The sequence below is a fragment of the Giraffa tippelskirchi genome, chromosome Y (assembly GCF_054371585.1).
Source record: "Giraffa tippelskirchi isolate mGirTip1 chromosome Y, T2T-mGirTip1v1.2.pri, whole genome shotgun sequence".
NCBI classification, from domain to species: Eukaryota; Metazoa; Chordata; class Mammalia; order Artiodactyla; family Giraffidae; genus Giraffa; species Giraffa tippelskirchi.
In genome coordinates, this window is record NC_137290.1 from 1594959 (window position 1) to 1731146 (window position 136188).

Genomic DNA, 136188 nt, shown 5'->3' on the forward strand with positions numbered 1-136188 from the left:
GCATGGTGAAAACTCACCTTCTTCCCAAATAGTTATCTTGAGTTGCTTTTTACCCGCTCCTCAGGGCAGAAAGCTAAAACATGCATGGGACATGCACCCAAGATGTCTCTTTCCTAAATAAAATCAGCGGAAGGATTGCTGTGACACCATTTTTTCAGCCTCAAATTATCTTGGTTCAGATTGGGACTGTTTCCACACCGCCTTCCTGTCAAAGGGGTTGCCAGAGCCACCCTCTTGGACTCAGTTCCTTTGTAATAAAAAGAGTTGCAGAGAATGGAGTGATTCCAGTGTGGTGGATAAAAGCAATTTTTAACCAATCTAATTTATTAAGTTTTTTTTTGACGTGGACCACCATTTTTAAAGTCTTTATTGAATTTCTTACAATTCTACTTCCATTTTAGGTTTGGGTTTTTTGGCTCCGAGGCATGTGGGATCGTCAAAGTCTTAACCACTGGATCACCAGGGAAGTTCCTCAACCAATCTGATTTAAAAATCAAATGCAAGTCATGTGCTTCTGCCCTTGAAAAATATCACTGTCATGACTGCTTGGCTCTTTGGAAAATATTATTTTATTATCCAATGTACACTATATGGACCTTAAAAATACAGTAAAGCAGTCATGGAAATAACAGATCAACTTTCAGTGGACACAGACAGGAGGAAAGTGATTTCCGGGCTTGTCCAGAAGGCAAAGGGGGTTTATTCTCTGGGGTCACAACTTTGCTTTCTGCTCCGTCTCATCTCATCTCCCTACAACTCTCATGGGATAAACTCTGTTATAAACAAGGAAATTCAGTATGTCACTCCCCACCACCACCACCCCCACACACACCACACGATCCCTGGGAACAGTAATATCTTCGTGGTTCATGAATTTGAAGGAAGTTGAGGAGGAACTTGATTCAATTGCATTTCCATGCCTACTCTAATGTATCCAAGTCTTGTAAAGACCAATAATTTACTATTTTTAATGAGACAGAAAGTACGTCTTTTGCTTTCTACTCTCATCGTCTGATTAGAAAGAAAATATATATATATAAAACACTATATAAAAAGTGAGTTCCAGGGAGAAAGCATTCTTATAAAATGAGAGATGTATTGTATGACACTTGTACGTGGGGAAAAAATAAAATTCAATCATTGTAGTTCTCAGCCCTTGTTGGGCAAAGCGGAATTCTGAAATAACAGAAAGATGGATACTCATTCTAGAAGGTTCTATGGTGCTGAAACTGCAGCAGGTTAACTAGGGAACTCATTTTGCAGGCGGGTAGCGAGGCACAGTGAATCTCTATGATTTATTTGCAGTGAGAGCTCCTTAGGGATCCTACAGACGCTCGTTCAAGCGGCAGGGTGGTGCCCGTGACTCACAAATTGAGATCGGCACCCAAGTCCCGTGAAAAGCAAGACCAGAGCACTTGGCATCCTGTAAACATGTCACAAAGTCCCCCCACAGCGGCAGACACCTCCTTACAGACTCTACGGTTGCTACCTCTCGTCATCAAGCGCGGGTCAAGGTCAACGTGAGCCTGAAACCCACCAATCCAGAGAGGGGCTGCCACTGTTGACGATGTCCAGTCGCTCAGTCGTGTCCGACTCTTTGCGACCCCATGGACTGCAGCACGCCAAGCTCCCCTGTCCTTCACCATCTCCCCGGAGTTTGCTCAAACTCATGTCCATTGAGTCTGTGATGCCATCCAACCATCTCATACTCCGTCACCCTATCTCCTTTTGCCTTCAGTCTTTCCTGTCATGCCACCATGACCCAAGACAAGCCCTTTTCGATCTCTGACCTTCTGGCCCCAGCTGTGACCCCCAAAGCAGGCTTCGTGCTAACTTCCCAAGCAATGGCAACCCACTCCAGTATTCTCGCCTGGAGAATTCCATAGACAGAGGAGACAGGTGGGCTACCGTCCAGGGAGGGGAGGGGGGTGTCACAGAGAATCCCACACGACTGAGCGACAAACGCTTTCAGTTTCAGGTGACAGGCCTGGAGTCCCCGCCGTCTGGTTTGGCATTTCAGTAGATGTGGACGTAGGTGGTCTTAGAGTCGCTGCCCAGGAGGTTTTTTGCAGTGCATTTGTAGAAGCCGGCGTCTCTCTGGGTGGCCTGCTGGATGGTTAGGGATCCCTGCGGGTGCAGGAATCTGTTGCCATAGAGACGGGGCTGAGTCCCCACGGTGAGCTGCGACTTGTCGGGCAGCTCCCAGCTTATCTCGGCTTTGGGGATGCCCATGGCCATGCAGCTGATCTTCACGGTGCTGCCAGGGCGGGCGTAGATGACCGGCGTGGGCTCGCTGGTGATCCGCGGGGGATAGGCGATGACTATCACCGGGACGCTCACGACAGAAGCTCCGTGTTCGCCGTCCGCGTTGCACACGTAGGTGCCGCGGTCGAAGACTGAGGCATCCCGCACGGTAAGGGTGCCGTTCTCCCAGAGGGCGAAGCGTCCCCGGACCTGGGGGCCGTCCAGCACCACGCCGCTGGGCAGCGTCCAGGAGGGGCGCGTCCCCCGGGTGCCCGGGGGTACGCAGGGCAGCCGCAAGGTCTCGCCGTTGACGATGCTGACCAGGTTGTGGTAGCGCTTGCTTGTCTCGGGCTTCAGCCCCACCTTCAGGGACACCAGCCTCTCCGTGTGGCCCGCCGAGTTGCTGGCCACGCAGCGGTAGGCGCCGGCGTCCTCGGAAGAGAGGCCGCTGACGTGAAGCATGCCGTCCCCCTTGTGGAAGAACCTGTGGAGCCGCTGGCCACTCCGCAGCTCCGTCCCGTTGGGCAGGACCCACAGCAGCGCGGGCGTCGGGGTGCCCGCGGCCGAGCAGTTGAGACTGATGGTGTGGCCGGCCATGGCCGTGATCTTCTCGCTGACCGGGTCGTGGAAGATGGGCTTCTCCAGGGGCTCCAGGACGGTGAGCTGGACCACCAGGCGGGCCTCCCCGCCTTCGTTGCGCCCGATGCACGCCAGCTGCACCGAGTCGCTCGTCCGCAGGCTCTTGATGTCCAGGGTTCCGTTGCGATGGATGGTGATGCGGTTTCCGTAGTAGGGGGCAGGCAGGACCACGCCCTCGGGGAAGGCCCAGAGCACCCTGGGCGTGGGCACCCCTTCTGCCCGGCAGTCGATGAGCTTGCGGCTCCCGCCGGGGGCCACCTCCCGTACGGTGGTGATGGCTTCGGGGTAGCCGTTGATGATGGGCGGCTGCACGTGGACATGGATCCAGACAGTCTTCCGGTCCTCCCCGGCGCTGTTCCTGACCACGCACGTGTAGTTGCCGCTGTCGGAGCGCTGGGCCTTCTGGATGAGCAGCGTGCCATCCTGGTAGACCTGGTACTTGTCGGACAAGGCAGGGATGAGCCGGTGGGTGGGAGACAGCCAAGTGATCTTGGGCGTGGGCTCCCCTTGGGCCTCGCAGGCCACGGTGACCACGTCCCCGTAGGGCACCTGAATCACCGAGTACGTCTTGTTGCGGATGGCGGCCGGCTCGCTCACCACCTTGACACGCACGCGCATCTCGTCCTTGCCGACCCGGTTTTCGGCGAAGCACGTGTAGTCCCCTTCCTCCCGCGGGCCCACCTCGTTGAAGTAGAGGGTCCCGTTGTGGAACACCACGTAGCGCTTGGCCCGTCCGCCGCTGTCGTCCGCCTGCATGAAGGAGTTGACCAGGCTGCCGTCCGGGAGGCTCCAGGAGATCTCGGGGTTGGGGAGCCCCGTGGCCAGGCAGTCCACCTTGAGGTCGCCCCCGTAGAGGACCCGGTGGTCGTTGGCTTCCTTGTGCTGGATCTTGGCGGCCTTCATCACCACGTTCACCTTGAGAGCCACGAAGTCGTCGCCCACCTTGTTCCGGGCGACGCACAGGTAATCCCCCGCGTCTTTGTCGGTGACCGACTTGACCACCAGCGTCCCGTTGGCGAACGCCTTGATCCTGGTGTCGAAGCTGATGGGGAAGAAGGAAAGGAGGAAGAATGTCAGTCTCCCAAACGCTCTCTCGCCTGGCTTGAGATCACCAAAGCCAGACAGAAACTTGAGGTCCTGACAACTACCGGCGCTCAGGCTGTTGCTTATAGTCACTAAGTCGTGTTCAACTCTTTGTGACCCCGCGGACTGGAGCCCGCCAGGCTCCTCTGTCCATGGGATTCTCCAGGCAAGAACACTGAAGGGGGTTCCATGCCCCTTCTCCAGGGGATCTTCCCCACCCAGGAATCGTACCCTCATCTCCTGCACCGCAGGCAGATTCTTTTATCACTGAGTCACCTACTCCATGGGATTCACCAGGCAAGAATACTGGAGTGGGTTGCCATGCCCCTTCTCCAGGGCATCTTCCCCACCCAGGGATCGAACTTGTGTCTCCTGCACTGGAAGGCACATTCTCTACTGCTGAGTCACCAGGGAAGCTCCACCAATACACAAGGCTGCCGCTCATAACGTCAGGCGGTTTTTGCAGCCAAGAGGGGACACTATCCAAACACAGAAGCAATTTATTTACCATGAATAAGAACCTCCCTGTGGAGCCTGCCCTCTGGCTGGGCTGGCCCCGGATTATAAGATTCGAAATGCAGCCTACGACATCAACCCTGTTAGCGTGGGTGTGTCTGTGTGTGTGTGTGTGTATTAAATATTTGCATGCGGTGCGGTGCTTAGGGTAATGATAAAATCAGATCAAATGCTACAGTCACAGACAGAATGAATATGCATTAACCTTAGGAAGAGGTGAAATTTTTCCTAAAGAAAGCGCTTTACAGACGATTTCTACTCTTGACAGTTCTTATGCTGCTGGACTGAACTGTGAGACAAACAGGAAGCAAAGTGGCAAAAACGTGGATCACGGAGGTGCGGTGACCTGAAGAGTTTCCATGCTAAGGTAGGATGCTTCAGAACTTGATGCTGTTGGTCTACGAGTTTCTTCTCTAAAATATGTCAATGTCAATGTGTCAGTGGTTCAGTCGTGTCTGACTATTTGCAACCCCCATAGACTGTAGTCCACCAGGCTCCTCTGTCCATGGGATTCTCCAGGCAAGAATATGGAAGTGGGTTGCCATTTCCTTTTCCACTAAAGCCTTAAGATCCTCACCAGCTTGCACTCCCCTATGCTGACATGCCATTTCTCCACTCAGTAGACCTACATTCACACGCTGCTGAGTTAATATGTAAGAAGAAAATTTTTTCAGCATAAAGGGGCAACATGGAAAGTAAGACACAAATAGCTACCCTAGCTACGGGACATTTTTATAAATATGTATTGGCATCTCCTCCAGCAGTGCAGAGCTAATGCTTTGAATAACGGGTTAAGACATTTGGGAAGCTGCTGCTGTAAAAGTGTCCAACATCTCAGTTACTTATAAATTATCATTCTGGCTTCTGTAGGGGGAACTTGAACATTCATCCCTAAATATTTCCTACATACTGCATCATTCTCATAGCATGTATGGAATGGCTAATTAAAAAAAAAAAATGCCTATGACGAAATTCAACCTGTTAACCTGATTGCTGTTGTTGTTAAGTCATGGCTGACTCCTTAGAGACACCATGGACTGTAGCCCGCCAGGCTCCTCTGTCCATGGGATTCTCCAGGCAAGAATACTGGAGTCGGTTGCCATTTCCTTCTCCAGGGGATCTTCCCGACCCAGGAATCAAACCCAGGTCTCCTGCACTGTGGAGAGATTCTTTACCAACTGAGCTATAAGCACCTATTGGAGAGGACCAAAAAAACTGTTTCGTTGGCCATGGGAAAGAGAGTCAAGTCTGTGTGAATTAGTTGGTCACTGGATAGCGGTGGAGAAGACAAAGATATCTTAATGTGTCTTGGAGTCAGACTCCAGAAATGTATACAGTAGCACATGTCTGCAAACATTTAGAAACGCCTATGGCAGCAAACCATAGTCTTGGTCACAATCAGAATCAACAGAGCAAGTCTGAAAAAGAGGCCTGGCTCCACCGCACAGGAGACTTGGCTGCAAGACGCGAAAGTCCAATATCTCTGTTTTTTAAACAATCTGAGCGTGTAGGCGGGGCAGAGAGCCCACTCCTTTATAAAACTCCCATGGGCTGTTTAATGACACTTTTTCTGAGAATGTAATTAGCCAGAAGCTAGGAATAATGAAGCTACAGAGACCGCCGTTTATGATTTACAGCGAGAAGCCGGTAGGAGGGCCCCTGTTGACGCTGGAATGACCATCCTTCATCTCAGCGTCCGTTCAACACTTGCCTCAGCCTTGCCAATGTCAATGGAAAATAGGCCTCCACGTGGCAGGACACCGGCCCAGCTGGAAGATATTCTGGGGAAAACTGGGTACGTGGTATTTCGGGTTGACTGTGCTAAAGTTCACGAGGTACCACCCAGCCGCCTGAAGTTAAAATATACAGGCTGCGAGAACACTACAGCCTCCTTTTCCTGCACTGGAAGGAGGCTGGGCGGCCGCACAGAACCTTGGACGCTGCTTTTTTGGTCCTGTCCCCGGGGAGGAGCCCACACCTAGCTCCCCGGCTCTGGAGGCTGAAGTGGGGGCGGGGGAGGGGGTCAACACGGCGTCATGGGTGTGGCTTTGCCTCCCAGCTGCCAACCACTGTCTCTTTCCTCTGCAGCTTAAAACACTGAATAAAGAGACAGTGGCCTTGGGGGGAACTAGCCCAGGATTTTGCAGCTTCGGCACTACTAATATCAGGGGCTGGATGAGTGTCCACGGTGGGGTGTCCTGTGCATGGTGGGGTTTTGGGCAGCACTCCTGGTCTATACTGATTAAACAGTAGCATGTAGGTAGGTATGTATGTATGTATGTGTGTATGGATGGATGTATGGATGGATGGATGTATGCATGGATGGATGGATGGATGGATAGATGGATGCATGTATGGACTGATGTATAGATAGATGTATGCATGGATGGATAGATAGATGGATGGATGGATAAATAATTAGACAGTCACTTAAGCTAGGTCAGCGTTTCTCAGCCTCCCCACTCTCTTTATGTGGGGCATCCTCTGCACTGTGGGGTGTGGAGGAGCATCCCTGGTCTCCACTCACCATGCCCAGGAGCACTCCCAGCCAAGCTGTGACAACCAGAAATGTCTCTGGATATTGTCAGATATCCCCTCAGGGCCAAGTCATCCCCGGTTGAGAACCACAGCTAGAGATGGATAGATGGATACATGGATAGATGGATGGATGGATGGGTAGATGGGTAGATAGACATATGGATGGATAGATGTATGTATGTTTGTATGTATGGATGGATAGATGGATGGATGGACATATGTATATACGTATGGATGGATAGATGTATGTATGTATGGATGGATAGATGGATAGATGGATAGATGTATATACGTATGGATGGATAGATGGATGGATGGATAGATGTATGTATGTATGTATGTATGGAGAGGTAGATGTATGTATGTATGTATGTATGGATGGGTAGATGGGTAGATGGATGGATGGACAGATGTATGTATGTATGTATGGATAGATGGATAGATGGATAGATGTATGTATGTATGTATGGATAGATGTATGTATGATTGTATGTATGGATGGATGGATAGATGGATGGATGGACAGATGTATGTATGTATGGATGGATAGATGGATGGATGGATAGATGTATGTATGGATGTATGGATAGATGGATAGATGTATGTATGTTTGTATGTATGGATGGATAGATGGATGGATGGACAGATGCATATATGTATGCATGTATGGATGGATAGAGAGATGGATGGATGGATGGATAGATGTATGTATGTTTGTATGTATGTATGGACAGATGGATGGATGGATGGACAGATGTATATATGGATGCATGTATGGATGGATAGAGGGATGGATGGATGGATGGAAGGACAGATGTATATATGGTTGCATGTATGGATGGATAGAGGGATGGATGGATGGATGGATAATTAGTCTCTCACGCTAGTTGAGGGTTTCTCAGCCTCAGCCCTGCTGACACCTGGACTGGACGACTCTCTCATATGGGGCATCCTGGGCACTGTGGGGTGGGGGGCAGCGTCCCTGGTCTCCACCCACCGCATGCCGGGAGCCCCACTCCCCCACTCCTGAAGTCACATCAACCAAAAATGGCTCCCAAAATTGCCCAAAGTCCCCTGGGGACAAAATCCCCCTTGGTTGAGACCCATTGCTGTAGATTCATGCATCTGGCCCTCAAAGACAGGGCAACAAGGCAAGGTGCTTTTTCTTGTAGCCAAAATGAAGTTTAAGAATTCCAAATGTGTGACCTTTGTGCTGTCATCGTGCCTTCCAATGTTTTGTTTTCCCCTCCTTTCCTTCTGTTGCTGCTACATTTTAACATAACACGTGGAGCTTCTATGTGTTTTGTTGAGATTCGATTATAGAAAGAGAAGGCAAATTGTTTTTATCTATCCTTTTGGTGTTGCTGTTTAGTCATTAAGCCGTGTCCGCCTCCTTGCAACCTAATGGACTGAAACCCGCCAGGCCCCTCTGTCTGTGGGATTTCCCAGACAAGAATACTGGAGTGGATTGCCATTTCCTTCTCCAATCTATTTAAAATGGTGTTAAAATATGATCACGAAAACAAAAGCTATCAGTTAATCTTTCTGTGTGCGTGTTGGGGGGACAGTTGAGGAGGAGGTAAGGGCCAGGTGTTTGTCTACATCTCTTGGGACTTCCCTGGCAGTCCAGTGGTTAGAACTCTGGCCTTCCACTAGCAGGGGGCAAGGGTTTGATCCCTGGTAAAGCAACTAAGATCCCACATGCCCCACGGTGCAGAGAAAAGAAAGATTGCATCACGTGAGAAAGAAATGCCCCTGCAGCCAGAAGACACAGGAAGCAGTGTCTGTGCCGATTGATTCCAGCGCCTGCTTAGTCGCTCAGCCGTGTCTGACTCTTTGCAACCCCACGGACCGTAGCCCGCCAGGCTCCTCTGTCCATGGGGATTCTCCAGGCAAGAATACTGAGTGGGTAGCCTTTCCTTTCTCCAGGGGATCCTCCCGACCCAGGGATCGAACCCAGGCCTTCTGCACTGCAGACGTACTCTTTACTTCTGAGCCACCAGGGAAGCCCAAGAATACCAGAGTGCGTAGCCTATCCCTTCTCCAGCGGATCTTCCCCACCCAGGAATCGAATCTCGGGGTCTCTCCGGCATTGCAGGAGGATTTTTTTTTCACCAACTGAGCTACCAGGGAAGCCCATTCATTCCAGACAAGGAGTCGTCCCCTTTTCTATCCAACCCCAAGAAAAGGTGTCCCTCCAAATCCCAATCGTTGGAAAAGACCCTGATGCTGGAAAAGACTGAAGGCGGGAGGAGAAGGGGACGACAGAGGATGAGATGGATGGCATCACCATCTCAACAGACATGAGTTTGAGCAAACTCTGGGAAACGGTGAAGGACCAGAGAAACACGGCATGCTGCAGTCCATGGGGTCACAAAGAGTCGGAGACGATCGAGCAACAAAGAAATTCCAAGGCGAGATGGAGGGAGGTGCCCTAACAAAAAAATTCCAAGGGGAGGCACGCGGAGGTGCCCGAGGATTGATGGTTAGGGCGGAGCGCCCCATACGTACGTACGTACCTGAAAAGCGCGTCGATCATCCGCTTGGACGGCAGCCTCCAGACGATGCGCGGCCAGGGGTCCCCGGAGGCGCTGCAGTCCAGCCGGAGGGTCCCCCCGTAGCGGACGTCGGTCCTCTGCGGGGAGGTGCCGGTGATGCGCGCGTTGGCGGCCGCGCGCTGGACCGTGAGCTGCACCGTCCGGCGCGCAGAGCCCACCAGGTTGGCGGCCACGCACTCGTAGCGCCCGCTGTCCTGGGGCGCCAGGTTGCGGATGTAGAGGGTCCCGTTGGGGAAGACGAAGAGGTTGCCGTGGACGAACTGCGAGGGGCGGATCTGGGTGCCGTCGCGGAGCACCCAACGTACGCTGGGCAGGGGCGCGGCGCGGGCCGTGCAGTGGATGTGGATGCTGAGGCCGGGCGGCAGCGAGATGTTCTCCGCCTTCTCCTGGTGGATGACCGGGGGCAGCGCCGCCACGTGCAGGCGGATGGCCAGGCTGTCGGCCCCCGCCGCGTTGCTGGCCACGCACTTGTAGACGCCCCTGTCTTGGAACGACGCCTCCTTGATGCTCAGCGTCCGGTTCTCGTGCAGCGTGACCCTGCCCTCCACGGGGGACACGGTCTGCCACACGCGCCCGTCGGGGAAGACCCAGGAGATCTGGGGCGCGGGGGTCCCCTTGGCCAGACACTCCATGGCGATGGTGTCGCCCAGGTAGACGGTGACATCCTTGTAGTGGGAGGCCAGGATCTGGGGCTGCTGCACGGTGACCGACAGGAGGACCACCATGCGGTCGGCCCCGTGCAGGTTTTTGGCCGTGCAGATGTACTGCCCGCGGTCCTGCACCTGGACGCTCCGAATGACGAAGGTGCCGTTCTTCAGGACCTCGAACCGCTGCAGTCTGGTGTTGGGGGTCATCAGAGCGCCTGGAAGTCAAAGAACAGCTGCCATCAGGTGCGATGCACACCGCGCCCCTTTCCACAAGGATGGAATAAAGGTGATTAGTTAACGGATCTGCGCGTTCAGCTGCCCAGTCGCTAAAGTCGTGTCTGACCCTTTGCGACCCCACTGGACCGTAGCCCACCAGGTTCCTCGGTCCATGGGATTCTCCCAGGCAGGAACACTGGAGTGGGTTGCCATTTCCTCCTCCAGGGCATTTTCCCGACGTAGGGATTGAACCTGAGTCTCCTGCGTTTGCAGGTGTTTTCTTTACCACTGAGCCATCAGGGAAACTCTTAAATCTAATTCTCCTCTTTATGTCCAACAGCAAAAAATCAAAAGGCCCAACCCTTAGGACTTCCATTAATCTTCTCCTGTGTGTGTGTGTGCTAAGTCGCTTCAGTTGTGGTTCAACCCTCTGTGACCCCGTGGACTGTAGCCCGCCAGGCTCCTCTGTCCGTGGGAATTCTCCAGGCAAGAATTCTGGAGTCGGCTTTAAATATACATATATCCCCTCCCTCTTGAACCTCCCTCCCACCCCCACCCCAGCCCTCTAGGTCATCACAGAGCCCCGAGCTGGGCTCCCTGGGCTATATACCAGCTTCCCACTAGGGATCTATTCTACACTTTGCAGTGGATGTACAGGGTGTCATGGATATACAGTCAGGCCCTGGAGAGTTATACGAGGGAAAAAGATCCTGTTTCCTCAACAAACACATTTTAAGTGGGAAAGAAATAGATGGCGTAGTGCTGTGTGCCAAGCCGTGTCCGACTCTCTGCGACACCAAACAGCAAAGGCAAAAGACCCACCCCCAGTACCTCCACGATCGGGTGCGCGCCTGCTAAGTCGCTTCCGTCGTGTCTAACTCTTTGCGACCCCATGGACTGCAGCCCACCAGGCTCCTCTGTCCGTGGGATTCTCCGGGCAAGAATACTGGAGTTGGGTTGCCAGGCCCTTCACTAGGGGATCTTCCTGACCCAGGGATCGAACTGGAGTCTTCTACACTGGCAGGTGGGTTCTTTACCACTGAGCCACCTGCGAAGCCCTTTAATTGATCGACTTCTCCTCTTTACGTCCACACAGCAGAGAGCAAAAGACCCACCCGGCCAGTACCTCCTATATTCCTCTTGACTCTTTCACGAAATCCCCGAATCAGGGTAAATGCCACCTTCACGCCGAGGCAGTGGGTATGGTTTTCAGAGAGGGTTCTGGAAGGCACCACGAAACCCAGGGTCTCCCAAGGCAGCCTCTCTGTTCCCTTTAGCTATTGGAGGGGCAGCTCCGGTTTGCTCAGCCCCAGCCTCCTTGAGTGGATGCTCAGGTCCTCCTCAAGTCCCCAGGTTGGCAGCAGGGATGCTCCAGGTTTGCGGTCACCGTTTCCCTTGGCCCGGCCAGGCTCCCGAGAGCAAGGTTGGGCGGGTCATCGTCTGTCCTGTGTGGCTGAGCTGAGCTCTAACGCATGCTTCCTGACACCCTCACCTCTACAGCTGGGGAGCATGTGTTCCTTTTTCTCCTCACCATCTATACAACCCCAAGAGGCACACGAAAAGATGCTCAGCATCACTAATTATCAGAGAAAGGCAAATCAAAACTACAATGAGGTATCAGCTCACACCGGTTAGAATGGTCATCAATGAAAAAAAAATCTACAAACGATATTAAAAAGCAGAGACATTACTTTGCCAACAAAGGTCCGTCTAGTCAAGGCTATGGTTTTTCCAGTATCATGTATGGATGTGAGAGTTGGACTATAAAGAAAGCTGAACGCCACAGAATTGATGCTTTTGAACTCTGGTGTTGGAGAAGACTCTTGAGAGTCCCTTAGACTGCAAGGAGATCCAACTAGTCCATCCTAAAGGAGATCAGTCCTGAATATTCATTGGAAGGACGGATGCTGAAGCTGAAACTCCCATACTTTGGCCACCTGATGTGAAGAGCTGACTCATTGGAAAAGACCCTGATGCTGGGAAGGATTGGGGGCAGGAGGAGAAGGGGATGACAGAGGATGAGATGGCTGGATGGCATCACTGACTCAATGGACATGAGTTTGAGTAAGCCCTGGGAGTTGGTGATGGGCAGGGAGGCCTGGCGGGCTGCAGTCCCTGGGGTCGCAAAGAGTCAGACACGACTGAGCAAGTGAACTGAACTGAACTGACAAATGATAAGTGCTGGAGAGGGTGTGGAGAGAAGGGAACCTCCTTGCACTAGAACTAACGTATGATACAGCAATCTCACTCCTGGGCATATACCCTGAGAAAACCATAACTCCAAAAAAAAAAAAAAAAAAACCACATGCAGCGCAGTGTTCACTGCAGCCCTGTTTACAGTAGCCTTGACATGGAAACAACCTAAGTGTCCATCGACAGATGAATGGATAAAGAAGATGAGGTACACACACACACACACACACATACACACAATGGGATATTATTCAGCCATGAAAAGGAACGAAATTGAGTCCATTGTAGAGATGTGGATGGACCCAGAGTTTGTCATACAGAGTGAAGTAAGTCAGAAAGTGAAAGTCGCTCAGTGGTGTCGGACTCTTTGCAACCCCACGGACTACACAGTCCATGGGATTCTCCAGGCCAGAACACTGGAGTAGGTAGCCTTTCCCTTCTCCAGGGGATCTCCCCGACCCAGGGATCGAACCTAGGTCTCCCACACTGCAGGCATATTCTTCACCAGCTGAGCCACCAGGGAAGCCAAAGAATACTGGAGTGGGTAGTCTAGCCCTTCTCCAGGGGATCTTCTTGACCCAGGAATCGAACTGGGGCCTCCTGCATTGCAGGCAGAGTCTTTACCAACCAAGCTACCAGGGAAGCCCTTACACAAGCACCCCAGTGTTCACTGCAGCACTGTTGACAGTAGCCATGACACAGAAGCAACCTAAGTGTTCATCAACAGATGGATGAATAAAGAAGATGTGGTACATATACACAACGGAATATTACTCAGCCATGAAAAGGAACGAAACAGTCTGTTCGCAGTGATGCGGATGAACCTAGAGTCTGTCACACAGAGTGAAGGAGGTCAGAAAGAGAAAATCAGATATTGCATATTAACGCCTACATATGGAATCTGGAAAGATGGTCCTGATGAACCTATTTGCAGGGCAGGAATAGAGATGCAGACATAGAGAAGGGACAGGTGGACACAGTGGGTGAAGGAGAAGGTGAGGTGAATCGGAAGAGTAACACTGACATATATACACGACCGTGTGGGAAATAGATAGATAGAGGGCAGCTGTGGTATAGCCCAGGGAGCTCAGCTCGGTCCTCTGTGATGACCTAGAGGGGTGGGATGGGGGCTGGGAGGTAGGCTTAAGAGGGAGGAGATATGTGGACACTTATGGCTGATTCACGTGGTTGCATAGCAGAAACCAACACAGCATTATGTAAAGAAATTATATTCCAATTAAAAAAAAACAACTGGAGGAAAAGGGTTAGTCGCTCACTCTTGTCTAACTCTTTGCGACCCCCGTGGACTGTAGCCCGCCAGGCTCCTCTGTCCATGGGGATTCTCCAGGCAAGAATACTGGAGTGGGTTGCCGTTTCCTTCTCCAAACAAAGGAAAAGCTGGTGCTAGAAGCAGAATCCTGGTCAGGCAGAGGAAGATGCAGGATGCTCTAAGGAGGGGGCATGGCCCAGGGACACTCTACGATGGAACAAGGTACAGAGGACGCTAGGTATCCGTGCAAAAGGGATCTCCTCAGTGGAGGGACATGCCTTCCATCCAAGGCACAGTCCTTTCCGAACCAAAACCCCTTGGTGTTCCCCGCTTGCTTCCTTCAGCAAATTCCTCATTAAATCATTAGGGAAGCGTTTGGCGTCCGACGTGGAGCCTATCCAAGCTGTCAGTAATCTGCCTGCGTCCAGCGTCTTTTCTCACAGTTGGAGAACGTCCAGCGTGTGTGAGATCAGCAGAGAATGTACAGCTGTCTCCAATGTAACGGCATCGGTCACTTCCTGGGTTATCTACAAGGCAGATGGAGGGGAAAAAAAAAAGAACCCAACTCTCTGAACAGAAGCCAAGCCTGAAGGACACAGCTGTGCTTGAGAGAGATGGAAAGACAAAGGGGAAAAGGGAGGTACAGTCCCGGAGACTGCAGGGCCGAAACAGAGACGCAGATTTGTGGACACAGCTGGGAGAGGAGAGGGCACGACGAACTGAGAGAGGAACACGGACATATATACCCCACACGTGTAAAATATAGAGCGCGTCTGGGAAGCTTCTGAGTAACACAAGGAGCTCAGCTCGCTGCTCTGTGATGACCTGGAGAGGCGGTCATCGCTTTTAGTTCCGTGCATCACCTAGAGTCTGTTTGGACACCGAAGCAGATGGGTCATTTTGGATGAAGCAAAGCGGTCTTTGCAGCACCCCGGTCTGCCAAGTAGAGACCGTCGTATAGTCCCTTGTCATACGGGCTGACTTTTCTCCTTCCACCATCAATTCCTATGTTGGAGTTGGGAACCGCCCCCAGAAGCTCAGAATGCGGCTGTACTTGGAGATGGTCTTTAAAGAGGGGATGAAGGTAAAAAAATGAGGTCTACGAGGGTGTGTCCTGATCTCATAGGGCCGGGGTTCTGATAAGAGGAGGAGATGGGGACACTAGACACACACAGACGAATGACCGCGTGAGGACACGGCCGTTGACACGCCGAAGAGGGTTCAGGAGGAACCAGGGCTGTGGTCACCTGGATCTTGGACTTCCAACCTCCCAAACGGTCCGAAAAGAAGTTGGCTGCCCCAGCCGCCACCTGGGAAGCCCTAAGCCTCAGTTAATAATGCTGCGTGTTTCCACAGCTGCTTTGAAAAATAAACCTCACACCCTTGTTCATTTCTTACTCCCCCGTCCCTGTAAAGAGATACACCCCTTGACAGATTCTCTAGAGTCCTTTCCCATCCCACCTACCTGTGGTCCTCTTCTGAGAGTCTCTGCTTCTATGCAGACTTCTTACGCTCAAGGAACTCTCCCCTCTCCACCTACCAACCCCGGTTAGAACGCCCGACGTGTAAACGCCCTACCTGTGGACACCTTGGTCCAAGTCACAAAGGGCTTGGGTTTCCCCGTGGCCTCACAGGGGAACATGACGTCCGTCTCTGCGGTGACGGTCACGGTCTGCGGGGATTTGGTGATGATCTGCGGCTTTTCCCCGAGCGTCCAGAATTTGGACGCAGGCAGCCCTCCGGCGGAGAAGAGCTTTGCGCTGCTGTGATGGAAGCTTCTGGAGGGCAGGGCGGAAGACATCGCGAAGGGGACGGAGCTCCGGGTGGAGGAGACTGGGGGCATGTTCCGTACGTTCGTGGGGGGTGGCGCTGTGGTCCTGGGGACGTGCAAGACGGGAGGCGCTGGGGGCCCCAGGTCCATGTGGAAGATGCTCTGAGAGTGGATCCGAGTGTAGGGACCTGGGTGGACCTTTCTGTCTCTCAACACCGGGGCTGCAGAGGTGGGTCGCTGAGGTTTCGGAGTACCTCCCAACTGGGGGAAAGAGAGGGTCCTGTTGATAAAGAAAGGGAATCTTCCGCTGGGAAAAGGAGGTGCTCTCGAATCCGGAGGCTTGCCCACGGGCTCTCTTAGATCAGGCAGGTGGTTATTTGCAAACGATCTGGAGTTGCCCGGGAATCGGTCAGTTCCTTGGCTGGTCGTCATACCCGGAACGCTAGGTTTGGACCCAGGCCACGAAACCACCATGGGAGTTGTCGGATAACTCGGTGATCTCGGAGTCGTCACGTGCCCGGCCTCCGGCCAAACCCTCGACGGGTACGCAGTGATTCCCGGTTTGCGGGTCAGGTGACGAGGGGGCTGGAAGGTGACCGAGTATCTGAAGGGACTTTGTGTGACCGCTTGCGGGGGTCTCACGGTTCCTCTTGGTGGGATCGGTGTGGCGGGAACTCTGGCTGGTTGGTGGAAAACCGGGACCCTCCAAGCCTCGTCTGGACCATCTGGAGCACGGGGAAGGATGTTTTTCATTGTGCCATCAAACGCTTCCTTTCTTAACTCCTCCTTTGGAGTCAAGGTAAACTTGTCCTGGTTGGAAGAGGGCGTAGATAGCTGGTCTGGCTTCGAGAGATGCCGAGTTACGTCGTTCTTCACTGAAGGCGCTTTGGTTTCTGGGATCCCCACGTAATGGAAGGAGACGTGGGGTTTGGAAGTTTTCCAGGCTGCTGACGTCCCTGAAGGAAGAGGTGGTGTGGGCTTTGTGGTGGTCTCTGCGGAGGACATGAGAGTCGTGGGTGGGAATGGCGATTCCGGCTCCTCCACCGGGGCAGGAGTGGACACGCGACTCTGGGGTCTGATTTCAGGACGGACGGTAGCGTGAGCGGTTTCACGGCCTCTCTGATCACGGACGGTGGTTTCTGCCGGACTCGAAGATGCCTCTACTTTTAGGACGGGGAGAGTCGTCGCAGGAGCCACCTGTTGGGGTTGAAACAGCACAGAGACCGCCGCTGAAGGTGAAAACTCGGTAGGCAAACCTCGATCCGCCGACTCTCTCACAGAGGGTGATTCTGTAAGCGCTTCCGAAGGGCTGGTCACAGGTGGGTCTGTCTGTCCCATCGCAGGCTGGGTTGCCCCTGGGGGATCCCAGCTTGTTGTTTCTGGAAAGCGAGACGTCAGAGGCGCCTCCTTAAATCCTCCCGCAGGGGAGACCTCGGCCACAGAAGGTGATGCCGCGTGAGTGACTGAGTCTCCAGGCACCAGACCATTGGTTTGATAGTCCCTGAGGTCTGTGACACCGTGGTTGTTCATTTTCTTTCCGTCTGACGCAGGCTGGCGTGTGACTGGAACGGTCTCTCGGAATCTGTCAGGAGACAGATGTGTTTTGCTGGTGGCGGCTGGGCTATAGGCTTCCCTGCTGGTTATCTCCCGTGGGTGTCCAGTGGTGAAAGAGATGGTCGTAGGGGAAAGTGCAGCTTGGGAACTGGAGGGAAAAGAGGTTTTATACTTATCTTCTGGAGAAAGGCTGGGCTTGGACACAGAAGCCGCAGAGCTCAGGGTAGAAGCGATGTATCGGTGTCTGTTGGGTCTCTTGACCTGTTTCCTGCGTGGGCTGCCCCCGGATACGGGTTCGGCCTGCTCCTCCGTGTCCAAGCGTCCTGGGGTACCTACGGCATTGTTAACCCAGGTTGTAGGACCCAGAGAACTCGCCAGTTGGCTTGGAGTCTTCACTTCGGGGACTTGGGTCAGTGGAGTCGAGACAGTGTCTGTCGGGGCAAACGTCGTATGCGGGGCCTGCTTATGGCGCTGTCGGAATTTGTGGGGTCGGAATCGCCTCCTCCCGTGGGGCCTCTTTCGAGAGGGATGAGTGGTCAGCACCGACGGTGAAGTGTCCTTTTGGGCTGGCGTGGTCACTGCTGCCGTGGTCGTGTCCTTACCGAGCACGACGCCAAGCGTGGATTCCCCGGGATGCTGCAAGTCAGTGACGCTGTTCACCACTTCCAGAGTCGAGTCAAGCGGAGTGGTCGGGTCTACGGCTTGCCCGTTTCCCTGGATGCGTCTGGAGTCCGTGGGGTGTGTCTCTAGCGTACCCCCTCCCTGCAGTGTCTGAGAAGTCTCCTCCGTGCCCTTGGGAATCAGTGGGGGGCCTGGAGTGCTTAACCCAGTTTTCACAAGCTGCGGGCTGTCTGTCTGTTCCTGTAGGCGCGTTTCAGCTGGGACGTCGGGGTCTCCTAAGGTGGGGTCTTCAAGTGGCTCAGATGTCCTGGCCTCGGCAACCCACAAGATGGGGGTTGGCGTGAAGTGTGTGGAGGCCTGTTCTTTCACGGTATTCTCGGCTGGTTGTGAATCTGTCCCCAGCTCGGGGTAAAAGTAGGTCACAGTCTCAGACTCAGCCAAGGGTATGGCGTCCATCGGGGATTCATCCTCAGGGGATGTGGACTCCGGTACGGATCCAACACCGAGGGTAGACCAGCCGTCTGTGGCTACGTGTTCATTGGTGGGTTCTTTGTGCTCCATTTCCAGGATCTGCAAAGTAGAAGATTCATAAAGTATAGATGACGGCGTCGTGGCTGGGGCCGGGTTGGAGTCAACTCCAGTGGGAGTCGCACCCACAGTCTTCTCAGAAGAGCCCTCGGCAATAAATTCTTCCACGCGTGTGGCTATCACTCTGGGTTCACTACCAATGACTCCGTCGTGGCCAGGTTGGAGCGGAACGGTCCTAGTGGAAGAGACAGCGCTGGAAATCTGCTCTTCCTCGCCAAATACGGACACATCTCCCGAGGATTCTTCTGCACTGCTTGTGGTCTGCACAGGCGATACCGAGTAGGGAGCAACAGCAGGCAGAGGTGATAACACTTCCTGCCTCATCAGTGAAGGTGAGCTGACTGTGACGACCTGGGGTCCTTCCGTTCCCTTAGGGACACTTCTCCCACGTACTCTGGCTAAGATATCTGCCCAGCGTTCTGGATTAATCTGCTTGCTGGCCACGTTTATCCTCCGCCTGGACTCGAAGACTCTGCGGCCTTCAGCGACGTGGGTCTCCGGCTCCTTTGAGGGGTGCTTCCAGGGTTTCAGCTTTCTGCGCCCTTTCCTGGTCTTCTTACCCCCGCCGACGGCGTCGTCCTTTTCTCTGATTAACAGCTCTTGGTCCTGCGGGTGGAGGGCCGTCGTGGATGCGCTCTCTTCCTCTCCCGTGCCGGAGCCGCCTTCATCCTCCACGATCCCTCCACGCCCTCCGGAAAGAGTCCTGCCTCCTGGGCGCCCGCCTCTTTTCGGAGACCTGCCGGACCCCCTCTTGCTCACCTGGACCCCCACCGTAAAATGGTCCGCCCCTCTCTGGTTGACTGCCACGCATCTGTAGTAACCGCTGTCGCTGCCTTGAACCTTAGGGATGGAGAGAGTGCCGTCGGCCAGCATGTAGGCGTGCGAGGCGTTGGCCATCACGTTCAGCAGCCTTTTGTTGGGAAGGATCCAGCTGATCTGGGCCTCCGGTACAGCCAGCGCCTGGCAAGGCAGCATCACGGGCTCCCCTGGGTTCTTCTGAACGGTCACAGTGTACGCGTCGAGAGGCTGAATGACCGGCGGCTGCACCAGGACCCTGTACAGCATCCGGTCCACCTCATCCCTCACCCGAGCGACACACTGGTACAAACCAGCGTCCGACGGCTGCGTCGACCTGATCTTCAGCCAGCCGCTGGTGAGGACCGAGAACCTGCCGTCGCGGTCTTCCATCGGTGCTTTCACGACAGACCCGTCTGGGAGCACCCAGAAGATGGAAGGGCTCTCGGAAGCCCTCACGTTGCAGCTCAGCTGGCAGGGGCTCCCCTCCAGGACGGTCTGGGCTCTCTGCACGGCTCTGCCGGGCTCGATCATCACCCAGCTTCTGCTCCGAGATGGCCTCGCGTCTTTGGCGGACATGGTCAGGGCATGCCGAGACGCGTAGGACAGCACCACCACTTTCGCTGAGCTCAGACGCCGGTTGAGCTGCAGCTCGATGGACGGCTGCGTGACCCACTCCGGCTCGGCGAGGACGTGGGCCCTGACGCCCGTGTAGTAGAGCGTCGTGTCGTCGTCAGGATCTTGCCTGTACTGGTAGCCGACCCCGGGGTCTTTGCCGAGCGCGGGTTCCCGGTGGAGCTTCACGGGGACCTCGCTGTAGTAGGCCATCAGCTTCCAGAGCTTCTCGTAGTTCTGTCGAGTCATGGGGCACTCAAAGTCCAAGGCGACCGTGGCGTTGATCTCTATCTCCTGGGGGTCCGTCTGGTTCAGGTACAGTCTATACACGTCCGTGGGCTTCTTGATGTCACAGACCAAGTGGACCGTGTTTCCGTGCTCGTTGCTCATGTTGACGGACACGTTCCACGTGGGGAACTGGAATCCGTCCGGGGAGAAGGGGTGGTCGGCGTCCTCCTCTTCGTCCCGATCTTCCTCGCTACTCCGGCTCCGGTTCTGTCTCAGCGGGGACTCGATCGAAGGCTTCTGGCAGGGGACATCCTGCAACTTCTGCAGCTCCCGTTGCTGCCACTTCTTGGGACTGAAGCACGTGGAACAGAGCTGACCCCCTTCGTAGGCTTTGTCCTTCTTACACTTCAGGACTCCTGAAACACAGCATCAGACAGACATGCTCTAACTCAATGACCCGAAGAAAGGACAGGGGATGAAGCCTCTGTCTGCATCTTTATCACCTGGGTGCGTCTCAACGAAGATTCAAGACCTTACCTACCTTGTGCCCGTGATGTCACCTAGGAGCTTAAATCCATTTAACCCCGTGTGTGGTAACTAACCAGGGTCTGGGAAGTTCTTGACAGGGAGCAATGAGGACTTTTGAAAAAGGTACTTTTAGGGACTTCCCTGGTGGTCCACTGGCTAAGACTCCACGCTCCCAACGCAGGGGGTCTGGGTTCCATTCCTGGTCAGGAACTAGATCCCATGTGCAGCGTGAAAAGGTATTTTTAAGTTGACAAAGAATCTCTCTTCATACATATGATGCAGTTTTCCTTTTATGAAGGTCCAGGGGACCTTGTAAGTCTCTGTAAGTCTCTGCAACCCATGAACACATTTCCAGGTCCTAGAACCAACTATGGGCCTTCCCGGTGGCTCAGATGCTAAAGGGTCTGCCTGCAATGCAGGAGACTGGGGTTCTATGCCTGAGTCAGGAAGATCCCCTGGAGGAGGAAATGGCAACCCACTCCAGTACTCTTGCCTGGAGAATCCCACGGACAGAGGAGCCTGGTGGGCTACAGTTCATGGGGTTGCCAAGAGTCAGACACAACTGAGTGACTAATGCTTCAGGACCAACTGTTGGCATGACTAGTATCATGACGACCTTTCATAACTACATTTTTTTGCAACCATTTTTCATTTCAGGCAGTACTTTCTTTTTTGGATTCACATTCTTATTCTTGGCTTCCTGGACACTCAATCCTCCAGGATTTCATCCTTTTCTGGCCAACACTGACTCTTTCAGCGTTTCTCTGCCCAACTCATTATGCTATGGGGGTGTCTTGACATTTCCGTTATAACATTTCCTGCCACACTGATTTGAGGATGCGCTTTCACCCAACCCAAGAGGAAGCAAGAGCTGGAGTGGAGTAATTTGTCCAGAATGCTAAGGGTCGGCAGCTAAGAATCACACTGCCTCTCCGCTGTCCTTGAAAGTTAAAGTGTTAATCACTCAGTCGTGTCCAACTCTTTGCAATCCCGCGGACTGAAGCCCGCCAGGCTCCTCTGTCCAGGGGATTCTCCAGGCAAGAATACTGGAGTGGGTGGCCATTTCCTTCTCCAGGGGATCTTCCCAACCCAGCGATCGAACACAGGTCTCCCACACTGCAGGTGGGTTCTCGACCGTCTTAGCTGCCTCCGCGGTTCCTACCTTTGGATTTCGCGTCCCACTGCAGAAACCAGGTCATGTCGCAGTCACAGGACCACGGATTGCCGTGCAGGTAGAGGTTCTCTAGAAGCGGCATGTTCTGCAGCATGCCAGCAGGAAGAGTGCTGATGGCGTTCTCGGCCAGGTAGAGGTGTCTCACGGTGGAGAGCCTGAAGTAGTCCAGGAAGGCGAAGGTGGAGAACGTGGCAGGGTGCAGCTGGCGGAGCATGTTGCCCTCTAAGTGGAGGAGCCTCAGGGAGGTTAAGCCCCTGAACGCTTCCGGGTGGATGAACTCGATCTTGTTGTGGTCCATGTGCAGCCTCACCAGGTTCCACAGCCCCTGCAGGGTCTCGCCCGTGATGACGCGAAGCTTATTGTAGCTGAACTTGAAAACCTACAAAGACCGCAAGTGGAAAAATGTCACTCAGTCGTGGCTGACTCTGTGCGACCCCAGGGACTATACGGTCCAGGGAATTCTCCAGGCCAGAATACTGGAGTGGGTTGCCATGTCCTCCTCCAGGGGATCTTCCAGACCCAGAGATGGAACCCATGTCTCTCGCATTGGCAGGCAGATGCTTTACCACCGAGCCACCTGGGAAGCCACCACGCCCGGTTTACCTGGAGTGAAATGAGGTCTCTCAGAGCCCCGTCGGGGATGCTGGGGATATCATTTCCATGGATCATGAGGAGCTCCAGCTTTCTCAGTCCAGCGAATGATGTTTCCGACAAAGCCTGTATGCTATTAAACCTAGAAAAGAAAAAAGAATAGAAATGGAAAGTCATTTCTGAAAAAAAAAAAAAAATCTTTGGGGCTGTCCCAACAGGAAAGAGCAACTCTTTCTTTCAAAACAGGAAAGAGCCACTCTTTTTCTTTCAATGCTGAATGAGAACCCGAAAAAAACATCTGTGTGGGAATGAAAATCAGGAGCGCTCTGCCAATAATAGGTCATTCCCCGAGGGTTTTCAACCCTTTGCAGACTGCTGGCAGGCAACTCAGACCCTGAGTTCTATCTGCAGAAGACACTGGTGTTGTCTCTTTTCTTTTTTCCCAACAAGATGCACGATGCCAGCCTTGTTATCTCTTTTGAGGTTGGACTTCCCTGGTGGCTCAGACGGTGAAGAATCTGCCTGCAGTGCAAGAGACCTGGGTTCGATTCCTGGGTGGGGAAGATCCCCTGGAGAAGGGAATGGCAACCCACTCCAGTATTCTTGCCTGGAGAATCCCATGGACAGAGGAGCCTGGTGGGATACCATCCGTGGGGTCAAAAGAGTCAGACACGACTGAGCTACTAACAGTATCCAAAAACAGTGCTGTGATATTATGAGTGATATTTTTCTACTATGTGTACTTTATTTTTTTTTTTAATTTTCAATTGGGAGTATAATTGGTTTACAATATTGTGTTGGTTTCTGCCATACATCAACATGAATCAGCCATTTAAAATGTGGCACATTGAATCAAGTTACAAATTAAGCCAGATGGAAGTACTCGGTGTTGGTGCCAGGAAATTAGTCCTTGTATTTTTATTTTTCTTTAATATTACACAAAACCATCTCAAGATACTGTTGGCGGGAGGAGGAAAAAGAGGCATTTTGGTATCCGTCTTTGCTTCCAATGGCAAAGCCTTTGCGTGCTCAGTCGCTAAGTCACTGCCCCACTCTTTGCGACCCCATGGACTGTAGCCTGCCAGGCTCCTCTGCCCATGGGATTCTCCGGGCAGGAATACTGGAGAGGGTTGCCCTGCCTTCCTCCAGGGGATCTTCCCAACCCAGGGGTCGAACCTGCGTCTCCTGCACTGCAGGCAGATTCTTTACCGCTGAGCCACCAGGGAAGCCTGAGAGACAAGAGTGACCACAGATCAACCCTGTTTTCCTTTCTGCAAACTTGCAGAGCCCATTCGATCCTGATTCAAAGCAGCCTTAGTTCCTCTTCTGCATAAATTGGAAGACTGTGAAAAGGAAACGGGTTTTAAAATTGTAAAACGATTTAAAGATTATAAAAAGGAAACGGTTACTATTCCCTTTTCTGGCAAAGCCAACCTCTTTTCCCTGTGGAGTAATCATCATTGTGGTTAGAATTTTTTTTTTTTTCCAGACAGTCAAGTTTGCCAAGCTTTTTTGTTCTGGAGAGACCTATTTCATGGTCCATTGCTACGGATTTGCAAAGTGTTTATCTCACTGTCTTAACTGCCCATTCTTTTACTCTTCCACTGGTCCTTCTAATCGATAAAGGCAAGAATTTTCAAGGCTCTGTACTCAAAGAGGACTTTGTCTTACTGGTCATCTTGTCTTACTAAAATGTCTATTCTGCTGCTGCTGCTGCTGCTAAGTCACTTCAGTCGTGCCCGACTCGGTGCGACCCCATAGACAGCAGCCCACCAGGCTCCGCCGTCCCTGGGATTCTCCAGGCAAGAACACTGGAGTGGGTTGCCATTTCCTTCTCCAGTGCATGAAAGTGAAAAGTGAAAGGGAAGCCGCTCAGTCGTGTCCAACTCCTAGCGACCCCATGGACTGCAGCCTACCAGGCTCCTCCGTCCATGGGATTTTCCAGGCAAGAGTACTGCAGTGGGCTGCCATTGCCTTCTCCGAAATGTCTATTCATCAAACTCTAAATAGTTTTGTTGTTTTATAGGTGGGAGAAAGTAGCTAGTATATTTTGCTGAAGAACTCCAAGTGATTGTCTACTACTAGAACTGTGCAAATGATGGTTTAGTATGAAAATTTCACGAGTACCTGTAATTCATAGAAATTGACACTTAGGTATAGGAAGTATATACGGGTATAGAAGGAAATTAAAACATAAAAATTCTACCTGAAATGCTGCACTAAAATATCTGTTTAGGGGACTTCCCTGGTGGTCCCAGGTGGTGCTAGTGGAAAAGAACCCGCCTGCCAATGCAGGAGATGTAAGAGACGGGGGTTCGATCCCTGGGTTGGGAAGATCCCCTGGAGGAGGACATGGCAAACCACTCCAGTGCTCTAGCCTGGAGAATCCCATGGAGAGAGGAGCCTGGTGGGCTACAGTCCATGGGGTTGCAGAGAGTTGGACATGACTGAGCAACACGTTCACTTTTTGATGATCCAGCGGTTAATACTTCATGCTCCTCCCAATGCAGGGGGCCCAGGTTCAATCCCTGGTCTGGGAACTAGATCCCATATGCCTCAACTAGGAGTTGGCACGACACAACTAAAGATTCCACATGCTGCAACTGAGACCTGATGCAACCACATAAATAAATACATTAAAAAAAAAACTTGTTTAAAAGGCATCAATATTTTAAATAGGCAAAACCTGAAAGAACTGTAATTTCATCAAAGTCACAACTGCATCATACTGATAATTTAAAGATGCACTCGGGGTCAAAGACGTCTCACTCATTCTATTTATCATTTTGTAACAACTGCTGAAATCTATTTAAATGCTATTAGCATATTTATGCATGCGTCATACATTTTGCATCTGCAGTGTATTAAAGAACTGTTATCCATGGAAATTTATCAAGGAGCTGAAGCTGTCTGTGATGGTTCATAATCAAGCTTTATGACAGAGATTGGTGCTGATGAATTAATTCAGATACTAGCCCCAAAGGACCACATGTAGTAGTTATAAATGTCCTCTTGATTCGGTGCATCATGCAAGACACGGTGACCCACACACCCGTATACACTCACAGTCACGTACGTGCACACACACCCGAAAATGAACAATGAAACCTGCCCGCCTGCTCGCGAGGAGGCTGAAGATCGCTCAAAAGGAATGCGGTACAAACCCCAGATTGATTCTTTCCACATGCGGAGAAATCCCAGCAGGCACGGATGCCAAGGAGCGGAACGTGCAGTGGACTTCGCTGGGGACGTAGCAGGCGCAGGGGTGGGGGCAGGCCAGTGCCACACGGGGGTGGCCCCACAGCAGAATCAGGACCATGGAGAGAGCTCGCCACCACGCCCATGTCGTCGGCATCTCATCCGGGTGGGTCATCCCGGCACACCTGTCAGGGAGCCACACAAAGCCGGCTGTCAGACAGCCCTTCCATACTGCCAGCTGGTTTTACCTGCATTGTTCATCATGGTGCTAAGCTTCCCAAGGCGTCGGCATGGGATATCTGAGCGACCCAAAACATGTGCGTGGAGCAACACAAAACTCCTTCTATTTTTTTTAATCGTTGTTCGCCACTCAGTTTAATGCAACTGTGGAATGTAGCCTTCACTCCTGACATCGATATTATGACTCGGAAATGTCACTGTGTTGTGAGGGAGGGTATGAAATTCACAGGCCCGGTGGAGTGGGTAGCTGTTCCCTTCTTCAGGGGATCTTCCCAACTCAGGGATCAAACCCAGATCTCACGCATTGCAGGAGGACTCTTAACCAGCTCAGCCACCAGGGAAGCCCAAGAAGACAGGAGTGGGTAGCCTATGCCTTCTCCAGGGGATTTTTCTGACCCGGGAAGCCAACCAGGGTCTCCTGCATTGCAGGTGGATTCTTTACCAGCTGAGCTACCAGGGAAGCCCTGTACAGATACACAAATGGGTGTATATATACAAATATATATTTGTATAAATGTATGAAAGGTGAAAGGAAAGGGTTAGTCGATCAGTCATGTCTGACTCTTTGCAACACCATGGACTGTAGCCCGCCAGGCTCCTCTGTCCATGGGATTCTCCAGACAAGACTACTGGAGTGGGTTCCCATTTCCCGCTCCAGGGAATCTTCCTCACCCAGGGATCAAACCCAGATCTCCTGCATTGCAGGCAGATTCTTTACTCTTTGAGCCATCAGGGAAGTCCTATATGCATCAATATATATTTGTAAAAATGTATATATACACACAAATATACAAATATATGTAAATATGTGTTTGAATAAATGTATATATAAGGGCTTCCCAGGTGACTCAGTGGTAAAGAAGCTGCCTGCCAATGAAGGAAAGTCAGGAGACCCAGTTTCGATCCCTGGGTCAAGAAGATCCCCTGGAGGAGGCAAGGGCAACCCACTCCAGTATTCTTGCCTGGGAGAATCCCATGGACAGAGGAGCCTAGCAGGCCACAGTCCGTGGAATCACAAAAGAGTTGGACATGACTTAGCAACTAAACAACAATGTATATATGCACACAAGTATAAATGTGTATATATATATTTGTGCTTATATAGGGAGATGAGAAAGTTCATGGACAGATGAGCCTGGTGGGCTATAGACCATGGGGTTGCAAAGAGTCAGACATGACCGAGCAACTAACGTACACACATATAGGGATGACAGACACATTTATGTTTGTATAATAAGTCGTAAAAGTAACCGTTATCTGTCCACCTCCGATATGTATCCCAAGCATCTCTGATGTTTATCCCAAGCCGTTACATACTGTATATAATGAGTAACAAGCTTCTCAGGAAATCCATTATGACCAGAAGTATTTCCTTCTTTTAATGGCATTCCTTAAAGTTTTACTCATACCATCTTCTAGGGCTTATAGAGACGTTCACTAAAGCAGAATGTATTCCATTGTATGTGGGTTTGTCTCCTCTCCTTAATTTTTCCCCCCTTGGCAGAACCACAATGTTGTGAGCACACAACATCATTCTTTACCAGGGAGCAAATTTGGAGAAATCTCTGAAAAATCTGCCATGAGACTCGAAAGAGGCAAGGAATAGTCTGATGAAGAATCTTGAGGCAAACAAAAAAGGTCAGTAAGACCAAAAAAAAAAAAAAAGACAGAGAGAGGAAGGAAGGAGAAAAGATAGGAAACAATGGAGGTCAGAAGGAAAAAAGGGAAAGAGAAAAAAGGAAGGAAAAGATCAGATAAAATATTAGGCTGCATCAGCCGCGACCTCCTTTAGAAAGTCAGTGACTATTTCTGCATGGATCAGTCATGCCTTCATCAAATCACACTTTCGCCAACTCTTGCATGAAGTTTATGGATCAGTAGCAACACAGGGCAAGTGGAGAATCACGGTTACAGAAACGCCCGCGTTCCCGACAGTTCCCTTTTCTGCGCGAACGCTGACTGCTGATCATAAACACTCCATTTGCTCCCGCGCTGTAGGGACATCGCAGATGCACAGCGTTTTCCGCTCTTTAGAGGACCTGGGAACATACGTTTTCTGAAGCCCTTACGCGTTTCCTTTTACAGCTGCTCCTAAAGAGCTGACGGTGCAGGCAGCTTTGCAAACACCGAGCTCAGGCGCCTCCTCTCCGCCTCGGAACCGATCGGCTTCTGCAGCGCTTTTTTCGGTTCTCCAGGCCCCTCACCCGCGCGCTTGACCTCCACACCAGGCTCATGCCCAAGCTCTGTGTCCGCAGGCGGACCTGGTCCCCGGCGTCCCGAAGCCTCGCTCCCCGCGCTCGGCTTTCCACCCAGGGCTCCCCAGAAGACCGTAGGGGCGCGCCCCCCCTTCTCAGGGAACCCCAATCCCGAGGCCTCGCGGGGAAGCCGCCCCGAGCCTGCCCTATCTCTGGGCACGCCCGGCGAACCCCGGGAAGCTGAACTCGGGGCGCGAGGAGGTCCGCGGGCGTCCACCCGGAGGTGGAGAGTCTGGAGGGGCCGGGCGCGCGGCCTTGCGTCCCTGGCCGGCTTCCAGCGCGCGTTCTGGACGCGCCGAGACAGGCTGCGCGGTGACTTCACGAACGAGCTTTCCCGGAGCGCGGCTCGGGTTACCCCGAGGGTCTCCGAGGTCGGAGACTCGGCCACCAAAGGGCGTCTCTCCCCCAAACCATGACTTCCCCAGGTTGCGCGCGGCTCGGAGACACCCCCCTGCCCCCAGCCGAGGGGAGGAGGTGACTTTGCATCTCCCTACTTTGCAGGGCAAAAGAAGGAGGTGGGCGGGGGTTAGGAGTGGGGAGTCTTTGGGATCTGGAGAAACTGCGGAGACGGCCCGCAACTGTGACTTGCCCCTCGCCACCAACGCAGGAGCGCAACCGGTTACACTTGAGGGTCCTGTCGGGGGTCCCCAGGAAACCAGGGATGGGGTGGGGCGAGGCCACTTTGGAAAGGGGACCTTAGACCTACTCAGCGCATCTGCCCGGATGATTTCCGTCACCTTCTGTGCCCGATGGTGCTGTGCTGCTCTTAGTCGCTCAGTCGTGTCCGACTCTTGGCGACCCCACGGAATTCCACAGAATTCTCCAAGCCAGGATACTGGAGTGGGTTGCCATTTCCTGCTCCAGGGTTATCTTCCCCACCCAGGGATCGAACCCGGGTCTCCCGCATGGCAGGCGGATTCTTTTACCAGCTGAGCCACCAGGGAAGCCCCGTTCTGGATGGTAGCTGGACCCTTAACGGAGCGCCAGGAAACATTTCCAGAAGTCTTCTCTGCCCTCGACCCCTGCTCCCCCCAGCGCAACACCGGTCCCCCTTCCAACTCTCTCCACCCCTTGCAGACAGAGCCGCCCCCCACCTCCCCAGCAACCGGCGGGGGCGCCCAGGCAGCCCTCGGTCCTCACCTGTCCGTCGGAAGCCGCGACCCACGGGAGCGGTGCGCGCAGGGCATCCACCGGGCCGGGGCGCGCGAGTCACCGCCGGGGGTCGGCCGGGGCCATGTCCTGCTTCCCGGGGGGGCGAGGCGAGGCGGCTCGGCTTCCCAGCGCGGCGCCCTTTTATTCCCGTCGCCGAGAGCCTTCCCCGAGAGCACGCCTCGGCCCAGCCCCACCCTGCCCCACCCCGGGGAGACGGGGCGCGGGGGACCCTGGCCGCGCCGCCGCGCGCTCAGCCCTCCTCTCGGCTCCGCATGGCGCCGCGGTCCGAGTGTGCACGCCTCGTCCACGCCGGCGGGGCGAACCGCTGGGGCCCCGTGCACACACGGCCGGCTGGGGGAAGCTGGAGGAGTTGGTACGGGGGTCGGGGGAGGGGGAAGTATCTGGGCCCCCCACCCCCGAGAGGAACTCCGGGAGGCACCCGAGGGAGGCAGAGAAACCCGGCAGCGCACAGCCCCCGAGGTCTGCGCCCGGAGCGCCCTTCCCAGCAAGACTTGGAGGAGGACCGTGTCTTTCTTTTCAAGGGGGGGAAGACAGAAGGAACACGGCTTGCGCTCCCAAAGGCGGGCTGGAGTTTTCTCTGGCGGCGCCTCCGGACCCCGAGTGCAGGCAGCAAGCAGCCGGGGGCGCCCCGCCGGCAGCTCCGGAGGAGCCGTAGGCGAGGCTGCAACCAGAGCCCCCGGCCACGCCCTCCCGCCTCTCCTGTGGCTCCTGGCAGCCACCATCCTTCCTCCAGCCTGAATCCTCCTGCCAACAAAAAAAAAAAGGTGGAATGCTTTTTTTTTTCCTCATCTCCGTTTGCAGAGCCTGAAGGGGCTGGGCCGGGATGAGCGCTTTGGGGAGCTCCGGGGTACTGGCTGGGGCAAGTGAGATGTTGGGCTGGAGGGGAGGCCTGGGGAAATCGAGGCTGGAGAGGACCGTGTTGTCTGTAAGGCAGAACGGGAAGGGGGAAGAGAAGGCCCTGTGTTGGTTTCCAGGACAAAGGAGAACTGGGAAAAAAGGGCAAGGGGTCAGGTAAGGGCTGTCACCAGTGTGGCCACCTGGGCAGAGGTAAGACAGGGTAAGGGCAGTCACTGCAAAGAGAGAAAAACAGGCTGAGCGCCCCAAGAACTGATGCCTCCCAACTGTGGTGTTGGAGAAGGCTCTCGAGAGTCCCTGGGACAGCAAGGAGACCCACCCAGTCCATCCTAGAGGAGATCAGTCCTGGATGTTCATTGGAAGGACTGATGTTGAAGCTGAAACTCTAATCCTTTGGCCACCTGATGCAGAGACCTGACTCATTGGAAAAGACCCTGATGCTGGGAAAGATTGAAGGCAAGAGGAGAAGGGGACGACAGAGGATGAGATGGTTGGATGGCATCACCGACTCGAGAGATGAGTTTAAGTAAACCCTGGGAGTTGGTGATGGACAGGGAGGCCTGGCGGGCTGCAGTCCATGGGGTCGCAAAGAGTTGGACACAACTGAACAACTAACACACACACACACATTAGTTGCTTTTGGGCTTCCCAGCTGGCAATAGTGCTAAAGAACCTGCCTGTCAGCTTCTTTAGAGGCTCCTGGATTCAATTTCTGGGGTCAGGAAGATCCCCCAGGGAAGAGCATGGCAACCCACTCCAGTATTCTTGCCTGGAGAATCCCCGTGGACAGGGGAGCCTGGCGGGCTACAGTCCAGGGGGTCACAAAGAGTCAGACATGACTGAAGCGACTTAGTACATATCACCACATCTTTATCCACCCCTCTGTTGATGGACATATGACTCAGCAATCCCACTTCTGGGCATCCACCCAGGGGGAAAAAAAAGAAACATAATTCAAAAAGATACACGGACCCCAATGTTCACTGCAGCCCTGTTTACAATAGACAAGACACGGAATCAACGTAAAGACCATGGGGTTGCAAAGACTCAGACAGTAAGGAGCGATTTTCAGTTCCGTAGCTTAACAGGGGACGTAAAAGTGAATCCTGCTTCAACGACCACCACTTACCCTCCATCAACAGAAGGACAGTTCAGTCGCGCAGTCGTGCCCGACTCTTTGAGACCCCATGAATTGCAGCACGCCAGGCCTCCCTGTCCATCACCAACTCCCAGAGTCCACCCAAACCCATGTGCATGGAGTCGGTGATGCCATCCAGCCATCTCATCCTCTGTCGTCCCCTTCTCCTCCTTCCCCCAATCCTTCCCAGCGTTAGGGTGTTTTCCAGTGAGTCAACTCTTCGCATGAGGTGGCCAAAGTATTGGAGTTTCAGCTTCAACATCAGTCCTTCCAGTGAACACCCAGACAAGTGACCCTCAATATTCCAGGGTGAGTGGAGACAAAAGGAGGTGAAAAAACACAAGTCTGCACAGGAAATGTGTCCCTGCCCAAGCCGGGGAATCCCAGGGGTGGACTGATATCTGACGGGGAGGCGGCATCTCTATTTGAGCAGAAACAGACTTTGAGGAATGTGGCATGTGAAACTTGCCCCCCCCCCAGTCTGTCTAGGGGGAAGTCTTAAACGAGAATCCAAGCTACTGGCAGGCGCTCTGAGAACGAGGGGCTATTTTTGTGTTTCTTCCTTCCTTCATACCACGGTCGGTGGAAGTCTCCCGTTCCGTGGCGTTCACTCAAATGTTTCCAGATTTTTCTCAACTGTGTATTTTAAAATAGAAAAGAAGAAGGACCCATCAGAGGGAACTTCCCAGATCTCCCGAGCTCAGCTGAATTATTTCTGCCAAACGGGCTGGACAAATTTCTGGTCAACCTGGAGGGTAGCCACGCACACACGTGAACTCAGAGTGACCCATCGCAGGGCTTATGCGAAAAGGGATTTCTGGGCAAAATGGAAACTATTTTGCCTTAAGTTAGTGCTCAGTCATGTCTGACTCTTTGCCACCCCATGGACTGTAGCCCACCAGGCTCCTCTGTCCACAGGAGTCCCCAGGCAAGAATACTGGAGTGGGTTGCCATGCCCTCCTCCAGGGGACCTTCCCGACCCGGGGTTCGAAGCCGAGTCTCCTCTGTCTCCGTCATTGCAGCTGGATTTATCACCCGCTGAGCCATCAGGAGAGCTGATGAACTGGGATGAGCAGTCTCACTTATGGATGAGTTTACAAAGACTCGTCCAAGTCACTCGGAAAAGAGACGGACAGTGGACTGCCGGGCAAGTCCTGAGATTCGTGTTCTAAACAAACCCCCACCTTCTCCCCCACATGTCCTTCAAGAGCCTCTCAGACGAGCTGAATCTGTTTACTCCGCTAAATATCCTGCAACCTCAAATGACACACCTCACCTCAGGCTGCGATCTTATGTAACCGTCTTTCCCAGAGAGACTGAACATTTCCCGATGGTGAAGGAAGTCAAAAAAAAAACCAAAAAAACCCCCCAAGGGACATGATCATATGTAAACTTCAACCCTGGGGCCAACACACCTATGAGACACCTGCAGAATTATATATATCGCTATCCTGTATATTTTGTGAAGGAATACAGATACAATTTACATACTTTCCACACCTGGAAACAGTTCACGCGTGCTCAGTCTCTCCCGTGGTGTCCGACTCTTTGCGACCCTGCAGACTGCAGCCCTCCAGGCTCCTCTGTCCATGGGATTCTCCAGGCAAGAACACTGGAGTGGGTTGTCATTTCCTTCTCCAGGGGATCTTCCCTACCCAGCCATTGATCCCGAGTGTCTTGCATTGGCAGGCAGATTCTTTACCCTCAGAAACAATAGTCTGTGTGTATACTTGGGGGTGTGTGTGCTAAGTCAACTGGAAAAGTAATACACTGTTGCAATAGCAAGTTCAACCTTGAAGGGGGTGGGGGATGGTACACACCCAGAGGAAGTCAGATGACCTGGATCCTTCTGTAATTTTAGTGGTTAGGAGACCTGTAGGGTTGTTGTTCAGTGGCTCAGTCGTGTCCAACTCTTTGTGACCCCAGGACTGCAGCACGCCAGGCCTCCCTGTCCATCACCAACTCCCGGAGTTTACTCAAACTCATGTCCATCGGGTCGGTGATGCCATCCAACCATCTCATCCTCTGTCGTCCCCTTCTCCTCCTGCCTTCACTCTTTCCCAGCGTGAATAGATAGCCCATGGGCTGAACTCAGGACGGCTTGTGTGCCAAAACCTTTGGAAGAACAGGTTAACTGTGCTTTAAAAGGAAATAAAATTCAATAGTGGGCAGTTTCCTACCTGCTTATATAGTTCCCATCTGATTTTATCACCTCATCCAGGGCTAAATTAATCCCATACCATTCCTGCCAAACTCCTGGCCAGACTATATAAGCTGCCTGCCTCCCATGATATGGGCTTGATTCTTTGAGAGGCAGGCCAAAATGCGTTACATTCAGCCCTATAAACCCATGTCTCTGGAACCTTCGTGGGTCACAGGTATGCCCGCCCCTAGGGGACATGTAAGGCATCTTGGAGTCCTTCACCTCCCTGTTGCTGTTCATTACTCAGTCGTGTCCGACTCTTTGCGACCCCATGAACCGCAGCACACCAGGCCTCCCTGTCCATCACCATGTCCTGGACTTTACTCAAACCCATGTCCATCGAGTCGGTGATGCCATCCAACCACCTCATCCTCTGTCGTCCCCTTCTCCTCCTGCCTTCAATCTTTGCCAGCATCAGAGTCTTTTCCAAGGAGTGTTCCTCTCCCTGGCTGTCTTTTAAATGTTAAAAAGAAAAAAAATGTGCTTCCTGTGTTTTATTTACTGTAGGAATAAATACATGTCTGTGCGTGTCCTGGTTAAAACCCTTGTACCAGCCGTTGCTTTTCTATATTCAATCAAAACGGGGCTTCCCTGATGGCTCAGGAGGGCAAAAGTCTGCATGCCAATGCAGAGATACAAGAGACGCAGGTTCGATCCCTGGGTGGGGAAGATCCCCCGGAGGAGGGCATGGCCAACCACTGCAGTATTCTCGCCTGGAGAATCCCACGGACAGAGGAGCCTGGCGGGCTACAGTCCACGGGGTCGCAGAGCATTGGACATGACTGAGCGACTAACTGTGAATCAAAAGAATGATCAAGACCTGATTGCGCCCTCTTTGAACCATATCTAGAAAAGTCCTCAATACCCCTTCCTAGTGTTAATACTGACAGACCACAGGCATGAAGAAAATACCCTTAGATGATCTGACTATTTGAAAACAAAACACAAGAGTAATTAAAAACGGAGTGGGATTGTATGTTGGTTCAGGCACCATGGAGAACAGTAGGGATGTTCCTTTGAAAGCTAAAACCAGAGCTACCATGTGATCCAGCCATCTCACTCCTAGGCATGTATCCAGAGGAAACCATAATTACAGGCATCCCAATGTTCACAGCAGCACCATTCACAACAGCCAAGCCATGGAGACAACGTCAATGTCCATCAACAGACGAACGGATAAAGGAGACGCGCTATGTGTATATGATGGAATATGACTCAGTCATAAAAAAGAATGAAATAATGCCAGGTGCAGCAACATGGAATATTACTCAGTCGTAAAAAAGAATGAAATAATGCCACGTGCAGCAACATGGACAGACCTAGAGAGTGTCATAGTAAGCGAAATAGGTCTGAAAAAGACTAGTATCGTATGACACCACTTACATGCGGCATCTAAAACATGACACAAGAACTTATTCATAAACTACAAACAGACTCACAGGCATAGAAAATAAATTTATGGCAACCAGCGGGGAGGGATTCCCTTGTGGCTCAGTGGGTAAAGAATCCACCTGCCATGCAGGAGACCCAGGTTCGATTCTTGGGTCGGGAAGACCCCCTGGAGAAGAGAATGGCTACCCACTCCAGTATTCCTGCCTGGAGCATCCCATGGACAGAGGAGCCTGGTGGGCTACTGTCCACCGGGTCACAGAGTCAGACACGCCTGAAGCAACTAACATGCACCCACGGGTTGACAGTAGACCGAATATCAGACTTTCTGGTGTCAACAGAATAATAATAATTATTGCATCAACAGAATGGTAATAGCAGTTGTTCTCTTTATAGAATAATTACTCTATAAGAGTTAGTTGAGGCAGATGGAGAAATTCTTCCAGGAAAGACAACAATGTAAAAAACAAATTATTATTGTTGATAATATATTACATTATATATTATAATTAATTAATATAATACTTTCTATGTAATAATGACTCTATAAGTTATTTATAGAGTATTATTATATTGCTGCAATAATATATAGAAATAGATATTATAATATATATTGCTGTATATATACTTGTAATAATAAATATATTATATATAGTATACACATTGTAATAATACATAGCATTATTATTGTATTATATATATTGTTATATACACATTGTAATAATATATAGTATATTATTATATATAGATGCAATAATATATAGTAATAATATATAGTATTATGCTATATACTGTTATATATACATTGTAATAATATACATATTATATAGATTATATACAAATTGTAATGATACATAGTATATTATATATTGCTATATATACACTGTAATATAATTATTATATATCCATTGTAATAACATATAGTATTATTACACTATATGTTGTAGTATACAGTATTATTGTTATATATTATCATATATACATCGTAATAATATAAAATATACATTGTAATAACATAGTATTATTATATTATCATATATACATTGAAATAATATATACTATTATTAGTATTTATATTATAATGTATTATTTCTATACTGTATATATATACTGCAATAATATGTAGTATTATTATATTACATATTATTATATATGGTAATATATAGTATTATTATATTATATATGGTAATAATATATAGTAGTATTATTATAACATATATATAGACATTGCAATGATAGATAGCATTATTCTTATTATATTGCTGTGTTTTAGTGGAAGAATTTCTCCATCTGCCTCAAATCCCACTGCGTTAGGAATCATCCATTCAAATTAAACCTGCTCGCTGGCCCTTGTCTGTCCTTCCTTCTCCCATCTCCTCGCCAGGAGGTTAACAGACAAATCATTAAAACCACAGGAAACAGAGGCTTTTCTTTGAAAGCAGAAATGCGGACCGAAAGTATTTTAAAAAATTCCTCCCCATATGTGACACTACCGTATGCATCCTATGTTGCTTTGATTACTTTCAGCCCCCTGCCTTCTGGGTGTTTTTAAAGGATGCCTTTTGCATTTGCAAACTATTAGGGGACTAGCATTTGGAAAATAAGAGAGACATCCTTTCAAAAGGCTGGAAACGTCTTTGTTTTCGCTCTGGAGTCAGAGGTCACCTTTGATGTTCCAGAAACACTTTGAATCTTTGATTCGACTACATGCAAAAGTCAGGGAGGAAACTGACATTTTGAGACATTTTTATTTGAATTGTTTTTACAGAGGGACCACAACACACAAGAAAAATCTGCCATAATTTTACTACATGAAAGTGCTAGTGAGTATTAGTCACTAAGCTGTGTCCGACTCTTTTGCGACCCTGTGGCCTGTAGCCCGCCAGGCTCCTCCGTCCAAGGGATTCTCCAGGCAGGAATACTGGAGCGGGTTGCCATGTCCTCTTCCCGGGGATCTTCCTGACCCAGGGATCGAACCCAGTTCTCCTGCAATGCAGGCAGATTCTTTCACCATTTGAGCCACCCTCACTATAATATGAGACTACGCAATAAATGCAAAACGTAACACATCTTCACTGAAAACGCGAACGGTGAAGCTTCATTACAAGCACCAGACATGAATGGAATCACCCACAATCTACAGCGTGTCAGTGTGTAAAGGGAAAAAAAAAAATTTAAACTTAGTAAAGAGAGGCAAATGCCTCCGCTTTGATGATTCTGGCAAAGACCTTGAAAACTGCAGCTGTTCAGAGCAAATGCACGTTTTCACTGTCACGGAGCAGGTAAATGAAGAGAGTGGAGAAAGTAGTGGTCAAAAAAAATTGTATGATGAGAGGAGTTTTAAATTGAGTATAGCAGATGGCAAGGGGCCACCCCTTAAGCCACTGTACATCTTGGAAGACAAATTCAAAAAGGAAGCCAATTTCCAAATTAAAAAAATAAAACCATCGCGGAAAGAATGGTTCCTTTTTTTTCTTTTCCCTACTTTTTTTTGTGTGTGTGTGAGGTGTGCCTACTTGCCCAGTTAACTGATCATCTGGGAATTTGTAGTGGCGAATTTTTTTATGTATAATTTGTTTTTAAGAGTTCCATGGTGCTCTGGAATGGGAATGGATGGTTAGGAGGGGGGGGCGGGGTTAGCTTCAGTTTAGGGGAAAAAAAAATGATGAAGCGTCAAAAGATTCTTTCTCAACACTGTTTACTTTGAAAGAAGTTTCAGGTTCGTTTCTGGCTCATCATGTATGCTGTGTTAAATTAAACGGTTGTGAGGGCAAGCGTCTATTAAAAGAGATCTAAAATAAAATAAAAATGCAGATGCTGTGTCTGGAAGTCATGTGAAGGAGGTGCTGGGGGTGCGGGGAGAATGTTTTCATGGATGGACTGCTTGGTGAGAGCTTCTTAAAATAAAAATAGTGCTTTTTAATTTCAGGAGATACGGTATTATGTGTCACGCTTTGCAAGGAGAAAACTCCTTAACATATGGATCTGAGAAATCTTAGTAGGTCAGTGCTTCTAAAGTCTGTGTTCTTTTGAGTCACCCAGGGGTCTTGCTACAGTAGAGATTTTTATTTGGGAATATTCATTGGAAGGACTCGTGCTGAAGCTGAAGCTCCAATCCTCTGGCCACCTGATGCGAAGAACGGACTCCTTGGAAAAGACCCTGTTGCTGGGAAAGACTGAAGGCGGGAGGAGAAGGGGACGACAGAGGATGAGGTGGTTGGATGGCATCACCGACTCGACGGACATGAGTTTGAGCAAACTCCGGGAGTTGATGATGGACAGGGAGGCCTGGAATGCTGCAGTCCATGGGGTCGCAAAGGGTCAGACACGACTGAGCGACTGAACAAAGATGGCTCTAGTGCTGAAAAATCCGCCCGCCAATGCAGGAGACACAGGTTCGATCCCTGGGTTGGGAAGATGCTCCGGAGAAGGGCATAGCAACCCACTCCAGTATTCTTGCCTGGAGAATACCATGGACAGAGGAGCCTGGTGGGCTACAGTCCATGGGGTCGCAGAGAGTCAGACACAACAGAGATTCTTATCTGGCATATCTGAAATATCGCCCCCAAATTCTGCATTTCCAGCCCCTCCCGCCCAGGTGATACCGGTGCTCTGGGTCCACGGACTGCAGTTTTTGAGTGGCAGATCCATTGAAACGAAATCCCCTGCATTGAGAACCTAGCCCTGGATTTATTGTTCGGCTCCCCAGGCCACATCACCATGTAGCTCAGGGTCGCAAAACCCAGACTGGAGCATCCCTGGTGGCTCAGTAGTCAAGAATCCGCCTGCCAATGCAAGAGACACGGGTTCGATCCCTGGTCTGGGAAGATTCCCATGTGCCACAGGGCAACAAAGCCCAATCCCGGGAGCCACAACTACAGAAGGCCTCACGCCCTAAGAGCCTGTGCTCCACAACGTGAGAAGCCCACGCCGTGAGAAGTCCACACACCGCAAGCAGAGAAAAGCCAGGGCGGAAGAGCAGGCCATATAGAACTGAAGCCGCCTTATCTCTCTGCAGCTAAATGGCGCAGGGCGAAAACGGCAGGGCCCGTCCGAAAACTCTGTCCTTCTAGAAAGAAGTGACTTCTTTTTCACGGCTGCGAGCGCTGCAGCAGGACGTTAAGAAACAGGTTTGCACAGGTTGCCTTGTTGAGAAACTACATAGGGAGAGACATCCTTTGGTTAAGCTCCCTGGCAGTCTGCCAGCTAAGACTCTGGCACCTCCAGTGCAGAGGCACATGCTTCGATCCCCAGTCAGGAAACCAGCATCCCACATGCTTCGGGGCATGCCTTTCTCCAAAAAAAAAAGACTTTAAAAATATGTTTAAAAAGAGAGAAATATCCTTTGGCCCTTCGGAGAAAGCAGCAACGAAGGATACTTCCAGTTTCAAACTGGAGGGGGTGGTTAGGAATGGGTTTCTGCTACGGTCCCGCTCCTGGTGTGAGGGTCGCTCAGTCATGTCCGACCCTTTTCTGACCCTAGACTGCGGCCTGCGAGGCTCCTCTGTCCACGGGGATTCTCCAGACAAGAATACTGGAGTGCATTGCCATACCCTCCGCCAGGGGATCTTCCCGATACAGGGATCGAACCCAGGTCTCCTGCTTTGCAGGCAGATTCTCTTACTAACCATCTGAGCCACCAGGTTCATGGCGGAACAAAAATGCAGTAATTGTCCATACGTCCCCCCGCCCCATCATAAACTATTCTTACTTGGATCATCATTTTGGTCTTTTTCTCCCCCCCCTCCCCCCCCGCCACCTTGAGTTACAGTCTTCTCCTTGGAGGGAGATGAAATAGAAAAAAAAAGCAAAGGCAGAAAATAGAAGAAGATTTCTAGCAAAAAGTTTGTTTCACACACACACAAAAAAATCCACATTTATTTATGTGTTGAAAGAACTCCAAGTTCCTGATGCAAAAACAGAAGAAAAAGAAGGCCACTTAGAATGATATACGCTGAGCTCTGAAAGGCTTTCTTGTGTAGGCGAGGGGCTTAAGAACTCAAGAGACGGAAGCCAAATCCTGAGTTCACGCTGCAGGTCCCACTTGGATAATCTTCAGAGCCCCAACTCACAAAAAAAATAACGTTCCGTGAAGCCATCAGTCCAGGACCGATCACACACGGAGAGGACTTCCAGAAGCTACCGCTGTGATGACTTTTGTAACACTTTCAGAAGTCGGTTCATCGCCGTCTTGATGCCTCACGCATCCAACAATTAGCTCTTTATTCCGCTTCTCAGCATTCCAGACATGCTGCCTACCGAGAAGACGGTGGGATAACCTAAAAGATATGTGTGAACACAGAGGAGGGGCCGCCGTGGGGATGTTGGAAACATCCCTGGAGAATTACAGAATAACACAGGCCAAAAAAAAAAAAAAAAAGACCAGCAATAGGAAAAGCAGAAAATAATGATTTATTAGAATCCGAGGCTTTTGCCAAAAATGACCTCAAGCAAGCAGCTTTAGGTAAATCATGTGTGGGAGGTTTCTGAGTGAACTATATCCTGTGTATGTGTTTGGGGCCGGGGAGGCAAAAGGGGAACTCGGGTGGGAGGGAGGCATTAAGAGGGAGGGGATCCGTGTCTACATGTGGCTGATTGACTTGGAGCAACACGACATCGTAAAGCAATTAGACTTCAGTTTAAACAAAGAAAAATACGGTGACATGGTGGCAGGGACGTCATCGCTCTTGTGCCACAGAGCTGACTCTGTGGTCACAGTCCCAGCGTCGACGGGGCCAGCCCCCGCTATCTGCGTGAGGGCGGCCAAACGCACAGTCTAGACGCGGAGACAGTGCTCTGATGAGAACCCAGCACAGGATCTTTGTGGCGAGGCCAGCTGCAAACGTCAGGCTCAAGAGGCTGCCTGTGCTAGCTCACCTCCAGCAGACGCAGGGAAACAGCTTACGGGTGGCTTCTTTGGAAGCCGGGAACAGACTTCCCTGGCAGGGGAGTTTCATCTGTCTGCTTGATCTTGGAGGGATTTTTTTTTTCGGGCAGGGTTGGTCTTGTCTGCCTGCTCTGGGTGACGTTGTTCAGTTGCTCAGTCGTGTCTGACTCTCTGCAACCCCGTGAACCGCAGCACGTCAGGCCTCCCTGTCCATCACCAACTCCCGGAGTTTACCCAAACCCACGTCCATCGAGTCGGTGATGCCATCCAACCATCTCATCCTCTGTCGTCCCCTTTCTCCTCCTGCCCCCAATCCTTCCCAGCATCAGGGTCTTTTCCAATGAGTCAACTCTTCGCATGAGGTGGCCCAAGGATTGGAGTTTCAGCTTCAGCATCACTGCTTCCAATGGATATTCAGGACTGAGTTCCTTTAGGATGGACTGGTTGGATCTCCTTGCAGTCCAAGGGACTCTCAAGAGTCTTCTCCAGCAGCACAAATTCTAAAACATCAATTCTTCAGTGTTTAGCCTTCTTTATGGGGTCTGCGCTTCTATGGTACTCTTCACCCTCTATCGGTGTGGGGTGTATCTGACAAAATCGGAAACCCACTCACGGCTTGACCTCAGTGATCTTGTAGTTTGTTATGACATCTTTTGCGTGGCAGGCAGCTTCTTCACCGCTGAGCCACCAGGGAAGTCCTTACAGTTTTGTATTTAAAGAAAATGTACCCCGAAGAGACAAAGGGATGAAACACAGGAAGCTGTCGGTTGGCTGGATGCAGAGCTCTTTTCTGAGACTGGAGACGGGAGGCGGCTAAGTCGCTTCAGTCGTGTCCGACTCTGTGCGACCCCATAGACGGCAGCCCACCAGGCTCCCCCGTCCCTGGGATTCTCCAGGCAAGAACACTGGGGCGGGCTGCCATTTCCTTCTCCAGTGCATGAAAGGGAAAGCTCAAGTGAAGTCGCTCAGTCGTGTCCGACTCCTAGGAGACCGGAGGAGGATGAGCAAAAAAAATAGGACGGGAGTAGCTACTGAGGAGGGAGACAGGAAGGAGAGAAAGGGCAGACCAGGAGCGACGGTGCTGCGAAGCAGAGGAGATGCGAGGGGGTCGCCCCGGGAAGGCAGGGGGGACCCCAGGAGACACTGACCACAGCGCTTCTGTTCCTGCTCCCGGAATTCTCGCCTTTCCTCAGCCCACCCGCCGCCCCAGGGCTCTGATCTCTTCCCTTGCATGCTTTTGCCCACTGCGTGGGAGGTGAGTCTCTGCTCCAGGGAAGTCGGTCCCGCCGGCGGCCCCCAGATTCTCGCCTGCGACATTGCCTGTGGCCTCCAGGAGACCACACCTCACGACTCGCATCCCTGGTTGAGTTTTTTAGGAAAGACGAACTCTCTCTCACCTCCTTCCTGGGACTTCCCTGGCGGAGGTGGGGGGGAGGCGGGTACAGATGCTGACTTCTTGTCCTCCCCTCCCTGGACCATGTCGTCTGTCCCTTTTCCTCCCCGGGATGGCTGGCTGCTGTCCACATGCCGGCCACATGCGCGGATGGACAGCCTGGAGCGTCTGGCCGAGAGGTTCTCCAGAGCATGGTCAGCAGGCTCAGGGTGGAAACCGCGTTTGCAGCTCAGCTGCTTAGCCGAGAGTTGCCGACACCAGCACATTCATCTGGGTAAACAACTGCTTCCCATGAACAGATTCTGGGGGGCAGCAAGGACCTTCCCTGTAAAGAAGGTTGAGCACCGACTAATTGATGCTTCTGATCTGCGACATTGGAGAAAAGACTCTTGAGAGTCCCTTGGACTGCAAGGAGATCAAACCAGTCCATCCTCAAGGAAATCAACCCTGAAGATCTCCTTGCTGTCCAAGGGACTCTCAAGAGTCTTCTCCAACACCACAGTTTGAAAGCATCTGTTCCTCTGTGCTCAGCCTTCTTTATGTTCCAACTGTCACAGCCATACATGACTGCTGGAGAAACCATAGCTTTGACCAGATGGACCTTTGTCGACAAAATGATGTCTCTTGATTTTTAACACGCTGTCTAGCTTTGTCATAGCTTTCCTTCCAAGCAGCAAGCATCTTTTAACTTCATGGCTTGCAGTCACTGTCCGCACTTGATTTTTGGAGGCAGTCACTTGGCCAAAATTCCCTTCTACATGAGGAAGCTCTCTCTCCTTAGACTTTCCAGAGCTTGCCACGGCTCTTACAATGGATGACAGCATTGGCTCACAACGGATGATATCATTGGCTCGATGCATAAGATCCTAAATTGTGGTCCACCCTGGTCTCACTTTTTCACCACCTCCCCTTTTGGCCTGCCGTCCAGTCACCCTGCCTCTCCTTCCCTTTCACCTCCGTCTGCTGGAGATCTTTGCACGTATCGCATCTTCTGTGGGAGACCCATCTCCTACTGGCCGGACCAGCCCACTCTCTCTGCTAGCACATTCTCCCCCAGCAACCTGTTTATTTGCCTCACGGCACCTACCACAGTCGACGCATCTGATGTTCTAATGAGTCTAGTCGTGCTCACTTCGTAACCCGCCCAACCACCCAGCTTTGGATCTGGCATCGAGCAGGCACGTAACAAAAACAACAAGAATCTGATGGATACAAGGACTGCGCCGTGGAGCTGTTTAAGGAGTTAGCTACCAGGAACTGCCTGTCTTGGACGAGAAAGTTAAACAGGAAACTGTGTCCCTCGGGAGCTGCTCTTGTGGCCCCTGGCAATGATTCTCAAGAGCAGAGAACGTACTCGGGAAGCTCAGACTCCACAGTTCACGACTGCATCTGAAGGGCTTCCTTATTCCACCCACGGAAACGCACAGTATTTAATGCCTTTTTGTTTGTTTTGCATCTAAACATTGGCATCCGGAGCATAAAGGATCGACGCTGTGCTTGTCCCAAACGCTATGAATGCTAATAACTGCCCGATTCTGTTTCTGCCTTGGGGGCTGAGAAGCGTGTTGGGATCTGTCTTCTCGAGCTGCCAGGAGTCAGGTTCAAGATGCCAAGTAGGGGGTGAGGTAGTTAATGAATGGTGAACATTCTTTCTCGGCTCAAATGGAACAATGCCTTTCTGTAGATTTTTAAATTGAAGAATAGTTGATTTACAGTGGTGCGTTAGTTTCAGGCGTACACCAAAGTGGTTCAGTTAAGGATATATGTATCTGTCTGCAATGCGGGAGACGTGGGTTTGATCCCTGGGTCTGGGAAGATCCCCTGGAGAACGGAATGGTTACCCACTCCAGTATTCTTGCCTAGATAGCTGATGAGTCTCATGGACAGAGGAGCCTGGTGGGCTACAGTCCACGGGGGTCGCAAAGAGTTGGACATGACTGAGCAAGTCACACACACACATATTCTTTTCCGTATAGGTTATTATAAGATACTATATATAGTTCCCTGTGCTATATAGTAGGACCACGTTGTTTACCTATCTTATATACAGTAGTGTGTATCTTCTAATTAAACTTCTAATTTATCCCTTTCTCCCTTCCTTTTGGGGCTTCCCTGGTGGCTCAGATGGTAAAGAATTTGCCTGCAATGCAAACTTTGGGTTTGATTCCCTGCATCAGAAAGATCCAGATCCCACTGCAGTATTCTTGCCTGGAGAATCCCATGGACAGAGGAGCCTGGTGGGCTACAGTCCATGGGGTGGCAAAGAGTCGGATATGACTGAGCAACTAAGACTTTTTCCCTTCCTTTGCCTTTGGTAGCCAGAAATTTGTTCTCTGTGTCTGTGCATGTTTCTCTTTCGTAAATAAGTTCATTTGTATTGTCTTTTATTCCTTTTCAGATTCTTTGGAAAGGAAAACAACTTTGATCCACAACAGCTTTCTGGTTGCATCTTGAAAAGACGGGTTCCTATTGTTCCATTTTCTCAATTGCTTCCATGGCGGTATGTTAGCGATTCCGGGAAGACGTAACAGATGAAAAAAGGCAGTGGAATGTATATGCATATTTGCATATGGAATTCCATCAACATTAAATGTGTGTTTGTGTTTGGTTTGGATCTAACAGATGAATGCATAAAGAAGTTGTGGTACACATATACAATGAAATATTGCGTGTGCGTGTGTGTGTGTGTGTGTGTGCACGCTCAGTCCCTCAGTCGTGTCCAACTCTTTGTGACCCCATGGACTGTAACCCTCCAGGTTCCTCTGTCCATGGGATTCTCCAGGCAAGAATACTGGAGTGGGTTGCCATGCCCTTCTCCAGGGGACGTTCCTGACCCTGGGAATCAAACCCAGGTCTCCTGCACTGGCAGGCAGATTCTTTACCACTGAGACACCTGGGAATAGCTAAAAAAAAAAATAACTAAAATTGTTTAACACTTACAGGCGTGTTTGGCTGATGTGTGCAAAAAGACCTATTCATTCATTTCTGTTTTCGGTGCAACAGTAACATGAAAGTTGCAAGCCTACTCCTGCAAAAGTATCTATTCTAATCCTCTGCAAGATGGGAGAGAGCCAGGTGGCTTCATCTTTGTCACAGAGGGATTTTCTCTTTCTCTGACACAACCAACCATTAAAATCAGTCATCCGCTAACACAGGGCGTCCTCTGAAGGTGGGACAAGCTTTGTTTCCCAGTGTTGTGATTGTGAATTTTTCTCGACAGTCCCTTTGGTGTAAAGAACAAGTTTGGCAGGTGGTGCCCATACATTAGTGAATATGTGAGTTCAATCAATGCAAATCAATGAATGAATGCATTCAGGGCAAAAAAGGAGTGTTTGCCAATGTTATCCGTCTCAAGGTTTTAAGAACTGTATTTACCTTGGCAACAAACCGCAATTATTTTTCTGGGGAAACTTTTGTTCCTTAAAGAGATAATTTCCAGTCTCTTTCCACGCAAGATTTTTTTTTTTTTTTTTTTTTTTACTGTGTTAAGTCTTCACTGCCGCGGGCTTCTCTCTAGCCGCGGTGAGCGGGGGCTACTACTCTCCAGTTGGGGTGGGCAGGCTTGTCATTGCTGTGGTTTCTCTTGTTGTGGGGCAGAGGCTTTATGTATTCTTATAAGGACCCCAGTCCTATGGGATCAGGGCTCACCCCAGTGACCTCATTTCACCCTCCTCCCCTCTTCAAAGATTCTCCTCTCCTAATACAGTCTCACTCTCAGGTCCTGAGGGTCAGAGCTTCAAGGTAAGGACTGTGCAGGGGACAAAATTCCGCCCACAGTAAGCTTCTTTTCTATAAATATTATGGTCCTTGGCCCATTTATTTAAAAAAAAAAATTTGGCTACACCAAGGGGATCTTGACTTCCCTGGTGGTTCAGTGGTAAAAAAAAAAAAAAGAATCCGCCTGCCAATGCAGGAGATGCGGCTTTGATCCCTGGGCTGGGAAGGTCCTCTAGAGGAAGAAATGGCAACCCGCTCCAGTATTCGTGCCTGGAGAATCCCACGGACAGAGGAGCCTGGTGGGCTACAGTCCATGGGGTCGCAGTCAGACAGGACTGAGTGCGCGCACACACACACACACACATACACACACACACGGGGATTTTAGTTCTCCAACCATGGATCAAACCTGTGCTCCCTGCCTAGAAGTATGGATTCTTAATACTGGACCACCCCAAAGTCGCCCCATTAATTTCCCAGACTCAGATATCAGATACACAGACACACACACACACACACATTGGTAGAAATATCCACCAGGATAAATAGAACCTCTCTAGCGATGCCATCCAACCATCTCATCCTCTGTCATCTCTTTCTCCTCCCTCCCTCAATCTTTCCCAGCATCAGGGTCTTTTCCAATGAGTCGGTTCTTTGAATCAGGTGGCAAAGGTATTGGAGCTTCAGCTTCAGCATCAGTCCTTCCAGTGAATATTCAGGACTGATCTCCTTTAGGATGGACTGGTTGGATCTCCTTGTAGTACAAGGGACTCTCTATTCACAGCAGCACAATTTATGATAGCCAAGACATGGAAATACAACGGGATTGGTCCATGTATTGACGCCCTAGACACGCTGGAGGACTGTAGAAATGGTGACCCCAGAGTTGGGGTTAGAATGTGGAGATTCGGGAGCCATGATTTCAGATGCGGTGGTTGTGTTCAGCATCCTAGATGTGACCCCGGAAAAGGAAGAGTTGAAGACTTCCCTGGTGGCTCAGACGGTAAAGCGTCTGTCTACAATGCTGGACACCCGGGTTCGATCCCTGGTTCGGGAAGATCCCCTGGAGAAGGAAATGGCAACCCACTCCAGTACTCTTGCTTGGAGAATCCCATGAACAGAGGAGCCTGGTAGGCTGCAGTCCATGGGGTCGCAAAGAGTCGGACACGACTGAGTGACTTTACTTACTTACGGGAAAGATGATTTGGGGTTCATGAAATCAAAGACTACATAGGGGTGGCAAGTGTGACAATCCACTCCAGTATTTTTGCCTGGAGAATCCTATGGACAGAAGAGCCTGGTGGGCTATAGTCCATAGGGCCGCAAAGACTTGGACATGCCTACAGCCACTTAGCATGCACGCACATCAAAGACAACTTAGGGCTAGCAGGCGTGAGTTTTTACAAACTTCACAAAACATTAGAATCCTAACGACCCAACCTGAATACCATTTGCGTTTTCAGTTGGCCCAGAGAAGCCAAAAAAATAACTGAACGCATTTCTAAGGTTACCGTAGACACAAGAATCTGTTTTCTTCATTCCTCTGGCATCTGGGGTAGGTGTACTTTATTACGATCATGACTGTTAGTGTAACTTCGTGTGCCAGTAAGATCATATATTTTTTTTTTTCCTTTGTGGAAATATATAAATTTAAGAAGAAGGGACACTGACATGATAGATTACGAAAATACTTTAGGAAGAGAAAACTCGTTAAATTATTTTCTGGGAGTGCTTTTTGGACGTGCCTTCGGAACCAAAAAGGAAAATAGGTGAAGCGAGCCAAGAGCTGGAAAAAGAAAAACCACAAAAATTAGGATGGGGAAGATGAAGATTCAGAGTTTGGATTCCATTCACGGTAAATGAATGCACATGCCTTTTGACAAGCCTAACTCTTAGAGGAAAACTTTCTCTTCTAGAGCCTTTTTAATCCAGGAAGAGAAAAAAGCAGCCTGGTTTAATTCTTCTTCATCGGTAAACAGACCCGAGGTCATGACAACAGCTAAGTGTTTGGAAGCCAAGTGGCCTCAGATGGTATAATCTTAATGAAGTGCTATTAAATGTTTCATCTCCGTAAATGTTTCTTATTAGTACATAGTAGCTGAGTCTCAGTTAGACCAGAGAGTGTGTTTGTGTTGGCAGAGATGAGCCATGGACTGTACAGTCCATGGGATCCTCCAGGCCGGGATACTGGAGTGGGTAGCCTTCCCCATCTCCAGGAGGATCTTCCCAACTGAGGGATTGAACCCAGGTCTCCCGTATTGCAGGCGGATTCTTTACCAGCAGAGCCACCAGGGAAGCCCAAGAATACTGGAGTGGGTAGCCTACCCCTTCTCCAGGGGATCTTCCCAACCCAGGGATCGAACCCAGGTCTCCCGCATTGCAGGTGGATTCTTTACCAGCAGAGCCACCAGGGAAGCCCAAGAATACTGGAGTGGGTAGCCTTTCCCTTCTCCAGCGGATCTTCCCAACCCAGGAGTTGAACCCAGGTCTCCCACATTGCAGGTGGATTCTTTACCAGCTGAGCCCACGAGGGAGGCCCAGAATCAGCCTGGTAGAAACCAGTTCCTGGGTCATTCCCCAAATCGGACACATGTGTCCAGAGATCTGTCACTCACGGCACTGAGGCATGAGCCTCATGAGATTGGTGGGAGCCAGACGTTCACTCATCCACATTCAAGCATGGATCTTGCTCTCTCTTGTTCTAAACAAGCAAACCCATCGGATGGAATCCGTGGTGGACCCCACACGACGGACCAATGAAAGGTGTAGCTGTCTACTCAGCTGCCACGACAAGGCAGAATCTTCCTCCAATGGGGATAATGACAACAGTTCTTCCTGGAGTAGCTATAAATGTGTGTGGGTGTGTGCATGCTCAGTCGTGTCCAAATCTTTGCAACCCTAGGGACTGTAGCCCGCCAGGCTCCCCTGTCCATGGGATTCTCCAGGCAAGAACACTGGAGTGGGTTGCCATGCCCTCCTCCAAGGGCTCTTCCTCACCCAGGGACCAAACCCACGTCTCTGCATTGGCAGGTGGACTCTTTACCACTGAGCCAATATATGTCCGTCTGAATCTCCCAATTCATTCCACCCCCTTTTGCCCCCTTGGCATCTGTACATTTCTCCTGTACCTCTGTGTCTCTCTTTCTGCTTTGCAAATAAGATCATCAGTACCCATTTTTTTGGCTCACACATATATGCATTCACATACGGTATTTGTTTTTCTCTGGCTGGCTGACCTCACTCTGAATGACAGACGCTAGGTCCATCCGTGTCTCTGCAAAGGACCCGATTTTGTGTTTCATGGAATGTGCAAGCCTGCTTTGCACTGGGTGAACAAGACGGAACCACAGGCGTTCTGCTCAAATTGCTCACTGACACGGAGTCTTAGAGGTTCCAGTTTTTACACGTCCCGTGCGGACAGGATACGAGCTTTGCCCCGCTATATAGGGCACCAATTAGTTCTGCATCGTGTCAGCAGGAAACTGTGCTAATGATGGAAAACCTACGGAAGTATCCCGCGTTAAGCTCTGCTTGTAGGGGACAGGTAGGAACTTGGCCTTCAGGGCATGTGAATGCAAACAGAGCTTCCTTTGACTTTAATAAATCTTTTTAAGAGCACTGAAGATATCTAGATAAAGCTACAATGATAATCACTGTCAGGTTAAAAAAAGAGAGATTTGCCATATTGTTTTTAACTTTTATCTTTTGAAAAGTATTTTTTCTTTTTTTTTACTGTGGGAAAATAAGTCGCTGTTTAGGGCCTTCAATTCAAAGCTTTCACAGGTGTCATTTCTCCCCATATTGCCTTCAAATACACACAGCCCTTGTGTTCTGATTCGGGAAGTGGTGTTGCAGTTTAGTCGCTAAGTCATGTCTGACTCTTTGTGACCCCGTGGACTGCAGCACGCCAGGCTTCCCTGCCCTTCACTGTCTCCCTGAGTTTGTTCAAAGTCATGTCCATCGAGTCGGTGATGCCATCCAACCATCTCATCCTCTGTCGTCCCCTTCTCCTGCCACCTTCAATCTTTCCCAGCATCAGGGTCTTTTCCAATGAGTTAGCTTTTCGCATCTGGTGGCCAAAGGATTGGAGCTTCAGCTTCAGCATCAGTCCTTCCAATGAACATTCAGCACTGATCTCCTTTAGGATGGACTGGGTGGATCTCCTGCAGTCCAAGGGACTCTCAGGAGTCTTCTCCAGAAGACAGTGGATAGCTATGTTCTAATGCCAAGCCCAACACTCAACTTTGAAATACGGTAACTCCCTTGCATATGAACCTTCAAGTTGCAAACTTTCAAAGATTCAAACGTGCATTTCCTCAAAATCATGAATGAGTGACATCGCGGATTGCCCTCCATCTCCTATTCCTTTGAGTACCCGGGTAACTTTGTTGGACTTACAAACGAAGTGGACTTAGGAACGTGCTCTTGGAATGGAATTCCTTTGTAGATAGACCACTTACGTTAGTCTCAAGCAAGCTTCACATTTTGCATGGCTGTCATTGGCTTATCCGTCTCACAGAGTGACTGTAAAAACATGAAACAGTAAAATGAAGAGGTGTTCAGAGATGTTAAAAGGATGGTAAAATAGACTGCTGTTCCACTTACCCCTGAAACTTTAATAAAATATGTTCGGTGACAGAAGCTGTCATACCACATGCACCAAATATTATGTTTAGAACAAAATCCTATTTTGCAATTTCCATTGAAATCCTTTCCAGATATCGTGAATAAATAAGCTATTCTAGGCAGTCCATATCTGCTAAAAACATTATTTAAAAAAAAAATGTCTTCAGGTATAAACAGAAATTGTTTTTCCTATTCAAAAGTATTTGTAAGAATCAGGAAAAATGTATATATGGGTTACTGTAATAAAAAGAGTCATTTCTTGGAGAAAACACCTCATTCCTAGGCATAGATTTTATAAATGGTGGGATTCTGATGCTGGAGGTAAGACGCAAAACGTGCCGTCTTTCATTACCGTTTCTTCTGAGGTGATGTCTAGATGAATTTGCTAAGATGGATATACAAATTGTCTTACTTTCGATGGTTGCTATTCTGGCCTGTGTCTGTGATGTGTTTCTCAACTTACTGCATTCTGTAACAAAATACACGAGAGTCCCTTGGACTGTGAGGAAATCAAACCAGTCAATTCTAAAGGAAATGTGCCCTGAATATTCCTTGGAAGGACTGATGCTGAAGCTGAAGCTCCAACCCTTTGGCCACGTGATGCGAAGAGTCGACTCATTGGAAAAGACCCTGATGCTGGGAAAGATTGAGGACAGGAAGGGAAGGGGATGACAGAGGTCGAGATGGTGGGATGGTGTTTGAGCAGGCTCTGGGAGACGGTGAAGGGCAGGGAAGCCTGGTGTGCTGCAGTCTGTGGGGTCGCAAAGAGCCAGACACGCCTGAGCGACTGAACAAAACCAAAGGGTATGAGATGGCATTGCTCGATGAAAGACTTGGAAAGTTAAAGTGAAAATTACAGGAGGTTATAAATCCAATGAAGGTAGCAATGAACCCAACAAAAAGTAAAGTAGTAAGTGAAAGTCCTTCATTCGTGTTCAATTCGACCCCAGGGACTGTAGCCCACCAGGCTCCTCTCTCCATGGGATTCTCCAGGCAAGAATACTGGAGTGGGTGGCCATTTCCTTCTCTAGGGGATCTTCCCAACACTGGGATCGAACCTCTGTCTCCTGCACTGCAGACAGATTTTTCACCATCTGAGCCACCAGGGAAATCTAAGAGTCTCCCTAGTTTTTAAATTTATTCTGTTTTACTCGAAGGATAATCGTTTTACGTTTTTGTGTTGGTTTCCGCCATACAACAACATGAATCAGCCGTAGGTATACGTATACCCACTCCGTGCTGAACCTATTTTTAGTTGGTTTTCTTTCTTTAAGGCAAGACACTGGTGGCTCAGTGGCAAAGAATCTGCCCGCCCAACGCAGAGGACGTATGTTCAATCCCTGGTCCGGGAAGATTGTACTTGTCACGGGGCAACCAAGCCCGTGTACTGAGCTAGGGAGCCCCAGCCACTGAGCCCGTGGGCTGCAACTACTGAAGTCCGCACGCCCTACAGCCTGTGTTTGCAACAAGAGAAGTCACCGCAATGAGAAGCTTGCATGCACACCACAGCTAAAGAGTAGCCCCCACTGGCCACAGCTAGAGAAAAGCCCACACAGCGAGGGAGACCCAGCACGGCCAAAAAATAAACAAAATTACACACATAAAAAAGACAAGGCGTCTAGCAGACTTTTAACACAGGTAACACTTTTTCCTAAGTATATAACACAGGCAATAGGATTTTATAGTTTTCCTACTGAGAATGGCAGAAACACGGTTTTATGTAGTATTAGCCTGTGAAAACAGGACAGACTTTATTTGGGGGCTAGTGCTAAAGACTCCCTGGTAGCTCAGATGGTAAAGTGTCTGCCCGCAATGCTGGAGACCTGGGTTTGATCCTTGGGTTGGGAAGATCTCCTGGAGAAGGAAATGGCAACCCACTCCAGTACTCTTGCCTGGAAAATTCCATGGATGGAGAAGCCTGGTAGGGTACAGTCCATGGGGTCACAAAGAGTCGGACACGACTGAGCCACTTCACTGGTAGTGCTAAAGAACCCACCTGCCAAAGCAGGCGGCAGGAGATAGGGGACCTGGGTTTGATCCCTGAGTTGGGAAGATCCCCTGGAGGAGGAGGAAATGACAACCCACTCCAGCGTTCTTGCCTGGAGAATCCCACAGACAGAGGAGCCTGGTGGGCTACAGTCCATGGGGTCGCAGAGAGTCAGACACGACTGAGCAACTAACACTTTCACTTTTTGATGATCCAGTGGTTAATACTTCATGCTCCTCCCAATGCAGGGGGCCCAGGTTCAATCCCTGGTCTGGGAACTAGATCCCATATGCCTCAACTAAGAGTTGGCACGACACAACTAAAGATTCCACATGCTGCAACTGAGACCTGATGCAGCCACATAAATAAATACATTAAAAAAAAAACTTGTTTAAAAGGCATCAATATTTTAAATAGGTAAAACCTGAAAGAACTGTTATTTCATCAAAGTCACAATTGCATCATACTGATAATTTACAGGGTCAAAGATGTCTCACTCATTCTATTTATCATTAGATAAATAGATATCTAATGATAGATATCAGCACACACCCCTGTGTGCTGAGGCGACTTATCACAGCACACAGCATGCAAAAATAATTGTACCTTTTCCCAAAGTAGAATGAGAATGTATAATAATCTCTATTCCTATACGGTCAAGTACAGACTTACGAACCACCCAGTGAATGATGCTAAGCAGAAATCTTACACATGGGCTTATTTGAGAGCAAAACCTGGATCGTGTTTCATGAGAAAAAAGGACGGTCAAAGGCCCAGGTACCTGGAGAAGGAAATGGCAGCCCACTCCAGTATTCTTGCCTGGAGAAATCCCATGGACGGAGGAGCCTGGTGGGCTCCAGTCTCTGGGGTCACAAAGAGTCGGAGACAACTTAGCGACAACCACAAAATACCAGCTACATAGCTTCTTCCCTTTCAGATAAGCTTCTTCCTGAGTTTTTGGAGTCTTGTGCAATTTGGGACTCATTCACTATTCCCCTGTCAAAACCAACCAGACCTTGAGGTTTCCTCCCCATTTAGAACGCCTACATTGCTGTCTCTTGGCTCGAAGACCATTTCTTATATTGTCTTCACAAGAAGGCTAATTGGTGTTGGCAGAGGAGGGAGTAGGAACTGTGGTTTATAACCTAACCCACTCCGGCAGTCAGGATTTTAGCTTTCTGTAAGCTAAAAAGACCAGGGCATCAAACCTGGGTCTCCTGCATTGCAGGCAGATGCTTTATCGTCTGAGCCACCAGTGAAGCCCTAAATTCCCCCTGGCCATCTGTTTTACGTGTCGTGATATGCATGTTTGCACAAGGCTCTAGTTCATCTTGCTTCCCTCTCTGGGTCCACAAGTCTGTTCTCTATGTCTGCGTCTCCATCGCTGCCCTGCAAATAGCTTCTGTCTTATGAATGAGCTACTGGTGTGAAATGACAAGTCCCTCCACGTCTGGGATGGGAGATGCTAGGTGAATTCTCTCAATGGGACCATAACCACAGGAAGACACGCACCCCTGAGCCAGGACAAGTGAGTGAGAGCTGCCCTCACCCCAACCTTTCCCTCCAACCCTCTCTTTCCCGGGACCCCGACAGACACAAGGACACACTCTTGGGAGGAAGTGCAGAGGACGAAAACACGCAAGTATGGTTTTGCCTTCCTTTGGCAAGTGCCAGAGAAAATTCTTCCCCGGGCCCCGGAACGATTACCAGAGGGGAGGGTTGCATTCTTTGACGGCAGACGAAAATTAAAAAGTGCTGACTCCAGTGGGTCTGTACAAACCCAAGCTCCCCACGGAGACGGGTGGGTTGAACTGGGGTTTTGCGCCAGATTCCTGGGGTGAAATCCTGACACCCTCCCCCCAAGGTCCTAAGGATGTGACTATATTTGGAGGTCAGGATGCAGACACACACCTAGGGATGACCACGTGAGGACTCGGGGAGCAGACGGCCACCTACACGCCCAGCAGAGAGTCCAGCCCTGCCCACACCTGGCTCTCAGATTCCATATAGATGCATAAATATTCGATATTTCTTTTTTTTATTGGAGGATGATTACAAGGCTGTGTTATTTTCAGCTGGACAACACGAATCAGCTATGACTGTACACAGATCCCCTCCCTCTTGAGCCTTCCTCCCACCCCCCACCCACTCCTCTGGGTCATCACAGAGCCCCGAGCTGAGCTCCCTGGGCTGGAGAGCAGCTTCCCATTAGCTGTCTGTTTCACACAGTGGTGTGTCTACATCAGTGCTACTCTCTAAGATCGCCCCCTCCTCATTTTTTTTTTTTTAATAATTATTTTATTGGAGTGGAGTTGCTTTACCACGCTGGGTGAGTTTCTGCTGTACAGCGAAGTGAATCGGCTCCACGTATACATACGTCTCCTCTTATTTCGGATTTCCTCCCCATTGAGGTGACCACAGAGCCCTGGGGAGAGTCCCCCGTGCTGTTCAGCAGGTCACTTCCCACCCGTCATCTATTTAACCCACAGTATCAGTGTCGAGTATGTGTCCAGAACAACCTCCCATGTATCCCACCCACTCCCTTCCCCGCTGGGGTCTGTACGTCTGGTCTCTACGTCTAGGGTGTCTCTATTTCTACTCTGAAGACAGGTTCCTCTGCGCCACCTTCATCGACAACTCTGCTTTTCCACTCTTTTGTTTGCGTTTGTGTGACGTGGTACCTCACCGTGCTTTTTTATCTGCATTGCTCTGACGACCACACCTACTGAATATCTTATCGTGTGTTTCGGGGCGTCCCTGGTGGCTCAGACGGTAAAGCGTCTGCCTGCAATGCGGGAGACCCGGGTTCCACCCCTGGGTCGGGAAGATCCCCTGGAGGAGGAAATGGCGACCCCACTCCAGGACTCTTGCCTGGAAAATTCCATGGATGGAGGAGCCTGGTGGGCTACAGTCCAGGGGGTCGCAAAGAGTGAGACACGACCGAGTGACTTCACTTCCACGTATCCATCGGCCACGCGCACACCTTTGCACAAACACCGATTGGGCATCCTTTGCCCGTTTTTAAAAATTGGGTTGTTTTTGTTTCGGTGTTGTTCCCTTGGAGAAGTTCTTTACATATTGTAGATAGGAATATCTTATTAGATCCACGGTTTGCAAATATTTTGCCCCAATTCTGGGAGTTGTCTTTCCCCCTCTTGAGTGTCTTTTGATGCACAAAAATTTCTAGTTTGGGTGCAGTCCTTTTTATTTATTTATTTATCTATTTTTCTTCTGTTGCCTTTGCTTTAGCGTCATGGGCTTCCCTGGTGGCTCAGACGGTAAAGAGTCTGCCTGCAATGCAGGGGACTCTGGTTTGATCCCTGGGTCGGGAAGATCCCCTGGAGAAGGGAATGGCTACCACTCTAGTATTCTTGCCCAGAGAATCCCATGGACAGAGGAGCCTGGCGGGATACAGTCCAGGGGTCACAAAGAGTCGGACACAACTGAGCAACTAATGCATGCCTGCATTAGTGTCATAGCCAGGAAATTACTGTTAAGTTTCTGAAAACACTTCTTTTTTTATTGAAAGCTAATGTGTGAAGAACTGGAAAAGACCCTGATGCTGGGAAAGATTGATGGCAGGAGGAGAAGGGGACGACAGAGGACGAGATGGTTGGATGGCATCACTGACTCGATGGATAGGAGTTTGAGGAAGCTCCGGGAGCTGGTGAAGGACAGGGAGGCCTGGTGTGCTGCAGTCCATGGGGTCGCAGGGCGTCGGACACGACTGAGCGACTGAACTGAACTGAGCTGAATGTGCACCCCGAGGGGAAAACGTAAGCTCTGGTGGGATGTCTCTCTCCCCAGGAATCCCTGGGTCCGATCAACTGCCCAGACATCCAGGTGTTACAGCACTGTTCACCCTTCCTTAGCTGTGCTACAGCTCAAAGCCAAGAAACAGCGTCCCCCAGGAGGCAGCAAGACCCGCCGATTTTGGCAGATGCACCAGCGGTCACCGTTGCCCCTTCCTCCACTCCCCAGGAAAGGACTTGACGGGCGACCTTCTAACAATAGACTCACTGCACTTACCATCGGCCAAGCACGACAAATGCTCCCAGCGTCAGTTTGGGAAACTTCTCTGAGTGTTTTTTGTTCTTAATCTTTCCAAGTTTTTTCTTTTTCCAGAGAAATGACTAACTCTGGACTGCCAGCGAGACCCTCTTTGTCGCTCCAACACGTTATCTTAAAAGAGGATGCTTTTGGCAAAAACAACATTTTCCGACAGGATACGTTTTTTTCCCCCCTCTAGCCGGTGATATTTGGAGATTTTACAAGGACGATGTGAACGCCCCCGGAGAGGGTTTTTGGATACAAAGGCGGTAGATAAGAGCGATAAAGGATGTAAGATTGCCTCCCAAGTTTCTGCAGACACCACAGGCTTTAGACTTAGCAGCGCTCTGCCTGCCTTTTCCAGACCCTGTTACGTCACCTCCCCTGGAAGGGCTGGGACGCAGCTGTCTGCCCAGAGGCGCAGAGCGGAGAGCAAACCTCCAAGATGATAAATCTCCAGGCTTACAGTGTCTGATACCTGAGCTGTCTGCCCGCACCATCCGTCCCAGGCAAGGACGCATTCCCGCCTCGTGACTTTCAGGGACTCTGTTTCCGTGGAGACGCGGGTCAACTTAAAAAGGACGCAAGAGGTGAGAGTTCACTTTTTGCTGTCGGTGTTGTTCAGTCGCTCAGTCGTGTCCGACCCTTTGCGACTCCACGGACAGCAACACGCCAGGCTTCCCTGTCCTTCACTTCCTCCCAGAGTTTGCTCAGACTCTTGTCTATTGAGTCGGTGATGCCATCCAAGCACCTCATCCTCTGCCAACACTCTTCTCCTCTTGCCTTCAATCGTTCCCTGCATCGGGGTCTTGTCCAATGAGTTGGTTCTTTGCCATCAGGTGTTAGGGGCAAAATGAGGGCTGAGACAGCACCTCACATAGCTCTGAGACTGCTCTGCGGGGGAAGGTCGGTATATACCTGATTTTGGCGAAGGGGGAGTTCACGCAATCAAACAATTTTTGTAGGAAGTTTCTGTGGGTCTTCTGAAATTCCTGCTAGTCACAAGGAGTCATCACCATGAATGATTTTAGTGTTTTTCTAGATGTGAGGCGATACAAGAATTGGGCTCATGAAATCAGCTCCTGAAAAATATCTAACTATCTGAAGACCTCTCCTGCCCGTTTTTCCAGGAGCAGAAATGCCTTATTTCTGCTGTCCACCCTCAACTCCTTTCAGGGGGTGCTTAAGGTCAGCAGCTGCAGCAGCACTTGATTTAATCTTTGTAGAGGTGGATGGCAAGTGTCAGTTTGCAGCTGACACAGGGAACTCTAACACAGCCATCCACGGTAGCCATAACTGACCAGGACCTACACTCGAAATAATGGTCACCATGATGTATCTTTTCCTTACTTGTGGATCTGAATTGCATTACCCCGAAATACGCCCCTGCCAGGAGGTGGTTTTGTTGCTCAGTCATGTAGGACTCTTGCGACCTCATGGACTGCAACCTACGAGGCTCCTCTGTCCATGGGATTCTCCAGGCAAGAATACTGGAGTGGGTTGCCATTCCCTTCTCCAGGGGATCTTCCCCACCCAGGAACTGAACCTGAGGCTCCTGCATTGCAGGCAGATTCCTTCCCAACTGAGACAGCAGGGAAGCCCTGATACAAAGCTATGTTATCTGTGGGACAGAGCTACCCATTGCGAACTTCAGAAACATTCACAACGTTAAGAGTTGAGAGCTATGATTCACTTGGCGGGAACTTTTAGGACTCTAAGCCTGGGAGGCAGCATCTCAAATGGCCCTGAGAAAACTGCTCCAAGGAGGCCAGGGGAGGAATCAGATTATACACAAGTTTTGCAAGAAAGGGCAGGTAGTCTGAACATCAAACGATTATTGTTAACCGAAGGAAGATCAGATATCTCCAGTTAGGGAACTGAGTGCTTTTCTGTGCACAGGAAGAGGCAAGGGTCTGGGCTCGATGGAATCATTCCCTTGATCTGTATCACAGCTACCGAGGAGCTTCCGGGAGGCTCAGTGGTAAAGAATCCGCCTGCCAGTGTAGGAAACACAAAAGACATGGGTTAAGTCCCTGGGTTCGGAAGATCCACTGGAGGAGGAAGTGGCAACCTTCTCCAGGATTCTTGCCTGGAGAGTCCCATGGACAGAGGAGGCTGGCGGGCTACAGTCTGTGGGGTCACAAAGAGTGGTCACAAGAGCTGATGACTCAGTCCAGTTTAGTCGCTCAGTCGTGTCCGACTCTTTGCGACCCCATGGACTGCAGCACGCCAGGCCTCCCTGTCCATCACCAACTCCCTGAGTCCACGCAAACTCATGCCCATCGAGTCGGTGATGCCATCCAACCATCTCATCCTCTGTCGCCCCCTTCTCCTCCTGCCTTCAATCTTTCCCGGCATCAGGGTCTTTTCCAATGAGTCAGCTCTTTGCATGAGGTGGCCAAAGTACTGGAGTTTCAGCTTCAACACCAGTCCTTCCAATGAACACCCAGGACTGATCTATTTAGGAGGGACTGGTTGGATCTCCTGGCAGTCCAAGGGACTCTCAAGAGTCTTCTCAAGCACCACGGTTCAAAAGCATCAATTCTGATGACTGTGACACCCTTTCTTTAGTGATACAGCAGGAAATATTCCATTTCATACCATGGATCTCCTGGTTCTGAGTTTAAGCAAATGTAACATTTAGAAGGGCATAGAATCTGTTCCTTATCTTTCTCAGAGGTCACTGTGAGATATAGCACGATGGTGCATAGATGCGATGAATTTGGGCTTCAACATTCTCTGTATCTGCGTGTGTTTATGAGATAGCATTCATTTCAGATGAGATTAAAAAGCATGCATATGGAGATATCCAGTGCCATCTTAATGCCCTGGAGAGAAACTCGTTGTCAATACCAATCTCATAATATTTATAGATGACAAGCATTGCTGTGGATATGTTTATTGCATGAAGTTTCAGATACACTCTCTAGGCAATGAAACAAGTTTTCATTTATCTCTCAGACATTAATCTGGGTAAACATTTTTTTTTTCTTCTGGGAAATATGTTTGAAGGTGTGGAGTAACTCAGGATTTATGTTAACATAAACCTTTCACGCTGTCCTTTCAAAGGTCGCTGTTGTCAATGTAAAAACAAATGCCGGTGAGATGTGATGTGAGCTTCACAAATCAGGGACATTTTAATGAGCTGATTCATTTCCTTGTTATCTGGAACGGCATTGGGGGAGTGGAAAAGAATGCAGAGAAAATGGAGGTGAGAAGGAGACTGCTTTTTGAACTTTTTATCTTGCATTGGGGTGTAACTGATTAACAATGCTGTGGTATGTTCAGGGGGCAGCAAAGGGATTCAGCCATACCTGTACATGTATCCATTCTCCCCCAAACTCCCCTCTGATCCAGGCTACCACACGATATTGAGCAGAGTTCCCTGTGCTGTCCAGCAGGTCCTTGCTGGTTCTCCATGTTAAAGACAGCAGTGTGTCCACGTCCATCCCAGATCCCCTGACCATCCCTTCCCCCATCCTTCCCCCATGTCAACATAAGTTCATTCTCTAAGTCTGTGCATCTGTTTCTGTTTTGTAAGTTAATTTGCATCATGTCGTTTTAGATTCCATATATAAGGGATGTCAGACCATATTTCTCCTTCAGAAGACACGACACTGTTTTCAAGGATACAGAGAGACAGGTAAACGTACTTATGTTCATGAACACATATATGGATAAAGTTATGCAGTGACACACGGCTGCCTACACTGACACACCAGTACATGTGCAGACGTGCATTCATTCAGAGACAGGCAGAAGCACATGCACGTATACAGAGGCACACAAATGCGTGTACACACAGGCTTACACACAAACCTAAACACATGCATGCATACAAACACACATGCACCCAAATACACGTGCATGCACACACACACATTCAAAAACACACACATACAGACAACCAGGCACACAAAGGTGAAAGACGGTACCCAGGTCAGAACCAAATAGGGGATGTGGCAGAAGGGGCCCGTGGCTGGCACTGCCTGGGACAAAGAACCAGGAGACAAGCAGGCTGCAGCCTGCAGTGCAGGAGACCCGGGTCCGATCCCTGGGTGGGGAAGATCCCCTGGAGAGGAAATGGCAACTCACCCCAGTATTCTTGCCTGGAGAATCCCATGGACAGAGGAGTCCGGTGGGCTACAATCCACGGGGTCGCAAAGAGTCGGACACGACCGAGCGACTAACGCTTCACTTTTTACTGGCTTGGCAGGAGGCTTTGCAGAGACTCTGAGTGTCTCTGACTCCCATGTCTGGGGTGGGTGTCTGCGCCCGCCTCCAGGAGCAAGGGAAAGCTCCCAGGAACATGTGTAGGCTGTGCTTTTCATTCTTCAGCGTTTGCTGTTGCCCAGAGGCCCAGTGCGTGTGTGTCTCACCTGTTTCCTCTGTGTGGGTGCTGGGGTGGATGACGATCTGTGATTAATCCCACCCGCCTAGACCCGGTCAGTCTTCCACCCGCTGCTCTCGTGGGTGTGAGCGCTGTGCTCACCTACACAGTGGTAGCATCTAATACGATGCTCCCGGAACTGACATGTGAAAGATTAGTGGTGCAAGAGGACAGCGTCACAGAGAGAAAGGGCTCACGGACACTCGGGCGGCTGCCATTCTGCGGTGGGTGTTTAGTTCTGGAAGAACGTAACCCTACGTATCACGTGCCTCCTAGGACGCTGCATGAGCTTCGTGTTTTCACGCCTCAAATTTTAACGAGCATGGTTTCAATATATAATGCACGCGTGCCTGCAAAGGAACTAACACAGCTGCACGGGACCTAGAAAATATCTATTATCTACCTGTATCTATCTATCGTTCTAAGTACCGACTTATATCGAGCTACCTACCTATCAATCCATCTACCTACCAATAATATCTACCTACCTACGTACCTACCTACTGATCACATCTATCTACCTACTTACTTACCTACCTATCACATCTATCTATCTATGCTTCTATTTACCTACCTACCTATCAATCTATCTATCTACCTACCTATCACATCTATCTATGCTTCGATTTATCTACGTATCAGTCTGTCTACCTACCAATCACATGTATCTATCTGCCTAGCTACCTGTCATAACTATCTATCTATCTACCTATCACATCGATCTATCCTTCTATTTACTTACCTACCTATCACACCTATCTACCTACCTATCATACCTACCTACCTATCACATCTATCTATGTATCTATCTTTCTACCTACCTACCTATGACATCTATCTATGTATGTACATGGAACAACAGACTGGATCCAAATCGGGAAAGGAGTACATCAAGGCTGTATATTGTCACCCTGCTTGTTTAACTTCTATGCAGAGTACATCATGTGAAATGCCGGGCTGGATGAAGCACAAGCTGGAATCAAGATTGCCAGAAGAAATAGTAATAACCTCAGATATGCAGATGACACCACCCTTATGGCATAAAGCGAAGAAGAACTAAAGAGCCTCTTGATGAAAGTGAAAGAGGACAGTGAAAAAGCTGGCTTAAAACTCAACATTCAGAAAACTAAGATCATGGCATCTGGTCCCATCACTTCATGGCAAATAGATGGGGAAACAGTGGAAACAGCGACAGACTTCATTTTCTTGGGCTCCAAAATCACTGCAGATGGTGATTGCAGCCATGAAATTCAAAGACGCTTGCTCCTTGGAAGAAAAGCTATGAACAAGCTAGACAGCATATTAAAAAGCAGAGATATTACTTTGCTAACAAAAGCCTGTCTAGTCAAAGCTATGGTTTTTCCAGTGGTCATGTATGGATGTGCGAGTTGGACTATAAAGAAAGCTGAGCGCCAAAGAATTGATGCTTTTGAACTGTGGTGTTGGAAAAGACCCTTGAGAGTCCCTTGGACTGCAAGGAGATCCAACAAGTCCATCCTAAAGGAGATCAGCCCTGAATATTCATTGGAAGGACTGATGCTGAAGCTGAAACTCCAATCCTATGGCCACCTGATGCAAAGAGCTGACTCACTGGAAAAGACCCCAATGCTGGGAAAGATTGAAGGCGGGAGGTGAAGGGGACGACAGAGGATGAGACGGTTGGATGGCATCACCGACTCGATGGATGTGAGTTTGAGTAAACTCCGGGAGTTGGTGATGGACAGGGAGGCCTGGCGTGCTGCAGTCCACGGGGTCGCAAAGAGTCAGACACGACTGAGCGACTGAACTGAACTGATGTATGTATCTATCTTTCTATCTACCTACCTATGACATACATGTATGAATCTATCCTTCTATCTACCTACCTACCTATTGCATCTATCTATGTATCTATCTTTCTATCTGCTTACCTACCTATGTATCTACCTACCTATGGATGGATGGATAGATTATATGGAGAGAGAGAGAAGAAAGGTAAATAGATCGAGGTAGGTAGATAGATACTTACATAACAGATGGATGGTAGATAAATGATGTATACATATCTATCATCTAAGTGTCTACCTACCTACCTCTATCTATCCACCTATCTTCTCTCTCTCTCCATAGAATCTATCCATCCATCCATCCATTAATCTGTTTTTCACCCATTTGTCTATCTATCCATTCATCCATGTCTATGTATCTATATATCTATCCATCCTTCGTTTCTCTTTCTCCACCCATTCAGATATCCATCTATTCATCTACCTGGTCATCTATCTATCCATCAATACCTATCTGTCTAGTAATATCATCTATACACTTATCGTCTCTATTATCTTTCTGTTCATCTATTTAGCTATTCCTAACATGTATGTATAAGCTATATCTGTCTCTCTACTTCATCTATCATCTACCTATGTCTATCATCTATATAATTATTTGCCCATCATCCGTCTCGGATATCATCTTTTCATTATTTATCATCTATTAAGGATTTATCATATATCTGGGCTTTGCTGCTAGGTCAGTTGGTAAAGAATCTGCCTGCAAGGCGGGAGACCCGGGTTCGATCCCTGGGTTGGGAAGATCCCCTGGAGAAGGGAAAGGCTACCCACTCCAGGATTCTGGCCTGGAGAATCCCATGGACAGAGGAGCCTGGCGGGCTATACTCCATGGGGTCCCAGAGAGTCATACAGGACTTAGCGAGTAAACAACAAGAACAAAAGCATCAAGCTGACTACAACGCAACATATCTGATGAGTACACGCCTCCCTGAACCCCCAGCTGTTTTTCGTATTACATCTGTCTGTGACACACACCTGGGACACCATTCAGGACCAAAGAGTCTGGAAAAAAGTGACCTCCTCTGCGTGTGCAGGAAAGGAATGCTTCCCATGTAGGAGGTGACGAGTCTGTGATTTACATCTTCAAGCTACCACCATCTTTGGAACAAACAACTATATTTAAACCAATGCATGCAGGAAAAAAAATACATGTTAAAATATACATCTAAGAGCTATGGAGAAACAATGCCCGATTGTCACGACTTCTGGTTCATACCCACCTCACGTAATTCCTCTCACAATTGCAGGAAGGAAACTCAGCTTTAGAATTTCCCTGGGAGCACAGGAGTGACTTTAGAATAAAACTGCTTTAAAGTCCTCTGACAGGAGCGAGTTAAGAACCATGCTTTTTACTCTCTAGGAAAATAATTTTTGATTCAGGATACACAAAAGTAACCAGTTTGACTTTTACGAATCAGCATCCGAGTGCTCTCCTAACAGAAAGACTTCCAAGAAAACCCCTATTTTCTGATCTGCATTTTCTTTCCCTACAGGAAACTTTTCTTGGAAGTTCCTCGTCGGACACTTTAGAATCTTTGGGTTGACACTGAGCTAGTAGGGTTCATCTGGGGACCCTTGGACTTCCCATAAAGAGGGGTCTCCAGGCTTTCATGTGTAAAGCATTCCTGCCAGACCTTAAGTGTGAGTCTACTCCCAATTTCGTCTTTATTATGGCATCACTGACTCAATGGACATGAGTTTGAGTGAACTCCAGGAGTTGGTGATGGACAGGGAGGCCTGGCGTGCTGCAGTCCACGGGGTCGCAAAGAGTCGGATGCGACTGAGCAACTGAACTGAACTGATGTGATGTGGGACAGCTGGAGTAACTTCTGAATGTGAGGTCGTCACAATGTCTAATTTCCTAATTTCTCCCTGTCCAGTTGCATCCAAAAAGTTGTGATGGGCTTCGCTGCAGCTGAAATTCAAATCTTCCACCTCTAGTGAAGTGAAGTGAAAGTCACTCAGTCGTGTCCGACTCTTTGCAACCCCACGGACCATACAGTCCATGGAATCCTCCAGGCCAGAATACTGGAGTGGGTAGCCTTTCCCTTCTCCACTGGATCCTCCCAACCCAGGGATCGAACCCAGGGCTCCCGCATGGCAGGCGGATCGTTTATCAGCTGAGCCACCAGGGATGCACACTCCACCTCTAGCGTGTTCCCTTAATGTTCATCAGACTGCCAAATTTTCTTTTCCCTGGTGGTGTTGATAACAAGCAGAGAAGTGACCCTACTCAAAAATCGTAATGTGGGCTTCCCCGCTGGTTCAGTAGACAGAAATCCACCCGTTGACGCACAAGATGTGGGTTCGAGCCCTGGTCCAGGAAGATCCCACCTGCCTCGCAGCAACTGAGTCCGTGCCCCACAACTATTCAGCCTCTGCCCTGGGGCTTGGGAGTGGCAACTCCTGAAGCCCATGCGACCTATAGTCCAAGCCCCACAACAAGAGAGACCATCCCAACGAGAAGCCTGCCCACCTAAACGAAAAAAAGCCCCCGCAGACAGCAGCGAACACCCAGCACAGGCAAAAATAAATAAATTAAAATATTAAAAACAAAATCATACCGTGTAAAGTCTTCATGGGCAGAACCAAGGGGCTATGTGATCTGCCACCTGACTTGTCAAGCTCCCTGAAGGACTGTGTGGAAGAAATGAGTCACTCCCTCACCTTTGGACTGTGCTCCTTTCGCGGAGCAGAAAGCATCCTGCTCTCAGTACGGTTCAAGCATCCATGCAATCTTCCCGTTTCCTACAGAGGTGCTGTGTGCACTGAGTCCTGTCCAACTCTTTGCGACCCCACGGACTGCAGCCCGCAGGCTCCTCTGTCCATGGGCTCTCCCAGGCACGAACACCGGAGTGGGCTGTCACTCCCTTCTCCAGGGGATCTTCCCGACCCAGGGATCGAAGCTGTGTCTCTTGACTCTCTCTGCATTGGCAGGTGGGTTCTTTACCACTAACACCATCTGGGAAGCCCCTCAGAGCCCATTTCCATTGTTACTCAACTGCTGCCCACAAGCAGCGCGTTCACTTGTATGCACGAGGTGATCACACAGTATTTGTGCAATCGATGTGCTGAATTCCAAGCCCTGTCTTACCTGATGAATGAATCCATTTCACATTCACCCAAGGAGCTGACATCATAATCAGTTAAGAGTTCTCGGGTTCATTTCATTTTTTTCCATCTTTTTTTTTCCCCAGCCCTCCAAACTCAATGGAACAGTCCCTCATCTTGGGAAAAATTGAAGGTAGGAAGAGAAGGGGATGACAGAGGATGAGAGGGTGGGATGGCATCACTGACTCAACACACACGAGTGTGAGCAAACTCCGAGAGATGGTGAAGGGCAGGGAAGCTTGGTGGGTGTTGCAGTCCACGGGGTTGCAAAAAGTCGGACACGACTCAGCAACTGAACAATGATGACAAGGAGAAAGTTAACTTTATTTTCTTTGGACGACTTCTCTCTCTCGTTTTCCTGGTTGTCAGCAGCCAACATATTCTGTTCTCTGAAATAGTCACAACTCCCTTCCCCTTTGGGAGTGGGCAAGTGCATTCATAGCTATGTTCCCAGGTTCACCGTCTCTCCTATTTCAGCATCGTTTTTTTCTGGTTCACGAACACCGCTTAGCAACAGTGACAAGTTCGGTTCAACATTCCAATCTGTTTTAATAATCCTTTCTGACTTTTCTCAAGTAAGCAAGAGATGGTTAAGTGCTTCCAGACCTGGGAATGTGCTCTGCTGGGAATATCTTAAGGAGAAATGTTGAATATTCTTGGGTTTTTCCCTGAAATCCAGCTCATGGTCTCTCGTGGAGGCTGGGTATGCTTACTGGAAAAGAATACGAGGCACAGCTGACCAGAGCAGCTTGCTCCCTGAGCTATTTCATCGTCATCTCTGGCAAAAGAGCAACTGATGCGTGTCAAGGTGACTTCTAACTAGCCACTGGCAAGATCCAATCTCTCTGGGGTTTTTTTTTGGGGGGGGGATGCCCCCATTTTCTTGCCTTAAAACTTTGTAAATCAAGTGACACATATATACCCATGGCTGACTCATGTCAATGTACGGCAACAACCACTACCATACTGTAAAGTAATTAGCCTCCAATTAAAATAAACAAATTAACTAAGAAACAAAAAACTTTGTAAATCAAGTGAATTTTGGTCTTCTCTTCTGGTCTGTTTCTTCTGCTCATTCTGTAACCTTGCCCCTTTTGGGGAAAAGTTCTTTTTTTTTTTCCTCCAGCTTTCATTAACTGGGCTTAGACATAATAATAAAATTAAACCACATCCACTTTCTGCCACGTATCCCAAAACAAGATTTTCTTCTTTCACAGTTGTAGTCAACTGCCTCACAGTTACACATATAATGTACAATTAGAAAACCACCGTAGCTGAACAGAAAATGAAAATGCTCCAGGCTCCTTCTTTTAGCTAAAAACAAAAAATAACTCTTACGTAAAATATCTGCTGGTAAATTAAGACCAGGTTTCATATTATTTTGGTTGATTCTAAGTCAGAGGCCGTAAGTCAAATTCTGAAAACTTATATCCCTTCTCCGAAATTTCTGCTGACCTCTAAAATTCCTCATCCTAAGTCTAAGAAGTTGTAAAATAGTCTACAGAAAATTGCAATGTATCCATTTTGATTCCCAGCACAGAATACTTGAACAAACTCAATTCGACAGGTCAGAAGTTCCTCATGTATTTTTCTAGTCTCTGAAATTCTATTTCCATATCACTTTTCTTAGAGAAGCAATTCAGTGACTTACATTTCCTCATAAGAGAAATCCACTCCAATTAGCATTTCTTTCCTTGTTTTTGGCAGAGACACATAGCATGTGGGATCTTCGTTCCCTGACCACGGACTGAACCCATGTTGAATGCAGTGGAAGCCCAGAGTCCCAACCACTGGACCCCCAAGGAAGTCCACACTCATCCTAATTAACAAGACTGTGAGTGCAGCCATGAGATTAAAAGACGCCTGCTCCTTGGAAGAAAAGCTATGACCAACCTAGACAGCATATTAAAAAGCAGAGACATCATTTTGCCAACAAAGATGTCTAGTCAAAGTTATGGTTTTTTACAGTAGTCATGTACGGATGTGAGAGTTGGACCACAAAGAAGGCTGAGTGCCAAAGAATTGATGCTTTTGAACCGTGGTGCTGGAGCAGACTCTTGAGAGTCCCTGGGACTGCAAGGACATCAAACCTCGCAGTCCTAAAGGAAATCAATCCTAGATATTCATGAAGGACTGATGCTGAAGCTGAAGCCCCGATATTTTGGCCACCTGATGCAAAGAGCCAACTCATCAGAAAAGCCTCTGATACTGGGCAAGATTGAAGGCGGGAGGAGAAGGGGACGACAGAGGATGAGATGGTTGGATGGCATCACCGACTCAATGGACATGAGTTTGAGCAAGCTCCGGGAGTTGGTGATGGACAGGGAGGCCTGGCGTGCTGCAGTCCATGGGGTCGCAAAGAGTTAGACATGACTGAGTGACTGAACTACAGCAACACCCAGAAGGATAAGTCAAAACCAACGAGCCTGCGGAATCCCGTACACATTTCCAGTTCCACTGGTGCATTTCACAGATTGATGTACCTTTTTTTTTTGGCGGGGCAGGTGGGGGCGGCAGTCCAGTAAGGCGATTGTTTTTACAAGAGCAGCGAGACTACAGTATCTCAAGTAAAAAGTGTCAAATGCAGAAGAGTCAAGGTCTTGTCGACTGGATGAAAGATCTGCACCCGCTGTGACCGTCCTAAACAGAGGAATGGATTGGTGGGGGTAGGAAATCCAGAAATTGCTTTTAGGCTACTGCCTGTAGCTGTGTTAGGAAACAAGGAAACGTGTCCATTGATTTGTTCCAGACATGTCCTCGGACGTACCACACAGTTCGGTCTCCCGCCCCCCAGCTGAGTCAGAACTCCGGAATATCTCTATTTGTCCACCTAAGGATGTTGACCACAAACGCGAGATCTCGCTGTGCAAAGGAATTTCCAGGAGGGCACATCGCATCCATGTCAGAAGGAATGCAAAACAAGACGAAAGCGGACCCAGAGAGATCCTGGGAGCTGCCACCAGCTGGTTTCGATTTGGGGCTGTGTGTTTATTTTCGGCATGGAACGTGTCATTTTCCAAGGGGCTGGCGGGTGCAGCATTTTCATTTGGGCGACCCTTTCTCTAACGGGCAACATTCCAGCTGGCGTTCCCAAGACTGCGTCCCAGGGTTGCATGAAAATAAAATGAGAGCAGGAAAACTCCGTCTCCCAAGTCTCTTCGGAGCCTTGCAAAAATCCTTCTGAAAGGATCCCACGTGTTCCAGGGTGGCTAAGGTATATCATTTGAAAAGGCCCTGATGATGGGAATGATTGACGGAGGGAGGAGAAGGGGACGACAGAGGATGAGATGGTTGGATGGCATCACCGACTCGATGGACATGAGTTTGGGTAAACTCCGGGAGTCGGTGATGGACAGGGAGGCCTGCGTGCTGCAGTCCATGGGGTCGCAAAGAGTCGGACATGACTGAGCGACGAACTGAACTGAACTGAACTGAAATATATCAGGCTCTTGCAGGAGGGTGAGTGAGCCTGGAGGAATCCCATTTCCCCCTCACCCAGCCCAGAGCCTACGCAGTATGTCAAGTCCCTTAGATTCCATGGAGTGGTCAAAAAGTCAACTGACTCAAAATAAAGATGACTTTATTCAGTTGATACTGTGAAGTGTCAGTCACTTCAGTTGTGTACAACTCTGAGACCCCATGGACTGTAGCCCACCAGGCTCCTCTGTCCCTGGGACTCTCCAGGCAAGAACACTGGAGTGGGTTGCCATGCCCTCCTCCCGGGGACCTTCCCGACCCAGCGATCAACTTTCCCAATCTTCATCTCTAAAGTCTCTTGCATTGGCAAGCAGGCTCTTTACCAGCTGGGAAGCCCTACCAATGATGAGAACTTAACATAAATAAAAACAAAAAACCCACAACGTTTCTGGTTCTTAATTTTCTCCTCTGAGTCAGACCATCTCCAAAGCTCCTTTCCAGTCTAGAGACACATGACTACCATTGTAACCCTGAAGAGTAGAACGTGCACTTCTCCGGTGGTTCAGTGCATAAGAATCTGCCTGCCAGTGTAGGGGACACAAGTTCGATCCCTGGTCCGGGAAGATCCCACATGCCGTGTGGCAACTAAGCCCATGTGCCACAAGTACTGAAGTCTGAGCTCTAGAGCCCGTGATCCTCAACGAGAGAAGCCCATGCACCCCAACTGGAGGAGCCCCCACTTCCTGCAATGAACAGCCAGCGCACCCAAAAAGTCATTAGGTAAAGAAAACAACGTTCTTTGGTGACCCAATGCGAAGAGCTGACTCACTGGAAAAGACCCTGATGCTGGGAAAGATTGACGGAAGGAGGAGAAGGGGACGACAGAGGATGAGATGGTTGGATGGCATCACCGACTCGATGGACATGAGTTTGAGTAAACTCCGAGAGTTGGTGATGGACAGGGAGGCCTGGCGTGCTGCAGTCCACGGGGTCGCAAAGAGTCGGACGCGACTGAGCAACTGAACTGAAGAAAAAAATAAAAGGGTAGAAAAATAGACACATTTTCTTTATCATGTTTTTCTCCCCTTTTGCCATTTTTAAACTTTTGACATTTAAGTTATTAACATTATTGTTATTTTAATTTATTATTAATAAATATTATATTTATTTTAATTAAGTTATTAAAAGTTATTAAGATTCAAACGGTGTTGCAAGAATTCTGTAAAGCAATTATCCTTCAATTAAAAAAATAAATTAATAAGAGGTGTTGCAAAAATAGTGGAAGGAGGTCTCTCTCATATGTTTTTAGTATTTTAACACGTATGAGGGGAACATTTACTAATACGCAAATTATTCAGATTAGCTGACTTGGCACATTAACTGCCCTTGGAATCACTTCCTCATTTCCTTTGTATTTCTTCCCCTAAAACTCCTATAACTGTTTTCTAAATTATAGGTAATTTATAATATGATATTAGTTTCATGTGTAAACAGAGTGATTCAAAATTCTGTAGTCTTTACTCCATTTGTTTTTATTGTGAAATACTGTGTTCCCTGTGCTGTATAGTATATCCTTGTAGCCTATCTATTTCACACAGAACATTGTATCTGTCCATCTCCTCCCCCATCTGGCCCCACTCCCCTTCCTCTCCCCACTGGGAACCACTAGCTTGTTCAATCTGTGAGTCCGCTTCTTTTTTTGTTATAGTCACTAGTCTGTATTGCTTTTTAGATTCCACATTTAAGCGATATCATATAATATTTGTCTTTCTCTGGCTTCACTTAGGAATCGGTCACCTCTAGGTCCATCCACGTTGCTGCAAATGGCATTATTTCATTGTTTTTGCGAGGCTGAATAGTATCCCATTCTCTATATGTATCATATCATCCTTATCCATTCCTCCACTGATGCGTATTTAGGTTGCTTCCACGTTCTGCCAATTGTGAATAGTGCTACGATGAATGCTGGGCTGTACGTGTCCTTTTTGAATGAAGAGTTTTGTCTGGATATATGCCCAAGAGGGGGACTGCATGATAAAAACGTCCATCAAAATTAAAAGACGCCTGCTCCTTGGAAGCAAAGCTATGACAAACCTAGACAGTGCGTTGGAAAGCAGAGACATCATTTGCTGACATAGCTCCACACAAACCTATGGCTAATTGTATCCAGTGGTCTGGTACAGATGTGAGAGTTGGACCACAAAGAGGGTTGAGCGCCGCAGAATTGATGCTTTTGAACCGTGGTGTTGGAAAAGACTCTTGAGAGTCCCTTGGACTGCAAGGAGATCCAACCAGTCCATCCTAAAGGAGATCAGTCCTGAATATTCATTGGAAGGACTGATGCTGAAGCTGAAACTCCAATCCTTTGGCCACGTGATGCAAGGAACTGACTCATTGGCAAAGACCCTGAAGCTGGGAAAGATTGAGGGCAGGAGGAGAAGGGGGTGACAGAGGATGAGATGGTTGGATGGCATCACCGAGTCAATGGACATGAGTTTGAGCAAGCTCCAGGAGCTGGTGAAGGACAGGGAGGCCTGGCGTGCTGCAGTCCATGGGGTCACGACGAGTTGGACACCACTGAGTGACTGAACGATAGCTTACCTTACCCCAAGTCCCATCTTTGAGTTCTTCTTTGGGGTTGTCTTCTTGTATTCCGTCCCCCCACGTCCACCCACAAATACAACGTATGAATCCCTTCCACCCTGCCTCTCCTATTCTGCTATAATGATGTTTCCTTCTGTGACTTCTCATCAGCACCAAAATCCGTTCCCCTCTCTCCCCGAGGGCAGCATTTTCCCGTGGTCTCTCTGCCCAACGGCTGCGTCTTCACACCGTCCGCATCAATCACAAGGTCAGCGGGTGCAGTGGAGCCTTGCAGCTTCTGTCGTTTGCGGCCTTTGAAACAGAACCCGTCATCTGACATCCGTTGTCTGGCGATCACGTCTGCTTCTCCCGGCTTCCCCTCGTTGGCTGCGGTCTCTGCAACTTCTCATCACACACTGGTTCTGGGACGATCGTTCCTTCCCCAAGTTTTACGGAAGCTCTTCTCTGAGTTTCCATCTCTTCCTGAGTGCTGAACCCTGAGCTCCAAGCCGGGAACATCTGGAATCGCATGGTGTCTCAAGAGAACCTGTTCCACGGTGACTATGTTCTCAATATAAAAAAGGAAGACCGGACCACCACACCTCGATTCTTACGTGAGCGGAAAGCTAGAAACCCACAGACATGTGTGCCTGAGCTAAGTCACTTCGGTCATGTCCGATCCATAGCTGTTTACGATCGGGATATTCTTGGCTGGGTTCCCGGAGGCTGGTTTTTTCCTGGGGAGACAGATGCTGGGAGCAGAACCTTCTTTTTCTTTTCTTTCTGTTGGCCGCTCCGCCCGGCATGTGAGATCTTAGTTCCCTGACCAGGGATTGAACCCGTGTACCCTGCAGTGGACGTGCAGAGTCTTCACCACTGAACCACCAGGAAAGACCCGCCCCCCAATCCAGAATGTTCTGTCAGCTTTCCACTCTACTCTGCAGCAGACTCCGGAAGCAGTTTTTCCCACGGAACAAATGATAACCATAAATGCTCCATCAAAAAAAAAAATTGTTTTTTTTTTTTAATATATCACAAGGTATATTTTGATATATCACAAGAGAGATATTCAAATGCTTTCCAGTGATCGTAAAAGTAAATTTAAAAAATAAATACATTCTGTATTCTTCATGATCTTTAAAGTAAAACCTCCGTTAATTTTGCCAGCGATGATGCATAGTAAACTTAAGTACCCTGAAGTACTGTTTTCATTATACTGGAAAATGAAAAACTATACTTAGAAAGCTCTGTCCCACTGGAAAAGGATGAGACAGCTGCCAACTTAACTTCCTGTGTGTTACTTCCTAATATGATGGTGTGTGTCTCTTTCATTTCTCATCCTACATAGTGCATATTCTCCTCACCCTGTCTCCCTGATGACACCCAAATTATACAGCTGGTATTCATGTACAGGGAACTCGCCTACGAGGAAAAGACTGAAGTGTGACGTGTTACTACCAAACTGTTCAGTTCAGCTCACTCACTCAGCCATATCCGACTCTTTACAGCCCTGTGGACTGCAGCCCGCCAGGCCTCCCTGTACATCACCAGCTCCCGGAGTCCACCCAAACCCGTGTCCATCAAGTCGGTGATGCCATCCAGCCATCTCATCCTCTGTCGTCCCCTTCTCCTCCTGCCCTCAATCTTTCCCAGCATCAGGGTCTTTTCAAATGAGTCAACACTTCGCATGAGGGGGCCAAAGTATTGGAGTTTCAGCTTCAACATCAGTCCTTCCAATGAACACACAGGACTGATCTCCTTTAGGTTGGACTGGTTGGATCTCCTTGCAGCCCAAGGGACCCTCAAGAGTCTTCTCCAACACCACATATCAAAAGCATCAATTCTTCGGTGCTCAGCTTTCTTTATAGTCCAACTCTCACATCCATACATGACCACTGGAAAAACCATAGCCTTGACTAGACGGGCCTTTGTTGACAAAGTAATGTCTCTGCTTTTTAATATGCTGTCTAGGTTGGTCATAGCTTTTCTTCCAAGGAGCAAGTGTCTTTTAATTTCATGGCTGCAATCACCATCTGCAGTGATTTTGGAGCCCAAGAAAATAAAGTCTCTCACTGTTTCCATTGTTTCCCCATCTATTTCCCATGAAGTGATGGGACTGGATGCCATGATCTTAGTTTTCTGAATGTTGAGTTTTAAGCCAACTTTTTCACTCTCCTCTTTCACTTTCATCAAGAGGCTATTTAGTTCTTCTTCACTTTCTGCCATAAGGGTGGTGTCATCTGCATACTGGAGAAGGCACTGGCGACCCACTCCAGTACTCTTGCCTGGAAAATCCCACGGACAGAGGAGTCTGGTAGGCTGCAGCCCTAACAGTCGGACATGACTGACGCGACTTAGCAACAGCAGCAGCATCTGCATATGTGAAGTTATTGATATTTTTCCTGGCAATCTTGATTCCGGCTTGTGCTTCATCCAGCCCAGTATTTCTCATGATGAACTCTGTTGTAAATTGTCACCCTGATTATTTAACTTTTACGCACAGTACCAAACTGCAAGAAGTCCAAACAGATACAACCTTGGGGTAACAACAATAAGAATATGCCTTTTATATTTCATCAGCAGGAACATATATCAGGGATCTATATAAATATGGGTTTTAGGAGAATGAAGGTTCCTCAAAAAAAAAAAAAAACTAAAAATAATACCACCGTATGACCCAGTAATTCCACTCCTGGTTATGTATCTAGAGAAAATGAAAACACTAATTCAAAAAGACACATACATTCCCATGTTCACAGCAGCACTTTTTACAACGGGCAGGACATGGAAGCAACCTGTGTCCATCAACAGAGGAATGGAAAAAGGAAATGTGGTACATGGATACACAGTGGAATATTACTTAGCCATGAAAAAGGATTATGCCATTTGCAGTAACATGGACGGAGCTAGAGATGATCGTACTCAGTGAAGGCAGACAGACAGACATCCTATGATATTTCTTATATGTGGCGTCTAAAAGGTAAAACAAATACATATACTAAGACAGAAACACACTCGCAGAGCTAGAGAATAAACTAGGGGTGACCAGTGGGGTGAGGGAATGGGGGAGAGGAGAGATAAGGGTCAGGGATTAACAGATACAAACTATGTATAAGGGGGCTTCCCTGATAGCTCGGTTGGTAAAGAATCTGCCTGCAGTGCAGGAGACCCCGGTTCGATTCCTGGGTTGGGAAGATTCGCTAGAGAAGAGACAGGCTACCCACTCCAGTATTCTTGGGCTTCCCTTGTGGTTCAGCTGGTAAAGAGTCCGCCTGCAATGCGGGAGACCTATGTATAAAGGCTTCCCTAGTAAAAGGTCTGACTGCCAAATCAGGAGATGCAAGAGATGCAGGTTCCACTCCTGGGTTGGGAAGATCCCCCGGAGAAGGAAATGGCAACCCACTCCAGTATTATTGCCTGGAGAATCCCATGGACAGAGGAGCCTGGCGGGCCACAATTCATGGGGTCGCAAAGAGTCAGACATGACTAAGCACGCAGCACACACACACACACACACACACACACACACACAATGCATAAGGTAAATAAGCTACAAGGACAGTTCAACATAGGGGATATAGCCAATATTTTACAATAACTATAAATGGACTATAATCTATAAAAATTTCGAATCACGATGTACACACCAGAAACTAATATAACGTTGTAATCAGTGATACCTCAATAAAAAATTCTGGGTTTTCAAGTAGCCGGAGTTATATATGGTCTTCCTGCTCAAGCCTACCCTGAGAAGTGACCAGAATGGCTCACGAGAAAAGTATAAGTGCCTTCCTCAGCCATGCCCTCATTAGGGAAAACAAATAAATTGGACACAGGGAACAAATTAAGGGGTTGACCCTGGCGTCTGATAGAGTTGGGTCCCAAAAATTCTCTCCAGTGAGTGACCGCTGAATGGACAGACCCCGGTTCGTGAAGGAGCAAGTAACACAGGAGTAACCAAACTTTCCCTATTTCTTACGATCCACCCTCCATTTTTTCTGCTCATTTACAGTATGTTCATACTTTAGACAGACAGGAGACATCGCCACTTAGCCTAAATATTCACAACCCTATACCATACTCCGACTTAACAAGACAGATAAAGCAGCAATTTTACCGCTGAAAGATTTCCCACGCAAATACACTTGAGTGTTTTGTCCCTGTAACGCTGTCTAGCAGATACACAGAAGCGTTACTTAGTGGGGGAAAAAAATGTCAAAGCAGCTGGAAAAAATCCAGAAACAATGGCTTGTGTAAAATCTCACAGAAGCTGGCTTTAAACGCTTCCAAGTACCTCATGGAGAAGGCAATGGCAGCCCACTCCAGTACTCTTGCCTGGAGAATCCCATGGACGGAGGAGCCTGGTAGCCTGCAGTCCATGGGGTCTCGAAGAGTTGGACACGACTGAGCGACTTCACTTTCACTTTTCCTTTCATGCATTGGAGAAGGAAATGGCAACCCACTCCAGTGTTCTTGCCTGGAGAATCCCAGGGAGGGGGAGCCTGGTGGGCTGCCGTCTATGGGGTCGCACAGAGTCGGACACGACTGAAGGGACTTAGCAGCAGCAGCAGTACCTCATTAATACGGGTAGCAGGCGTCCCAAAGCCAGTTCACGAAGAAACCTAAGAAATATGATCTGAAGATTGTAAAAACCCTGAAAAGCTTGTTTCCCAAAAAGCAATGTGGAACTTAAAATGCTGTCTGTATTTCTAGCAGCAAATTTACTAAGACACCAGCCCAAATATTTAGCTTCGTATGGTACAGCGTTTGCTTGTCTGGAGTGACAAGAGAAAAAAAAAAAAAGGTTATTTTACGGAGAAATGATAAGTAAAGGAATTCACTGTTTGTTGTTTGCATTTGCCATTTACTCTCATGTACCAAAAAGTCTGCTAGCAAACGCAAATATAGTATTACTGAGAATGAGATCCAGACCTACTTATCTTGGCGGTCAGAGTTAATGTGGGTTTTTCAAACCATAATTTCAAATTTTCTGAATCAATCATTCATCTGTACTTTTTTTTTTTACGATGGAAATTATTAAATGCTATGAAAAGCGGCAAAGACAAAAAAAAAAACAAAACCCTGTGTTTATCTAAATGATATAGTCATTCCTTATTTTTCCATTGGGCATGTGTTCCTGAAACTGTAAAGTCACACACTCCAGCAACCTGAAAGATGTCTCCAGAATTCAAGGTCAACTAAATTATCAGATGGATCGAGGAAAGTGGACCTGAGTGTTTGAATACAGACAGCACATTTTAGTTCCTAAAAGTGGGGCATTTATTCTATTTCCAGGAAAACACTGGCCCTGATACACAGCAGACATACATGATCCGGGTACTGCACTGACTCTGCATGCCCATCTAGTGGAGTATTTAGAACGGCTGTGATGCTTTAACAGAAATGAAGAAGGTGATGCTCATAATCTGAAAACAGACCTTGAGGATCAAAACACGAAATGTGGGGAAAGCTTCCAGCCATGATCCTTTAACCTCCAGGCAACACAGCAAGAGCATTATGTTGTTTCTGCACTCCACACCCAACACTGGCACATTGGACAATGTTAACCGATCCTTAAGATTTTTTTTTCCGTTAAGAAAAAACAACTCTTTATTGAATACTGCTTCTGCTTTATGGTTTGGGTTTTTTGGCCCAGAGGCATGTGAGATCTCGGCTCCCCCCACCAGGGATGAACCCTGCACCCCCACCTCACCTCTGCATTGGAAGGGAAAGTCCCAACCACTGAAGTGCCAACGGTAACTGATTATGACTGATGGCATTTGAGAAGAAGACCTGTCTCATGAAAAACAAAAATCTGCCAACAGACAAAAATCTTTTAAAAAAAAGAAGTTTCCTGAGTGCAAAACCGCAGCCACAGTCTATGAAAGGTTTATGTATTTATTTCTCTTACTGCACTAATACAGACACTGTTATTTCAATAGTCTTGCCACATCCCCCTTGACATCTGCCAAAGCGAAAATGAAGGCAGATGGTGGTTTCTGAGTTTATACATGACGAGGCGTGTTGAGCAAGTCCTAGGCTCCTTGTCTCTTTAAAAATATGATTTCCTCACGCTTGTACATCATTAACCGGAGTGTAACTTGGTACAGCCAGTACGGAGAACAGGATGGAGGTTCTTTAGAACTGAGCTACCATTTGATGCAGCAATTCCACTACTGGGCATACACCCTGAGAAAACCATAATCAGAAAAGATAATGTGCACCCCGATGTTCATAGACATGGAAGTAACCTAAGTGTCCACTCACAGATGAACGGATAAAGAAGATGTAGTACATACACACAATGGAATACTACTCAGCCATAAAAAAGAATGAAATAATGCCATTCACCGAGATGTGGATGGATCTAGAGACCATCATATTAAGAGAAGCAAGTTAAAGACAAGAATCATATGACATCACTTACATGCGAACTCTAAAAAATTATACAAATGAATTTACAAAACAGAAATAGCCTCGCAGATATAGAAAAGAAACTTATGTTTACCGAAGGGCAGGGAGGGATAAATTTGGAGGTTAGGATTAGCAGATACACACTAGTATATATAAAACAAAAAATAAGGACCTTATACATACTGATCTACATTCAGTATCTTGTAATACTGGAAAATATATATATACATGCATATATATGTAATATGTAATAACCTATAATGGAAAAGAATCTAAAAAGTATATATATGTATGTGTATATATATTTGGTTAATATATATTCTTACTCATATATATATACTTTTTCAGATTTTTTCCATAATGGGTTATTACATATCACATATACATGTGTGTGTGTGTGTGTGTGTATATATATATATATATATATATAGTCATATATATTGAGAGTCCCTTGGACTGCAAGGAGATCCAACCAGTCCATCCTAAAGGAGGTCAGTCCTGGGTGTTCACTGGAAGGACTGATGTTGAAGCTGAAACTCCAATATTTTGGCCACTTGATGGGAAGACTCATTGGAAAAGACCCTGATGCTGGGAAAGATTGAGGGCAGGAGGAGAAGGGGACGACAGAGGATGAGATGGCTGGATGGCATCACCAACTCGATGGACATGAGTTTGAGCAAACTCTGGGAGATGGTGATGGACAGGGAGGCCTGGCATGCTGCAGTCCATGGGGTCGCAAAGAGTCAGACATGACTGAGCAACTGAACTGAAGTGAATATATTCTTATATGTCTATTCTTATACATGCACACACACATATACATATACACACTTTTTCAGATTTTTTTCATTATACGCTATTACATATTCCATATATATGTGTGTGTATATATATGTATATATTCAGTTACATATATATTGTTACACATATATATATATACACTTTTCCTATTTTTCCCATTATAGGTTATTACATATTCCATATATATGTGTATGTGTATATATATATTCAGTTACATATATACTCTTATATATGCTGTTACACGCATATATATACATTTTCCAGATTTTTTCCATTATGCTGCTGCTGCTAAGTAGCTTCAGTCGTGTCTCTGTGAGACCCCGTGGACTGCAGCCCACCAGGCTCCTTCGTCCATGGGGTTTTCCAGGCAAGAACACTGGAGTGGGTTGCCATTTCCTTCTCCGTTTCCATTATAGATTATTCTATATTACATATATGTGTATATATATATTCAGTTACATATATATTTTACATATATATGTATACTTTCTCAGGTTCTTTTTCATTATAGGTTATTACATATACAAGTGTGTACATACATATATATTCAGTTACATATATGTTCTTATATATAACATATATATACTTTTTCAGATTCTTTTCCACTATAGGTTATTCAGTTCAGTTCAGTTCAGTCGCTCAGTCGTGTCTGACTCTTTGTGACCCCATGAATTGCAGCACACCAGGCCTCCCTGTCCATCACCAACTCCCTGAGTCCACCCAAACCCATGTCCATTAAGTTGGTGATGCCATCCAGCCATCTCATCCTCTGTCGTCCCCTTCTTCTCCTGCCCTCAATCTTTCCAAGCATCAGGGTCTTCTCCAATGAGTCAGCTGTTCCCATGAGGTGGCCAAAGTACTGGAGCTTCAGCTTCAGCATCAGTCCTTCCAGTGAATATTCAGGACTGATCTCCTTTAGGATGGACTGGTTGGATCTCCTTGCAGTCCAAGCGACTCTCAAGAGTCTTCTCCAACATCACAGTTCAAAAGCATCAATTCTTCGGCGCTCAGCTTTCTTCATAGTCCAACTCTCACATCCATACATGACCACTGGAAAAACCACAGACTTGACTGGATGGACCTTTGTTGGCAAAGTAATGTCTCTGCTTTTTAATATGCTGTCTAGGTTGGTCATAACTTTCCTTCCAAGGAGTAAGCGTCTTTTAATTCCATGGCTGCAATCAGCATCTGCAGTGATTTTGGAGCCCCCAAAAATAAAGTCAGCCACTGTTTCCACTGTTTCCGCATCTATCTGCCATGAAGTGATGGGACCAGATGCCATGATCTTACTTTTCTGAATGTTGAGCTTTAAGCCAACTTTTTCACTCTCCTCTCTCACTTTCATCAAGAGGCTTTTTAGTTCTTCTTCACTTTCTGCCATAAGGGTGGTGTCATCTGCATATCTGAGGTTATTGATATTTCTCCCGGCAATCGTGATTCCAGCTTGTGTTTCTTCCAGCCCAGCGTTTCTCATGATGTACTCTGCATATAAGTTAAATAAGTAGGGTGACAATATACAGCCCTGACGTATTCCTTTCCCGATTTGGAACCAGTCTGTTGTTCCATGTCCAGTTCTAACTGTTGCTTCCTGACCTGCACACAGGTTTCTCAAGAGGCAGATCAGGTGGTCTGGTATTCCCATCTCTTTCAGAATTTTCCACAGTTTACAGTGATCCACACAGTCAAAGGCTTTGGCATAGTCAATAAAGCAGAAATAGATGTTTTTCTGGAATTCTCTTGCTTTTTCGTTGATCCATCGGATGTTGGCAATTTGATCTCTGGTTCCTCTGCCTTTTCTAAAATCAACTTGAACATCTGGAAGTTCACATATTGTATGTATGTATGTATAGATATATTCAGTTACATATATAAAGGATATATATAATTATATATATATTCTTTTACATATATAAGAATATATATGTAGTGTATATATGTTACATACATAACTGACTATATATACACTTTTCAGATTCTTTTTCATTACAGGTAATTACAAGATACTGGATGCAGTTCAATATATACTAGGTCCTTCTTGTTTATTTTATAAACAATAGCAGAGTTGATTTACAATGTTTCCAGTACAGAGCTAAATGATTCGGTTACATATATATCTTTTTATTTATATATATTCAGCTACATATATGTTCTTATATATATTCAGCAACACATATATTCTTATAAATATATTAAGCTACATATATATTCTTTTATATATATTTAGCTACACATGTTATTTTATATATATTCAGTTACATAATATATTCTTTTACATTCAGCTACATATATTCTTTTATATATATATTCAGCTACATATAAATCCTTATATATATATTCAGTTACATACATATTCTTTGACATATACATATGTAACTTAATCACTTTGCTGTACACTGGAAACATTATAAATCAACTCTACTTCAATAAAAAATAAAAATTAAAAAACCACCACCAACGTGATCTCTTCCTGTAGAAGGTCGATTAATGCAGACTCTGAGATCCATCATGGCCACCTCACAAAGAATGTCCTGTTCCAACAGCCCCCCCTTGCACCTAAACTGAAAGCATCAAACGGTCTCTTCCACTCTCGGTCGGGAAAGCATTCTTCAACTGTCCTCCCGTGAAGGATCACCAGAGGAACGCATCTTTAATTGCTACCCCCCAAAAATAACTGGGCAGCGGAAGACGTGGAAGAGAAAGCTTAATTTGCTGAGGATGGCGTGTGGGCTCCAAAGAGCGATGATTTATCTCTGACGTCTGGCCGCAAGCTTGAGGAGGTCAAACTCTCTTGTTTACATGCTTTGGAGTTTGTGTGATCGTACAGTTTACACAACAGCTGCTGGAGGGGCACGGAGATTTCTTTTGGAGCTTAATACTCACCGTGGACGTTGACGTACGAGGCTCCAAGGAAGAGGAAAGGAATGCTTTTTCTCATTCAGAAAAAGCAACTCCAGCCTTGTTCCAACGCCGAAAGCTCTGGACCGTCTGCCACTAGTGGGTGCTTCTCACACTTCTTGTGACACCGCTTCTCTCGGGAGGAGGCAGGATGAAGCGTGTCTGAAAGGCTGTGAATTGTCTGAGCTTATGTTGCTGTTGTTATGCAGTCGCTCAGTCGCGTCCGACTCTTTGCCACCCCGTGGACTGCAGCGCGACAGGCCTCCCTGTCCTTCACCAACTCCTGCAGCTGGCTCAAGCTCACATCCACTGAGTCAGTGGCGCCATCCAACCATCTCATCCTCTGTCATCCCCTTCTCCTCCTGTCTTTGATCTTCCCCCACATCATGGTCTAAGCTTATACTCTCTGCGTAACCCAAGTTGTCAGCAACGCCACGGGTGTTCGTTTCCCGCAGCTGTCGTGACAAAAGACCCAAAGTGAGGTTCACAAGAGAATGCAAAGTTATTCTCCTGCAGCTCTGGAATGCAGAAGTCTGAGATCAAGGGGTTGGAAGGCTTGGTTTCTTCCAGAACTTCTTGGGAAGAAGTGGTCCGTCATTTGCTCACCCTCTCACTCCCTCCACCACACCATACCCATCAGCTGCTGGTGGCTGCAGACAATCTGCAGCGTTCCTTGCTTTGTAGATGGCATCACTCCCATCTCTGTTTCCATAGTTACACACCATTCTGAGCCTTCTCCTCTGTCTTTTTTTTTTTAATTCAGAAGTGCACCATTTTTTTTTGTTGTTGCTAACTTTTTGTTTGTACTGGGGGCTTCCCTGGTGGCTCAGACAGTAAAGAATCTGCCTGCAATGCAGGAGACCCTGGTTTGATCCCTGGGTGGGGAAGATCCCGTGGAGGAGGGAATGGTAACCCACTCTGGTATTTTTGCCTGGAGAATTCCATGGACAGAGGAGCCTGGTGGGCTACTATTCATGGCATCACAGAGTCAGACACAACTGTACTTTGCCAACAAAAGTCCATCTAGTCAAAACGATGGTCTTTCCAGTAGTTATGTACGAATGTGAGAGTTGGACCATAAAGAAAACTGAGCGTCGAAGAATTGATGCTTTTGGACTGTGGTGTCAGAGAAGACTCTTGAGAGTCCCTCGGACTGCAAGGAGATCCAACCAGTCCATCCTAAAGGAAATGAGTCCTGAATATTCACTGGAAGGACTGATGCTGAAGCTGAAGCTCCAAGACTTTGGCCACCTGATGAGAAGAACTAACTCATTGGAAAAGACCCTGATGCTGGGAAAGATTGAAGGCAGGAGGAGAAGGGGACGACAGAGGGTGAGCTGGTTGGATGGCATCAGTGACACAATGTACATGAGTCAGAGCCAGCTCCAGGAGTTGGTGATGGACAGGGAGGCCTGGTGTGCTGCAGTCCACGGGGTCACAAAAAGTCAGACATGATTGAGCCACTGAACTGACTGAAGCAACTAACACACATAGCCAATTAACACTGTTATGGTAGTCTCAGACGGACAGCGAAGGGACTCAGTCACATAGACACATCTATCCATTCTCCCCCAAACCACCCCCCACCCCGCCCCATCCAGGCTGCCAGATGACATTCAGCAGAGTTCCCTGAGCTGAACAGCAGATCCTTGTCTGTTACCCATTTTTCTGAAATTCCTTATATGTGAATCTAAAAAGAAATGATAGCAATGAACTTACTTATAGAACAGGAACAGAGTCACCGACCTCGAGAATGAACTTACGGTTACCAGGGGGGAAGGGATAGTCAGGGAGTCTGGGATGGACATGGACACACTGCTGTATTTAACACGGAGAACCAGCAAGGACCTGCTGGACAGCACAGGGAACTCTGCTCAATACTCTGTAATAACCTTATGGTTCCCAGGGTGAAGGATGGGGAAGGGATAGTCAGGGAGTCTGGGATGGACATGGACACACTGCTGTATTTAACATGGAGAACCAGCAAGGACCTGCTGGACGGCACAGGGAACTCTGCTCAATGTCACGTGGCAGCCTGGATGGGAGGGGAGTATGGGGGAGAATGGATATATGTACACGTATGCCTGAGTCCCTTTGCTGTCCGCCTGAAACCATCACAACATTGTTAATCAGCTGTATTGTTTTTCAGTCGCTCAGTTGTGTCCGACTCTTTGCGATCCCATGGACTGCAGCACACCAGGCCTCCCTGTCCATCACCAACTCCCGGAGCTGGCTCAAACTCACGTCCACTGAGTCAGTGGCGCCATCCAACCATCTCATCCTCTGTCACTCTTTTCTCCTCTCGGCTACACCCCAACACAACATTAGAACTTTCTAAAAAATAGACACAAACAGTCCAATAAAAGGAGATGTGGATCTGTAAGAAAACAACTACGGAGAAAATGAGAACCAGAACGGTCCCTTGGCTTTCTCCACGTCACTTGGCAAGACTTGTCTCCATCTAAGAGAGACTGCAAGACGAGGCAGAAAGCACAGGAATGACCCAAAAGTTGTTCAGACCTTTACACACAAACGCTTGTTAAATTGCTCATAACCCCGTCGACCAGCCCTGCTCCCCACCATCGGCCACGACGTTCTATTCTTTTGGCAGGACCAAAATACACTTGAGATTTCTCATGGAAAAAGTGAGTTTAAGAAATGATCTGTTACGAGAGGTCTTGCCCACAGAGACGAACACATGAATGCTGATCAACAGGAACGGGTTCACCCGTTATCATCTGCTGAAACACCAGGGTGTGTCCTGATCACTGGCTGTTGTTGCTGTTGCTCAGTCACTCAGTCGTGTCCGACTCTTTGTGACCCCATGGACTGCAGCACGCCAGGCTTCCCTGTCCATCACCAACTCCCAGAGTTTACTCAAACTCGTGTCCATTGAGTCGGTGATGCCATCCAACCATCTCATCCTCTGTCGTCCCCTTCTCCTCCCACCTTCAATCTTTCCCAGCATCAGGGGCTTTTCCAGTGAGTCAGCTCTTCCCATCAGGTGGTCAAAGTCTTGGAGCTTCAGCATCAGCCCTTCTGATGAATATTCAGGGTTGATTACCTTTAGGAAATCAGAACGAGATTGGTTACCGAGGTTTCGTAGGCTGAGCAAATCCACCTCGTCAGCCCCAAGCCTCATGTTCAAGAAAAATCGCAAATGGTGTGCATCAAGTTTTGTTTAACATTTAACTCCGGTCTTGAATCTTCCCTGTCAAGTTTTGAGACTGCTAAATGACACAAAGAGACACAAAATGCTGGTTGCCTAATAGGAGAGAAGCCACATCTGTGATGACTCATGGATTGATCTATCTTGTTAGAGGATTCTTATAAGGATAACAGTTCATTAGCACTGCTGCTGCTGCTGCTGCTGCTAAGGCGCTTCAGTCGTGTCCGACTCTGTGCGACCCCATAGATGGCAGCCCACCAGGCTCCCCTGTCCCTGGGATTCTCCAGGCAAGAACACTGGAGCGGGTTGCCATTTCCTTCTCCAATGCATGAACGTGAAAAGTGAAAGTGAAGTCGCTCAGTCGTGTCCGACTCTTCGAGACCCCATGGACTGCAGCCTACCAGGCTCCTCCGTCCATGGGATTGTCCAGGCAAGAGTACTGGAGTGGGGTGCCATTGCCTTCTCCGTCATTAGCTCTAATCAGGTGCTTATCAGTGAGACATATGAATCCTCAGAGCCTCCAAACAAAGAGGTAGTCCCTGTTGCTTGCTGTGTGGAATTCTCGCTGATAAAGATCCTGGGTGACTCCACAGGGCATAAAGTCTGCTGTGGTTTGAAATATAAGTCATGGCGAAGATAGTGTGCCATACATAGACACAGGGGTGCTAAGGCATACATTAGAAGCTGCTGCAATATTTATGGGTGCACTGGATCCTGAAAGAAATCAGTCCTGAATATTCATGGGAAGGACTGATGCTGAAGCTGAAACTCCAATACTCTGGCCACCTGATGCAAAGAGCTGACTCACTGGGAAAGACCCTGATGATGGGAAAGATTGAAGGCAGGAGGAGAAAGGGGCGACAGAGGATGAGATTGTTGGATGGCATCACCGACTCGATGGACATGAGTTTGAACAAGCTCTGGGAGATGGTGACGGACAGGGAGGCCTGGCGTGCTGCAGTCCGTGGGGTCGCAAAGAGTCGGACACGACTGAGCGACTGAACTGAACTGATACAGTGTTTGGGGCTTCCCAGGTGGCTCAGGGGGTAAAGAATCCCCCCACAATGCTAGAGACACGGGCAGATGTGGGTTTGATCCCTGGGTCAGGAATATCCCCTGGAGGAAGGCTTGGAAACCCACTCCAGTATTCTTGCCTGGAGAATTCCATGGACAGAGGAGCCTGGAGGGCTATACAGTCCACAGGCTTGCAAAGAGTTGGACACGGCTGAAGCAATTGGGCATGTAAGTACTGCTTAAAGATTCTAGGCATTGTGAGTCTCTCATCTGAATAGACTGCAATGACTATTTCTAGCAGACTCTGCAAAAACCTGTTATCTGGACTTTTTTATCTGGACTTGACATACAATGACAAACTGTCCATCTTTCGAAGTTAGAAGAACTTTGGGGTACAGTGAAGTAAGTCTGAGATGCATGGGATGGTTAAAACTGCTGCTTGACAAAACAAAATAAGACCACACCCTTCACACACATTTAGCTCAAGGCACTGAATCCTGAAGCCAGCGGTTTCATTTCTCGTAAAGAAGCGAGGAATTCTCTTTCGCCCGAGGCGGTCACCTGTGTCATTTTAAAATTCAGCTGAGTTTGAATATGCTCTGCATTTTTTTTTTTCTTATTTTATTGCTGAATCAAAGGATAGTTGATGTACCATGCTGTGTTAGTTTTGGGCGTACAGCAAAGGGATTCAGTTATACGTATATATGCATATTCGCTTTCATGTTATTTTCCATCATAGGAGATTACATGGTATTGATTATGGTTCCCGGTGCTATGCAGCAGGTCTTGCTGTTTATTTCATTAGTATGTATAGTAGTGTGTATCTGCGAATTCCAAACTCCTAATTTTTGCCACCCTTTTGTCATTTGGTAACCATACGTTTGTTTTCTACGTCTGTGAGTCTGTTTCTGTTTTCTAAGTTGCTTTGTATTACTTTTTTTTCAATTCCACATATAAGTGATATCACATGCTATTTGTCTTTCTCAGTCTGACTCGCTTCACTTAGCAACGATCATCTCTAGGTTCATCCAGGTTGCTGCAAATGACGTTGTTTCATTCTCTTTGACGGCTGAGAAGCCACCTGAGTGTCCATCGATATATGAATGGATCAAAAAAAGAATAAAAAGGTGCGGTACATTTCCACGGTGGAATATTACTCAGCCATAACAAAGGAATGGAATCAGCCTCTGCCTTCTTTACGTGAACTGCGAATGTTACAGGAAAGGGGACCCCCTTCCAGGGTCCGAGAGTGGGATCTCGCCTAACGCTCAGAAATTGTCCTGGGAGACACAGGAGCTGCCCAAGCAGGAGACTTTACTGGGGAGGGGCGCCCGGATGGAGAGCCTTAGGGTAAGAAACCGGGAGAACGGCTCTGCCTTGCAGCTTGCGGTCCCAGGTTTTACGATGACAGGATTAGTTTCTGGGTTTTCTCTGGCCAGTCATTCTGACCTGGGGTCCTTCTAGGCGGTACACGCATGGGTCGGCCAGGAAGGATGCCCGAGAGAAGGCTTTTGGGAAATGCTAAGACACACCGCGTCTCCTTCTGACCCTTCCTGAACTCTCCCAGTGGGGGGTGGCTCATTCCGAGCTCCTTCCCAGGAGGACCTCCTGCCGTAAAATTAACTCACGCGCATGGTTACTATGGTAACTGGCCAGGGTGAGTGGTCTCAGCCAGCGTGCATCCCTGAAACAGGAACACAGATTTTTATGAACCTCACAGCCCCGAGGGTTGCCACGACCAGTTCCTCCAAATGCCGTGACCGTTAACGGGGAGAGGGAAAAGGTGTTGCTTCCTCAGCAGTGAAGGCAGAAGGACACACGGAAACTTCCTGGGGCCCTTTAGGAATTTCTGTGTGGCATCAAGGGTGTCTGCATTCTGCACGTCTGGCCAGCTTGGCTGCATCCTCTCTCCCATTTTTTCAGATCCTTCACTTAATCCGTATTTGGACATTGCCGATGATGTTTCAGGAAGACTGCAGAATATTATTAGAGCGCATGTATTTTGCAGTAAAAATTATCATTTATTTGGCTCTGTACACACACAGACACATTATGAAGGTTCATTTTCGGTGTCTTGACTGGCCCACAAAGTGCCCAGATATTTGGTAAAACATGATTCTGCATGTGTCTGGTATACAGTGTTTCTGAATGAGATTCACACTTTTTTATTTTTCACATTGAAGTGTAGTTTATTTGTAATGTTGGCATCCCTGGTGACTCAGATGGTACAGAATCTGCCTGCAACGCAGGAGAGCTGGGTTCTATCCCTGGATCAGGAAGAGGGACCCCTGGAGGAGGGAACGGCAACCCGCTCCAGAATTCTTGCCTGGAGAATCCCATGGACAGAAGAGCCTGGTGGGCTACAGTCCACAGGGTTGCAAAGAGTCGGACACGAGTGAGTAACACTTCCATTTTCACTGTACTTTCAGAGATGACTTACAACGTTGTATTAGTTTCCAGTGTACAGCAGAGTGGTTCAGTTACACATATATGCTTTTTCAGATTCTTTTCCACTAACAGGTTATTCAGCTCAGTTCAGTCGCTCAGTAGCGTCCAACTCTTTGTGACCCCATGGACTGCAGCACGCCAGGCCTCCCTATCCATCACCAACTCCCAGAGTCCACCCAAATCCACGTCCACCAAGTCGGTGATGCCGTCCAATCATCTCATCCTCTGTCGTCCCCTTCTCCTCCTGCCCTCAATCTTTCCCAGCATCAGGGTCTTTTCCAATGAGTCAACTCTTCGCATCAGGTGGCCAAAGTATTGGAATTTCAGCTTCAACATCAGTCCTTCCAATGAACATCCAGGACTGATCTCCTTTAGGACGGACTGATTGGATCTCCTTGCAGTCCAAGGCACTCTCAAGAGTCTTCTCCAACACCACAGTTCAAAAGCATCAATTCTGTGGCACTCAGCTTTCTTCACCGTCCAACTCTCAAATCTGTACATGACCACTGGAAAACCCATAGCCTTGACTAGTCGGACCTTTGCTGGCAAAGTGATGTCTCTGCTTTTTTAACGTTACAGGATATTGAATGTAGCTCCCTGTGCTGTACAGTAGGGCCTTGTGGGATGAGATTAACATTTCAACCAGGAGACTGAGTAAAGCTGAGCGCCCTCCCCAGGGCGGGTGGGCCTGCTCCAATCAGCTGACAGCCTGCTCCTAGAGTGCAGAGGAGGGACACACTGCTATGGATCTGGGCACTCGGGCAAAGGAGGATGTGATACAAGATGCCAGGGAGGAACCTCCTGTGCTCCCAACGCAGGGGATATGGGTCTGATCCCTGGTTTGGGAACATTCCACATGCCATGCAGCAACCTAGCCTACGCGTCACAGCTACTGAGCCCAGGCACCCAGACCTGGTGCTCCACAACCAGAGAAGCCACCGCAATGAGAAGCCCATGCACAGCAACCAAGAGTAGCTCCTGCTCGCCACAACCAGAGAAAGCCCCCGAACAGCAGCAAAGACCCAGTGCAACCAAAAACAAAGAAATAAAAATTATAAGACAAAAATAAAATCCACGAGGGCATGGCTGGCATATTGAGCCAACTCGCTTCACTTCTGCACTACATTCCATTGCGCAATTTCACACTCAGTACATCCCACTCTCCTGCCCACAAACACGCAGGTTGTTTGCAGGTTTCAATATCAGACACATGACTCCTGAAAACAGGCTAACACATGGACACACAGGCCAGGGATTCTCCAGAGATTCCACCCACGAGGGCAACTTCAAGGTCACCTTCGGCTTTTCACGATGGCGCCCGATGGACTCCCAAAGCGACTGTACCAACGTATAGTACTGGTGGCAAGGGACGAGTGTGGTCACTGTTTGCACATGTATCAATAGAGCGTTTTAGCCACGGGCAGAGGGCTTCCCTGGTGGCTCAGAGAGTAAAGAACGTGCCTGCAATGCAGATGACCTGGGTTCGATCCCTGGGTCGGGAAGACCCCGCTGGAGAAGGGAATAGCTACAAAGTCCAGTCTTCTTGCCTGGAGAATCCCCTTGGACAGAGGAGCCTGATGGGCTCTAGTCCATGAGATTGCAAAGAGTCAGACACGAATGAGCAATGAACATTTTCATGTTCACAGTAGCTACTCACGGATACCATACTGAGTGATACCAACTGAGATTATCATCTCAGCTTGAGCACACATCCCAGCTGCTCTTAAGTCTTTGATGCGTCTTGTGCGGGGACGTTCCGGCCAGGGGAAGGATGAACACCATGGAAACCTCCCGTGGGTGAGCGCTGGATGGCGTTCAAGCAACAGACATAAAAACACCAACAGCAAGGAAGCGAAAAATGAAAACAGGAGTACCTTGGGAGGCAGGTGTTGAAGATGGCGGAGGACCAGTTTGGCAAGGAAGCTGGACCCGTCACTCACCACTTGGAAGCAATCCACCCAAGCAGGAACACCTGGATTGGATGAGTAATTGAAAGGAGAAGTTAGCTGCGACCTCGATAAGTTGACAAAATTCTGGGGCGTCTTTGTCAAAGCAGTTCGCATTACTCTCACCAAGACAGCCCCTGACTTCTTAAGTGGTTCCATCTCTTGGGCTTCCCTGGTGGCTCAGCTGGTAAAGAATCTGCCTGCAGTGCAGGAGACCTGGGTTCAGTCTCTGGGTTGGGAAGATCCCCCTGGAGGAGGAAATGACAACCCACTCCAGTGTTCTGGCCTGGAGAATCCCATGGATTGAGGAGCCTGGTGGGCTATACAGTCCATGGGGTCGCAGAGAGTGGGACATGACTGAGTGACTCACACTTTCTTTTCCTGCACCTCCAAAGCTGCATCCCAAAGAAAGTTCCAAAGATAGCAAGCTGCGTCCCAAAGTAAGTTTCTCATTTTCAAACACGATTGGTTCACTTTTTAACGGGTTACTCACCTACGTGATTCCTCTTTTGGGAAGCCTGATTGTTCTTGTCTTTTGCTCAGCTAGAAAATGTAAAATAATTGGAAGAAAACATGAGACTATGCACACTGTTGGTATTGTTTAGTCTCTAAATCGTGTCCCACTCTTTGCGACCCCATGGACTGCAGCCCACCAGGCCCCTCTGTCCGTGGGATTCCCCAGGCAAGAATACTGGAGTGGGTTGCCATTTCCTCCTCCAGGGGATCTTCCCGACCCAGCAATCATACCCGGGTCTCCTGTATTGCAGGCGGATTCTTTACCATCTGTGCCAACAGGGTATGTGCATATAAATATACTGTAGACTTCTATAGCTATCCTATAAAGCTGGTGTAGGAGCAGGCATACATAAACATATATAGCAATTTGGGGTAATTTTACAGGATTTAGCTCTTTCATATCTGGCCTTTTTAGAACTTCTAGGGAGCACCATGTCTGGGATAAGTGGATTTGTGCCCTGACTATGAAGAACATTAGACTGGTGTACAGAATTTTCTTGGGTATCCATGTACCTTTGTGGCTGAAGATGTTGTTCAGTCGCTCAGTTGTGTCCGACTCTTTGTGACCCCATGGACTGCAGCACGTCAGGCCTCCCTGCCCATCACCATCTCCCGGAGCTTGCTCAAATTCATGTCCATCGAGTGGGTGATGCCATCCAACCATCTCATCCTCTGTCGTCCCCTTCTCCTCCCGCCTTCAACCATTCCCAGCATCAGGGTCTTTTCCAGTGAGTCGGCTCCTCATACCAGGCATCCAAAGGATTGGAGCTTCAGCTTCAGTTCTTCTAGTCCTTCCATTCAGGACTGATCTCCTTTAGGATGGATTGGTAGGATCTCCTTGCAGTCCAAGGGACTCTCAAGAGTCTTCTCCAATGCCCCTGGGGGCTTCGATTATCCTCGGAAACCCTTGGCTGGTGAGAAGAGGCAGCTTCCTTTTCCGTCCAAAGGGCATCTGTGAAACAGCTTGATTTGTAGTGAATGCAAAACCATCTCAGCGAGAGGCAAAAAATAGAACCTTAAAAAAAAAAAAGTGGATTTCAGTTCCGAGGATGCTCTGACCTCCTGACAATCTGAGACATGATGTCATAGGCTGATCATCCCACTCAGCGTCTGAGGTTTCGACGTCTCCATAGAAAATCACTGATCTTGACCTCCTAGATCATAGACTACAGGTATCAAGTATGTTTGTGCAAGACGGGGCTGTCAGAAAACTCGTGCACGTGTGCAGCGGGCTTGGCTCGGATGCGGGACAAACAGGCTGTCTAGACACGGCCCCCTCAAAAGCTACAGAGGGCCAACTGTTGCTGAAATAGTCTGAGTCCCTTTGTGGAGATCACAGGCAGTATGTCTGCCGCGGAACCCCATGGGTTCTGGGTATTGTGCTGTGCTGGGTTTTGTCCAAGTAGCTTGGGACATGGAGCAGCAACTTTCAGTCCTCTCTCGTCCAGGCAGGCGAGTGGGAAGGTGTTTCCTGCCTGAAGGTGGCAGATGGTGGGATGTCTGGGCCTCCATAATCATGGGAGCCAACTTCTCATAAGAGATTCTGTCTCTCTCTGTAGACAGATGGTTGGATAGACAGATATGATGGATGGAGAGATAGATATGATGGATGAATGGGTACCTAAATAGGTAAAAAGACAGCTAGACAGATGATAGGTAGGTGTTGCAGAGTCGCCAAGTTGTGTCCAACTCTTTGCAACCCTGTGGACCGCAGCACGCCAGGCCTCTCTGTCCATCACCAACTCCCGGAGCCTGCTCAAACTCAGGCCCATTGAGTCGGTGATGCCATCCAACCATCTCATCCTCTGTCGTCCCCTTCTCCTCCTGCCCTCAATCTTTCCCAGCATCACGGTCTTTTCCAATCAGTCGGGTCTTGACATCAGCTGGCCAAAGTACTGGAGTTTCATTTTCAGCATCAATCCTTTCAATGAATACTCAGGACTGATCTCCTTTAGGATGGACTGGTTGGATCTCCTTGCAGTCCAAGGGACTCTCAAGAGTGTTCTCCAGCACCACAGTTCAAAAGCATCAATTCTTCAGCGCTCAGCTTTCTTTATGGTCCAACTCTCACATCCATTCATGACTACCGGAAAAACCATAGCTTGACTATACAGACCTTTGTCTGCAAAGTAACGTCCCAGCTTTTTAATATGCTGTCTAGGTTTGTCAAAGCTTACCTTCCAAGGAATTCAAGCAGAAACCTTAAGAAACAAGTAGGTGCTCCTTGTTTGTGGCATTGGGATGACACCTTTTCCTGCAAAAGTCTCAAACGGAAGATTCCACAGACATCATCTCGTGATGCTTTTCCACCTTTCAGACACCTCGTCTGCAATGCTCACGCCACCTCTGACAGACCCCAGCTGTTGCCATCAACAGGCGTGTCTGTAAAGAAATCTCTTTTTCCCTGTATTAGTAGTGTTAGTCGCTCCGTTGTGTCCAACTCTTTGTGACCCCATGGACTGTAGCCCGGTAGCCCGCCTGCTTCCTCTGTCCGTGGGATTCTCCAAGCAAGAACACTGGACCTGGTTGTCATGCCCTTCTCCACAGGATCTTCCCGACCCAGGGACTTTTTCCCTGTAAATAGCATCACACAGCCCCACTCTGCACAGCTTTCACGGGTCTGAGTCATCTCCTTTTGGAAACCTCGGTCCATTCCTCTTCCTTCTGCAAAGTGTGCAGGCCGCCGTGTCCTCTCCCTGCCAAGCTTCCACAAACTGAGATAATCCTAATTGCTAAATGGATTACCGTAAATACCCATTTCCCAAGAACTTAAACCCGGATGGCAGCCCTGAAGGCCGAGGCGCCTTCCAGAGGGACGGCATCATGGATGATTTAGGAGAAGCATTAAGGAGATGACTGATGGGGAAACATCTCCAAGAAGTGAGCTGAGAGGATGCAGGCGGATCGTAGAGGTGGCCGTGGCATTAGGAAGGAGACAAAACATGGAGAGCAAGGGTCGTCTCTAGGGTTCGTGGGCATCTCGGGTCCCTGAGACGAGATATGTAGATATCAGATGATAGGCAGGTAGGTAGATGACAGATACATATGATAGGTAGATAGATAGACAGGTAATAAGACAGATGATTGGTAGATATGATAGGTAGGTAGACAAACAGACCCACAGAGAGATACACAGATAGGTAAGATTAATGACAGTTAAGGTGAAAAACAGGTATGATACACAGGTGAGGCAAAGTGAAAGTCACTCAGCCGTGTCTGACTCTTTGCAACCCCGTGGACTATACAGTCCATGGAGTTCTCCAGGCCAGAATACTGGAGTGGGTAGCCTTTCCCTTCTCCAGGGGATCTTCCCAACCCTGAGATCTAACCCAGGTCTCTCGCATCGGTAAAGAAGCCCAGGCAGATTCCTTCCCAGTTGAGCCACACGGAAAGCCCAAAGCATAGGCAGGTAGGTATTAACAGAGGTAGACAGACAGAGAGAGAGATGGATAGATAGGTAGATGCTAGACAAGATGACAGATATGGTAGGTGGGTAGTTAGGTAGATAAGATAGACGATAGAATAGGTGATAAATAAGACAGATGATTGATAGATAGATAGACAGATAGATACAATAGGCAGGTAGCTAGACAGACAGACACAGAGAAGAGAGACACTCAGACAGTAGACTGAGACAAAGGGAGAAGCATTGACGCCCACCAGAGGTCACGTCCCCTCTTGGTCTATGCAGGCGTCATCTCCTGCTAAGAAGACAAGATGGGCTCTCCTCCCAGAATCTCAACAATGACAACATCACCTCCTAGGTGAAGGGAGCCCTTGGTAGGCATTCCAGATACAAGAGGGAGGTGGGGCTGGGGAAAAAGAATCGTCACTTTGCTACAACTCCTGTAAGTAAGTGAAAGTCGCCCAGTCGTGTCCAGCTCTCTGTGACCCCATGGGCTGTAGCCCGCCAGGCTCCTCTGTCCATGGCGCTCTCCAGGCAAGAATACTGGAGTGGGTTGCCATGCCCTCCTCCAGGGGATCTTCCCAACCCAGAGATCGAACCCACGTATCCTGCATTGACACATGGATTCTTTACCACTGAGCCACCAGGGACGTCTTGTATATCAAATCTAGAAACTTGATTCTTTAAAAATTCTCGGTTTTCTGGCACACCCACTTCAGAAGAACTGATGACGCTCCCTTCCTCCAACCCCATAAATAGGAATGACACCTCTGAAAGCAACCTGTAGTCCCTCTGAGCAAGGAGACTTCACACCACCTGCTATTGCATTTCACTTGCCTGCAGTAGACGACCATGTGCTTCTCATTTGCTCCTAGAAGAAAATGTCTTCAGGTTGTTAATAGTGGAATTTCAGGCTTTCCACACTGAAAGGATGATCTGGAGCTCCAACGCCTTTGGAAAATCATTCTCAAGGTTGACCTCGCCCGTCATCGACGTCTTTTGGCAGAGTCTGTGTGTGGTTCCATGCCAGTTCTGCTCGGTAGACACACCAGATGGACGTGGAACGCTGTGCTCTCCACCGACGTGGAGGAGTGCTGACCTGAATCTAAAGGTCCAGGGTTTCCAGTTTCTGCCGGTGACTCGCCTCGATGCCTCGGTCTTTTTCGAGCCTCCCAGTTTCCAGGCAAGAGCCTGGGCAGGGTGTCTGGATGGACAAGAAGTTCCTGGAGGATCAGAATTCAAGAATCAAGGACCAGAAGGTTCAGGCGACATCATGGCTGTATTTTCAGAGCACGTTTGGAAAGGCTCTCCCTCGTCATGTGTTCACCTTCATTCTCCCTCTGCAAACCTGTAATGCATCCAGAGAAAAAGGACACACTGATTTGAAGATATCATGCACCTTGGTGTTCATTGCAGCACTGTGTACAATAGTGAAAACATGGACATGAAAACCTAAGTGTCCATCAGCAGATGAATGGATTAGGAAGATATGGTACATATATGCAGTGGAATATTACGCAGCCATGAAAAAGAATGGAATAAAGCCATTTGCAGCAACATGGATCAACCTAGAGAAGATCATACTACGTGAAGTCAGACAGAGAACGACAAATACTTTATGTTATCACTTACGTGCAGAATCTAAAAAGGAAATAAAACAAATGAACGAATACATCAATATAGAAAAAGATCCACAGATATTACCAGTGGGGAGAAAGAAGCCGGAGGGGCAAGACAGCAGGTGGGGAATACAAGATACAAACTACTATGCAGAAAATAGATAAGCTAGAGGAATATATTGTACTTGTAATAATACGTTAAAGGATACACAGGGAATAAAGCCAATATTTTTAATACCTTAAATGGAGTATAATCGGTAACAGTTACGAATCACTATGTTGTGCACCTTAAAGTAATACAAGATTGCAAACCAACTATACCTCAATAAAGAATTAAATCGTAAATACATAAAAGCCAAAAAAAAAAAACCTAACCTTGGATAGATGGGATTTTCAGGCAAGGCTGAGCTCTGTAAGGATTTTTTTCTCCAAACAACATCACATTCCCAGATTCTAGAGATTGGGAGCTGATATTTTTTCGGACGCTGACTCAGGCTACAAGAGAAACAAGCTGTCACAGTTCTGAAGGGTTGCACTTTTTTAACGATTACCAGTCCCATCGCTGGTTAGCGAAGACGGGCACGCGGCTGGGTCGTGACCACCTGTTTCTCTGCTGGAACGGAGACAAAGCAGTGTTAGAATAAAAACAAACTTCGCGAGTTTGCCCTTCAGAGTCTATAGACGTCTCTGTGAGGTCCCGGGGAGGTGGGGGACAGAGTAGGACCAGTTGTTGCTATTTAGTCACTCAGTCGTGTCCAACTCTTTGCGACCCCCAGGGACTGTCGCCGACCAGGCTCCTCTGTCCACGGGCAAGAAGACTGGAGCGCGTTGCCATTTCCTCCTCCAGGGGACCTTCCCGACCCAGGGATCGAACCCACATCTCTTGCGCCTCCTGCACTGGCAGGCGGGTTCTTTACCAGCTGCACCTAAGCGTGTGTGCCACACCTAGAGAAAAGCCCACGCACAGCAAAGGAACACACAGCATAGCCAACAATAAAGAAAGAAAGGCAAACGAATGTTAACTCTCCAAGTAAAAAAAGAAAATCTTTAACAGCCTTTGAAACACCTTCAAGATAACTAGCTTCTCTCAAAGTAGCAAAGAAACACTGCTACAAAAGAACCTGGAGGAGGAAATGGCAACCCACTCCAGCATTCCTGCCTGGAAAATCCCCCTGACAGAGGAGACTGGTGGGCTACAGTCCACGGGGATAGCAAACAGTCGGACACAACTGAACATGCAATGCAGGCAAAAGTAAGAAACAGAAACAAATCCTAAAAGATTCTGACCGGATTCCAAGGGATACACTCTTTTTTTTTTTTAACTTCTCACATCTGGAGCTTCCAGAATCTGTCCATTTAGCATATTTTAAAAATAATGGACGCATCCGCAGCCTCTCCATACGAATTCAAGATGCCCTGATGAGGTGCTATATATAGGCTTCACTCTCGTTCCTTGAGAGGAGTCGTTCTACTGAAGAGCGTGTAACGTCCGATAGAAAGAGTGTAAGATCTCATCTTAGGAACTTTGCCTCTATCTTTTCATATCTCCAGGTAATTTCCCCAAAGAGACGGGTCATTATTATTATTATTTTTTTTTAATAACAGTTTCGCGCACAGCCTTAGGTCTCTCATAAAACTCCTTTGGTGCGGGGAAGAAAACTTTCCATCATTAATGTAAAGCACATGGTGAGCCTGAGATGATGTCAATCTGATTCCTGCAGGGCGATAAGGATTTTGGGGATTCCGTGCAGTTAAAAAAGAAGGAAGGGAAGAGAAAGAGGAGAACCCACACAGCTTAGCACAGAGGAGGATAAAAGCCAGCGACGGGGACCTCTTGTAATCATCATCCAGGCCGATGAGAACGGGGACCACTCTCCGTGACGCTGGCATCTTTATGACCTCAGCGTCGCTCAAGGTTCACCACGCCCGTCTTAGACGGCGAGCTGCCGGCAGGTCTTCCTAAGTCATACGTCCAGCGTTGAGCATCCAGTCGTCCCTCCCAGACCCCAGGGTCCTTCTTCTTTCCGGGCTCCCCATCCGCCGACTTCATGACTCACGTCTTGACCACAGACGTGTCCTGCCCCGCCCGCCACTGCTGTGCCACCCACTCCTCGCCGGGTGGGGCGTCTCCCCGACACCCTGCTCTCTGCCCTTTTCTTCTCCTGCGCTTCCATCAACAACGTTACAATAAATACCAGATGTCAGATGGAGCTGGACTTTAAAAAAAAAAAATTTAAAAGAACATTGTCACAAACAGGTCTGCCGGCAAAAGCCACATCCTGGAGGCTGGTTGGTTCCATTCTTCCCAGACTGAGCCATCTGTCAAAGGTGGTCTCACAGCATAAGATGCTACGGGGAGAGCTCTCTGCATCTTTTGCTTGTTCTTTTATTTCTTTTTCTTTTTTTTTTAATTGCAAAGGTAGAGTGAACATCACTCAGCGGTGTCCAACTCTTTGCCACCCCATGGACTATACAGTCCATGGGATTCTCCAGGCCAGAATACTGGAGTGGGTAGCCTTTCCCTCCTCCAGGGGATCTTCCCAACATAGGGATCGACCCAGGTCTCCCGCATTGCAGGCGGATTCTTTACCAGCTGAGCCACCAGGGAAGCCCAAGAATACTGGAGTGGGTAGCCTTTTCCATGGGATCTTCCCAACCCAGGAATCAAACTGGGGTCTCTTGCATTGGGAGCGATTCTTTGCGAACTGAGCCACCAGGGAAGCCCTTAATCGGAGGAGATCTACCATCTGACCCAGCAATCCCACTCTTGGGCATACAACCCTGAGAAAACCATAATTCACATGTGCCCCAATGTTCACCGCAGCACAATTTATGACAGTCAAGACACGGAAACAACCTAAGTGTCCATCAGCAGAGGAACAGATGAAACAGACGTGGTACGTTTATACAATGGAATATTACTCAGCCGTGAAAAGGAAGGCAACTGGGTAATTCGTAGAGATGTGGATGGACCTAGAGTGAAGTAAGTCAGAAAGGGAAAGAAAGTCGTGTATTAACATGCAGTTGTGGAATCTAGAAAAACGGTACAGATGAACCCTCTTCTCCTTCTCATTCTTTTTAAGAAGCATTTGGCAGGGGAGTTCCCTGGTCTGGGAAGACCCCGCGTGCTGTGGAGCAACGAAGCCCGTGTGCTCTGGAACCAAAGAAGCCACTGCAGTGAGAAGCCTGCACACCACAACTAGACAGGAGTCCCTGCAGGCTGCAACTAAGCAGCCCTTGAGCAGCAAGAAAGACCCAGCACAGCCAAAAATAAAATTACATATAAAACCTTAAGGGAAAGGAGTGTGTTTTTGACACCCCCCTCAAAAAAAAAAAACCAATGGGTCCAGAAAGACCCAGGAAGGACATTCTAGTGACCAGAACATACACCTTGACCCTCAGGACAGAGCTGAATTTACAACAAACCCTACAGAAGGTGACAGAGTTTGCAACAAGCCCAACCATCATCCAAACCAAGAGCAGAATGGCTGGCCATGCAAATCATCACAACATCTGATGGGTTGCCCTGGAGACAAGCGATTCTGGAAATTTTTACACACAGCTGGTCAATCCTTGCTCTGACCCTTGGAAATTGGTAATGGAAGAAAGTCTGGGTGACTGGGTAAGGGGAGCCGGGCTTGGCTTCTAAGTCATTCAGAGCTTTGGGTCAGTCCAAACGCTGTCCGATTTGCAACGTCTTTTCAAGTATTTCCTTTGAACAAATGATAGACTCTGCACTGTTTCATCACTTGAAGGGAATGAGAAAATGCAAACACATTTAGGTAGGCGAGAAAAAAAAAAAAACCCACATTTTGGAAAGATAAATCCCAAATCCGGCATTATATGAGTAATTTACTTGAAAGAGGGCCAGTCAAATGGGGAACTAGGGATACTCTGAGATCATCTGAGGATAAAGCACGCTTGGCCTTTAAGATGTTCAGTTTGTTTTGAAAGAAGAGGGTTTTGTTGAAAGCATCCAGATAACTCACTTCATCTGAAATTACCATGTGCGATTTTGTTTACAGATAATAAAGGTATTTACTTTCTCCACGTGTGTTGTCAGACAGACTCTAGTTTCTAGAAACCTCAGATCTATAAAGGAAGATAACCTCGTGTCTCGAAAGACATATAAACAAGTAGGCTTTGTTCACCTCTGAAGTAAAAGAAAAACTTCCCTTAGCAACCTGAACCAGAAACTGAACTTGAATCAACCATGGCCGACGTGTTCTGCTCCTTAAATGACAGTTCATGTGGCTTGATGTTGCTGAGAACCAACCTGTTTGGGATCTTAACAGCCAATGCTCAAGGACATCAACCCTGAATACTCATTGGAAGGACTGATGCTGAAGCTGAAACTGCAACGCTTTGGCTACCTGATGCGAAGAGCTGACTCACTGGAAAAGACCCTGATGCTGGGAAAGATTGAGGGCAGGAGGAGAAGGGGTCAACAGAGGATGAGATGGTTGGATGGCATCACTGACTCGATGGACATGAGTTTGGGTCAACTCCAGGAGTTGGTGGTGGACAGGGAGGCCTGGCGTGCTGCGGTCCATGGGGTCACAAAGAGTCAGACACGACTTAGCGACTGAGTAACAACGAATCTCAGTTCTAGAAGGTTGGAGGGAAACAGTCTTCGTGTTCTCGGTATGTACAACTGGGATGAATGTATCAAGCTTGTAAAAGCTTTTTTTTTGTAGCAAACATAAGTTTTATGGTGCATCTACACGGAGATTACATTCACCAAACAGTGAGGATATCCAAGGTTAAAATGCAAGGAGCTTGTTAATTTTGCTCCTTTCTCCTGGTGTCAAGAGAGCAACATGTTTGACTTATGACCCAAGCATCCCACTCCTAAGCTTATATTCAGAGAAAACCACGATTTGAAAAGACACACACACCCCCAACCTTCATAGCAGCACTATTTACAACACCTAAGACATGGAAGCAACCCAGGTGTCCATCAAGAGGCGAATGGATACAGCTGATGTGCTGGTTGCTGCTGTTTAGTCGCTGAGTTGTGTCCGACTCTGTGACCCCATGGACTGCAGCATGCCAGGCTTCCCTGTCCATCAACAACTCCCGGAGCTTGCTCAGATTCATGCAGTACATGTATATATAATGTTTGGGGGCTGCCCTGGTGGCTCAGAGGGTAAAGCGTCCACCTGCAATGCGGGAGACCTAGCTTCAATCCCTGGGTGAGGAAGAGCCCCTGGAGAAGGGAAATGGCAACCCACTCCAGCACTCTTGCCTGGAAACTCCCGTGGACAGAGAAACAGTCCATGGGGTCACAAAGAGTCGGACACGACTGAGCAACTTCACTTTCATACAGTGTTTGAAACTGCATTAAGAAAGAGCCTCTGAAATGGACTCCAGGAGAAACACTGGATTCCTCCCGTTATCTTTCCTCCTTTCAAACTGTCTTGTCCTCCCGTCTTTCCCAGCTTTTAGGGGGCCCCCTGCATGGCTCCCCTCATGGCCCCTTTGTCCACCTTCAAAAGCAGGAGCACAGATTCTTACCATCTATGTCTCTCGATGCGTCTCTGCCTCAGTCTCTGTCCATCTCTCCCCCTACTTACTTCTGTCCTCCCATCTCCTTCTGTGACTTCACGCTCCTGCTACTGTCCACAAGAACCCTGGTCATGACACATAGGGACCACCTTAGTAAGCCCACTGGCAGTTCCCCGTCTCAACTTAATTGAGGTGGCTTTTGCCATCTCAACCCCTAACTGAGTCACATCTGCAAAGCCCCTTTTGCCACATAAGGTAACATATTCGTGAGTTCCAAGTATTCACGCATGAACATTTGGGGACGGGAGGCGGGGGAGGATTTATTCAGTTATTCGGCCAACCACATACACTCAAGGATTCTGAACAAAATGACAGAAGCAGGATAGGTTTTCTTCCAATATCCAGTAGACACTGGTTGTTTTGGTCTTCGCTGGTGGCTCAGAAGATAAACAGTCTGCCTGCTTATCCGGCAGACCCGGGTTTGATCCCTGGGTTGGGAAGATCCCCTGGAGAAGGAAATGGCAGTCCACTCCAGTACTCTTGCCTGGAGAACTCCATGGGCAGAGGAGCCTGGCGGGCTGCAGTCCACAGGGTCACAGAGAGTCAGACACGACTGAAGGGAATCAGCACGCACACACGCACAGTGGTTTGCTGATGCCTTTTAAAGCACCGTTAAATTTCAGGGTATTAGGTTTGTCCTCTGCTTGACACTGGCATGTGTGGAAACACACTGACTGGACAATGTTTCAACATGCCGAGTGTTTACAGAGTTCCCTACTGTCACAGGCTGAGGTCATGATTTAGGATAGCTGGTGAGCACCCATTTCAAAAAGGAAAAGAAACCATTCTTGACCCTCCAGAAGAATATCCGCTGGACAAATGCATTGCAGTTCACTTCCAAGAGCCAAGTCAAAAATGGGGAAGATTTGTTTTTCACAAAAAAGGGTGCTGGGTTTAGCAGGAGTTGAGAAAGCTTGGATGTAAGGAAAGTGTTCGAGTGACTGTTGTTGTTCAGTGGCTCAGTCGTGTCCGACCCTTTGCGACCCCACGGACTGTAGCCCGCCAGGCTCCTCTGGCCATGGGACTCTCCAGGCCACAATACTGGAGTGGGTTGCCATGTCCTCCTCCAGGGCATCTTCCTGACCCGGGGATGGAAGCCGGGTCTCCCGGGTCCCCTGCATTCCAGGCAGGTCCTTTACCCTCTGAAAGGTGTAACGAAATCACGTTGCTGTACAGCTGAAACTAACACGACATTGTACATCAGCTGTACTTCAATAAAGTTTGCAAAGACAACAAGACGTCTCTCTACTATGAATTTTGGCCGAATCACACTTTCTTATGGGAACAAGATGACGGCATCTAAGATGCTAAGAGAGAGACAGATGAGAGAGAGACAGCAGCCACTGGCTCTTCCTAATGTATAAAGACATGCCACTAACCTCTTAAGAGACTGGGTAAGCCGTGAAGTCACCGACATCCTGGGATGGGCTCGTATGAACATCCTGGGGTGGGCTTGTACCATCTCGCGCTGATGCCTAAGGGAACAAGCACTGAGATCGGGTAACGTGGCCAACTTTCCACAAGCAGGAAGTGCGGACATCCTTACAAGAACGGGTCTGCAATATGGCAAAGACAGAGGAACACAGCAGTTCCCTACTGACCACCCCAGAGACTTCAGGGGAAAGAGACTTCTGTCTGTGCTTTCTTACTCTCGCAGCTTTCATCCGCTTGCATTTAAATTATCAGTGCAATTTCCATCGGACTGTATCTCTGGCGGACGTGGCGTTCAGGTCCGGGCGCCCGATAAAGCAAGGCGCGTTTATTGCAATCGATGTTCTAGGGAGGAGAATACTGGAAGACAGATGCCAACGAAACACAAATTGAGCTCACATGTGCTGAGTCTAGAGAACCCCGTTTTTGTGGGGTTTTTTAATTTTCTTTTTATTTTTGCAGTAACGTAGCAATGTTCTCACACGCTCTGGATGGCTCTGTCCATCTGTCTCATCTTTGATGAGCTCGGACAAGGAGTCTTAAGCCTCCCACCTTCAATCCTACGCACGTGTGAACTGGAAAGACGTGGGCGTTTCTTTTAATGGCAAAACGCTGCTGTCCTGTCCTGCTGAGGTCAGCGTCCCGGCCAATACAAGTGCAACCCAGGTGTGAGAAGAACCAGGTGCCGCCAAACGCCTAGACCCTCCCCCAGGGCACGTGGGCAATCGCGGACACACCGATTCCGAGAAGAGCTTTTTCAAAATGTCACTTAATGTAAAAACACTAAGAACACGTTTTGAAGGTAGCAAAACGCAGTGGACATGCAAAGAAAGTACAGCGACATCCGTTACCTGGAGAATGTGATGAAAAGGGAAAGCTAGTCTGGAATTATCACAGAAAAAAAAAGGGGGAACCTACACTATTTTTATTCAAGAGTGAGAGTTTGGAAATGGTCTGAAACCCTGAGACCACCGCCTAAAATTTTCTACTTTCCTCAGCCAGACTAGAAAGTGCATTAAATGTTTTTTAAAAAAAGATTTTTTTTCTCACCAAGAAAAATACATCCATCAGTTCATTGTAGCATCTCATGAAGTACAGGCAGAATGGAAAAATCAGAAGCCAGCCATGATTCTGAGTTGCTGCCCAAATGTAAAGAAAATGAGTCGGGGTTGCAGGTGAGACATTAAGATTTCCAGGCAACGTCAACTTCTGGTCCGCATCTGAGCTGGAAGGAAGGGACTGGCTACCTTGAATGTCTTCAAGGTTGGGTCTTTCCTCTGCAACAGCACCAAGTCTCTGAAAAACATTATTTCAAGCATCGCTTTACTGCCAAATAAGCAAAGAAGCCACAAAGCAGTCGAATTCCTGGGGTACAGAGACCATGCTTGGAGATGTTGCCAGAGTTGTCATAATAAAGTACTCCAGATGAGGGGGGCTTAAACAACTATTTATGTCTCCTAAACCAGCCCATCCTAAAGGAAATCAACCCTGAATATTCACTGGAAGGACTGATGCTGAAGCTCCAATACTCTGGCCACCCGATGAGAAGAGCCAACTCATTAGAAAAGACCCTGACGCTGGGAAAGACTGAACGCGTGAGGAGAAGGGGACGACAGAGGATGAGATGGTTGGATGGCATCACCGACTCGATGGACATGAGTTTCAGCAAGCTCTGGGAGTTGGTGATGGACAGGGAGGCCTGGCGTGCTGCGGTCCATGGGGTCGCAAAGAGTCGGACACGACTGAGCGACTCAACAGCAACAACAAATTTATTTCTGTGCTTGGACTCAGGTGAGGTGTTCAGGATCTTCGATCTTAGCTGCCGTATGTGGGATCTAGTTCCCTGAACCAGGGGTTAAACCCAGGCCCCCTGCATTGGGAGCAGGGTCTTAGCCGCTGGACCACCAGTGTAGGCCTAATAAGGAAGTGACTCTTAAATCCGACTGGCTGAAATCTACTGAACACATAAAAACACCTCTCAAATCCCCCTGGGCAAAGACTCTCTCATCTGCCCTCTCATGGACACGATTTGAGCCAAAAAAAAAAAAGACCCTTCAGGCCTGTGGCACAAAATAGTCTTCGATTGCAAATGGGTTGTCTCCCACATAAAGAGAGATGAGAACTCAGCCCGTGTCTCTTGTTAATTTATATAGTTGTTTTAATCAGGCACAAAACAACAGGCGATGTCAGCAGATTCTTCGTATACAAATGACTGATACGCTGGAAGTTCAAATGACTCTCGAGTAAACTATTTCTTCCTTTCTGTGGGGAGATTAGGCAATGACGATTATTTTTTTTTCTTTCAATGTTCAACTTGGCCATGTTTAAATCTGCTGGGTGTGCTTATTTTTGCAGTTTTGTAAGATCGGACAGCAGCTACACAATCCATCAAAAACCACAGCATCATGCCGGGAGTTTGTGCAGAAGTTTTTAACAATCACTGGATGCATCCTGAGAGGCGTGAAGACCCCCCCCACCCCGAAGGCAACAGGCAAAGGAACGGTAGGGTTTTCCGTACCTACATTCTTCTGCTTGGTTGCTGCTGTTGTTCCATCTGTAAGTCGTGTCCGACTCTCTGTGACCCCATGGACCGCAGGCACGCCAGGCCTCCCTGCCCTTCACCAGCTCCCGGAGCTTGCTCAAACTCACGTCCATTGAGTCGGTGATGCCATCCAACCATCTCATCCTCTGTTGTCCCCTTCTCCTCCCGCCTTCAATCTTTCCCAGCATCAGGGTCTTTTCCAATGAGTCAGCTCTTCGCATCAGGTGGCCAAAGCATTGGAGCTTCAGCATCAGTCCTCCCAGTGAATATTCAAGGTTGATTTTATTATTATTATTATTATTATTATTATTATTCCTGGTTCCACAAGCATTTCTCAGAACTGAAAAAGTATTTCGTAATACTTCATCGCTGAATGTGAACCCACTTGGAGAGCCAGGGACTTTCCAAAGTGTTGGAAAGGAACGTCTCGGATGCAAGAGGTAGGAGAAAGAAGGGTCCTGGTCTGTTTTGTCCTCTCTGGTTGCAGTGCATGACAGGGAAGAGACAAAACGCCTCGTATTCTAGAGGGAGCTGAGTGTGCTCGCCTTGACCCAGTGATCCTTGAAGGAGATGAAGGAACCTCCAGGGGACATCTGGCAATGGTTGCAGCTTCCCGGGCGGCCCTAGTGGTAAAGAACTCACCTTCCAACTCAGGACACACAAGAGACTCAGGTCCGACCCCTGGGTCGGGAAGATCCCTTGAAGGAGGGCATGGCAACCCACCCCAGTCTGCTTGCCTGGAGAATCCCCGTGGACGGAGCAGCCGGGCGGGGCTACAGACCCTGCGGTTTCAAAGAGTTGGACACGACTGAGCGACTAACACTTTCACTTTCCACCTTCATTGTGTGTGTGTGTGTGTGTGTGTGTGTGTGTGTGTTAAGTCGCTTCAGTCGTGTCCAACACTTTGCGACCCCATGCACGGCAGCCCGCCAGGCTCCTCTGTCCACAGGATTCTCCAGGCAAGAAGATCAGAGTGGGTTGCCATGCCCTCCTCCAGGTCACTATGTCTGTACCATTTATCTGATCTAACTCATCTGTTTCATATTGGATATCGTGACTCATCTATTCTATTTAGCCTTGTCTGTTTTTATATCAGAGAGATAGATGGATAGATGAACGGACAGATAGAGAATTTGTAAAATGCAGAAGCACTTAAAATGCAACACTTGGGGGAGGGCTGCAGAGTGAGTCATGTCGTGACGGTAGAAACGGCTCTGGGAGGACTCAGCCAGGGATGGATCTGACTCTCTCTGGATTCTCTCTTGTGCCCGGCGCTGCCAGGCACCAGTGGGGGTGGAGGCGTCTCTAGGGCGGCGTCCCCTGCCCCCTCGGCCCACCGTACCCTGCCCCCATTTCCCCACCCACTCCCTGGCCAGCCGGGCTCTGCACAACCGGCCGCCTTCCCTGGCCCCTCCACACGTCTGGCTCCACTGTTCATCACGTCTTCTCTGTTTGCTGGTTATACGTCCATCCTTCCCGGACCGCTGCTTCCCAACCCACGGAGAGCTCCCAGACGCTCATGGGTCTTCCTCCGTTGGTGGTCCCTGGCTGCGCGAACGTCTGGGCAAATGCTGTCACTCCTTAGTTCTGCTCACAGCTGCTGCTGAAGGAGTCCTAGATGAGGGTGCTGACTCTCCACCTCTGAGGGCCATTCCACAACACACAAGGAGTGTGTCACCAGGTCCAGAGAACAGCTGAAAAGGATGCTGAAGGCAGCCTAGTCCTCAAAGTCCCTTGAGCTTAAAGGAAGTGAAAGTGAAGTCGCTCAGTCGCGTCTGACTCTCTGCGACCCCGTGGACTGTAGCCCACCAGGCTCCTTTGTCCATGGGATTCTCCAGGTAAGAATACTGGAGTGGTTTGCCATTCCCTTCTCCAGGGGATTTTCCCAACCCAGGAATCGAACCCGGGTCTCCCGCATTGCAGGCATGTGCTTTACCATCTGAGCCACCAGAGAAGCCCCTTTGAGCATAAAATGCAATAAAAGACAAGTCTGGCAATGTTTTGTTCAACCAGACCTTCCCCTTCAGCGAATCCAGTGCATCTGATTCTACTTCAGGGCAAAGGAAGTGAAGGTGCTTTGTTGCAATGCTTCATGACATACGTGTGTACCTACTGGGCTGTTCTGTGGGAATTTTCTGATAGTTTTTCCAGTAGTCACGTACAAATGTGACAGTTGGACCATAAAGAAGGCTGAGAACCAAAGAATTTATGCTTTTGAACAGTAGGGCTGGAGAAGATGCTTGGGAGTCCCTTGGACTGCAAGGAGATCCAACCAGTTCATCCTAAAGGAAATCAGTCCTGAATATTCATTGGAAGGATCGATGCTGAAGCTGAAGCTCCAATACTGTGGCCACCTGATGCGAAGAACTGACTCATTGGAAAAGACCCTGATGCTGAGAGAGACTGAAGGCAGGAGGAGAAGGGGACGACAGAGGATGAGATGGTTGGATGGCATCACCAACTCGATGGACATGAGTTTGAGCAAGCTCCGGAAGTTGGTGATGGACAGGGAGGCCTGGTGTGCTGCCGTCTACAGGATTGCAAAGACTTGGACATGACTGAGTGACTAAAGAACAAAAAAAGTGGAAGGGGGGGAAATTTTGTGTCCCTGATTCTTCAGGCCTCTCCCATTGACATACGGACAAAGAACTGGATGTAAAATTCATCTTCCTATCTCTGCTTTTGCTCATTTTGTTCAATTTCTACTTTCTCACTGGAAGAAGCATGATTCAATTTTCCTGAAACATCACCACCAGTTTGAGATCCTATAGCTCTTTTTAAGTATCTCCTCATGCCAGGAGAAAAATGTTTAAAATCATCGAGGTTATTTACATATTTTTGAAATGTTTTCACAAGGTTACATAGGATTTCATAGGAAAAATTGATGCTTCGTGTAACAGAATCATACATAGATTGAAAAAACAAAAGTGTATACGTTTCGTGCAACGCCAGAGAATCTAAATCTGACATTCTCCTGAAATAAAAGGGACTCAAGAAATTCTTTTCTCCAAGTTTAGAAACCATTCAAACTTGATGAGTTTGCTGTTTTGATCATAATTTAAATTTCTTCCAGATTTGTACCCTTAGGGAAAAAAAAAATATGGCTTTATGCTTTTAGCTAAGAAAGATCAAAATAGTATATTAAATGCTCTCAGAAGACTTTTTTGTACATAGAAAAAATATTCAGTGAGTTAATATAAATCAGAAACAGGCTGATTCTCCCTGAGATTACACAAACGTTTCAGCGTTAAGAAAAAGAAGGGTAAAAAAAAAAAAAAATAGATCAATGAAAAAATATCAGCTGCCCAAAGAGAAACACCTTCTCATCTTTCATGGAGAAGATCAATGAAAACATATCAACTATGCAAAAAGAAAGACCTCAAAAGCTTTAATTACAGTTCAGACGCCCAACTCCCAACAAAAACCAAGACGGCCTGTCTCCGCTCCCCACACAAGGTGGGATCTTAACCATGAGTACATGGAGGGGGGAGCTGGCTGGGTAACCACACTGGATTAAGCAACAAAGTCATCTGATGACTTTATCCAAGTCAAGTGACAAGCAAAATCTCATCTGAAACAAATACACTCCTTCCCCACTGTCCAACGTCCCCTAGTCTAAGGGAAATCCCTCCAGAAATCCAAGCGGACCTTGGTTTGACTGTACAACGCAGCCACTTTGGAGAGACACGACCTCCCATGAATGTACCAGCTTCCACCTGCCGACAGGCTTCCCATGGCCATCACATCCCTTCAAGACCAATGGTGACTTCTCGTCCATGTTCAAATTAATTATAAACAGTGTGTTAGTTGCTCAGTCGTGTCTGCCTCTTTGCGAGGCCGTGGACTGTAGCCCCCCAGGCTCCTGCGTCCATGGGATTCTCCGAGCAAGGACACTGGAGTGGGTTGCCATGCCCTCCTCCAGGGGAGCTTCCCCATCCAGGGATCGAACCCACGTCTCTTTACACCTCCTGCATTGGCAGGTGGGTTCTTCACCACAGTGCCACCTGGGAAGCCCACCTATACTCCAATAAAAATTAATTTTAAAAATTCTTTGAAGCTCCATTGTAGATCAAATGTCCTCCAAAAAAGGAGGCATGAAAAAGCAAAGGTAAGTTGATTCTTAACGGTTGTTCCATTAAAACGTGGATGGCACGCGCTTATCACACTAACTCAATTGAATTCACGATGTTCGTCGGCATGAAGGCAACGTGGCTCCCCGTGGAGGATGCGATTTTGCTCAAGATACAGACGACGCATACAGAGTCAAGTCTAGACTTTAGTCCACCTTTTCTTGACCCTGAGATTCATAAGGCTGCCAGTAAGGGAGGAAAATCTCACAATTAAATCTAACACAAAAAAACAGAGGTCTCTTGAAAGAGAAAGGAGAGGGAATACTGTGTGTTTTGTGAATATGTGCATGCTCGGTCGTGCCTGACTCTTTTGTGACCCCATGGACTACAGCCCACCAGGTTCCTCTGTCCACAGGATTGTCCAGGCAAGAATACTGGAGTGGGTTGCCATGCCCTCCTACAGGGGGATCTTCCAAACCCCAGATCGAACATGCGTCTCCTGCGCTGGAAGGTGGATTCTTTACCACGGAGCCACTGGCAAGCCCTTTGTCTAATACAGAGAGGGGATTTCTTTACAGAAGGTTAGAAAGGCACTGTCTTGAAAGAGCATCCACGTGGCAGAGGGGAGTTCAGCAGACAGGAAAGCGGCGGCCGCCCCGCTGTGCCCATGGGTTGCGGACGTGTGTACATTTAATAGGTTTAAGTCACCTCTCCACGTGGCGGAACCCACGTTGTTGGCGACTGACAGGCTCCCCCTTCGTGGCCACTACCCGAGTGTTCGTTTCTGCTGTGGAAGCGAGATTTAAAAACGGAAGCTCAAGCTGCTGCATCTGGGCACCACGTGTCTGGAAGAACGTCGAGATGGGCTCTGCCCTCGATGGTGTCAACTGGTGGGACTCTCGGGCTGTGCTGCCACCCATGTACACATGGGTGTTCACAGTCTGCTGAGCAAACAAGGGACTAGGAGCTGGCAGGTAACAGCTGGGTATGGGGTATATAAAAACCACACATGATGGGGAATGGAAAGTGTCCAAGATGTGTCCATGGAGGAATGGCCGTTCACAGTCAAGCGTTGAAAGATGAGTTTCATTGGTGGACAAGACACAGAGAATCAGCAGGATGAGAAAAACTCATGCTGTGAATAAAGCAAGGCATGAAATACGTTTGCGGAGAAGCAAAACCATCTAATTCAGGTGTCCCAGAGTGCTGGGTACTGCAATCATATGTTGCTCATACGACAAATATTGTATGTCGTATCACTGTCAATCATAATTACAAATGGATCAAGAGGATAGACTACATACACACAACGGAATATTACTCGGCCATGAAAAAGGATGAAGCAATGCCATATGCAGCAACACGGACGGACCTACAGATTTTCACACTGAGTGAAGTCAGTCAGACAGAGAAGGAGAAATACCAGTGAATAATGAGTTAATATGTCATTGTCTTCCGCAGATGTTACCTTCCTGAAAGACATGACAAACACTGTGGTTGTAAACTCATTCACATGTTCTATCCATTTGCTGTTGCTGTTTAGTTGCGTCCGACTCTGTTGCAACCCCATGGACTGTAGTCCATCAGGTTCCTCTGTTCTCCACTATCTCCAGAGTTTGCTCAAACCCATGTCCATTGAGTCGGTGACACCATCCAATCATCTCATCCTCTGTCGTCCCCTTCTCCGCCTGCCCTCAATCTTTCCCAGGCTCAGGGTCTTTTCCAGTGAGTCAGTTCTTTGCATCAGGTGGCCAAAGGATTGGAGTTTCAGCTTCAGCATCCGTCCTTCCAATGAATACCCAGGGTTGATCTCCTTGAAGACTGACTGGTTGGATCTCCTTACAGCCCAAGGAAGTCTCAAGAGTCTTCTCCAACACCACAGTCCGAAAGCGTCAATTCTTCAGTGCTCAGCCTTCTTTATGGTCCAGCTCCCACATCTGTACATGACGACTGTCTCTTGAATCTCTACCATGACCAATACGGGGTTGATCAAATCCTAGCGCAATCGGCCTCCTGAAATATTTCAGGGGGTGCTATCTGGCCAATGCAGCTCTCTCTCCGCAGACAGGGATCCACATTCTTTCCGAGGGGAGGATCAGTTGTGGTTTTCTGGGCAACCTGGAGCCTCACAGGATGTCGGATGAAGACGGTTGTGGGTTTGGCACCCGGATGTTACAGCTGATGGGGAGACAGATGGTGGGACTCAGGCCATCCTTAGGAAAATAAAATCCACCGCAAACAGCACAAAAGGAAACTGGACTGCTGTCTGCAATCAGGGTGAGATACTGGGTCCTTCTACGTGCATATGGCCACTGACCTTTCCCAAGAGTGGTTTATAATGAAGTCAGCACGATGCCTTTCTCGGGACTGACCACACGTAACGTTTGCAAACTGGTGGCTGTGGCCCGGGGGTCTGCAGAGGAGACAGCTGTTTGCCGTTGAAGGCATCGCCCGAGTTTTCAGGATGTCATCACGTTCCCTCGGGCTCCGTCCCTGCAGCTCGCTTCCTCAAGTTTAGGGGCCAGCCTTCAGCTTTCATGTCCCAGCACATAAAGGTCATCCCACCGGACACACACAAAAAACTACACTTATATTGGATCAACTTGGAGAAAAGAATACTCTTGCCAAAAAAAAAAAAAAAATGCCCTATTTTTGGTTTTCCTCTTTTCAGCAAACTGTCTTTGTTGAAGTAATCTCCTTCATTAGAGAAAGTAATAAATGCAATGCTTTTATATTAGCATCAGCAACTTTCTACACAGAAGGGTTTCATCAAAAACATGCTGCATTTTGTCAAGTACAAGGGTGAAGTGGGATATTTTCCTGTTTGTTTGGTCTGCTGCTTACATGAAAATCTGCCTTGTCTAAGCTTAATTTAGAGATAAATAATACTATTTTTATCTCTTTTAAAAAGTTTTATTATATATTTTATTTAATATATATATTTAAATAAGGTTTATATTTAAGGTTTATTTAAATATATATATTATGAAATAAAAGTTTTATTTAAAAGTATAGTTGATCTACTACTATAACTGAGTTAGTTTCAGGTATACAGAAAAGTGAATTAGTAACACATAGATAAACAGATATATATATCACTAATTCACTAAGGTGAATACACACACACACACACACATTCTTTTGCAGATTCTTTTTCCACATAGGTCATTACAGAGTATTCAGTCGAGTTCCCTGTGCTATAGAGTAGTAGGTCCTTATTAGTTATCTGTTATACATTGCAGTGTCTATGTATACGCTAAGTCGCGTCCGACTCTTTGCCACCCCATGGACTGTAGCCCACCAGGCTCCTCTGTCCATGGGATTCTCCAGACAGCAATACTGGAGTGGGTTGTTATTTCCTCCTCCAGGGCTCCTGACCCAGGAATTGAACCCAGGTCTCCTGCATTGCAGGCGGATTCTTTACCAACTGAGTTACAAGGGAATCGCCATGCTATACACTAGGTCTTTATTAACTATTTTATCAATAAACTGATATTTATTAATTAACTAACTAATACATAGTGTGTATGTCAATCCCAATCGCCTAATTTATCCCTCCCTGCTTCCCCTCCTTGGCAATCTTAAGTTTGATCTCTACATCTGTGACTCTATTTCTGTTTTGCAGATAAGCTGAAAGGACAAATAATTATTAAGGCTTGCCTCACCTTGGGCACAGCGTGGAATAAACATAAGAACAGAAATTCACATAATTTGCAACGTGTGTGTGTGTGTGTGTTTGCACGCTTAGTCGCTCAGTGGTGTCTGACTGTTTGTAGCCCCATACACTGTAGCCTGCCAGGCTCCTCTGCCCATGGAATTCTCCAGGCAAGAATACTGGAGTGGGTTACCATTTCCTCCTCCAGGGCATCTTCCTGACTCAGGGATTGGACACACACCTCTTACGTCTTCTGCATTGGCAATAGAGCCACCTGGGAAGCCCGATTCATAATATATATAGGGAGACAAACAAGGGCTTCCCTGGCGGCTCAGCTGGTAAAGAACCTGCCTGCAAGGAGGAAGACCTGGGTTCAATCCCTGGGTGGGGAAGATCCCCTGGAGAAGGGAACAGCTACCCACTCCAGGATTCTGGCCTCGAGAATTCCACGGGCTGTATAGTCCATGGGGGTGGCAGAGAGTCAGACACGACTGAGCGACTTTCACTTTCATAGGGAGATGTTCCTAGGAAAATATCAACCAACTTCTAGGTAAAATTTTAATAAGCATGAGATTGGGTAGACACGTCTAAAGACCCTCAAAGGATCGAAGTGGGCAGAATGCAACAACCTTATGTCCAATATGCCAAAGAATGTACAGTGTTCAGAAGCTGGTAGATAAAAGTGTACAGAAGGTGGTTTGCAGAGGCTGCAAGAAAGGACCCAGCATGCCCTGAACACTCAGACCCAAAGGCTACAACAGTGCTACTTTCTGTTGTTGTTACCCTGGGTCTTGGTTGCTCTGAGCAGCCTTTCTCTAGCTGTGGCAAGCGGGGGCTACCCTCTAGTTGCGACGCTCAGGTTTCTCTTTGCAATGGCTTCTCTGGTTGTGGAGCATGGGCCCCAGGCACACGGGCTTCAGTAGTTTTTGGACATGGGCTCAGGACTTGCAGCTTGTGGGCGCTACAGCATGGGCCCAGCAGCTGTGGTGCACGGGCTTCACTGCTCTGCAGCCTGTGGAATCTTCCTCGACCAGGGATCGAACCCGTGTCCCCTGCATTGGCAGATGGACTCTTATCCGCCAGACCACTGGTGAAGTCCCCAGAATAGTGGTATGAACTTTCCGGGTGAAGATAGCACTAACAAAGCTCCCTTTGCAACCAATTCGGTAAACAGAGGAAGAAAAAAAAAAACACACAAAAAACTCCCCATCCAAGGAGCAGGCGGTGCTGAAGGACTTCAGAAGGTGAGACGAATTGGTTATTTCTGGAACACATCTACTCGAAAAGCATGAGAAATGCGCCCTCAGACATGAGCGGATGGATGGATAGATACATCATGGGTGGTTGGGTGGATAGAAATGATAGCTTGACAGATGATAGGACAGCTACATATATTGATAGATGATAGACTGATTGATAGTACAGACAGATAATGGATAGATTGATTGATAGTACAGACAGCTACATAGATAGATAGTAGAGATAGATGATGGATAGATAGTAGACATGGATGGATGCGCATGAAAACCCAGACGCACGAAAATGAATGACCGCAGAGTGGCACACATCTCAGGTCATATCCTACAGAAAATCACCTCCGAGAGGCAGAAGACAAACTCAGATGGAAATGTTCAACCCAGAGGAAGTGTTTAATGCAGTGAAAACGGCAGGACATTTGCTGTTGCTTTGTCTGAATATAAAGAAGAGATTGAGCTCCTCCATGGCAGAGGAATCACTCAAGAAGACAAGCCTATTCAATCAAAAGACAGTCCAGGAAGCATAATCCAAGAAAACCTTTCTGAGTTGGCAGACATGAACCCACACACGAAAGATGTTCCTGAGTTAGTAGATGAACCCAGAGACGCAAGACGTTCCTGAGTTGGCAGACATGAACCCACAGATGAAAGACGTTCCTGAGTTGGCAGACATGAACCCACAGATGAAAGACGTCCACTGAATTCAAAGAAGTGAGAAATAAGTAACCCATTAATTCTGCCCCACATTAGAGGGCTGTCCAGCCCCAAATGTCAGTAGTGCTGAGGCTGAGAAAGCTTGACTGAGCATGAAGTCAAGATTTTATCTACCTAATCTATCCATCCATCCGTCTCTATTATGTATCCATTCATCCATCACATATCCATCCACCCATGTCTACTATCTATCCATCATCTGTCTCTACTATCTATCTATGTAGCCATCTGTACTATCAATCAATCTATCCATCCATCATCTGTCTGTGCAATCAATCAATCTATCATCTATCAATATATGTAGCTGTCCTATCATCTATCAAGCTATCATTTCTATCAACCCACCCACCCATGATGTATCTATCCATCCATCCACCCATGTCTACTATCTATGCATCACCTATCTCTACTATCCATCTATATATCATCTATCAGTCTCTACCATCTATCCATCACCTGTCTGTACTGTCAATCAATCTACCATCTATCAAGCTATTTAGCTGTACCACCTATCATCAATGTATCTTTTGCATCAATCCATCCTCCCATCATATATCTATCTATCCACCCATGTCTACTATCTATCCAACGTCTACCTCCACTATCATCTATGAATCAATCTCTATCTACCATCTGTCAACCTACCATTTCTATCAATCCATGCACTCATAATGTATCTATCCATTCATTTATCTCTACTATCTATCTATCCATTCACCATCATCTACCTGTCATCTCTTATCAATCTATCTATACATCCACAATCAATCTATCCATCTGTGTGTACTACCTGTCAATCCATTATCTGTCTCAACTATTTCTCCATCATCTATCCCTACTACCAACGAATCATCTATCAATCAGTTTGTCTCTACTCTATCATTGACCAACCTATCTATCCACACCATGTATCATCTATCAGTCTACCATTTCTATCAATCCAGCCACCCATCAACTATCCATCCACCCATCCACCCATCATCTGTCCATCATGTCTATCCATCCACCCCTCCACCCATCATCTGTCCATCACGTCTATCCATCCACCCATCCACCCATCATCTGTCCATCATGTCTATACATCCACCCATCCACCCATCATCTGTCCATCATGTCTATCCACCCATCATCTGTCCATCATGTCTATACATCCACCCATCCACCCATCATCTGTCCATCATGTCTATCCATCCACCCATCCACCCATCATCTGTCCATCACGTCTATCCATCCACCCATCATCTGTCCATCACGTCTATCCATCCACCCATCCACCCATCATCTGTCCATCACGTCTATCCATCCACCCATCCAACCATCATCTGTCCATCACATCTATCCATCCACCCGTCCACCCATCATCTGTCCCATCACGTCTATCCATCCACCCGTCCACCCATCATCTGTCCATCATGTCTATCCATCCACCCATCCACCCATCATCTGTCCACCATGTCTGTCTATCCACCCACCCAACCATCATCTGTCCATCACGTCTATCCATCCACCCATCCAACCATCATCTGTCCATCATGTCTATCTAGCCACCCATCCAACAACACCTGTCCATCATGTCTATCTATCCACCCATCCAACCATCATCTCTCCATCATGTCTATCCATCCACCCATCCACCCATCATCTGTCCATCACGTCTATCCATCCACCCATCCACTCATCATCTGTCCCATCACGTCTATCCATCCACCCGTCCACCCATCATCTGTCCATCGTCTATCCATCCACCCATCCAACCATCATCTGTCCATCATGTCTATCTATCCCCCCATCCAACCATCATCTGTCCATCATGTCTATCTATCCATCTATCCATCTGTCTCTACTATCTACATATCTATCATCTCGCTATTTCTACCATCAATCTACGTAATCCATCATCTATCCATTTATCTGTCTCTACGACCTACCTATCTGTCATCTATCTGTATCAATCTATCTATGTATCTACCTATCATCTATCCATGTGCCTACCTCTACCATCTGTCTGTCTTTATTTCTATCCATGTGTCTACGGCTGTGGTTCTCAACTGGGGATGACAATGGCCCTCAGAGTGTGTATGACAAGGCATGGAGACATTTTTTGCTGTCAGAACTAGGGGAGAGGGGTGCTCCTGATACCTGGTGGGTGGAGACCAGAGATGCTGCTCCACACCCCACAACACACAGGACAGACCCTCCTCCCCCTAAAGAATTATCCAGCCCCTAAACATGAGAGATTCCAAGGTGGAGACATCCTGAACTAGATCTCTCATGTGATCTTAACCTCCGATCTCTTTTCTGCCTCCATTCTGTGCTGACCTGGCTAAATGCCAGTTACGCATATATTTTTGTGGATGTCGTCAGCTGGACCACAGTATCAAGATTTCAATGATCCTTTAAATTTGCCACCACTCAGAATGGAGATTCCTCAAAAAAACTAGGAATAAAAGTACCACATGAATCAGCAATCCCACTACTGGGCATATACCCTGAGGAAACCGTTAATAAAGACATACATAATCCAATGAGAAGGACATTGGATGGAAAAAGACATATATAATCCAATGTTCACTGCAGCACTATTTACAACAGCTAGGACATGGAAGCAACCTAAACGTCCACTGACAGATGAATGGATAAACAAGATGTAGTACATATATACAATGGAATATTACTCAGCCATGAAAAGGGACACATTTGAGTCAGCTCTAATGAGATGGATGAATCTAGAGCTTATTATAAAAAGTGAAGTAAGGCAGAAAGAGAAAAACAAATACTGTATATTAACACATATATATGGAATCTAGAAACGTGGTACTGATGAGCCTACCTGGAGGGCAGCAATGCAGACGCAGACATAGAGAACAGACTTGCGGACATGCTAGGGGAAGGAGAGAATGGGATGAATAGAGAGACTAGCATGGAAACATGGACACAGAGCATATGTAAAACAGAGAGCTAGTGGGAATTTGCTGTATGACTCAGGGGACTCAACCCAGACCGGTGGGATGGGGTGGGTGGTGGGAGGGAGGTTCAAGAGAGAAAGGACATGTGTATACCTATGGCTGATTCATGTGAATAGATGGCAGGAACCAACACAATGGTGTAAAGCAATTAATTACACTTCGAGTAAAAACAAATAAATTTTAAAAGCGGCCACCACCCGTGGCAAGATCATTCCTCTGTTGACGTGTCTCCAACCTTCACCTGATCCCTGCCGCCAGCCCCCACAGTCCGCATTCCCCCCCCACCTTTGCAGTCTGCATGACACATGTCTTCCACGATGCCTGTGGCTTGTCAACCCCATCACGCCGCTCTGTGAGGATGTGGTTCTCATTTATATAAATAGAACGGTGCTGTAAATCTCACTCTGTTCTCTAAATGTCTCTCACTCAGCAAAATGCTTTTAAGACCTCATCATGGAGTCGAGCTTCCATCTGCGGGGCTCGACGTCCATCTGTAGCGCCCGTCGAACACGCTCTGCGAGGGTTCACATGGTGAGGACCACCCTCGGGCAGCCTGGAATTCCTTAAGCCACGGGAGACACCTGAGATGTGCCACCGGGACACATGTCTATTAAGAATCCCTCTGAGCTTTAGACCTGCACAGGGTACGGCTGGGTCATGAGACAGTCCACTCAGTGAAAAATCTAAAGTCTGGCCAGAACGCTCTTCACGAGGGCAGCCACGATGCTGACTGTCAGCCTCACCGCAGGGGTGTTCTCACCTTCTCGTGCCCTTGAGAATGCCAGGTGTGTTTCCATCGTTCACATCTTGCAACACCAAGGCACACAAAAATCTCTCTCACTGTTGCAATTCTCTGCTCATTAACTCATCATTCAATAGGGGTTATTCTTTTGTGCAATGGAAACAGTGACAGACTTTATTTTCTTGGGATCCAAAACCACTGCAGATGGTGACTGCAGCCATGAAATTAAAAGACGCTTGCTCCTTGGAAGAAAAGTTATGACCAAGCTACACAGCACATTAAAAAGCAGAGACATTACTTTGCCAACAAAGGTCTGTCTAATCAAGGCTATGGTTTTTCCAGTAGTCATATGTAGATGTGAAAGTTAGCCCCAAAAGAAAGCTGAGCGCCAAAGAATTGATGCTTTTGAGCTGTGGTGTTGGAGAAGACTCTTGAGAGTCCCTTGGACTGCAAAGAGATCCAACCAGTCCATCCTAAAGGAGATCAGTCCTGAATATTCATTGCAAGGACTGATGCTGAAGCTGAAACTCCAATCCTTCGGCCACCAGATTCAAAGAGCTGACTCATTGGAAAAGGCCCTGATGCTGGGAAAGATTGAAGGCAGGAGGAGAAGGGGACGACAGAGGATGAGATGGTTGGATGGCATCACCGACTCGATGGACATGAGTTTGGGTAAACTCCGGGAGTTGGTGAAGGACTGGGAAGCCTGGTGTGGTGCAGTCCATGGGGTCGCAAAGAGTTGGACATGATGGAGCAACGGAACAACAATTCTCTTGTGCACCGTCTCTTCCTATACTTCACCTGTTGCTTTCTCTTCCTTTTTAATAGAGCCAGTGTTCTTTCCTCATTAATTTGCAGGAGTCTCATGTGTCTTCTTGATAAGAATCTTTTTTTGTTTTTATTTTTTGAGCTTATTTATTTTTTATTGGTGGTGCCACACAGCCTTTGGGATCTTAGTTCCCTGAACAGGGATCGAACCCACATCCCCTGCAGTGGAAGCAGAGTGTCTGAACCACGGGACCATCAGGGAACCCTCCTTTTATATATTTGGGTATCACAAAAAACTGGTACCGACCACACTCTCAACCAGCCACTAAACTTTGCTTACAATGCGCTTCACAGAAAGCCTTCATTTTAACTGAGTTCAGTTCAGTTCAGTCACTCAGTCGTGTCTGACTCTTTGCGACCCCATGGACTGCAGCACGTCAGGCCTCCCTGTCCATCACCATCTCCCGGAGTTTACTCAAATTCATGTCCATTGAATCAGTGATGCCATCCAACCATCTCACCCTCTGTCGTCCCCTTCTCCTCCTGCCCTCAATCTTTCCCAGCATCAGGGTCTTTTCCAGTGAGTCAGTTCTTCTCATCGGGTAGCCAAAGGATTGGAATTTCAGCTTCAGCATCAGTCCTTCCAATGAATATTCAGGACTGATTTCCTTTAGGATGGACTGGTTAGATCTCCTTGCTGTCCAAGGGACTCTCAAGAGTCTTCTCCAACAACACAGTTCAAAACCATAGCTTTGACTAGATGGACCTTTGTTGGCAAAGTAATGTCTCTGCTATATAATACGCTGTCTAGGTTGGTCATAACTTTCCTTCCAAGGAGTAAGCGTCTTTTAATTTCATGGCTGCAGTCACCATCTGCAGTGATTTTGGAGCCCCCCCAAAATAAAGTCTGACACTGTTTCCATTGTTTCCCCATGTATTTTCCATGAGGTGATGGGGCTGGATGCCATGATCTTCATTTTCTGAATGTTGAGTTCGATTAAGTGAAATGCCTCTAGTTTTTCCTTTACTCATAACCTGCGTTTTTAGGATTTTGTTAAAGAAATCTTCACCAAGGGACCTCCCTGGTGGTCCAGGGACTAAGACTCTGAGCTCCCTATGCAGGGGGCCTGGGGTTCAATCCCTGGTCAGGGACCTAGACCCCTCATGATACAGTTACAGAGTCCTGCATGTTGTAACTAAGACCCAGCACAGTCACATAAGTAAATATATTTTTTAAAAAAGGATAGAAATATTCACTTACTCCAAGGTTAGAAAGATTTTTCTCCTTCAGTTTTTTAAAATTAATTTTTCTACTGAAGTTGATTTACAATGCTGTGTTAATTTCAGCTACACAGCCAAGTGAGTCCACTGTATAACCATATACATGTATTTTTTTTCACATTCTTTTCCACTCTAGGTGATTAGCAGATATCGAGTACAGTTCCCTGTGCTCATCCTTGTAGTTTATTTTATATATTTGTCGTTTATTGTTGTTTAGCTGCTAAGTCATAGCTCTTTGCGACCGCATGGGCTGTAGCCCACCAGGCTCCTCTGTCCAGGGGATTCTCCAGCAAGAATACTGGAGTGGGTTGTCACTTCCTTCTCCAGGGGATCTTCCCAACTCACAGATAGAACCCATGTCTCCTGTATTGGCAGGTGGGCTCTTTACCACAGAGCCACCAGGGAAGCCCATTTTATATATGTTCCTGTTGTTCAGATGCTAAGTCGTGACCCACTTTTTGCAACCACATGAACTGCAGCAGACCAGGCTTCCCTGTCCTTTGCCATCTCACTGATTTTATACATATTTTATATATAGTACTGTGTTTATGTTAACCCCAATCCTAATTTATTCTTCTCTGCTTTCCCCTTCAGTAACCAAAAGTCTGTTTCCTATATCTGTGAGTGTGTTTTAAGTGAGTGCATTTGTGTCATAGTTTAAGAGTCTGTTCTGGGACTCGGGACTGCAACAGCAAATAAAGTATGGTGACATCGTAAATCCTAGAAAACCCGGTGTCCCCTGGTTCAGAAATAGCAGGAATCTAAAGTAATTAACCAAAAGGCGGATGGATCCCATTACTTTGGGTCCAAGCTTCCTGTCTGTTAATTTAAAGCATGTTTCGGTGTTTGAGCCCTGAAATCCATATGTCTCCTTGGTAGGGAATCTCCAAAAGAAGCGAAGGCAGTCACACAGTCCACTGCGGTCCCCAAGAAGGCATTTCAGCACGTGCACGTCTACAGAAAACCATCACGGGCGATGGTCATCCGTACGGAGTTTGCGTGAACACAGAGCGTGGCCCCAGATGCAAGGTTCCAAAGCCTCCAACCCATGAACGGAAGTTCTCAGTGGTGGCACTAACTCTGCCCTTGGCACGTTCACCATCCGCTTCCTTACGTTCATCCCACAAATTCTGGATGTTCGTGAATCAAGACCGTCACGTCAACTAGACCAGGAATGTGTATGAACACGTGTGTGTTAGTTGCTCTGTCGTGTCTGACTCTGTGCGACCCCGTGGACTGTAGCCCAACAGGCTCCTCTGTCCATGGGATTCTCCAGCTAAGAATACTGGAGTGGGTTGCCATGTCCTCCTCCAGGGAATCTTGCCGACCCAGCGGTGGAACTTGCGTCTCCTGCATTGGTAGGCGGATTTTTTTTAACCACTGTGTCACATGGGAAGCTCCAGACCCTGAATACCTCTCACGAATATTTATCTCCTTTCCATTCCTTTTATTAAGAGCAGGGAGGTGGGCAGACAGACAACGGGAAGGTGCATACTATTGTTTGGCTTCCCTGTTTTCTAGAATCTCAATGAAAATTTGGTTGTCTCCAGAGTCCCATGGATGCACGTTTTTTATCTGTTGCAGTAATGTCGACTACAAAGCAAACTGCACACGGGTAACCTACACGATTTAGCAACCAGTATCGGTTGTGTTTCTACTACGTTTGCAAAAATGTGACAGTTGGATCATAAAGAAGGCTGAGCACCAAAGAATGAATGCTTTTTCAGATTGAGGTGCTGGAGAAGACTCTTGAGAGTCCCTTGGACTGCAAAGAGATCCCAACCAGTCCATCCTAAAGGAAATCAGTCCTGAATATTCACTGGAAGGACTGATGCTGAAGCTGAAACTCCAATCCTTTGGTCACCTAATGTGAAGAGCTGACTCATTGGAAAAGACCCTGATGCTGGGAAAGACTGAAGGCGGGAGGAGAAGGGGACGACAGAGGATGAGATGGTTGGATGGCATCACCGACTCGATGGACGTGAGTTTGAGCAAAGTCTGGGAGACGGTGAAGGACAGGGAGGCCTGGCGTGCTGCAGTCCACGGGGTTGCCAAGTATCAAGACATGACTTGTGTGCTTCTGTGTTTACAGAGACAGCGCAAGGTGCTGGGGGTTTCAAGACAAAATGATGAAACCCCGTGACTCAATGTAGACTTTTGCTTTCGAGGCCGCTGCTTCATGGAAACAAAACGTCTCAGAAGACGGAAAGCCATCGCGTGTGTTCATTCAAAACGTTTTCCTTTGCCCGGAGAAACAAGTCCCACCTGTGTAAATATTAGATGGCCAGGAAAGGACTGTTTGCTTATCGTTAGAGAGCCGTCAGGACAGCAGGGAGAAGAATGTTGCGTTTATTTTTCAACACGCAGTAACCCTGAGAGCCGCTGCCACGGCAGGATGAGACGGGAGAGTCTACGTGGACAGGAATAGTTACAAAGCTGGTACGCAGCACAGATGTATCACCTGGGAGTTACTCTACATGATGCTGAAACCACTTACGGTTTCTCACGGGTAGGACTGTGCTGGGCTCAGCGAACAGCCGGCCCTGACACAGACTGAAGCCCAGTGTCTTTTTTGCTCTCCGGCATTCAGAGCGTGGCCGACCGGGATAAACGCCAGCTCACAGAAGAGAATGGGACTGTCAGCCAAGAACCATGAGGGTATCTTGGGTGGACCGACTATGTCATTTCAAGCTATTTTAAAGGACTCTTTCTTTCTCTGCCCGTTCCCTCTTCTGCCATGAATGGGAGCCTTGTTCTCTTATTTGTGACGGTTTGTCTTCTTTAAGTCAATCCTATTGAGGCTTCCTTCTGAGTAAAAGTATCTGGGGCCGGTGACATGATTATGCATCTTGTCCCAGACGATTTGCAGCAGCAGCGCCCTTTACCGATGGTGGCTGCTTTAGCGAACTAAATTACAGGATGCCCACGAGGACACGTCTGTCCCCGATACTGTGCGTAGGGCACCCCTGCACTCACCAGCAGTGGTAACTGCCAGTTAAATCTGGAGATGAGGTCAACAGTGAACACCGTTTTTAAGCATGTATGTGAACTGGGGACAAACTTATGATTTAAAAAATCATTCGAAGAGACAGGGAGTTTGGGATGGACATGGACACCCTGCTGTATTTAACATGGAGAACCAACAAGGACCTGCTGAACAGCACAGGGAACTCTGCTCAATACTCTGTAATAACCTTATGGTCACCAGGAGGAAGGATGGGGAAGGGATGGTCAGGGAGTTTGGGATGCACATGGACCATGTCCTGGAGTTTGCTCAGATTCATGTCCATTGAGTCGGTGGTGCTACTGAACCATCTCATCTTCTATCATCCCCTTCTCCTGCCTTCAATCTTCCCCATCATCAAGGTCTTTTCGAATGAGTCAGTTCTTTGCATCAGGTGGTCAAAGTATTTGAGTTTCAGCTTCAGCATCAGTCCTTCCAGTGAATACTTAAGAGTTGATCTCCTTTAGGATGGACTGGTTTGATCTCCTTACCATCCAAGGGCCTCTGAGTTAGATTCAAATACACACCTGGTGGTCCAGTGGCTAAGACTCAACGCTCCCAATGCAGGGGACCTGGGTTCCATCCCTAGTCAGGGAACTAGACCCCACATGCCTTAACTAAGAGTTCATAAATCTACCTCCCAGTGCAGGAGACCTGGGTTCCATCCCTGGGTCGGGAAGATCCCCTGGAGGAGGGAATGGCAACCCACTCCAGTATTCTTGCCTGGAGAATCGCATGGACAGAGGAGACTGGTGCGCTACATTCCATGGCGTCGCAAAGAGTCGGACACAACCGAGCCACTCAACACAACACAGGTTGGAACTAAAGATCTCATGAGTGGCAACTGAGACCCAGCACGGCCAAATAAATGAATGAATTATCTTAAAATTGAGGAGAACCCAAATACACGTCTGATGGCAGCCCCCACTGCAGAGGTTCCTGGAGGAGGTGCAGAGGTGATGGAAGTATAAAGAACTTAGAAGATGCCTTGTCCCCTTGAGCCTGGTTTCGTGGCAACCCATTCACAGCAGAGAGATAAAAGCGGACCAAGGCCGGCTTGACGTGGACAAGAGAAAACAGACTCACATCAGTTGATATGCGTTCTCTTCTTGGACCCAAACACATTAAATCACTTTGTCTGCTTCTGTGTATGGATGTGAGAGCTGGACCGTAAAGAAAGCTGAGCGTCAAAGAATGGATGCTTTGGAACTGCGGTGCTGGAGAAGACTCTTGAGAGTCCCTTGGACTGCAAGGAGATCCAACCAGTCCATCCTAAAGGAGATCAGTCCTGGGTGTTTATGACCAACATGTATAGCATATTTAAAAAGCAGAGACATTATTTTGACAACAAAGGTCAATTTAGTCAAGGCTATGGTTTCTCCAGTGGTCATGAATGGATGTAAGAGTTGGACGGTGAAGAAAGCTGAGCACCGCAGAATTGATGCTTTGGAACTGTGGTGCTGGAGAAGACTCTTGAGAGTCCCTTGGACTGCAAGGAGATCCAACCAGTCCATCCTAAAGGAGATCAGTCCTGGGTGTTCATTGGAAGGACTGATGTTGAAGCTGAAACTCCAATCCTTTGGCCTCCTGATGCAAAGAGCTGATTCATTGGAAAAGACCCGGATGCTGGGAAGGATTGAGGGCAGGAGGAGAAGGGGACGACAGAGGATGAGATGGTTGGATGGCATCACCGATTCAACGGACGTAGGTTTGAGTAAACTCTCGGAGTTGTGATGGACAGGGAGGCCTGGCATGCTGCAGTCCATGGGGTCGCAAAGAGTCGGACAGAACTGAGCGACTGAACTAAACTGAACTGTGGTAGATCAAATACATGGAACAGAGATATTTCTAATAAGCTTCTCATTCTAAACGGGGAAAACCTGCTTTGGGCTCTCCAGGGGCAAGCTTTCTAGAATTGGGCCCGATGACAAAGAGCAGGTTTTCAAATAAAACAGGAGAGAAATGAGGCTTTGGTTCCCGCCTTATATTGTTACATAACAACACGGGCAAGATGCTGGGTACGTGTGCCCTGCCATGACCAGCTAACCATCCAGTCCTGAGTGGAAGAAATATGAGTCGAGCCTTTTCTGGATTTGCAAAAGCACTGGAAAAACCAGCATGTTGCCGACATTTACAAATAATGATAGGATATACTGGTGATGTTGAAATTATTTATTTACATGTTGTCCCTGGCAGCCTGGGGGAGTTCCCTCAGTAAGCCCATTCCTGGTCACAGCTAATCCTTTTGAAATTAGCTACACAGACCTCTTGGGATCAGCCCTGTCCGTGAACCCCACAAACAGTACACTGCTGTTTTATTTTCCAATAACTGTGATTCTGGTCTCTCTGACTGATGTCTGGTCTTTATTCTTTTTTTTTTTTTTGGCTATGCTGGGTTTTCGTTGCTGCACATGTATTCCTCTAGTTGCAGAGAGCAGGAGCTCCTCTCGAGTTGTGGGGGCTACTCGCTAGGTGCGGAGCATGGGCTCTGGGTGCGAGGACTTCCACAGCTGCAGCCCACGGGCTCAGAAGTCGTGCACAGGCTCAGCTGTTCTGTCGTGTGTGGAATCTTCCTGCACGAGGGATCAAACCCATGCTCCTTCCACTGGCAGGAGAATTCTTATCCACTGGACCGCCGGGGAAGTCCGGTCTTTGTTCGTTTGTATCCAGTGTTTTTTCAGTGAACGGGGCAGAAGAGAATTGTGGTAGGAAGATTCTTCTCCCTAATGAAAGATGATAAATTTGATCATGGATAGGGTTGCATATTGCTTTGGCTGGTAAGGGCTTTCCTGGTGGTTCAGTTGATGAAGAATCCACCTGCAATGCAGGCAATTCGATTCCTGGGTCAGGAAGATTCACTGGAGAAGGGAAAGGCTACCCACTCAAATATTCTTGGGCTTCCCTGGTGGCTCAGCTGATTAAGAATCCGCCTGCAATGCGGGAGACCTGGGTTCAATTCCTGGGTTGGGAAGACCCCCTGGAGAAGGGATAGACTACCCACTCCAGTATTCTTGGGCTTCCCTGGTGGCTCAGCTGGTCAAGAATCCGCCTGCAATGCGGGAGACCTGGGTTCAGTCCCTGGGTTGGGAAGACCCCCTGGAGAAGGGAACGGCTACCCACTCCAGTACTCTGGCCTGGAGAGTTCAGTCCATGGGGTCGTAAATAATCTGACACGACTGAGCGGCTTTCACTTTCACTTGGCTGGTAAATATTCTTTTGAAGTTGTCTTCATTGTCTACTGACTGTTAAATTGCTCAGCGGGCTTGGCCTAAAAATAAAGGCTTTTCACCGTTTACAGCAGCCAAGACAAGGAAGCAATCTCAATGTCCACTGACAGAGGAATGGATAAAGAAGATGTAGTACATGTATACATCAGAATATTACTTGATCATTAAAAAGAATGAAATAATGCCATCTGCAGCAACATGGATGGGTCTAGAGGTTGTCATGTTGAGTGAAGTAAGTCAGACAGAGAAAGGAGAAATATCGTAAGGTATCCCTTATATGATACAAATGAACTTATTTACAAAACAGAAACACAGTCACAGATTTAGAGAATGAAATTTTGGTTGCCAGAGGAGAAGTATGGGAGGAAGGGATAGTCAGGGAGTCTGGGATGGACATGGACACACTGCTGTATGTAACATGGATAACCAGCAAAGACCTGCTGGACAGCACAGGGAACTCTGCTCAACACTCTGTAATAACCTTATGGTCACCAGGGGGAAGGATGGGGGAAGGGATAGTCAGGGAGTCTGGGATGGACCTGGACACACTGCTGTATTTAACATGGGGAACCAGCAAGGACCTGCTGGACAGCACAGGGAACTCTCTCAAGGTCATGTGGCTGCCTGGATGGGAGGGGAGTTTGGAGGAGAAGTGATACATGTGTATGTATGGATGAGTCCCTGAGCTGTCCACCTGAAATAGTCACAACATTGTTAATTGGTTATACCCCAATATAAAACAAAACTTAAAAGCAATAATAATAATAAAGGCTTTTCTATCCAATTCCCTAATGAGAGATACCGTGGAGTAATTACATGTTGATACTTGTAAATTTCAGTCCCTTTCTCCAGGTAATAGTAACTCAATAAGTAATCTCACATATTTTGGTTTTTTACACCTAAACCGTGTGTGCTCTCCTCATCTGCAAAAAAGGGCGGAATTGGGAATACACTCAAGCCCAAGCCCACGTCAAATTTTCACTCACATCTCAGAGAGCTGGCTCAACCACTGTGAAAAGAAAACCACATCTTCCAACCACATGAGTGAAGACTTGAGATGGAATCAAATGTATTTCAGAAATATACGATGCCTTGGAGTTCCAGAATTTTCTGAAGTAAATTAAAACATACGACGTGTCTCACATGCCACAGAGACCACACTGTAACCTCTAAATAGATCCTACAACGGTCTGGGCAAGAGGCATTTATGAACTAACGAGCAGTCTTTAGATCTGATAGCTCCATAAAAAAAATTAGAAATCGTAAAAACCTATAATAATAATTCTCTATTTCTTGAGCCAAAAATCAGCGTGGAATCACACTCCCCTCTCCTGATAATTTGTAATAAGCAGGTTGCAAACCATCTCCTCTTACATGAAATCTGCCATTATTTGGACTGAAATTTTTAATAGTAGTCATTTTCCTATTATTCTGATTGAAGAGGGGTCCGATGCCTATTTTTAAGGATTGTAATTTATCCTTTTTTTTTTTTTAATTTCCTTGCGCATGCATGATTATAATGTCTAACACATGTCGGTCTCTCAACTCCCCACCCCTTCCCGAGAAGATGACAGGGCTGTAAAAAAAAAAAGTAGGCATTCAGCTCAACTCTGCTAACACTAAAGAAAACAAGTCATCAAAGTGAACGCGCAGGGTATTTTTAGAACGTACGAGGGGTTCTCAGCACCAGGCAGGGGCCACGCGGCTGAAAAAGGATGTGCTGTCTTCCCAGAAGGAGCTTTCAATCCGAGACAAAGAGCCCTCAACCCAACTCTGAGAGAGAGAGAGAGAGAGAGAGAGAGCCCCAGGCAGAGTCGTGGTGAGGAAGCCGCTGAAGGTGAGGGGGGATATTGCTACGCAAAGGGAGGCTTCATGGAAAAACGCGACCGAATCGGAAAGCAACTGGACTTCCACGAGGAATCTGGAAAGGTGGCAAGGGTGGACCTACTTGCAGGGCAGCCGTGGGAGACCAGACCTAGAGAACAGATTTGTGGACCCACATGGGGGAAGGAGAGGGTGGGACGAATTCAGAGAGCGGCATGGGAACGTACACAGGACCGCGTGCAAAAGAGACAGGCAGTGGGCGTTTGCTGCGTGACTCAAACCGGGGGGCTCTGTGACCACCCAGAGGGGTGGGGTGGGGTGGGAGGGGGGAGGGAGCTTCAAGAGGGCGGGGACCTGTGTCTACCTGTGGCCCATTCATGCTGGTGCATGGCAGAAAGCGACACGATATTATAAAGCCATTATCCCCCAATTAAAAACAAAGACATTCAAATTAAAAGGCAAGGAAAAGGCTGTACCAAGAAAGGTTATCTCCTCTTGGGAGAAGACCAGGAATCTGCATAGCTGCACAATGGAATCCTACGAAGCCTCCAGATAAAAACACAGACGTGAAAACAGGCCCTTCGAATGCTCTGGCGGTATAAATTCTGGCGGGTGTATTTTAATGTGGGGTTTGGTTTCCAAGCTCAAGCCACAGAAGCATAAAAGGGAATAAGCCTAACGTTTCTGTTTACGATTGCCTTCAATTTTCCCCCAGCTTGATGTGTATCTTCCTACATCTCCCCTAAGGATTTGGGTCTACAGATGTATTTTGTTGTTTAATTTCTAGTCGATAACTCGTGTCTGACTCTTTTGCAACCCCATGCACTGTAGCCCCACCAAGGTCCTCTGTCCATGCGATTCTCGAGGCAAGAATACTGGAGTGGTTGCCATGCCCTCCTCCAGGGGATCTTCCCGACCCAGGGATGGAACTCGGATCTCCTGCATTGCAGGTGGATTCTTTACCAACTGAGCTATCAGGGAAGCCCGAGCCTCCAGAGAAGCCCCCCATTAAATGTATGAAGATGCTGAAAAATGTATAGCTTCCCAAGACACATCAATGCCATCCCCTCAACAAACAAATCACACTGTAGTCAATATTCTCCAAGTTGCTTTTTCACATACCAATATGTCTTAGAAATCGTCCCTCAAAATACAGGGCTTCCACAAGTTTTTTTTAAACTCTTAAAGTTTATTCTGTATATTGGTTATACTCTGATTTATTTTCAAATCCCACCCTAATTTTATGATTACTTCTCAGGCCACTTTTTTCTTGTTTTGGCTGCTAGTCTATTTCTCAGTATGCTTAATACAAAAGGGTCAAAGAACTCAAACTCTATGGCAACTGCATTACAGAGAAATTTTTGTCGCCGTTGTCGAAAAAAAGTCATGTAGGCTCATGGCAAGAAAACTCCAACTGTGTGCAATTCGTTCTTTATCATATGTTTTGCATACATCAGTTATTAAGAAAAGATAATTAACGGAAAGAGCAGATGGCTTTCCACCCATTTCAAAGCCACAGGAGCAAAATAATATGTTACAGATGGGCAGTGCGGTTCATCTAAAAATGTACATCATGGAGGAGGAGACGGCAACCCACTCCAGCATTCTTGCCTGGAGAATCCCACTGACAGAGGAGCCTGGCGGGCTCTATAGTCCACAGGTTCACAAAAGCGTTAAGACATGACTGACCACACACACAGCAGAAGACAGGATCACAGGATGCTAGAAGGTGGCAGAAACTGAGTAACAGATAAAACGGATAAACGGGAAAGACAATTCAGGAACAGAGACAGACAAGAAAGACCCCCCCAAAAAAACAAACAAAAAAGGACATCAATGAGTGGAGGACACTGTGCTGAATGAAAGAAGTCACAGACAAATGAGAGTCCCTTGGACTGCAAGGGGAGCCAACCAGCCCATCCTAAAGGAGATCAGCCCTGGGTGTTCACTGGAAGGACGGATGCTGAAGTTGAAACTCCAATACTTTGGCCACTTGATGCAAAGAGCTGACTCAGTGGAAAAGACCCTGATGCTGGGAAAGATGGAAGGCAGGAGGAGAAGGGGACGGCAGAGGATGAGATGGTTGGATGGCATCACCGACTCGATGGACATGAGTTTGAGCAAACTCCGGGAGTTGGTGATGGACAGGGAGGCCTGGTGTGCTGCGGTCCATGGGGTCACGGAGAGTCGGACACGACTGAGCGACTGAACTGGCTGACCATGTATATGTGGAATCTAAGAAACACAAGACGCTCATGAGTAGAACAGAAAAGAAGCAGACTCAGAGATATAGAGCAGAAACGAGTGGTGACCAGTGAGGAGAAGGAAGAAGCCAGGGAAACAGAGCAGGAAGGGACTCAGAGGCACAAGTTACTGTGTGTAAACTAAATAAGCTACAAGGATATACATTGCACATCACAGGAAACACAGGTGAGACAGATGTACATCACAGGAAATGCAGCCAGTATTCTGAAACAACTGTAAGTAGAGTATAACCTTTAAAAGCTACATAAGATATAAAAACTAAAAAGGAAAGCACTTCAGAGAAAAATAAAAATTGTTTTAAATGCAAATCAACGGAATTTCCTGGTAGTCCAGTGGTTAGAACTCTTGTGATTTCGCTGCCAAGGGCTCAGGTTCGATCTCTGATTGGGGAACTCAGACCAGTCCTGGGACTGAAGATTGGTGTTGTTCAGTCTCTCAGTCGTGTCCGACTCTCATGGACTGCAGCACGCCAGGCCTCCCTGTCCATCACCAACTCCCGGAGCTTACTCAAACTCATGTCCATCCATCTGTGATGCCACCCAAACATCCCATCCTCTGTCGTCCCCTTCTCCTCCTGCCTTCAATCTTTCCCAGCATCAGGGTCTTTTCCAGTGAGTCAGCTCTTTGCATGAGGTGGCCAAAGGATTGGAGTTGCAGCTTCAGCATCAGTCCTTCCAGTGAACATTCAGGACTGATTTCCTTTAGGATGGACTGGTTGGATCTCCTTGCAGTCCAAGGGACTCTCAAGAGTCTTCTCCCACACCAGTTCTAAGGCATCAACTCAAGATTAACTGTACCTGAAACAATCAAGATGACGCTGGTCTGACCACTGATGCCTGATTGCAAGATGACTGTGTTGCTTCTACAAGGAGCCCCCAACTGCCACCTGTGGCCCCCCTGAAACTCCCCTTCAAAAGTTCTTATCCGCTGACGGGCAGAAGGACAGATGGCTTTTGGACTTGAGTCCGTTTTCTCTCCAGGTGGCCAGCATCCAAAATAAAGCAAACTTTCCTTTCAGCCAACACGTACCTCTTGAGTAACCGCGTTTGGATCAGCGAGCCTGAGTTCAGTCACACCACTGCGGTAGAATCCTGTACTCTCGAGAGAACCGAGAATACTCATGGGGGAGGGAGTATTTATGGCACTCCTCATGCCTCGAAAGCCACTAGATGGTTTTCTAAACGTGATCAGGATGCTGCTGACGGGGTGCAGGGGTGCACCGATGGAAAAATAAACGAGGAACGAAACTCCGGAAGGGCCTCCAGGAAACATTCCTGAGCTGTTGAAAGATTCAGAAACCAAACCAGAAGACCCAAGACCTTCCCTGCAAATTTAGGAGGCAGCTGCCGCCCATGGGCAGCTTGCAGGTCAACGGAAGACAGAAAGGTGAGACCAGGAATAGTCTCAATATAGAAAGAGTTCACAGTGTAGGCCCCATTGCTCAGAACAATCGGCAGGAACTACAGTAACTTGTCTGAGAACATCTGCTAGCTGGCTTTCACACGTTATAGGAACGTTTTAGACCTACATCTGCTCACGTGTATTCAAACGCTGCTCGTGGGCTGTAAAAAGCCTAAAGTGGGTGCTAATAATTAAAAAAAAATAAATAAAAGTAATACAAGATTTATGTGGCATTCATTACCTAAAATAACAAGAAAGCCCCTTTCCACAGGATTCTTTGCAAAGTTCACAAGTTGAAGAAACAGTGAAGGGTGACTTTTTTTAATGATTTCTTTAAAAATTTTTCCTCCAACGGAGACGGAAATGGCAACCCACTCCAGTACTCTTGCCTGGAGAATTCCATGGACAGAGGAGCCTGGTGGACTACAGTCCATGGGATTGCAAATAGTTGAACACGACTGTTGCAACTTGCACTTTCGTTAATTAAATTGATTTTTACTATACTGACTTTCTTTTATGAATAACAGACTATCTCCTGGTGTACCCTCAATTGGTCAATACACATTTTCTTTCCCCTTAAGGGACAAAAAGACATATACTTACATTCAACCATATGAAAATATGGTTTTGGGTGTGAAATGTAGGCTATTTTTAAATAATCTGATAGCAACGTATACATCTTATGTTGAATAAACTTAAATGTAATTTCAAAAAGAAAAAAAATGTTGCTCCAAAAGAGGACTCCATTTGAGTGCAACTATTTTGAGCGAAGAGAAATGAACTCTCACCTTTGTTATGCGTACACACTACAGACAGACTCATGGAAGCAAATACAAAAACTTAAATACATTGGGAAGCTAGAATGTGGAAAAGTTGGTTCCTTACTCGACAGGGAAAAGATGGACTATTTAATAAATGGATTGGGAAAAGCCATCCATAAAAGAAACAAAAAAACAAAAACCCCTACCATACTTCACCTATCAATAAATGACAAAGGCTTTAGCATTTTGAGGTAAAAATAAATAAAACCGGGAAACATGTTGAGCATAAAATAATTTGGATGAAAGCCTAAGCGACACCCAAGTGTGAGAAAAGATAAATTTGATGAAGTTAAATTTTTTAGAATTATATATATGTTGTCACATGCATGCGGAGATACATAAAGATACATAAACATTTCAAGAAAAAATATGTATATATATGTTGTTGTTTAGTCACTCAGTCGTGTCTGACTCTTTGCAACCCCACGGACTATAGCCCACCAGGCTCCTCTGTCCATGCGATTCTCAGGCAAGAACACTGGAGTGGGTTTCCATTTCCTTCTCCAGGGGATCTTCCCAACCCAGGGATGGAACCCGTGGCCCATGCATTGGCAGGTGGATTCTTTACCATTTAGTACCACCTGAAGAAGTGAAGTGAAAGTCGCTCGGTCGTGTCCGACTCTTTGTGACCCCATGGACTATGCAGTCCATGGAATTCTCCAGGCCAGAATGCTGGAGCGGGTAGCCTTTCCCTTCTCCAGGGGATCCTTGCTACCCAGGGATCAAAACCAGGTCTCCCACATTGCAGGCAGATTCTTTACCATCTGAGTCACCAGGGAAGCCCAAGAATACTGGAGTGGGTAGCCCTAACCCTTCTCCAGGGGAAGTTCCTGACCCAGGAATCGAACCAGGGTCTCTTGCATTGCAGGCGGATTCTTTACTAATCGAGCTATCAGGGAGGCCTCGTACCACCTCCTATGTATAAAATAACTAATGAGAACCTACTTTTTAGCACAAGGAACTGTACTCAATGCTCTGTGACAACCTAAACGGGAAGGATATCCAAAAAAAGAGGGAAGACATGAATACGTACAGCTGACTTGTTCTGCCGTACAGCAGACACTAACACAACGTCATAAAACAACTATATATTCCAGTAAAAATTAATTTGAAAAAAAAAAAAACGAAAAGAGAACCCTCCCAGGCACGCAGCACTCCAAGATCTGCACAGATCTTCAGTGAGAGCTGGAGACCTCTCCTGGAGGGGCCAGCTGCCTCATCCCCGGCTGCCAAGATCTGACAAAGACCTTCCACCACCGTAAGGAAGGCAAATCCGTCCAACTGGTATCCCAGAGCGAGTCGTAAAAAATTAACAGCCGCAGGCGACATCCCTGGCAATTTTGACCCAACGGTTGTAAAAGAAGAAGAAAAAAAAAAACTAACTAAAAAAAAAAAAAAAGAAAAGAAAACCAACCCTGGACCAACTTTTGGTCAAAGCACAAATGTTGAGAGACTGGGAATTCAGGCTGGAGGAAAGAAACTATGACTCCCCACAAAGACAGCAAGTCACAGACTTGCTCTAAAATGCACAGATGACTGGTGTGCGTCACGGTGAACAATGGGAATCAAGAGAAGAAAACGATCACGTTTTTAATGCACAGATGTGCCGGGAAAGAGACCCACAGTTGTCTTCTGCACGTGTGCTAAGCTGCCAAAATCGTGTCTGACTCTTTAGCAGCCCCATGGACTGGAGCCCTCCAAGCTTCTCCATCCGTGGGATTCTCCAGGCAAGAAATACTGGAGTGGGTTGCCATGCCCTCTTCCAGGGGATGTTCCCGACTCAGGAATCGAACCCACATCTCCCATACTGCAGGCAGACTGTTTAACAGTGAGCCACCAGGGAAGCCCATAGCGTTCTTCAAGCCCCTCCCAACCATTGGGTCCCTGGTGAAACTGCAAACGAGGAGCTCGGAGTTTATGTGGAAAAAGAAACGGATTTGGAGCAGTCACGTACAGCGTTCCCACAAACACAAAGCGAGATCCATGCCTGTGTCTGCAATGGTTCTGCCAAATATGCCAAAGTGGTCTCTCACCGTGACCACAGTGAGAGGTCTGGAAAACACAAATTAAGGGTTCTCTGATGAAGGGGGCGACAGAAGAGATGGTTGGGTGGCATCACCGACTCGAGGGACATGAGTTTGAGCAAGCTCCAGGAGTTGGTGACGGACAGGGAGGCCTGGAGTGCTGCGGTCCACGGGGTCGCAGAGTCGGACACGGCTGAGCGTCTGAACTGAACTAAGAGAGCCCCAATTCTCTTTAAATGACATTCTGAAAAACAGCATAAAATTCTCACTAGTAGGGTACCAAGGCCCCTTTCCTTAGGGGTAGCATGAGAAGACAAGAAATCCTAAGAAAAAAAAAGCCAAGGACCTACACATCCGGCCCCTGGGAATTGGAGAGCGCTTGGATATTAGGATGTCCTCTGAACAGAGTGAATCCTACTCTCCTGCCTTTCAGGCATTTGGGCCGAGATTCTCCACGTGGACAAAAATAAGCCCAGTGGACAAGAAGCGCCAGAATTCAGACCTCATTGGGCCAAATTATTCTTTGTTCCTCCCTCACTTACTGGAATGACATCATTTAAAAAGCGTTGCCTTTTCTGGATTTCTTCCCCA

At 47.9% G+C, this 136188-nt stretch overlaps 1 protein-coding gene and 1 non-coding gene across 2 annotated transcripts; both read right to left on the reverse strand.

Moving 5' to 3' along the window:
• Positions 1 to 553: 553 nt before the first annotated feature.
• On the reverse strand, positions 554 to 104333 carry LOC145537809 (matrix-remodeling-associated protein 5-like). The gene is made up of 14 exons (XM_081568681.1): positions 104088 to 104333; positions 103256 to 103397; positions 102986 to 103096; positions 96414 to 96533; positions 95257 to 95767; positions 90426 to 90523; positions 50278 to 50341; positions 29203 to 29979; positions 25534 to 25752; positions 22382 to 22511; positions 21767 to 22157; positions 15483 to 20492; positions 9540 to 10440; positions 554 to 3925 (listed from the first exon to the last, which is right to left on the reverse strand). Exons 8-14 carry the CDS (start codon positions 29955 to 29957, stop codon positions 2017 to 2019), a joined length of 9315 nt encoding a protein of 3104 aa, XP_081424807.1. The 5' UTR covers positions 29958 to 29979; positions 50278 to 50341; positions 90426 to 90523; positions 95257 to 95767; positions 96414 to 96533; positions 102986 to 103096; positions 103256 to 103397; positions 104088 to 104333; the 3' UTR covers positions 554 to 2016.
• On the reverse strand, positions 28934 to 29006 carry TRNAG-GCC (transfer RNA glycine (anticodon GCC)). The gene has a single exon. It is a non-coding gene; the product is annotated as a tRNA-Gly (tRNA).
• Positions 104334 to 136188: the final 31855 nt, after the last annotated feature.

Bases quoted from the DNA above. Each gene is read 5' to 3' on its own strand.
- LOC145537809 (XM_081568681.1), bottom strand. From the start codon at position 29,957: ATGGTGGCTGCCAGGAGCCACAGGAGAGGCGGGAGGGCGTGGCCGGGG. The intron at 25,753-29,202 runs GTGAGGACCGAG...GCTCCCTGACAG, and splicing joins TCGCGGCTTCCGACGGACAG to GTGTGCCGGGATGACCCACC. The intron at 10,441-15,482 runs GTAGGGCGTTTA...TTTGACTTCCAG, and splicing joins TTGGACCAAGGTGTCCACAG to GCGCTCTGATGACCCCCAAC.